Raw genomic sequence first — 144179 nt, 5'->3', positions numbered from 1 at the left:
TGAATGAATTTTCATATACTACTGACTGGTATGTAAAAAGTCTGACACCACTTCAAATGAAAATCAAGCACTAAATGTAGCACCTACTGCAACCACAGGCATGTTGCTGCTAACAGTAGGCTGAACAGTTGTTCTTGGAATCAAATGCACTAGTACAGTCTTTCTTGCTGGACAGATTTGTTTCCACCTAATTCAACAATCACTTCAATGAGTGTTTGTAAGTGTAATAGCATGATTTGTTCAGAATATATCTTGCTGGAAAGCGTAAGCAGTTGCCAGAGGAGGAGTGTGAAACAATTATTTGTGTTGTCTGGAAATAATGAGGTTGTCGAATAAGGGCAAAAACCCAGAAGGTTAAATGCCAGAATTTCAATTTTATCATGCTGTCCTTTTAGTTTCTAAGCTTAAAGGATTTAGTGCACATATAGTTTCCTAACATTTCAGTTTTGTTTTTTTCTTAGAAATCTTCCAGGATAATAGAGACCTATCTTATCAGCAATAAGATGGTGTCACTATTCATAATAGAATAAGTGAAGCGATTAAGTAAATCTTTATCCAAATCCTTCAAATTAAGAAAATGGCTCTAACTTGTGTAATATATATCATTTTATATGCCAGACTACAAGTAGGAGGATCATAATTCATAGCCTATAAAAAAAATATAAAACCATTACTGGGATAAGATCAGCTGGATTTCCTTCCTTCATCTCTCCAACATCCAGTTAATCCCCGGCACAAATGTACCTACATAACTAGCAAACATGCCTGAACACACATGTCAAATCATTATCAGTCTACTATCATTTGACATTGCAATTGAATAATTATCTGTTTTCCTGGGTTCGGCTGGGATAGAGTTACTTTTCTTCCTAGTAGCTGGTGCAGTGCTGTGGTTTGTCTTTAGTCTGAGAACAACGCTGATAACACACTGTTTTGGTTCTTACTATGTAGCGCTTACCCTGGTTTCAGTCTCTCATGCTCTGCCAGTGAAGAGGGGCACAAGAAGCTGGGAGGGAGCAGAGACAGGACACCTGAGCCAAACTAACCAAAGGGGTATTCCATACCACAGCATGATATGCCCAGCATATAAACTGGGGGGGAGTTTCATGAAAGGGACCAATTGCTACATGACATCTGTTACTATGTGTGTGTAGAATGGCATCCATGAAAGAAAGCCTATGGACCAGGTTAGGTAACCTTTAGTCAGCACTGGTAAGTTCACACATGAACCTATTGATTCAAAATCCCAATGATTTCAGAACAAAGAGGTCAATATGAAAAAAAAGCATCTGTCTGAAGCTGGACTTCTGATTTCAGAGGGACTGCTGAGTCGTGTCCATGCATGAATATAGATAAATGAGGGGATATTTAAATCTTTCACATAATAACAATTTGCTGGTCTTCTCCTCTGATGTATTGCTGTTTCTCTTTTCCTCATGTATTACAGTCTGCTCATGGAAAACATCTGTAATTTATAAAACATGTTTTATTAGTCAAACATATTTTATTTCTACTGTTATGTTGAGAATCTTGTTTATGGGAAAAGAGGAATCACGCCTCATATACAAAGAGAGAATTTATTGTTAGCATAATTGAAATCTTAAGAGTCTATCTGAGAATTATTATGATTCTAGCTTGAATTAGTGTAGAAAATGCAAAAAAAAAAAGATAATTAAAAAATAATACATCTACAAAGAAAAACTATCAATAATTCTTATAATACAGTTTTAATTTTGATATACACACTTCTAAGTTTCTATCCCTTTTCCTGGTGTTGGACACACCATTCCCTTTCTCTGCTGTATCGCAGGTCAGTGGCTCAGTCTGGTGCTGGGGGCTGTTATGGTGACTCCTCACCGGGAGAAAGATGATGTTTGTGTTCAACTTAGAAGATTTTTATAAGCTTGTTAACACATTTTTACACCTTTTCTCATTCTTCATTGCTCTGTAACTCCTTGCTACATCTGAATTTACCATATGTGGTGATTTTTACAGAAGTTGCATCCTTATATTTTCTCTTTTTTTACCCCTAAAACTAGCTTTGGACAGCTCCAGGTCTGCATTTCTTTATCTGACCATAGTGAGTTGCTTATAGACATAAGGTGTCTGGTGTCAGCCTATGCTCCATCTCTTCTCACACCAGCCCTGCACTCCGGTGCGCTGCATCCTGCCTCTCCACCCCTCAAGGTCACTGCTTTTGGGCCAGAACAGGATGTCTATATGACATCATTGTACTAGAGCTGAAAATACTTCATTCTGCACAAAATGATTACTTGTCAGTACAACTTCTGGAGAACTACTGTTATAGTTTAACCCCAGTAGGCATCAGCAAGCAAAGGTAAAACAAATTAGTCATAGCTACCTGATCAGGTGAACAAAACCTTTTACAGCTAAACCAAGTAAAAACAAAGCTGCAGGTAGGGCAGACAAGCGAATCTGACAAGCCTCAGTCCTCAAGCCTTGCAAACTCAGCAAGAAAATTCTGCAAACAGGCCTGTAGATTGTTACCAGCAATGGCAATAATGTATTATAGTGGTATACAGTTACATTTGTTAATGTTCAAAATATTATCACTGAAAAATATCAATATGGGCTTTCTTTCATGGTAATCACAAAGTTCAAATAAAATAAACGAAAAATAGACATGCCCTACTATACCTCTTGACAAAGGTGCAGATCATGATTAAGGTAAAAGAGGCCATATGAACACTTTTCTGACACAAATTTGCTAGTGCACTGAGCCACCAACTTTCCTCTGAGGCAGTAAATTTGACTGATATTGCAGGATATTACTGAACTTTACTTTTGTCTTGTACCCTTTAGATGGCTAAAGACATCCCAAGGAAAATCTGCCAATCACTGAAAGTAGCGCTGGACTAAGATTTGACAGTGCTTTTCCTTTTCAAGCATTGTGAATAATGATCACTAGCTTCCAAGACACTAGAAACTAAAGCTTTCCTGATGATTTATGAGATTATTAGTATTTTCTAACACAGTTCCACAATAGCTAGAATGTAGTGGGCAGACATCTTACAGATTCTTTTGCAGAAACATTAAAATTTATGTTACATGAAAAAATAAATCTTGCATTCTCTTTTTCCACATTTTCCACTGCAATGCCTTAAAATGTTCTATTTCAACAGCAACAAGCTGAACCTGCCCCCCAACGGTTATCTGCTCTTTCCTTCTGTGATGCTTTTTGTCTTGTATAGGTCTGTATATAATATTCCAGAGCTGTAAGCCAAATTATAGTTGGTAGAGACCTATGCTTTACCACAGCTCAATGAGTTTCCTATAACCAGATAGAATAATAATTTTGTTAAACACCTCTCATGTTTGGTCTATACATATGGCCTAATTTCTTAAATATACCTTACTCAGCCAAAGTCCTTCAAGGAAAATCTGAATTATGCTTTTAATTGTCTTTAATTGCACAGGACTAATATACCATTTATATAAAATAAACCTTTGATGAAAGTGTGAATTATTACTTTTCCATTGCAGGGTATTAATTTTTAAAGGAAACTGCCACTGATAAGCTGCAAAAGGTGCCATGCCAGCCACAGTTCCACTGATTTGCAGAGAACTAATATTAAACAGATTGCAATGCTGCGTGAAGAAAGGACCCGCCAGTCAATTTGCCTGGGAATCTATATGTCTTTCTAATCTGTTTCAAATAAAAAGAAATGATTTAAATCATGACCACTCAGCTAGTCTTCCCTTGTAATGGTGTAATCAAGAAAGTAGTTTTAAATGCTTATCTTATTAAATAATATATGAAATTATTTAATAAGCTAAATAAAGCTGCCTACTCTTCCCTGGTGGTTGCTTTCTGCTTTTAGAAACAAAATATAATAGACTCAATCCATATTTATATAAAGATTGATATGGTTTAAATAAATGGTGTTGTAGACTAAAGAACAGTGGGTGAGTCATGAAGCTGTGAATGGTTGCAATAAAATCTATTAACAAGATGGCAAAATCTGCCCTGAATTTTATAGCTGCCAGCACAGGATAAAAGAATCAAAATAGCTCTCTTTAGCCTCAAATCTACATGGTCTGTTACACTTTTTCTATGCCAAATGTTAAAGGCACCTTGCCACAAAAAGCACAAGCCATATCGATAAAAGAACTTGGATATATTTATTAATTGCAAAATACAGATCTAAAAGTGCTGTACAGAACTGGACTTCTCTATTCATGCTCACCACCATTTTCCATTCTATCACATCATTAACTTAAACTGTATCAGATGTATTCAAAGGCAGTTTATTACTTCGGACCCATTGTAAAATTCAGAACTAAAACTGCATTTTAACAAATTTACTTTTTTTCTTTCTCCTTTTATTTTTTTTTTATTGGTTGAATCTTATTTCTGCCTCAAAGCCTAGAGTTGAAAACAATACAATCAGTCTTTTTTAAAAGAAAGACTTTTTGAATATAGTTGTAATTGAAACAGGTGTCTATTCAGGCTAAAAAGCAGAGAGGTAGCTTAATGTGTACATACTGCCAATTATTCTCAAATCTTGTTTTGTATTTACAGAGCATATACAACTGAAAATATTGATTGCAACTGTAGACTTTGTTTAGACCCATGTTAAAACTGTGGCACATAGTTCTCACAGGGTTGTTCTCAGCTAAGGTATTCAGTAACTCTGAATGATGGCAATAGGCTTTAATGTGAGAAGAATGAGCAGCAAACAATTTCACCAGGGCTGAGAGGTGCTGGGATGAACTAGCTGGACATAATAACTCTATTTTCAGAATTGTTAATGATGCAGGGAGAAAACTGTGCCATTATTTAAATTTAATATTCAGGAGTTTTCACAGAATTTTATTTTATTTCTTTAAAAATCAGATATCCATACAGTCTTGCCATCTAGCCTTTCTTTAGGTATGAAGGTATATCAAGAAGATGATTCATACCATCTTAAAATCAGTTTTTTCAGGATATTCTCATACTTTTAGTTAATCTTTTATCTGCATATCAGATTTTTTTCAACTACACATTGCTCTTATATCCAAATTCAAGCTACTTAGGCTCCTTTTCTCATCATTTTTCCAGCTGGAGACTTTGGTGATCAATTATCAGCCTGATGAAGGCACTTAGCAGCCAGAAGAATATTCATGGATTTCATAATTTTTGTTTTTACATATATATTTGCTCCATCCCACTCATATCCGAATGTCTGGAAGCCTCTGTTTCATCAGCCCAGCTGTATTATTAGGTGGTCTGTGAATAATTCATAGAATCATAGAATCATAGAATAATTAGGGTTGGAAAGGACTTTAAGATCATTGAGTTCCAACTCCCCTACCATGGGCAGGGACACCTCACTCTAAACCATCTCACCCAAGGCTTTGTCCAACCTGGTCTTGAACACTGCCAGGGGTGGAGCATTCACAGCCTCCCTGGGCAACCTATTCCAGTGCCTCACCACCCTAACAGGAAAGAATTTCCTCCTTATATCCAATCTAAACTTCCCCTCTTTAAGTTTTAAACCGTTACCCATTGTCCTTTCACTACAGTCTCTAATGAAGAGTCCCTCCCCAGCATCCCTATAGGCCCCTTTCAGATACTGGAAGGCTGCTATGAGGTCTCCATGCAGCCTTCTCTTCTCCAGGCTGAACAGCCCCAACTTTCTCAGCCTGTCTTCATACAGGAGGTGCTCCAGTCCCCTGATCATCCTCGTGGCCTCCTCTGGACGTGTTCCAACAGTTCCATTTTCTTTTTATGTTGAGGACACCAGAACTGCACACAATACTCTAGGTGAGGTCTCACAAGAGCAGAGTAGAGGGACAGGATCACCTCCTTCAACCATGGTGGTCACGCTCCTTTTGATGCAGCCCAGGATACGGCTGGTTTTCTGGGCTGCAAGCACACACTGAAGCCAGCTCATGTTCATTTTCTCATCGACCAACACCCCCAAGTCCTCCTCCCCAGGGCTGTTCTGAATCTCTTCTCTGCCCAACCTGTAGCTGTGCCTGGGATTGCTCCAACCCAGGTGTCAAAGATATTCAAAAGGTATTTAATTTATGATTCAAAAGGTATTTAATAAGAATCAGGATAGGTCACAGTAGATAATCACTTTATATCATGCGTGCAGTTCCTTGTTTCATCTGGATATGAAAATTATGATCATGTATTTCAGAAACTGAAGAGATCCTAGAAAATTCTCTCTGAGAGACTGTTGTGTCATCACCCCATTGATGAAATATTCAAATCTCTCTTTTAAGAAGACACTGAAGCAATTTTAGTTGTACACACACGAAGTTACTGTGATATATTGCATAGTACCTGTAATAAACCAGAATTCTTTTTTAGCTTCACTTTCTTGAAATTCATCTCACAATTTCTATTCGTTGCTTCTGTGCCCACTCCATCCTTGTTTTCTGTACAGTTTTATAGAAAAATAACTGAACTAAAAGAAAAACAAACTTTTTTCAAGCTTTCTCTTGGAAAAGCAGTTATGAGCCCTTCAATATCACTGCTTGATACTTATGACACAGGTAACGATAACTGGCTTTGTGGTTTGGTATGCCTCATCAAAGTTCTCCAAAGTTCTCAAAGAATCCCTTCTTAGATTTATTACTTAAAAATTCTTGCAGCTCACTTTCTTGCTTCACTGTGATGTTTTTAAAACTTGGCTACCTCTGTACAAGTTAAGTACTCTTCTATCAATGATAATTAGTCATTTGAAGCGTAAACAGCCCTCCACTCTATGTTAAATCAGTGTCAGCATGTTGTGTTGGCTGGAGCCTTACTTATGTTTGTGCTAAAAGTCCATTCCTTCCAGCATGCTCTGGGGTAGTCTGTTGCAGACCTCCACATGCTCACCTCTTTTTGCTGAAGGGTCAGCCTTCCAGAGAATGTTTCATTGCTAAATGGAAAGTTTTAATTCAGCTTTCCCTATTTTAAAATATACATGTACTTTCCTTCCTGGAAGTCTACAATATTTCACTTGTCTCAAAGGATTTCTGGCAGACTGCTTCAATGGCATTTTTGTGTTTAACACATGACTTGGCTACAACTTCTGTTTGCATGATTGGGATGAGACTTTAAACACTTTGAGGTTAAAGTATCTCTTAATAGTGGGTGGGCATGTTGTGTAATTCTCTTTTACAGCAATTGTATTTTCATATCTGAATCCTACTTAGTCTGCATTAAAAGATGCTTCCATTATTATGTTAGCTTTTGAGGTTTCTGGGTGGTAAGTTGATTAAATAAATCATAGAAGCAAAACACATTTATAGTTTTTTTCCTACTATAAAATCACAAGATGGCCAAAAGTTTGATAAACTACATGGAAACTGTTAATAATGCTATAGAGACATGCTTTTGGTTTTGGATTGGTTTCTTTTTTCATCATTACAGCTGGTCATGCATAGTACGCAGTCAAACAACGGTACTTAATCAAATGCAATAAAATCTAGCCTTAGAAACCATAAAATAGATCTATTATGCCTGAGAAACAATTCACTGAAAATACGACTAAGTAGAACAAAAGTGGCATATTCTTTCCTAGTGCTGACCTGTACTTGGTTAATTTTCAGCCACTGACCTTGATTCACACGTAAACGTATAGTACTTTGCATGATTTGAGCCTGCTAAAGACACTTTTATGCTATAGCCATTTTATAAATTAGCCTCTGTGTAAATACATATTTAACCCATATTTTTAAATCATGTCCTTTAAATAAAATGAGAAATTGCAAAATTAAAACTCTTTAACATTATTAAAATCATGCATGTCTACTAAACACAAGAAGGTTAATGGAATCTACTCAGAAATACAATTAAACTACTGGAAGCTTAGAGGTAAACCTTATTGGGAGGGTAGTTATTGGCTAAAAGATGGCAAGATTCTGAAGCCATCATATAAAATAAGATATATAAAATATAACAGCTTTAGTAGAAAAATAAAAGAAAGGACAATATAAAAAGACTGCAATTCCTTACACCTCAGTAAAGATAGGTATTAATGAAAGTCCAGTATATGAATTGAAAAAATACTCTGCTATAAAGCTTAAAGGTGAAATTTGAGGTGAAGGTGAAAGGTGAAAATCATATTAAAGGTGAAAGGTGGAATCATATTAAAGTTCTGCTGAGAAGTCATTGATAAAAGAGTTGACCAGAAAATTTAGACTCTCTAAACATGGCTATTATGTGTTGTAGACAATCAGAAACCCAGCAGTAGAAAGTGTGATAGATTGTTTTACTGATATCTACGACTTGACAAAATGTAATTTAAAGTTTATTGCTCCTTTATAAACTATACTTTATTATAAACAGTGACCAAGTAACTATGGTAATTAAACAGCAGGTGGCCAACTGTAGTCACAGATCACAAAATCTTCCTTCCACAGGTCTTTGTTTTGCTCTGCTTGCTAGAGGGAAATAAACATCTGGAGTCCTCAAGCTAAAGCAAACATTTATGATGGTGAATCATAGCTCAGCAAGCAGAGTATGAAATAAATTCTAGTCTTCATTCTGCTGTCTTTGTTATTTTTAAACAGTAAACTTTTACTTAAAATAGGAAGATCAGAGGCTTCTAACAAGAGATGTAAGTTAGGAATATATAAACATCTTGGGATAGTGGACCATACTAGTCCCATTAAGAGCTACATTGGCAGAGGCTTCTGTCATTCTTAATGATTTCTAGAAATACACATCAGCATTGCTATACAGTCACATTATCAGTCACATGTTCCACTCCACTTCAGCTTTTGAGGGTTTTAGGGTTGTTTTATTTTACTTTTCAGACACTGACACCGTTATTTCTATAACACTGTGATTTAAATGAGGACTGGATGTAGTTAGAGAATGGTGTTCTGAGGCTGAAACATGCAATGCAATAAGCACTTTTTCTGCTGGCGATCTGCAAATGTCACTGTGAAATCAGAAAGCTATTATTATTATCACTTAAATGTGACAAAGGAGAGAGGAGAGGAGAAGAGAGGAGCGGAGAGGAGAGGAGAGGAGAGGAGAGGAGAGGAGAGGAGAGGATAAATGAAATCCACACGTTTTGAATTACAAGAAACAGCTATAAATAAGGTTTCACACAGGTTAGTTTTTGCTTCCAGTTCTGCAGGACTGCAGCTTAGTCTCCATAGCAAAATATATTTTGTTTAATGATACATATCTACAGATCAGCTTCTTCTCCAGACTTCTTTAATAATCTTGTTGACTATTAAGAATAATAAGAGTAGGCAGTTCTATCTTAATGAAGCTGTTTAGAGTACAAGTCTGACATATTTCTCTCCCTTACTCTAAACTGAACCCAGGAGGACAGGTTCAGATGTGGAGTACCAGACTGTAACCAGAATTCAGTGGATTAAATTCCACCTCAAGAGCCAATTATATGTGAGGTCTGAAGTGCAGCATAATCAACTAAAAGATTGTCATTGATATGAATTAGGTGGGATATACAGTGTGACATTGATGAGATGATATTTCCTATAAACCAAGCACTCTAAATATTTAACTTTAGCATAAAACCTATAAAATACATTGTAATATTTAGCATGTACAATGTACTTTTACTTTCTGATCTGAAAATTTGTCAGAAAGGTCACAAGATGGCTCACCTTCCATGTAAATAAATCCTTGTATCCAAGGATTATTTCCCGTGGCTAGCCAGTTTCATACTCAGAACTTTGCTTCTTTTTGGAGAACCTCAGAAACGTTTTGTTCTTGACAGTCCTTCATTCCAGGGGAAGGATTTTGTGGAATTCAAGCCTCTCAGTATAGATCTCTAAAGCAATTTGTCTCTATCAATCTGTGAATTCTTCCTCCTTTGAAGTTCAGGCTTACAGCAGGTTCAAAGCATTCTCAAGTGTTAAGAAAGGTTGCATAAGGCCATAGATTGATGACATATTAACTCTGGATCTGGAGAGGAGCAGGGGAGCTGGAAATGGGCATGAACTTCTTTTTTCTGACAGTATAATTGTTAAGTCATTTCATCTTTATTTTATCATTGCTCGCTTTAGGCAAATGGGAAATGGGACAGAAAAGGAAAGAAACATAGTGGTTGGTTAAACGTTTATATAAGCTGGGAAATGCTTCCTGCCTTAAGTTTTGGCAATACCTCAGCATTTCCAGGATAGAAATATCAGAGTCTCCCTGTGGAGCCAGTAATTACCAATGCATCTTATGTACAGGTCTTGTTGGAACTAAGCAAGATACATGACAGATGAGCACCAAAGCAGAAATACTGAGAGAATTTCCTTGTTTTGAAAGACAAGGAAGAAGTAGATACACAATGTGCTTGGACATTTTATACAAAGGTATTATGGATTTGTATTGCATGCAACTGTTAAATAAAAGTGAGAGGCAACAACAAAAAGTATCACTTCAAAACTTAGTATGTGGTAAATCGGGTTTTCTTTTATTAAACCAAAAATTATAACCAGGAATTAAACCAAAAATCTTCAGCAGTAATCAAAAGGAAATAGTCTTGGCTATTTAAACACAAAGAATAGCTTAATTTCTTGCACAGCAAATAAATTGGCATTTGTGTCTAATTTTATGGGTTGATGTTTTCATTTATAAGCCTTTTATTATAATTATTTAAACAACAACAAAAGGAGTTTTATATGAGGAACACTGAATCATAGGAAATCACAAAAAAAAATTAGGCTGGAAGGGATCTCTACCTGTCATCTAGTCCAGGCCACTCAGAGTAGGACTAATTTCTAAATCAGAGAAGGTTGCTTGAGTACACTTTGATTTTGAAGATCTCCAAGGATGAAGATTCCTCAGCCTCTTTGAGCAACTTGTTTCCTTTCTCAAATATATGTATATTATATTCCTTATGCCCTATAACTAGTCAGCATCCTTATTGTTGCAACCTGTCACATCTGTTTTTGCATTCTTACTGTGCACCTCTGAGAAGGTTTTGTCTTCCACTTCTCTATAATAACTCTTTAGTCATGAAAACTGCAAATAGGTCTCCTGTTAGTTCTCATCCTCAGACTAAAGAAACACGTGTCTTTTAGCCTCTCCCAATGTGGCAGTCCCCTAACCATCTTAGTGGTTAGGGGACTCTCAACTCTCCAGCTTGGCAATCTTTCTTTTACAAGGTGACTCAAATCAGAACGCAATATTCCAGGTGAAACCTCACAAGTTCTGAGCTGAAACGAATACCTTGCTCTGGTTATAGTTTGTCCTGATGCAGTCCAGCATGGAATTAGCCTTTATACACATAAAAAACATTGAAAATTTGTCTGCAAACCACCAGCATATTTTTTAGCAAAGCTGCTACACAGCCACTCAATTGTAGCCTCCACTGATCCATCCCAGATGCAGGATTTACACATAAGTTTGCTGAAACTCATAAAACTCCTTCCTCAAGATTAATTCTTCTATCTCACTAAGGTCCCTTTGAGCAGCAGCTTTGCCTTTCAACTTAATAACAGCTCTGGCTGTTTGATGTCATCTGCAAAATGGAGTGTGTTTTCCATCCTAACATCCAGAACACTGGTGAAGGTTGAAAACAACATAGTCCTTGCTACTAATCCCTGAGGAAAGCCACCAGTTAGGAGCCAAACAATTGCTCACTACACCCTTTCCACACGCCTTGTAGTCACCTGTCCAGTTCACATCATCTCAGTTTGGCTAAAAGGATTCTGCATGATACTACATTGAAATCCTTGTTGGGACTCAAATTAGATGATACCCACTTCAGCATCAAAAACTATCATGATCAGACACAATCATCCCATAAAGCCCTGCTGGACGAGTCACTTTCCTGACCCACAAGTGCCTAAAACTGGATTTCATAAGGACTTGGCACCACAATTTTCTTAGGGATTAAACTGAGACTAAGCAGTCAATGGTTTCCTGGATTCTCTTTCTTGTCCTTCCTGAACATGAACATTCTTTTTCTGTCACTGTGACGTTTGAAAACAAGTCATCTGCATCACATAGCTATGGACCCACATGGTCACATGGTCTTCTCTTTGAAGCTGATGATAAGGTGGTGTTTTGCTTTTAACATCCTTCACCGGTTCCAAATCACACTAAATCAAGGTCTGATGTTCCTAATTCCACCCCTGTGTGCCTGTGTGATCCTTTTACATTTTTTCTGGGCAGACCCTCCCTGCTTCTGCTCTCCCTGCATTTTCTTTTCGTATTTCCTCTGGGAATTGCCATTCAGCTAAGCTGGCATCCTGCTATTCTTCACAGGGAGTTTCTCATAAATAAATGTGTTTATATTACAATAGGCTGTTTTTCACAGCTTTCAGTCACAGGGCAGATACTGGCACCAATTAATATGCTTAATTCCACTGAGTTCAGTGAAGGTACTTTGTGCCAGCTCAGAATCTGGGTCATTCATAGAGTTTTAATCAATTATGATTTACAGTGATGAAATTGTATTGTTCATGACATGCTGTGCAAAATGTATTTATGATGTCTTTTATGCAATACTTTAGCATAATTGTGACACACTGAAACACCAGCATAAGAATATATGAATCTATGAAATACATGCTTGTGTTTTGCAATATATTCCCTTGGCTGCACTTTGTGTGTTTTAGAACATTATTATTGCATTGCTGTAGAATACAAGTAAGATTTTTAGAATACTTCTATTTAAGTTATAAATTTAATATTCAGTTTATTTTATATTACAGGTGTATCTGTAAAATCTGTCCTTAGTCAATAACAGGGATCTACATATGCATATAGGCATAGATATGAAATTATCTCCTTTGTATGCTTAGGAAATGGAAAATTAAGGTATAGTCATGTATTCTGCGCACTATTTTTTTCTCAGTTTGCGGTGGTTTTCACACACACATAGTCCTTCATTTGAGCAAAACAATAATGGTTTGTAGAATGTTGCAATTATAAATTTAAGTGTCCAATGCATATAATGCATCTTTATATGTGGAAAAAGGTCTCAGTGGCTCCCCTTATTGTGTTGCTCTTTCTGTAGCTGTAAATTTGGTTCTGCTCCTTATAAAAACATGGAAATACAGAACTTGAAGAGATCATGTTCATACTCTACAGGTCTAACTGCAGTCTTGCATCATATTAACTTTACTTCTGTATTTTTAGTATTATTTTCTGCTTCTTAGTTGACGTCAGAATGCTGATTGTGATGACAACAAAGGCAGCCTTGTGTCTGATGGGATGATGTTCAACACCAGTACTCAGATCTATTGCTCTAGCTGAGATTCTGTTCCACTGTTCAGTGCAGTTAAAATGTTTATGGAAGAAAAAACAACTGCATGGGTTTTTTTGAGGCAGATTTTAAACTAATTATGGGGTAGGATAAAAACAGGTCTAATTCAACTAACATTTAACACAACTTCTATGTGCAACTTTGAATAACCTATTATTATTATTATTATTATTAAGGTCACCCTGTCAAATTAAACTGTACAGATTTTTAAGATTGTGTAGAGTCTGTATCTGGCTGTTTATAAAACTCAAGAGGTTTTCCTAAATTGCCTCCAGCAGTGTATTCCAGTATAATGAAGCTGACCAAGATTGTGTAGAATCTGTATCTGGCTGTTTATAAAACTCAAGAGGGTTTCCTAAATTGTCTCCAGCAGTGTACTCCACTATAATGAAGCTGACCAGTTCTGATACCCAAATATGACTCTCCAAAATGGGGAGTCCATGCATATATTGTCAAAAACGTGTTTGTGTAAGCACTGGTAGCTGGTTTGTTAGCGCCAAATCCCTTTCACAATGTCTGTGATAATACCTGTGGAAAACCAAGTTAATATATGATTTTTTGTCATGATTATACATAGTGGGAAGCAGGGCAACACAAAACACAGAAGAGACCTGGTAAGAATACATAGATGGGTGAATAAATAAATAAGCCTTTGCAGCTTCTCAGCAGTCCTGAAAAGAGAACAGTTGTTTATCTCCTGCCTGCTTTGCTCCCAGGTGTACTTTTATGTATTGCTCTGAACACATCATATCTCCTGCACTGACAGTGGTAAACAGCACCCTCCCACACAGCACGAGGCTGTGGGTCTCCCTGGGGAGAGATTCAGCTTGACAGCTCTGGAGCCTGCTCAGCCTCAGCCCAAGGCTGAAGGCAGTACTTTCTTTGACACACTATTCGAACAAGTCTAATGCTCCCGGAGTTTTGGCAGATCGACCTTAACACTAACCTCTCAGCCTGCACTCCTCATCTAAAAGGACCCCAAAGTGCCCTAAATTCTCCAACAATTGCGCTGTGTCCAGATCCATTTAGCTAGTTTAAATCAAAACAATCCCCACATAGAAATGTGCTGCATTAAATTAATGGATGATTTCCTGCTAATTGCATACACAAGTATATACCCAGGATTAATAAACTGTAGAAATATTTCAGCAATTTGCATGCTCACTAGCAGGCAATTAGAGTTGGGGTATTGTAAAAATACATAAATACTTTTAATGAATTTTATTTTGTGTTGCTATTTACAATGCTTGCCTTAGTTGTCAAGAACTATCTTGTTCCACAGCTTGGGGGACCGTGTGTGTATGGAAATAATGGCCTTATACTTAAGGTATTTCTGTGAACTAGATGGACTCAGTGTATTGTTCCTGGACAAATATCTTGAGAAGAGCATAAAAGAAGATGAATTAGTGAATTAACCCAAAGACTGTTAAGTTAAAGAAGGTGATTACACAAATGTAATATTCCTCTAGATGGTATACGAGAATATGATGCTTAATTTGTGAACTATCCATTCATGTTTCTTTCCCACCAACACAAAAGCCTTTGAGGTTTCTGGAGCTATAAGTCAAATGCCTAGTTTTACATAAAGGCATAAAAGGTGAACCTGTGTCCACTAGCACTGCTGGAATCATCCACTTGGCTTCACAGCATTTGCAATTTCAGCCAAGATGCAAACTTAGTTTTCTTCTTAGAAGTAAATGAAGTTAAACACTTAGACTAACTATAATCCTTGCATTGCTAATATCTCTGAATAGATGGTACGTAGAAATGTAACTATATAAGGGAAAATGAATTTTCTACTTGACTAAGAGGCTTAGATAGAAAAGGAGATTAGGTATGAAATACCAAAGGTTTTGGGCATTTTGTTGGTTTGTTTTTTTTTGGGGGGGGAGTGTTTTTTTGTTGCTTTCTTTTTCTTTTTTTCTTACTAGACATTATTTTCAGCAATAGGAAAACTTTGCAGAACTGCTTTGACAAAGGCTTTGAGCATGTATATCTTTCAGCTGCAAGGCAGCACAGTTTATAGATTCTAATTATTTTCAAGGTTTGCAAATGACCCTTTTGTTTGTGATAGGAGCCTTTCACCAGATAGATAGATCATCTGTGTGTGCTGAAACTGCATCCTTGCAAAAGTGTCAAGATCACAATTGAAATGTTTAAACTCAATCTTTGGTAATAATTTAAGTATATAGGTATTTTTTTCAGGCATCAAGAGCTAGCACATTCTTTTGAATAGGAATCATACTGGACTTTGAGGAGGGCTAATTATTGTTATATATTTGAAATACATTTCCGAGTACTCGCCTTCTATTTTATTAAACTGAAATTATTATACTGCTAATAGGTACTGTAAGGTCATTATACAAAGGTATAGACATGCTTTATTTTACATGGTGTGTATCATTAAAATCAGCTGGACTAGTTACATGGCATAATATTATATAAATACAATTCTTTGATGACTGAGGCGTAACCATATACATAAGTCTCTAATTTATAAAGTTTACTAACAGCTTTGTAAAGTTCCACTTTAACTGAATGACTTGCAACACATGAATTATAAAAAGAAACAGAAAGCAAAGAAAGGGGAAATCCTTCAGACATAGGGAGATGCTTGGCAGAGGCAAGTCTGCAACAAACTGTTGAAATAAGGCAAATTTCTAACAGGATGACAAAAAGCTCCGTGCCTTCACATATTAGGCAATGTTCAATTGATTTTGCTGATGCCATAATGATAATCAGTATATAGTACAGGTTATGCAAAAATCAGTAAGATTAGTAGTATATTATCCCCCCTCTTCCATGTCTACAGGAATACATTTGGTATTAATGATAATACATTTAACTTAATGGATTAATTTGGAGTCAGTGCAGAAGTCATGGACATTTAGGAAATGATCAGCTTCTAATTCCATATGTTTAATATTAAAATAAAGTGCCTCACTCTGGTGATCTGGTAGATGTCACTTCACAGTGAATTAAAATTGCTTCAGACCTCAAAAATCAAAGAAGAATTCAAAATTATTCTGCTATAGAGTCACACTCACAGATCTAATTAAAGGTCTGTCAGCACTTTCATTACATAAAGCCATTTTTAAGCAGTTTATAAGTTGGCCATGACATTTTGCTTAAAGCTGGAAATGGGCTGTGAGTTTCCTGCCTGGGAGTGAATTTTTGTTTCTTATGAATGTAATTGGAATCAGATTATTTTCCTGTGTTTTCTATCCATGACAAAGGGGTTAAAGAGCATTGTCTGGTTTTTACGTTCCTCTCACACATACAAAATAGCTCTGTATTTCAATTTAGCACCTAGCAGATAATTAGGCTCCTTTAGTATACAGGCAAATAAAACAGATCCAGGGCACAGGCTAGATCACTGGCCCACTAGCATGTGTACTGTTTAATACATTGCCCTGCTGTGGTTAGTGCCCTCCCCAGCTAGACCTTTCCCAGTGTTCAGAGGCACTTTGTGGAACACCATAAGCTGAAGACAGTTTGGATGAAGATGCAAAGTTTTGGGGCTTGGGAGAAAGAATTCAGTCATGACTGAGATGTCATAACTATGACAAGATATTTGGCCTTAGGGCTAGAGAAGTGCACCATTTCATTTGCCATTTTTTAAATAGATGACAAGTGGATGAGCCTGTTTTATTTGCTAGTATGGACCTAATCTTAGTATACTTTGCAGAGACAGAATAGTCAAAGATGTTTCCAATTCTCATGTGCATGCTGTGTTAGCTAGTACATGGCTATCTAAGGCCCCTTAAAGTTGCAGGTTTAGTCTGAGCTTAATTCTAGGTAAGAAAAAAGGATTCCATAGCAGGTTCAAAACACACAGTAAAATCGCTCAGGTATTAATAACAGGTATTTGTCAAAAAATAAGGGCGAGATTATGACAGAATTATTCTAAGGAGGGCAGTTCACAGGTATGTTGTTTCATTGACTGGTGTGAGCTTTGGAGGCCAGAAGCAAGAGGAATGTACGTGGTCACTGTCAAGGAATCCTTTGAAGGGAAAGAGCTTGCTCATTCCCAAGAGAAATCATGACATTGCTGAAGAGGTTAAAGGAACTCAGCATGCCCATCCTCCACTCAGGCAAACTTTTTCCAGTATATGAAGTATTTTCACCACTGCTCTCATCACCTTTAACAGCATCACAAGTGGAATCACAAGTTGTTCTCAAAACTGAAATATAAGCAGTACAGACTTTATTTATGAGCAAGTGTCATCATAAATCAGGAAAAATTACTGAAACACTTTAATTTCATTAGTAGTCAGAGTAATTCTTTAATCATAAAACTCACAAAGAATTAAAGCCTTAGTGAGAAGATTACTGTAGTCTGTTTTACCTCTATCCCTGCACAAGAAGGTAAGTAGGAGTTCTCTGAGGAACTGTTTTACAAAGGTCAATACCATATGCTTAAAGAAGATATTGAGAATTCTATAAACAGCAGGAGATTGGTCTGTCTTATAGACACACCGATAGCATGGCAAATCAACTTACACAATCTCTACCTGGAAAATAATAATTAAAGTAATATAGTATCACCAGTTCATCTTACATAGAAGGAAATTATCTGCCTTCAGTCGCAATGAATATATGTAAATAAACTCAGTGGCTCAAGAAAGGAGAACTCCAGACACAGAAATACCATTGTTATTATTACAAAAAGAAATAAGGAAAAAGGATAGACTGTGCGAAAAATAAGGACAGGCACTTTTTTATAAAATTGTGAGCAACATGGCAAAAAAATCCATCTGCTGTGACTGACTTTCAGTAAATTGGAAGTAAATATAGTCTGTGTTTTACGCAGATTAATTAATGTGTTTTTCTTGTTATTTTTCTAATTTTCACAAGAATACTTAATGCAAAATGCAAGGTTGATGATTGCCTGACATTCCAACTTATTGTCGGGTGATACAGCATAAAAAAATCTGATTAGAAAGAGGAAGATTGTTGTCTACATCCCTTGAAATAAAAGGTACTTTTGCTCTGACACAAAGCTGACACAGCTTCAAATTTCTGAAGCCCATTTGGTGATGAACAGCAAGGCAGTCGTAGTTTGAGGAGACTGTAATCTAATAGTAGCTCAGTGAAAGATATTATGAATGAAGAAATAAATGAGTATATAAACCAGAAGTGCAGTTATTAAAGGTGTTTTGAGGTATTCTATGCAAAGCCAAAAAGAAAGAATACAACTCGAGAAATCACAGAAATGGGAAAAGGCCTGTTTTGATCATTTGAACACTGACTGAAGCATCATAGGCCAGTTCATGTAAAAAAAAAGGATATTTAGCCTACACAAACTGCAAAATACTGTTTACTCCTTCCCGTGTTTAAGAGTGAAATTTACCAGTAAGCACTTAAGGTTTTCCAAATAATAAAGGGATTTTTCCGATTAACAGTTTTCAAAAAAGCCTCCTGTGGCCTACTATACAGTGATTTAAGTCCTATTTAAGACTACTTAAGTCCAGCAAAACCTTTTGCAATTGCAAGATACTTTTCTTTTGTCTTTGTCTAAAACAGACAAATAATAGACAGATTTTGTTTTGCATTACACTACCTAGATGTAAGCTAAAATATGGAAACAGGGATATGCCTTTACCACATCACTTGTGTGTGTGAAGGGGTCTGGAAATATAACAAAACACAAATCAGGTGACTTTGCCTGCAAATACTCACTATACTTTTCATATTTTTGTTATTTTCTGAACTAATCTAAAAACTAATTGAAATGAATCTGGTTTCCATTGTTTACTGCACTATTTGAATACTCATTTAATTTGTGCTCTGGGTTTTAATTTGGAACTTGTTTGAAAAGACTTTTTGTTCTTAAAATGTCTGTTTACCACTATTTGAATTCCACGAGTTGCATTTCCAAAATGAGGAAAAAAAAAAACCCACCAAGTGCATCTGAGATCTGGTCCTGGAACTAATTAGGAATGCAAAGGATCATGCAACCTGGACTTTAAGACTTTGGAAGAAAGCTGACATCAGAGGAAAATTAGGTATAACATGACTTCACCCTGCCATGGCCCAACACTTCCAGAAACCTTCCCAGCTGACAGCAGATACAAAGTGGAGAATAGGGATATGGCTGATGCTGCTAGAAAAAACTTCATTCCTTCATTTACTCTAATAAGGAGGTTAGCAAAGGGCTGTCCTGCACATGGGTGAGTATTTTAAACTCACATAATTGTGCTCACTGAGGACTAGAAAAGATCAAAGAACATGAAGAAAAGAGTGCATGAGAAACATCGTAACTTTTTTTTTTCTAATTCAATATTTTTTCTGAATTTATGTATTTTAAATATTAAAGATAAAAGAGGAACATTATTGACTCCAGGAATTGCTTTTGATGTTTTTCACTCCACTCTTTGGAATAAAAAAGTTGTGAGGGCTCAGCCAGCATATATTAAAGTTAATAGAGTGAAACTTACTGACTAAAGAATCATTTACATCTCCATTAAGGTTATTACGAATCTACCAGTTTCATGAATTTATGATGGGCTTTTAGGCACCATCCAAGGTAACTTAGGCTCTCATATGTGCACTGCCACTCTCCAGTGAAAGCAATAGTTACTTTAAAAAGTGCAGATTTTAATTCTCAAACAAGTTGCTCTGAATCTCACCTTTGGGAATACAGTTTTTTATTACTTCACCAGTTCTACTATTCTAAGAATGTTAAACAGTACTTTAATAATTAATTTTATAATGTAGTTTATAGATAATAAACTTTTAGGCTTTTGGAAAGATGTATCATATGGAACAGCTCAGTAAAATAAAAAGGCATGTTTTGACTCTGTCACAAACCCCTTGTGACACAGAGATTGGAGGTGTTTTCTTTTTATGTCTAACATTATCCTAGGTATGGTAATATGAATACTACTATCTTAAATAAAAAGAAACTTCAGCATAAGGCTCATGACCGTATATTCTGAAATAAATTAGCTGTATTGCATATTCTTTCTTAAAATAGGTCAAGTTATTATAAAAGTAATACCCCTTTATTATTGTTAATAACCAATGATTGTCTTTTCCAGTCCTTAGCCAGTTTAATGCCATTTTCTTACATTCAGGCCAACAGGCTGATTGGAAAACAAATCACTCAGCTGCAAGGCCCGCTAACTTCAGTTTAAACTCTTGAGTGTTCAACTCTCCTAAAAATCAGGTCAGATGGCTGAGGTCAGAGTCTGGACTGCTATCAGTTCCTGACCTTCCTGGTTTGAGCTGTGTTAAGGAAAAAAACTCAGACCAGCTAACTGAAGAAGTCATCTCTGGCTTTAAAGCTTGTAGAATTGCTAACAATTGCATATTTATTTTCTTTCTTAACACAATGACTCAATTGACTTCTTTCAAGGTGAAAAAAAGTGTAAATAAAATAACATTTGGCCTTTATAGGCTGGTTTGCATTCTCCGAATTCATGTAAATGATATTAATGCAAAAGGTCATACTGAGGTTGCTATTACTCAGTACAGCTGGTCGGAAGTGTTTCACCAAAACACTTTAGTGAAAGGAGATTGCTCTGTTTGTACTGAAATATTTTCATTTTCCTGAAAGTTTCTGTAAAAAAAATATTTCTAAAATTAAAGTGATTTTACTTGGAAAATGGGAAATTTGCATTTGTTTTCATTTCTTCATAGAACATAGGATGATAGAATGGCTTTAGTTGAAAGGGACCTTTCTAACCTTTTTCCAAACCTCCTGCCACAGGCAGGGTCACCTTTCACTAGACCAGGTTACGAAGCCCCATCCACCTGATGATGAACTCTTCCAGAAAGGGCAGCCACAAGTTCTCTGAGCGACCTGTTCCACTGTGTCACCACCTCACAACAAAGATCTTTTCCTAATATCTCATTTAAATTTACCCTCTGTCTGTTTAAATTCATTCCCCGTTTTCCTATCCCTACATGCCTTCATAAAATGTCCCTTTCCAGCTTTCTTGTAGGACTCCTTTAGGAACTAAAAGGCTGTTATTGTAATAGTTCATTTGACTAGTCAGACACAAGTAGAGGGAAAATAATTTTAAAAGTATAAACATGAGAAATATTTCAGTCTGTAAATATATCCAAATGCAAAAAGCTGGGATTCTTTGTTGAACCAACCATGCAGAGTTTTCAGTCAGGAAACCTAGTCTTTTTTAGGAAATGTAAAATTTCTGCAAAGTAGAAGTTATCAATTCTGCTTAAGATTCAAAACTCTTCCCAGCTCATGGGCTAAATATTTCACTCAGTAACCATCCAGTCTTCTGCCCTTTAGTTCTGATTTCTCGATTCTAGTGACACCTACTTTCATTTAAAACACAGCATCATTATGTAGATGCACAGTATTTGGAGGAAACTTTGCTGTGCTTTAGATCTTCAAAGAGTATTGAGTGGATTTATATTATGAAATTTCTATATCATTCCTTTTCTTTTTAAACAGTCTGAGTACTTTTTGTTTAGCTAAGCTATAGAGGAAGTCACTATAAGTTAAAAATCTTACTCAAGAACTTGAATAAATTACAGGCTCATTAACTCCAAACAAGTTTGGAGCTATTGCATTTAACTGAACAATTATATGGAATATGGGCTTTAAAGTGAGCGGTCTTCCAAGAAAAGCCATAATCATTGTGATTACATTGTAGGTCACATCCCATGCTCAGTTTTGGATTTGTGTGGTCATTTTTGTAATCTGAGATTTTCATATCTAAAAACAAAGTGGTATAAGTGTAGCATAAGGTATTAAAATTCCACTATTCTGTTTTTATGTTATAATAGAAAGGATTTACCAAAATACAACAGAATATAGTAGTTCTGATTAGATAATTCAGTTTTATTTCCTAAATTACTCCGGATGTTTAATGCATACACATGCCTTCCTTTACATTTTCATAAAATAATTTTTGGGTGGGATTTTGAGCTCTCATATAAGTGAAACTCCAGATTTACATCCGTGTCTGCATGCCTACCCAGTAAGTTAACCAAAAGAGAAAATCAAATAATTGCAATTTTTTATTAGTCTTAACAGTTTGAAAAGCACCCCTTTAAAAACATATAAAAATCTCACATCATGAAAGAAAAGAGACGCTTGTCGAAGGCAAAATAATATGTTGAAAAGAGTGGTTTTGAAATACTCTTTGAAAACAGCAATGAGATTTTGTTTTATTCGTTTGCTAAGAACTCCTCAGGCAGTAAGAAAATCAGACTGTCATTTTATTTTCACTCTTAAACTCCAGAAGCATGATAAGGATCTAAAAAGTCACCTTTAACATTCTTCTACTTTTGTAGTAGTGTTCAATTGTCAAAATGCGTCATATTTTTAAGTATTCCTAACCTAAGAAGTGATAGATTGAACTTGATTGAGCTGTTTCCTACTGATTCAGTCTTGTTACCTGTCCCACTCCTAACCATCTGACCTGCTTTAGTTATTTCAGAGTCTAGCCTTATTATTATTTGCAGCAGTGCTATGCATATCACTGGCCAACACTTGAATTAATTATGTTTTCCTGAAGAAGAAATGGGACAAGAAACTAGGCCAATTATTCACTGTTAACCAACAGAAACACATTCACACTAGTAGTCCCAAATGTTCCCTGGGTCTCTGTTTAAAATTAACCCATCAGAAAATCACATGGAAGATGTTTGAGACACCCCCCCCCCCAATTATTTAAAATCATGTCATTAAATCAGACAAATGCTGGCACTGCAACTCAGCAGGCGTTAATTTAAACCATATGATTTGGGATTGTTCCTACATCCTTTTGTCTTAGCCAGAATTTATGCAGGAATTATTTTTTCCTATAAAATAAAATTATATTATAAAATAAGCATACGATTTTAAGTCCAATGGATTCTAAATGGAAGCTGGATAAATATGACAAAAAAAAAGCAAAACCCGAAAACCCTTAGTTCAGCAAAACATATAATGACTTCTTGGAGACTAGTATTACAGAAAGGAAGATCCAAAAAGTACCAGAAATCTGAAGACTGAAGCAAAAGCATGGAAGTCCAGCCACCATGGAATTATGTTCCGTAACACAAATAATCATGATGAATTCTTAAAGATGGATGACATTATTCTGTAAATGCTTACCAAAAATTGTAAATGTGTGCCTCCATCATAGCCTTATAGTCAACTTTCTTGTCTTTCTACACTTCCCTTTGCCATTTCTTCATGCTGTTTCTTACTATATTTTTTCTTTCTTTATCACTTTTTAAATATCTTCCCATATTTCTCCTCTGTTTTACAGTCTCAGATTATTTCCTGTTCTTTTCCATGTTTAGTATACCTTCCTTTGAAATCCACATGGGAAAAAAGGGGCAAAACAAATAAAAACTTAACTTCACATGGGCTTTTCTGAAATGGTCATTATGCATGGAGCAGACTGTACTCAGCTTTTCATACCATGACTCATTCCAAAGGGAATATTGACTAAATTATTATGTTGATTTTATATGACTTAGTAATGAATCTGTGATTTTTTTTGTATTTGTAAGAATAATAATCAAAAAGCACTAAAGTGTTGGGCTTACTAGAATACTCATGAAGAGCTAAAGTGTAGTCTTGGCTGGTGACATTAACCCATTGGCTATTTACCATGTAGTTAAACATGTTTCAGTGCAGTAATCCCAAAAGGAAGATGCAGGAAGTACTTACCTACACAAAAAAAAAACCGTGGATCTTCATTATTTATAGTTTTGGGTTGTGTTGTGATTGTGCTAGTGCCTGATTTCAGAATTTATATGGGTATTTTTTTAGTTGTTGTTTTTGTTTCTGTAGCAGCAACTTACCATCTGGAAATGCTAAAAGAGCATAAAAGAAATAGGATTTATATGCAGAAACAGTACTCCTCTCTTCATCTCTCTTCAGTCTGGCCTGTGCTTTTGCATGCAAGTTGCTCTTTTCAGTTGTCATTTGGGTTTCGTTTTCATAATTGGTCATCACCATGGGACTCAAGTATATAATTCTGTGAACACTTCCGTGTATTAAGGAGCACTTCAACTGATTAAATAATAAGCCTTTTCACAGGGAATTTGAGGGATGCATACCGTTCAGACTGGGATACTTCATTCTTGCAAGCAAACTGGGATTTATAAAGTACTTTTATTTAAGAAAATCAAATGTAGTATTAACAAAACAAGCTCATGCCTTGAACTGTGCAAATTTCTATGAATTTAATGTTTTACGAAAGTTGTACCACTGAGAACTTGATAAAAGCTTGGTTGCAAAATATGATGCATGATTCTAGAACCTTGCTGCCTCAGCCATGGACTTTGCAATCTCATTTTATCTCATGTCAGGATAAGCATTCTTTTTGCTGAAAGTTTCTACACTCTTGCACCCTGCTTGTCTTGAAGCCTTAACTGGCAAAGGTTTTCCCACCTGCCTTTATGAAGCATTGGGTGACTGTGAGTTTCCTCTCTCCATGATCAGTTATGCCTTCCCGGTTAGCATGCAAAAGGCAATGATATTGGAGAGAGAATGTGGAATTAAAAAAATGTAATTAATACATATTTATAGTAATTTCCATAGGATATTCCAAAAGGTGGACTGGCTGAACCAACAGTATGGAAACCTGAGGTATGGAGACTACAGAAGCGGCAGGGGGAGTAGAGGAAAGAGTTCATACTGGTGGAAGAGTAGAAATTTGGAGGCTAAAAGGGCACAAACATATTGCTGATAGATGTGACACACTGCTGATGGATGGATGGATTTGCAGAGTTTTCTGAAAACATCAAACAGAACAGAAAACACCTTTAACTAGAGATCTAAAGGAATGTTTTCTAATGTCTTGGGGTTTTTTTTCCACCATTATGACCCACAGATGGAAGGTGAGGTTCAGTATGATCTTTCCAGGGTATTGGCTCTATAGAAAGTATTCCTCCTCAAAGTTAGATATGAGTAAGAGATCTGTGCAGTCAGGAGTCTGTGCCTACAGACCAGCACCAAAATTGCTCATAAACTGTTTCTGTTATAACTTGAAAGTTACCAATTGCTTTAAAAGGGGGAATACACTGTAAAAGCAATTACTCCAGATCTCCCTCAGGAAAAACTTTAAACCCCTATCAAATGCTCATCTTCCTTCACACACTCTCCGGGCAGATGTATGTTACTAAGTGTCTAGAGAAATTCCCCTATTTAGCTGCTTTCCCCTAAGATTCTCTTACCTGTGTTACATAAAACATGACTGAAACATGCACAATTACAAGAGCAATTAATGTGGCATAAGAACTGATACAAACTAGAATAACAAAGCCATACGATAATTTATACAGCTTTTCTGAAAATATTTACTTTTTTTCCCTCTGCTCTGAGCAGCTGTAAAGCATTCTTTCATTTGCTTCTTCTGCCTAGTGAGATCCAGGAGGGAAAGCATCCTCAGCTTTGCCTCAGGGGACACATGGCAAGACACACTTCTGTGATACTCATACCTCCATGAAAATGAGTATATATTATCTAGCTGACAAAAGCTCCCTTTATGGTTAAGAAATAGAATTAGGCACCCCAGGTATGAAATTCATTAAACAAATAGGTTATATACCTCATAAATGCCTATTTTACTCAATTGAACATAAATAGGGCTTATTTAGCTCAAAACTAGACACCTGATCATCTAAAATTCAATTAAATATTTCCCTGAATGTATCTTCTTTTCCATGTCTGCCTTTTTTGCAGGTTCTAACAGTGTTACATTCTGCATGGTACTTTGGATTATTTTGTATTTGCCACAGTAAGGATCTTCTGTTATAAAATAAATGATTTTGCGGTACTTCAGGTTTTTGACAGAATCCATTCAGAGACAGCATTAAATATCTTACAACTTAATTTGAATCCCGGTGAAATCAATGGAAAGTCTCCCAAGCTGTGCACTAGAATTGTATTTAAAATTTTTCTAGGTTGACATTTTTTCAAAGAATCTCTCCTCATTTACAATTTGAGGATTTTTTAGTGAAAATGCATGTTAATATATAGTTTTGGACTGATAACAGGCTTTTGTAAATATAAAATTCAGTGATATGTTAACAGCTTAGCTGCAAGGTAAATTTCATATATGAAAAGAGGCTGTGGAAAATGTTAAATTCTTTCTGAAGACTTCTCACTTCTATATTCTAATCCATTTCCCCATCTCCACAGGAGATCTATTGCACAATATATCTTAAATCAAAATAAATCTTTAAAAATCAATAGAAAAAAAAAAGAGGAGGTTAACAAAGAAACCATATTTCTGGAATAAACACTGCTTACAGAAAATTTTATAGTCTTAACTTTAGTGTTGGTTTCATAATCTGGTTCAAAGGTTTTACAAATACTCACTATCTGGATCCACTAAAAAGAATGCAGTTATTTTAGCTACAGAATGCAGCAGAGAAAAATGAAAAACAAAATAGTTAAATGAGCAACATGATTTTTTTCCTTATGTCTTTTGAAAAAGTACTCTTGAAAATAGCATACTGTGAGCTAATATTAATCATATGAGGATAGATCACGTAAACAAAGTCTATCTAGTGATCTAGTTCCAAACTTCAGGACTGTGGATCCTGTTAAATTTTCATTTTTATACTTCCAAACAATTTTTATAATGTATCATTTATTTTTGATAATGCTCAGAACTATAAATCATTTTATTTTACAACCCTTGAGTCTTAGGATTTATGAATACAGAAGAAAATCTGTTTCCTATTTGTAGGCTCTACTGTTTGGAATTACATGCTAACAGAAGAAAATTTGTCCTTATACAAATGTGATAACACAAAAATATATGAAGGTGCTCTTGCTTAGGTATGACTAGTCAGCCTCAATTGGGCAGATCTGGTGTGTTATGTTACTTGAACTATGTAACAATAAATAAAATTCTTGGCTCACAAGACGAGGAATGCGATTACAATATATATAGGCCATATACTTCATTCTGTTTCTGTTTTGTGACTGTAATTCACTGTAAGACTCAAAGGTTGAGGATCAAGTGTTCCCAATTTCACATAAATTTATATCACCTTTATTCCAAGTGAGTTCCCAGTCTGGGCACTCTTTGTCTTAGGGTGTAAATTCCTTTCTTATGTTCAGACCAACATTCTATTATGTATCTAACTTACTGTTTTCTAATGGAAACTACTATGTATTCATGAAGGATTTCTCATCTAAAAAAATAAGCATATTAATAAAAAAATTCTCAGCCACTTATAGTTTAATTCAAAGCAACTTGCAGCTTTATAGAGCACAGAAGCACATACTAAAAGTACCTGCTTTTTCTGCATTAGTAGAAAAAAACCTCCACATAGCAATAAGCATAAATTGTAAAATAGTTTTCCTTTGCTCCTAATACACTTTTTAATAATTTGGAAGAAAATATGTGCAGTTTATACTTTGACAGAACTAGAATTCTATAATGTTACAGACAATGAAGACGCTTCTGTAATCACTGAGTTCTTTTATAAAGATATGTGATCTTTACATGCTTAGAATTTAAATCTGTGGACAAGGAATTTGCCAAACAATATCGAAAGTCTATTAGATATCTATTCAGGCTAATATAGTGACCAAAAATTAGTCTCTGAACACAGAGCACGTAGAAGAGAATTTAAGTCTCCTCATTTCACAGAATATTTCATAGAATAGTCTATTTCTATTTCATAGAAAAAAATCAGATGTGGTTACTTGAGATTGCTTTCAATAACATTTCAAGAGCATATCTTTAGACTTAGACATATCAACCATTCTCCTGCTGTGAGCCAAAATAATTTCATAAGAGCACATTGAGCTTCTCAGCTCAGTCCTGAATTGACTAGGTCAAGAGAGGAATGATTAAAAACATATGACACAAAAAAACAATGGAATTTTCCTCTCTTTTAAGACCATGATAAGACTAATACCAGCAAGGGATGTTCACACAGTTTCCAAGGTCTTGACCATACAATGCTTCTGCAGAACAGTCTCACATGCCGATAGAAGTCCTACTGAAATATAGAGTTGCATTTGGACATAGACGCCTATCCAATTGTCATTACATTGCAGTATCATAACAGAAAAAAAAAAGTAAATGAAAAATACATATTTTGCAAAAGAGTAATTAAAATAAATGACATTTTCAATCACCCACATATCTAATTAGCAAAAAAATTCATTCTTAAAGCACGCTTTATCTCTTGCAACATATGTGCATTATTACGTATTATGCTGATTGAATGCCCTAATACTTACATTTAAATGGCATTGCTATTCAATAATCCATCTGCTCAAATAATATCTCAACCAATGGCTCCGAAGTTCAGTTTGACAGTCCTAACCAGCTACACCACCTTTCCAGGAATATCCCCCTTGTTGTTTTCCACAAGGATTTAGATGGACATCTGCTTATATTTGTTTTTTTCAGGGAAAATTCTGGAAAAAAGGCATGTCCCAGCTGCATAATGTGCACCACACGGAAGTCTTAAAGTCCAGAATTCTTTTGGAGAAGACTCATATCACATCAATTTCACAATCTGCAATTTTTCCACTCAGGTCTCCATCCAGGCATTCACAATGAAAACTCAGAACATAAAGTGCAGCTCAGTTCATTACATACGAGGTTTTTTTTTCTGCATGTTTTATAATCTATTTCAACGGTTCTTCAGAATGTGGATCCCTTGCAAGAACTGCACAGACAGCTACTGACATTCTATACTTTCCAGGAAAAAATACTGACATGCCTAGGCCATAAAGTAAAATAGAAGTAGGAGAAATTACTTTGAATGAAATCTGTTGAAGTTTTTCAAAGATCTGATTTTACTTACATACAAACACGCATTGCATTAAAGTTGTCAGCACAGTCTATATTTCTTAGGCAAAAACTGACAAAACATAGATATATTTAAATGAAATTAATAATAATAATAAAAAAGGCATTGAATTTAATTAACTTCAAGAGGAAAAAATAGTTAAACCCAAGCACATTTAAATATCATTGTCTAACGGAGGCCATATGTGATTTAAAGGTGGCAGTGTATCAAGTAAGAGTCAGTTAAAAGACTGACAGCAAAAGTTGGTGTCATACTGATTTGTTTTCATTCTTGGAATGCAGCCTTTCACTGGAAATATATTGCCTTAATGCCACTCAGAGTACAAAGTCAAGAACAGTCAATTCACACTGAACAACTACATGTCTCATCCCGTTCCTCGTATTTATCATACTTCTTCTTTAGCTAATAATTGATATAGAAAATTTTCATAATGACTAACATGCTGTAAAACTTTGTTATAGTGTGTCCCTGTGTTTTAATATGTATCAGTAGCTTTTTTTCATGTCCTAGACAGTATTTTGTAGCTTAGAGACAATTTCATTTCTTGGACACCTGGCAGACTCTGGGTCAGGTGTACTGGATCAGGTGCTGCTTAATATAATTCATTCATTCATTTGGCATTATTACATAAATACTCTGGCTCCCTAGATAAATACCTCATGGCAGTGCAAGAGTTAGCTGAAGATGTGCATAAAATATTGCATTTACCAAATTGCAAGACCATTTGTCTTGTGCAAATAAAACAGAAAGAGCCTATAGTAGAGGGTTTGCACGGCATACTTGTTTTTCGTACCCTAGAAAAATTCTCCAAGCCAAATCTACATTGGCTGCTATTAAGGTTGGCTTGATACCTAAAAAGAGAGGCCAGGGCACATGTTCAAACAGATCTAGTACCCTTGGCTCCTAGCACAGCTAGAACAAAGGAGATATAGCCAGGCCATGTTTTGAAAAGCAGCTGTGAAGTGAGGGGTTATGCAAAAGGCATGTATTCTGACTCCTCTTGGCAGGGGTGATTTCCAGATCCTTGGTTCCTTTGAGCTCCATCTAAATAGATTCAAGCTACTTGAAATTTATGTGACTAGACCTAACATTTCTCAAGAGGCTACATGAACAATCGTAATGAAACACAAGAGTAGGCATAGGAATATTAGTTTGTGTTGTTTTCCTTTAGTTGCTCTGTAGCAAGCTATAGGATCTGCTTTTGCTTGTCATATTAGTCTTCTTTTGGTTGTGTTATTTCAACTTTACTCTCTACAACATAGGCAACACAAGATTTATGAAAGGTTATATTTTATAAATTTTATCTGCCTTTTACACACACTTATAGCTGCATTACACTGCTGCTCTACTGAATAAACTTAGAAGTTCAGTGGTAACTTGTCTGCTGGCATTGAAAAAACTAGTCCACATTCACATTATTCAGAAATATCGTTGATGTATAGAAGGCAATAGAAATTTCAAAAGAGGCAATAGAGTGTCTCTCAGTTCTAGAGGCAGATAGACTTTTGGCTCCTCAAGACTGTCAAACAAGCTGAAGAAACATAGTCCTTCTTGTCTAGGTATTTTGGTGTGTGGTTTTGTTTGTTGTTTTGCTCATTTTTATAGTAACGGAAAATAAACAAGATCTCACTGAAATGCACTATAGATTGTTACTATGATGGCAGCAATTTTGACTTTTCCAGGTATTTGAGAATAACAGCCCATTATTTCTATTTATTAATTTTAAAATAAAACGATAATATTGGGCTAGTATGCTTTATCAAAAAATCAGTTTTAGAATGTGCCTTGCAAAAAAAAAAGAGTATGCTAAATATAGAAGTCAAAGGACTTTGTTTTGTTTAGCAGTAGTCTGGTTAAAGTCCACCAGAACTGCTGAGGCTGAAAATAAAAGTTATCAGTAATGTTTATATGGAAAGAAACACTTCAAGCACTCATATGAATATAATAGGTGTTGCACAACCTAGTAAAACTAAGGTTCTTTCACACTGGAGAAATTTCGAGGTAGTCTAGAGTCAGCATAGCTGGTTTATATAATTTCTAGTTTCAAAGCTGAATACTCATCAAACGTTCTAGTTAAGGAGTGTTTGTGGTGGGAATAGCCAGGGGATATCTTCCATTCATGTCTTTTTTGAAATATTTTTGAGCATGAAACCCCAGACATTATTACTAATTTTTTTTTTGGTGAAATCTGTGTTACCCTCAGTAGCGGTAAAGTACAAAAACAGGTGAGAAGATGAAAACAATAGTATTAATTCTTGCTTCAGTATCAAAGTTATTTTGGTACTGACATCCTTAGCAGAAATTTATTTTATCAAGGCATTAAAGAACCCTTGGAACTAAAGAAATCCCACATTCAAACTTAAGAATGTGCTGAAAAATAGTAATTTTATCCTTGAAACAAAATCAAAAAAATATTGAAGCAAGGCCTAAGTGCTGTAGATCTGAAAACTGAATTACTACAGAAGCTGGGAAAAATTCTCATTTATTTTGATGGTAGAAGACACTGATGTAAAAGAAGATCTTTGTGAGGAGTGAAGGCTATAAGATTTGCATGAAAAACAGTTTGGGAATGAGCTCTGAGACCTTGGTGCTTGACAAGCCCTGGGGCGATGAGCTGGGGTGTTGAAGGACAGGGAAGGTCGAAAAACAAGCCTTGGGGGGATGGGCCAAGATGTAGTTGTGGCGGTAGTCTCAGTTGGTGATGTGGGGGTTGTGAGAGGGTCTGCAGCATTGTGATTGGACTGTTTACCTGGAGAGTTTTACAGAGGCCAATGAGATTGAACGTAGCATGTTTGTGCAGATTGGGAAAGTACCAAATAGAGGGATAAAAAGGGCTTGGTTGTAATAAAGTTGGATTTGAGTCTCCTCACCAGCTTGAGTCCATGTTGTGAAACACTACACATCTTAGCTGGCAGTACTATTCGTGAATAAAATTAATATGTGAGAAATGACGTAAAAAGCGTGAGCAGTTCGATTGAAAACACATAGAATAAACAACAGCTTATAACACTGTTTTAAAATAGAAAAGCACATCTGGGTTTCAAAGACTCATACTGAAGAAAGAAGACATATTTTAAATCTGTTCAAAAGAGATGACGTTTTGGCAACTTTCTAAGGTAGTTTCTCAGCCACTTCTCTTCCTCATATTCTCCTAGTACTGCTGATTTTCAACAGCAATAGACACCAGCCAAAAATCAACCTGAAATCTATTTTGAATACAAAATATAAGATTGCCGAGTGAGAAGAACAAATCCAACAAAATGCTTTTAAAATTTCAAGAAGTGTGTTATTTTGGATTCTAGCCATATGAAATACTGCTCTTTTTTTAAAAATATGTGAGAGCATTTACTGGTATTAAACAGCTCTGGGAGTTGTCACTGTCATGAAGGAGATTAGTGTCTTGCACTCTCCTTATGACATTTTCAACTTCTGAACCAGCCTGTGACTAAATTTTTTTAATGAAAAACGTTTGCAGTACTAATGTTGACCTCATTTGTCTCTTAAATGTTAAATGAACTTTAACCTTATGAATCTAAAAATTCTTCAATAGAAACACAAATCTGATCAGTTACACATAGAAATGGAAAATATTGGATTTACTGATATCCAACTAAAACATCATCTGTGGAATAGCAAGTGAACAGGTGAAAACATTATTTGCATCTTTCTCTTCCTTTTGATCTTGCTAGATTCATTACAGCAGGTTTATTTTCAGTTACATTGATAAAATACAAAGTAACAGTCTCCCGAAAGGTTTTATTTATTCTTGAGAAAGCAAGAAAACTCTACTGTCTGTTATTCCAAAACTGGAAATTTGCAACTATATTAATGTGGATATCTGTTTTACCAGGTGAAATAAGGTGGGTTTGAACATTAAATACTGCACTATTCTGCATACTTTTCATTTCTCAGTCATCAACTTCAACAACTGCATTTCACAACTCAGAACACTTGAGGCAGGAAGAAATAGTTCCCTGAAAGAATCACTTCTCTAAGTATTAAAGTCCTATTCACTCTGCTGTTTGGTAGCGAAAATGCCCACTTGTGCATGTGTTTTTGAGTAATGTGAGTGGGCACAGTGGGTACAAAGTGAAACACAGAAGGTTCATCTGAACATCAACGAACACTTTTTTACCAGGCAGATGACTGAGCACTGGCACAGGTTGTCCAGGGAGGTTGTGCAGTCTCCCTCCTTGGAGGTATTTAAAAGCCTCCTGGACTTTGCTCTGCACAAAGAGTTTTAAGTGGCACTGTTTGAGCAGGGAGGTTGGACAAGATGACATTTGGAGGTCTCTTCCAGACATACGCATTCTGCAATTCTGTGTGATTCTGGATATGTCATATGTTTGCGTTTCTATTTTTCCATGTTTTGTTGTTTTCTTTTGTTCTCTCCATAATGATTCAAAAATAGTGGGTAACTAATAATTGCAAACAGAAATTATCTTTAGCCATAACACAAGATAGAGATACATTACTCCTTATATCATTTACCCGTCGCCATTTTTAATGTCTTCATCTGTACTGAAAACTCTTTAGATTGAATGAAAACTAGATAATTCTCATTAGTATATATTTTGGCTGTAAATCAAAAGTAAAACCAGGTTTGGTTTCGTTTGGTTTGGCTTTCATACACTGTTGATAGGTACTGCAGACATTTGACTCTTATTTTGAATTCCTCTAAAACCATGTTTTAAAAAAATGTTTCTCAAGTCCAAGAAGAAACTATTTTTCAAAATTCTGCTACTTCTTTTAATCCTTTGCATTGGAAATCTTTTAAAAATTGCTCTGGACAAATTTGGAAAAATGGCCAAGGCCTAAATCCAAGGTTTTTCTGTCAGTTTTCAACAGGACAATTTCAATTAATACCTTAGTAGTTGATGAATTTAAAATAATGCTAATCAACCTCGATATATATATTCATTTTTTTTTTAAAGGCTTTATTTTAAGCCAATCCAGATTTATCTTTATCTAAACCTTTAACAGGAATGGACAGAAGGCCTCATTTCCTTTCAATTTACCTTTATCTGATGTTCATTGATCAGACTCTGTCCTAAACTATGATAATAATAACATTGGGAAGTTATTGACATGGTTTCCCACATACACATGGTATATGAGGATGGACTCAACCTATAGACTATGAGTCCTACGGTAAGCCAGAAAAATAATTAATTCATCTCAGTTTCTAAGTGATTTTTTCCAATTCTGCTCTCAGGGGATGAAGACATAGAATCATAGAATCATAGAATAGTTAGGGTTGGAAAGGACCTTAAGATCATCCAGTTTCAACCCCCTGCCATAGGCAGGGACACCTCACACTAAACCATATCACCCAAGGCTTTGCCCAACCTAGCATTTAACGCTGCCAGGGATGGAGCATTCACAACCTCCCTGGGCAACCCATTCCAATGCCTCACCACACTCACAGGAAAGAACTTCCTCCCTATATCCAATCTAAACTTCCCCTGTTTAAGTTTTAAACCATTACCCATTGTCCTGTCGCTGCAGTCCCTAATGAAGAGTCCATTAGCAGCATCCTTGAAGGCCCCTTTCAGATACTGGAAGGCTGCTATGAGGTCTCCACGCAGCCTTCTCTTCTCCAGGCTGAACAGCCCCAACTTCCTCAACCTGTCTTCATATGGGAGGTGCTCCAGTCCCCTGATCATCCTCGTGGCCTCATCTGGACTTGTTCCAACAGTTCCATGTTCTTTTTATTTGAGGACACCTGAACTTCACACAATACTCCAGGTGAGGTCTCACAAGAGCAGAGTAGAGGGGCAGGATCACCTCCTTCGACCTGCTGGTCACGCTCCTTTTGATGCAGCCCAGGATACGGTTGGCTTTCTGGGCTGCAAGCATACACTGCCAGCTCATGTTCATTTTCTCATCGACCAACACCTCCAAGTCCTTCTCTGCAGGGCTGCTCTGAATCTCTTCTCTGCACAACCTGTAGCTGTGCCTGGGATTGCTCCCACCCAGCTGTAGGACCTTGCACTTGGCATGGTTCAACTTCATGAGGTTGGCATCGGGCCACCTCACAAGCACGTCAAGGTCCCTCTGGATGGCATTCCTTCCCTCCAGCGTATCAACCGAACCACACAGCTTGGTGTCATCGGCAAACTTGCTGAGGGCACACTCAATCCCACTCACTGTCCATGTCACCAACAAAGATGTTGAACAGGACCGGTCTCAACACCGATCCCTGAGGGACGCCACTCATTACTGCTCTCCAGCTGGACATTGAGCCATTGACCACAACTCTTTGTGTGCGGCCATCCAGCCAGTTCTTTATGCACTGAGTGGTCCATCCATCAAATTGATGTCTCTTCAATTTAGAGACAAGGATGTTGTGTGGGACAGTGTTGAACGCTTTGCACAAGTCCAGGTAGATGACATCAACTGCTCTATCTCTGTCCATAAGTTGTGTAGCCCCATCATAGAAGGCCACCAAATTGGTCAGGCAGGATTTACCCTAGTGAAGCCTCGCTGGCTGTCACCAAGCACCTTGTTGTTTTTCATGTGCTTTAGCATGCCTTCCAGGAGAATCTGCTCCAAGATTTTGCCAGGCACAGAGGTGAGACTGACTGGTCTGTAATTCCCTGGGTCATCCATTTTCCCCTTCTTGAAAATGGGGGTTATATTTCCCTTTTTCCAGTCATCGGGAACTCCACCTGACTGCCATGATTTCTCAAATATGATGGCCAGCAGCTTAGCAACTTCATTCACCAGCTCCTTCAGGGCCCGCAGATGGATCTCATCAGGTCCCACGGACTTGTGTGCATTCAGGTTTTTAAGATGGTCTCAAACCAGATCCTCTCTGGTTGGGCCCAAGGTCTTCATTCTCACAGTCCTTGTATCTGCCTTCCAAGACTTGGGTGGTTTGGTCAGAGCCTTTGGCAGTGAAGACCAAGGCAAAGAAGTCACTCAAAACCTCAGCCTTCTCCAAATCCTGTGTAGCCAGTTCTCCCAATGGTTTCCAGAGGCAGCCTGTGTTGTCCCTAGTCTGTTTTTTATTTGCTATATACCTGTAGCATCCCTTTCTGTTTTCCTTAACATCCCTAGACAAGTTTAATTCTAACTGAGCCTTAGTTTTCCTAACCTGGTCCCTAGCTTCCCAGACAACATCCCTGTACTCTTCCCAGGATGCCTGTTCTTGCTTCCACATTTTATAAGCCTCTTTTTTCATTTAAATTTTCCTCAGCAGCTCCTTATCCATCCAAGGAGGTCTCCTGGCCCTCCTGCTGCACTTCCTTCTAGTTGGGTGCAACACTCCTGAGCTTGTAGCAGGTGGTCCTTGAATATCAACCAAGAGTCTTGGCCCCTTGCCCTCTAGGGCTGTGTCCCATGGAACCTTACTAAGCAGGTTCCTGAAGAGGCCAAAGTCTGCTCTTTTGAAGTCCAGGGCAGTGAGCTTGCTGCACGCTCTTCTCACTGTCCTGAGGATCTCAAATTCAACCATCTCATGATCGCTGCATCCAAGGCTGCCCTGGAGCATCACATTTCGAACGAGCCCTTCCCTGTTGGTGATCACGAGGTCAAGCATGGCACCTCTCCTTGTCAGCTCCTCTATTACTTGCAGAAGGAAGTTGTCTTCCCCATAATCGAGGAACCTCCTGGATTGCTTGTGCTGGGCCGTACCGTCCTTCCAACAGATGTCAGGGTGGTTGAAGTCCCCCATGAGAACGAGGGCCAGTGAGTGTGAGGCTTTTCCTATCTGTCTATAGAGTGCTTCATCTGCAGGTTCTCCTTGATCAGGTGGTCTGTAACAGATCCCTACAGTAATGTCTCCCATCACTGTTCTCCCTTTAACCCTGACCCACAAACTCTGTGGACTGCTCACCTGTCCCCAGACAGAGTTCCATACTCTCCAGCCTATCCCTAACATAAAGGGCAACTCCCCCTCCTCGCCTGCAGAGCCTGTCTTTTCTAAATAGCCTTCGTTACAATGAACACAAGCTAATTGACAATCTTTTCTGAGTATTCTCAAAGTCAAGTCAAAATCTGGCTTTTCATAAAGTCTGAAGTTTCTCCTGTATAGGGAATATGTCTCCCTGGGTTACTTTTGAGATGTGTTAGCAGAAAATCAGTGGGATATTTTAAGTTTTTAATTGTGTATTACTACTCAATTAGAGTTAGAGACATTGTAGAATTACCCCTGAGTCAAAACTAATGACCGATTTTTTACTTCTGTACCTGATTTATCTTCAGTAGCACTCTCCTGGCTAGCGTTTGTACTCCAAGGGAAACCCAGCTGTACTTGTTCCTAAAAGTTAATATGATATTGTCCTGTGACTGACTTAAAGCATGCAGGCAGGATGCTTGCCTAGGAACATTCCTAGGGTCCTGTCCTAAGAGAGTCCCTGGATCATTTCTTGAAAGGCCATGATGTATGTCTCTGACATAAAGCAGCCGGGTTTTCTCTCAGAAAGCTCTTGTCATTCATATTTCACCAGTTACAGAGAAAAGTGTTTAGGGGAGAAAACATCACAATTCACATGTTCCTTCTATAAATCCAGGATCAGTTACACCTGTGGTTTTTAGGAGAATAAAAAATACTTATTGTGAAATGTGCTTTTTCCCCATAGAGAAAACATTATATCAAGTTGTCAGTTCATACCTTTTTATATCAGTTTCAGAACTGAGTATGTTGTTTGTTATAATGACACTAGCACATGAAAAAAAAAAACATAGATAAGCACACTTATGTAATTTGCATGATGTCCTTGAGATCTGAAACAAGATTTCCCTTTAAGATTTTGAAGGCTTTCAAATGCATACCAGATACTTTGAAAGTTTACATTTATAAATTCAATACATAGGAGGTAAGCTTTCCCTTTTCTCCCAATGAAAAAGTCACGTCTTTGGTTTGGATTGAGCATCAATAGCATCTAGTTTAGGTTGTTCTGGATCAATTTTTATTTATAAACTGCAATTTAAATCCTGTCTTACAACTTTAGGTTTTAAGAAAGCAAAAATTCAGAAAGAGAAGTGCATGAGGGCTTGTAGAACTATGGCTCATTAAAGGGACTCTGTCTACTTCTACTGTCATTTCTGCATAAACTTATAAACAGTTTCCTTTACTGAAGTACAGTGTAGTGGAATAAGAACATGTCCTACTTGATCATGCTTGTGGAATGTCTTTTGTAAAAAGAAAATATTTTGGAAACTACATCCATGGAATGAACACAGTTCCAAATCTTACTTTTGCCAGTGAAGATGCTGATCAAGAATGTACTTAAATGATTCAGTAGAAAGTAAATTGGGAACTTGCTCAACTCAGTGCTGAATTCTTGCAAGTTCCCAAAAGTTTGGTAAGTTTTTTTTCCTGCCAACAGCAATAGGATAAGTTTGGCTTGATTCTGTGGCAACAGGTTTGATCTTCCTGAGATTCACTGAGTTAGTGATAAATGTGAGATCAGCTGTAACCTTAGAAGCCAGGATAAACAAAGAGACCAGAGTAAGAGAGAACCTTTATAAAAGTAGAGGAAGATAATGACATCTTTGTAATGTAACAACCAAAATGATCTTCATCTTGTTCAAAGTTCTTCCCTCTATCATTAATTGAGTCGCTTAGCTGAACATCCTATTCAGGCACTGACTCCCAAGCACCAGATCAAACAGCCACATCAGTTTAAGACATAAACCTCTTATCTTTCTGTTTTGTTTTTCTTCCAGAAGTTAGGCAATGGGACTGGGGTAATAGAAGCAAACGTGTTTATGCCTCAGCACAGGTTGCTTGGTGCAAATTCATTACTTCTAGCTTCAGAGGTGCAAACTCACTTTTCTTCTATCCCCCTCTTTCAGATTGTCCAGCAAAGAGTAAAACAAAAACCACCTTCAACCACCACAGATAGATTTGCCAAAGGTTTTGACTGTGTTCTTTTTAGTGACTCATCGAAGTCCTCTTATTGTTAATCCCTTTTTAAATGTTCCACTTTTTGTATTTGCATTACTATGTTTCTCTTAGTACATGAGGCATCAGCTGTGATTACAGTTTTCACCAAAAGGATCCAGTGACAGCATAGCTTATGAGAAAGGAAATTTCCAATATAATTTATGCAAATCTCTTCTCCCTGATCTCACACTCAAAAAATGAATAAAGACTCAGTTTGTATATCCTGGCAAACTCATTAGCCACCAGAGACAAAATTGTGATGTTTATATTCTCTGGTTTTTGTTCTTGTTCAGTTATGAAGACATTAACTTCCCAAAGTGAATGACTATCCAGCCCTTCTCTGTTAAAAGTGAAGAGTTTCACCAGGAATTTGCAGACAAGAGAACACACTGAAGCTGGTAAGCTGTTGTTTCCAAATTGAATTTTATTATTTCATTCCTGGAATATCTACACTTCCATAAACAAGATTATATATTCAGGGCCTTGCTTACACATATCTAAAGCACTCGGACAAAATGCAGGTCCTAACCAGTGCTTCAAGGAAGCAACAACAGCTTGTGCCAGCTCAATATGTAATATTTCCTTTGGATGTTTTTAAGCATGATTTACATTTTTCATTTGGCCATTTCATTCAGTTAGTGATTTTCTGTCCTCAAAGTGCAGCTAAACTAGACTGTCAATATCAGAAGTGCAGGGAAAAAAAAATCTGTATTCAAACCTGCTCCTGCATGAGATGCTCAGAACAACTGAATGTGAGCTCATATTTTCTCCTGCTTCTTTTATGTGAAATTACTTAGAAACGGAACACAGACGAAACAAACACTTCAGTCAACTCCTTGCAATAACCCAATGCCAAACTTTTGGTTTTTTTTTTGTTTTTGTTTTTGTTTTTTGTTTTTGCTAAGGGGCTGCAAATACTTAGGTTGCATTACAGCTGATAGCAGTTTGTTTTGTTTGTCTTTCATAGCTGCACATGACAGAGATTCAAAACCCATTGACTTGAACAGGTTCTGGATTGACTGTGGGGAAAAGATTTCCACTGTAGATAGGAATGCTAAAAACCATAATTTTTTTAAGGCTCCAATTTCAGAAAAAATATTCCAGCCTCTCTCCCTTTCTCATTCTGTCCTGCACATACACATTTGCTTAGGTTTCCATTCTCTCTCCTTTGTACATTAGATAACTATAAAATTACTGAAGGCATTCAAACAGCAAGGTATAATTCAATGTGAATAAAGCTTAAAATACTTGCCTAGAGGTGGGAATTTTCCCTTCAGGCCTCGCTGAAAAGCTGTCAGGCACACGCTCAAATGAAGTCAGCAGATTCATACATGTTTTTACATGCAATATAGTGATCAAAATACTGTACTTTTAGTACTGTACCTGTACTAAAATCAAATTAAGTTGCAAAGTCCAGTACTCCAAAGTTAGGGTAGTGAGAACTGGAGTTGCCCTTTCTTCACCAGATAGAAAGCACCAAGCCTCAGGCTGCCTGTGGTTTTCCAGGACTATAGCTCACAGACGCAGTGACTGGTCCAGACAGCACTCACCGACACGTGCATGTCTCGGACTTCCTCAGAACAGCTGAAAACAGGACTGATCCAGTTACCAAGAAGAGAGGACTGAGGCATAGCAGCCAAGTAGCTTGCTGCTATCCATTATTTATTTTCAACTTTCAAAAGAAAAGAAATAATTTAAGAGGTCCAGGGGTGCATGAGAGGAGGAGAGTAATGGGGAGGGAAAGACGAAAAAGGAGAAAGGAAAGGGAGCTTTGACTCAGTCAGTGAATCACTTTTTTTTTTCTCTCTGAACAAAAGTTCAGATTTATCATCAACAACTGAAGAACTTCTGAACTGATAACTTAAGTATCCCAAGGAGACAAGCAGAAATTTTCAGCTTCATCCCTTTTTCTTCTTTTTTTCCATGATAATCCAAACAAGTAATAGTTATGGGATTCATTAAATCCATAATTACTATGTTAACCAGATATTTGTCCATCAAGATAGTATGTGAATTAACTTGGGTCATGAAAAATTGAAGAAATCAAATATTTTTTGCACATACAAGGATGCAATTTCATGATGAACACAATAAATATGATTTCCAGAATTACCTTAGGTAACACAAATTGAAGACACACAAAGTGGCTGAAGCCCTTACAAGGGGCTGACTTGGTGCATCCATCAGGACTCGCTGGGTATTCTGCAGACTATAGGTGATATTCCTGACTGCCACTGGCTCACTGGATTAATATGGACTAACCATTTTTACTACCATCAGTTTATTAATGCCTTTTAGATTCATTTTAAGAATGATGGTAGGGAAACATTGTATGGGATATGTTTCATTCAAATGCTTTAAAATATACCTAAAAAAGCAGTAGATAAAAAGGATGTTGTCTTAATGCATACAAGCCATGCTATTAGTACATGTTATACATGACGGTCACTGGAGCAGACGGGCAGAGGAAATTGGAGGCTCAAATCCATCTGAAAAAGACACCTAGATTTAGATGTTAACGTGTGAGTGAGGTAAACAAAATCTACGCAGTAGAATATGGAGAGTTATTTGGGGTAAGATCCATGTATATGCAGAGGGAAACAGTGCCATTGGATATACCCTGGGGTAGCCCACCTTGCCTTCAGCTGCTGGAAGGTTATGAATCTGTATTTGATGCAGCAGAAGTGCTGCATCACATCTGCCAGCTCCATGAAACTGACAAAGTTACAATATTACATGTTCGTGTTTAGTCAACTGAATCTTGCCCCAAGCGTTTTCTTTGAAGTCAGTCGCTTTAGGATGAACTGAATAACCCCTAGGTGTCACTGTCTATACTGCATAAGGACTCAGTTCAGTTGCCTTTATATTTAGGTTGTTAAGTGCCATGGGTTTAAGATGCCTTCAGGTGTCCTACCTGGACTCCCACCAGTGGTCCAGAGGTCTGTTTCCAGGGATTCTGTGTGCTGCCTGTCTCATCCATGCGTGCATTTGGGACACCCTTGGGCCGCCACCTCAAATCGCACTAGAAGCTTGTGTTAGGTTAATACATGACAGTGGCTGTAATGGGAGTTTTAGATCCTTTTCTCAGATGTAGATGCCTTTGGCTATGAGTTGGGTCTGATTATCCAAGCCCCAATAGGATTTAAACTTAGGATAGACATCAGGTTTCTCTGCAGTCTGTGAAATCATAGCAGTGGAATACATGGCACCTGCAACATTTGGGGATTCAAATCAAAATATCCAACAAGTGGTGACCATTAAAGTTAAAAAGAAACAGAGTTGCAGTATTAGAATTACATTTGTGTCTGTAAATTTTACCTAGAACCTCAGATTGATATCAAAGTGATTTTTGAAGTCTGATCCTAATTCATTTATGACTAAATGACCATTATTCTCTGTATTAGGACAATTAACATATATAGTTTTGAGTAGCTAAGGTGGGAACAAGGTGTCAAAATTTCACAGTTTACATACTTCAGTTGATGGATATTTTCCATTATGTCAGACTGCTAACATTTCCGTTTATTCAGAACTCTTCATGAAAAGTTTATTCTGAAGTATCTATTGCATCCTGGTGATAATTGCATTACAAAGACACATGCTTTCAGTACTATAGACTACATGTGAATTAAACATCTGCCTAGTATTATAACACCAATATAAAAAAACCCTATTAAAGAATCAAATTATCATCTTGCAAAGCTGGGAGACTCATCCTGTCTCTGCAGACTTTCAAATATTAGACTGATGCAATACTTGTTCTTAGCCAAGTAAACTCCGTGTTACTTTCTTTGTTTCATTATGTATAAATATGCACATGCATTGTTTATAGACTGTGTATACTGGGCAAGGCCATGTCTGATTCACAGCTGTGAAATTAATCATGCTTTATGTAGAGGGGATTTCAGGGAAAATTGTTTTATATCAGTACTCTGTGTTTCTTCACAGTGTTTCTTTTCTTGTGCATAAACCTTTAAGGCCAGGCAGTACAAGTGGTAAATTAAATCTACTATTATGTAACAGGCTCAAAGAACAGATTAAAGGTACAAGCAAACAGAAGAACACAATAACTTAAAACATACTGAAACATAAATATGCTGCCTTCAAAGCATAAGTCAACAGCTTAATGCATTAACTATTTGGCATAAGAAAGACATTTACCCTGTAAATTATTCCTCCAGCAAACTCCTTCTCTGATGCAGATCAAAATGCACAACAATGGGAAGTTTACAGTCCTGCCTGAATGTGTGGATGACAGGAGCTCAAATGGAAAAAGATCAGTGGTTACTCTTAAAGTGTGAATCCAGTTCATTTTGTGAACAGCTTCCACACATCGTAACAGCAGCAAATGCTTTCTGCTGGTTCATAGCCTGACTTGCCATTTATAAAGTTATGCTGTTATAGAGCTGACTATGAGGCAGCACAAATCAAAGGAGTTAGAACTTGTCTTTCTTTTACAGCCAGGGAAATAAAAACTCAGGGTTCTGAACACAAAGACAATTTTTTAGAAGAGTAACATCTGTATCTTTCAAACATGGAACAAGATCTACTTCCAGATATATTGTGTGGGATTTTTGGAAGGAAATCAACAATCAATAAGGTGGCCTGTCCACTGGGATACATTGCTATCGCCTTATAACACCATTAAAAAAACAATGCCACAGGACCTAAGGGACAGATGTTCCTTTGAAAAGAAGCTATGGACTGATCAGGATCCCCATAGCACTGGGAATAACACAAGAAACTGAAGACAGTAACTGAGTCCTGCACATCCGTTCTTCATTTTTTTTCAAAGAGAACTAGAGACACCTCTCCAGACTTAAAAGTGCTGGATAACAGAGTCCTCAGCAGCCTGTGCAAAATGCATTCTTTTTTTACTCTTCTTTGTCACTCTTCCACTCAAGAGACACTGTTCAGAGATGCTCTAAATCAGAGGCTGTGCTCCAGTAACAATCCTAAGTGAGACAGGAGAATAAGATCAGGATCTTCCAAGAAGATCTAATGAGCCTGCATTGCTCACTCAGCGGGTTGATCCAAACTTAACCAAAATAGCCAAAGGACAGAGTAGGTTGCCTCTGAACAGTAATTCAATTTACATCCCTCTAATTGAGATCCACATCCTAGGTCTCTCTCCAGAGCCAAGTGTTTAGCATCTTTCTAAGAAATCCTGGGGACAGATTGGGCAGCTCCCTCTAAATCTGTTTGCATCAATAAGACTCCAGTCATTCCTCTCTCTAACCACTAACTGAAGAGTAAAACTTCCCGCTTTCTCTGATTCCAGTATGCTTTTGGAATGCAGCTCCAGCATATGAAAAGAACAGTACACAAGAGAAATCCACTCCACTATGTTTAAAACCGCTAAACTATGCTTAAGACAACAAAAAAAAATTACACTTAAGCCTGCAAGAGGGTTTTAAGCACTAAACTGGAATTTCATAGACATTCTGAACTGCAGTTCTGAGGTATAGACCAAAACACTTTGGTGAAAGAATCTCAAAGATGCTTGGGTATTTCCTATTCACTGTCTTAGTTCTATTGAGCCAGTTTTCAGAGCCTGTCTCCATCTGACTACATAGGACACAGAGCAACGATCTGACTCTGCATTGTGAATGCCACCCCCATATTTATGGCACTTAAATCTTAATCAGTGCAGTGCTAAGTTAAATCAGCCCCTAACTCTTACCTGAAAATCAACTGAACCAGAAAAAATACATTCTTAGATTCATTGAGCATTGGATTCAACAACTCTAAACCTTTTACAATTTTTATATTAATTCCTCTGGGTAACATTTTTTTCTAGGAAGATCTAGATACCTGGTTGAAAAATAGTAGAGTGGAAAAGATCTTAAAAAGAAGAGTAAATTATAAAATTAGCAGCTGAAACTTACAGAACTCATTGTTCTTCCTAAAGACATAGACCCACATAGGGAAAAAGAGATCATTAAAGTTAACATTTTTCCATTCCATCTATCCATACTTATTTTAGGACATTACTACTTCAGACTCTTGAAGCCAATTCCTACTGAAATCATGACGTGCCATACAATGTAGAAATTGGAGCATGTTAATTTTTTGGATCATGACAGTTAAGTAGGTGAAATCATCCTGTTTTAATTACAAAGCAACTTCCCCACCCCACCCCCCCAACTATGTTTCTTCTGCTTAATGTTTTCCCTCCAATAAAAAGAAAAGAATTATTACTATAAAGAAAAACTTATGTCATTTCTTGACAAAGAAATATATTTCCTATCCACTATGTGTCTAAATATTGTTCACTTTTCTAATTCAAACAATACCACTAAGTCAAAGCAGCTTTTCATAAAGCAGGATTTGACCTCATTTAGTTCCATCCTGAAGAACATATTCAGGGAAAATGAGTAATATGCTGAGAATTGTTAGTCTGAAGACACAGGACAGGAAAAGTGGTTTGTAGCAGTCATTTTCATTATAAAAGTATATATTTTTTGTATTTAATAAAAGAAAGATGAGCTACTTGGGGCCAGCTTTTTTCCCTGTTACACTGAAAATATCCTTACAGTCTGAAGAACTGCCCCGCATCCTGCATGTCAGGTATTCATTATATGCTTTTGATTTACACCTTTAAGTGCCAACTGATATAAAGACGTTATGTCAAACATTTCTCATGACTTGGAAAAGCTCGTATCCTGAAAATGCCATTTCTTGAGCTCAGAAAACATGCAATTCTACTTAGAAATGCTGACTTCTTTTGCAAACACAAATGCCATGGGCATTCATTCAGAAGGACAGCTGTCAGAGATGAAGGAGTTATGTTCTTTTCTTGATGTCTATCTCAGTGCCAGATCATATACTCAGAGGCAAGAAACTTATTAGACTCAGAGCTCTTCAAAAGTGAACTGTGCTAGATATTTTTCTCAAGAACAGGGGCTCAACTAACAAACTCTTCAGATGTATCCTGCTCTTCCTGGTGTAGCTTTTGAAATAGCCTCTGGAGTTGGAGCAAAAAAGCTCACTTCTCCCAGTCTGAGCACACTGTTTGCCTGGGAATACTCTATTCCTACTATTATTTCTGTGTTCTACATGATTCTTCCTTGTATAAGAAACATAAACAGTCTGGGAGAAGAAACTAAAATTTGCGATCCTTTGCTGATGTCCAGTAGGAAATCATATACCTTTCCTCACGGTCAATCCATTATTGAAGACTTCCCTGAAAAAATAAAAGATAAGATGTTGACACTTTTAGCAGCAGAAAATCACTGAACCAACATTTCATATGACCTAAACCAATGTTTCAACTGTTGTTGTTTTAATGACTCTTTTAATCACCCAATCATAGACTCATTTAGGTTCAAAAAAAACCTTTAAGATCACTGTGTCCAACCATTAATGCTTATCTTAATTTGTTTTGAAAGGGACAGTTTAAGGAGTTTTCCAAGAGTATATCGTAATCTCAAATGCAGTGAAACATACGAGCATTTGTAATACAAAAGTCTCTTTTCCTCAAATATGTTATTAACAGATGTCTGCCTCCTGCACATTCTGCAAACTGCTTGCAGGTGCAAGGAAATTGTTTTAAAACACTATAGCAAAGATTCAGAGTAAGCTTGTATCACCTACCCAAAGAGACCTTAAAAGATCCCCAGAAAGTCACCACAGAAGAATCATACAGGGTATTAGAAACAGAAGGGCATTCTTTGAGAAGTGGAAAATGCTTTCAAGCAAGACAAGTGGAATTAAACATAGCTCGGGCAAGTCTACAATAAGATAGGCCAAAAATCACTTTGTTAAATAATTGCATGAGGGATAAAAACTAGGAACAAAACTTTAAACATATCAAAAGCAGGAAGCATGCCAGCTTATCTGCAGGGTTGATAGATGACATAAAAGGTAAAAAAGATTTTCTTCAACAAGAAGAAATACTAAGTGAATAATTTGTATTTGTGTTTGTGTTCACTATAAAGGAACATAGGTGAGCTGACTTTGAGCCTTTCCTCTGGCAGACAAATCCTAGAAAATAACTCAAACTGAAGTGTGCTTACAAGAGTTTTAGAGTTCTGATGATTTTTTTTATCATTGATAACATGAAGAAAGCTATTTTTTCAATGAAAATTCAAAATCAGATTATGTTTGATTATATCAGATTATATTTGAGATTTACAGAATTGCTCAGATCAGCTCAGATGCTGAAAGAGTGAAAGTAATGATATGGTGTGTTTTCAAAGAATCTGTCAGGAGATAGCCAGGAAACTACATGCTATTAAGCCTCTTTTTTCTTGGACCAAGCATCTGAACTTCATAGCAAACCACATTAATAAATATGATGTAATAGTGAATACTCAGCATGAGTTTTGCTGGAAGGAATTTTGCTTCGCTACAGACTCAGAGAAAGAATTACAGGTGAGCTCCCTAATATGCTGTGTCTCCACTTTCAAAGAACTTTCAAGAAGTTCCTCCCCAAAATTCTTAACCTAACAGGAAAATTTCCCTCACAGATTAATGGTCACTTAAAATCTGGGAAACAAATAATGAGAACTATGTAGAATGTTACCAGTGGTAAAGCATGAGGATCTGCCCTTCAGTGTATGTAGCTGAACATAATTGGCTTGGGATGGATACGAACATAAAAAATTTTTTCATATACCTCTTTTCCAGGCAGTCATGCCAGAAAGTGACTATGAAGATATCAGAGGATACTGGATGAATTAAAAGGTCAAATAAAAATTAAATTCTATTAACTATGAAAATAGTTAAAATCTAGTTACTCATATGCCATGATGGACTTTAAATTAATTACTCTCAGCAATCGTTGGATCATTGCTATTTCTGTAGAGTCACTAGCTCAGTGCTCATCAGCAACCAAAGGAAAACAGAATGATAGTAAAGACAGAATCAGAAAATTTGTACCACTGTAGAAATGCATGGCAAACACAGGCCTTCTGTCTCATGTACAGTGCTCCTCACCATCCCCCTCTTCAAATATATATATAGCAAAACTTGTAAAGGTATAGGGAGCTGTGACAAGGATGATGAGAGGTAAGGAATGCTTTCCATATGAGAAGATTTTAAATAGGGTGGAACTATGCTCAGAAAAAGAAGGAACTGAGAGTGATTTGATAGGTTGTAAAATCATGAATGGGCTGGAGAAGGTGACTGGGGAATAATCGTTCACTGTATTTTATAACACAAGGATGAGAAAACACCAAGTAGAATTATCAGACAGTGGGGCTGAAGGAAGTAAAAGGAGTACTTTTTCACAAAACACCTCATTATATTGTGGAACTCACTGCCACAGATAACTTCCATTGCCAAAAGTGTAAATGAGTTCAAAACCATGTTAAACAAATTCAGGATTGGAAGAGACATCAAAAACTAATAAGCCTGATGATGTGGTTCAATCTTCAGTTCAAGAGAGCTCCAACAAGAAATGGCTCGAAGCTGCATGGCTGTGTTGCTACCAAAGCATTTGCTGATCATTACCGATTATATAACATTGGCAGAGAAGAGTTTTAAATCTGACTAAAACTAGATGGTTTTATATTTTTAACTTTTGTCACAGTTTCCAGTGAGTTTCCATTACTCTGAGCACAATTCCTGAGGTACTCTATTACATCTTTAGTGACTATCTTACTCTGTATTTGGGTCTATATGTTGCACATGCACATCTTTGTCCATCTTTGACCCTTGGAAACAAACATACATTTTGGGTTGCATGAGTCCAACCAGGCACATTTTTCTATTTGGAAGTACATGTCCCTTTCCCTTGACAACTTAAGTTTTCAAATTAAGCATCTTAATTCTACCATAACAGTTCAGTAGGACAGAGCTGGATGGTAGAGTAGTTTTAGATTCCCTTGGCTTTATTAAAATAAAAAAAGGAAAAGAAAAAAGAAAAAGAAAAAAAAAAAGATTAGAAGAAAGAAGAGGAGATCTCTAGAAACAGAGAGGAAAACTATGAACACTGAGTTATAAAAGAAGTAGAAATAATACCTGAACTGACCAACAACATCAAGATGCAGTATTTTTAAAATGTAATACCTTTCCACACGTGAAAATTTTAGTCTTTAATTTTATTTTGACCCACCTTTTCCAGCATCTTATGTTTTAATAATATGAAAATGATGACTCTTCTTCCATTAACCTCTTTCCATCATGGGACTACAGAGGAATGCTATTGAGGGATGAAAAAAAGACATAGTTTATAAGGAATTTTCTTTTTCTTTTTTTCTTTTTCTTTATCTTTTCCTTTTCTCTTTTTTTTTTTTTTTGAGAGGGAACTTATTTGGAAGACATTCTGCCTCTACTATGTCAAGGTAAAAAAAGAAAAGGTATGCTTTGAAAATAGTCTGCCTGTTTTGTTGCTGGGATACTTTGAGTTTCAAACAGTTGGAGATTGAGAAAAGATGTTTTCTTTCAGTACTTAAATTTCATCACACTCTGCTATTTTTTTCTCATCACATGGGAAATCCCACACATGAGAGAAGACATATATGAGTACAACTTGTAGTTTCTTTCAGATGACAAATGCTGTGACGAAACAGAAGAAATTTTCCATTAAAATAAACCACATGTCAGATTTCAGCTCAGATTCAGCCAGCTCTCAGCTAAGGAAATGCACCTTAGCTGTAGATCATGGAGTACATACATATCTGCTTTACTCAAAGTGGCCCATAGAGAAACAGACAGAAATACTAGCTGGCGCTGACTATGATAATAAACAGAAAAACCTTCCAAGAACAGTCCACCTCATGCTTTTACCAATGTACTCCTCAAAGAAAAAGATGCACATATCTCCTTGCCTTAGGTGATGTTTAATTACCTTGTACCATAATAAGATGTGTAATTCAAAGCCAAACGTATCCAGTGAATGCTGGACCTCATACTGCTTGTGGTATTCCTTGTCATTGGTAATAAAAACTGTGAAGAACTGAAGCTTCCCACAAGGTCCTGCAAAATATAATGAATTTCCTTTACCATAGTTTAACACATTTCTCAGGACCTCAATTTATCCAATTAAAAAGAATGGAAAAATAAATCTAGGGAGTAAAGGAAATACTGGAAATAGGGAAGAAAAAATAATATGAAACTCCCTTGTTACAGGTGATTAGCTTTCTCCATCCTTTAAATAAGTAGACCAGGGAGATAATGTATGTGCTTGGCATTCAGCTTAGCCCCTTCAGTCTGAGTCCATCCCCACAAAAAGCAATGTTGAAGTGTTGAGGATTATTTTGTATGAATGATTTTTTTTTCTTTAGTATCTCACTGTTTCAAGAACACGAAAAACATTTTCAAAAATGTGTATATTAACAAATTTTCTTTGGGCAAAATTTTATATCTACTAGGAAGAAAACTAGGAGCAGGAATGCTATTACTGCGTCTACTTTCCCTTCTTAATGTCATAAAACCTAACTTTGTCTTGACTCAGACATTCAACTAAATCTACACAATGATTGCTTTCATGCCAGTCTGCTTTGTTGTAATTCCTTAGATACACACTGGAGGATAAAGTATTTCAGAAAAACCAGGTGAACTAACTTTCCTGATGTGAGAAAAACACTCTTGAGTAGCTGACAGGATTTCAGTCCTGATAGTTGAAATGTGCTGCCTGTAAGGTAAATCTTGTCCTTCTTGGATGAAAAGTCAAAATTAATATTTTTCTAAAATATTCATTTCATTCAACCCAAGATCCACTCATGAGTAAACTATAAAGGACTTAGTAGCTAATTAAATGTTCTTTTCTCAGCTGAAGTAGTCAAACAGCTTCTAAGGAGCTCTTTCTATGAATGGGGCCACCATTAACCACACACTTCACAGCAATGAAATAGGAATGGATTGTTGGACGGATCCTAATCCATAGCTAAAACTTACATTCCAGTTAAAACAAGTACTACATAGTGACAGAAGTAACAACAAAGACAAGACACCCCCCCCCCCCCAAAAAAAAAAAGAAAAATCCAATACATAGCTGTATTTTATTCTAAAACTAAATAACTGAAATAATCCCTGGTGAAACTGAGTTTAAACAAAAGTCAAATGACGCAAAATGACTATTGCATACTTAATAGGTATACATGAATTCTTCAATACTCTCTCTCCTTATTGTAAATCTATACCTTTGAATAGTTGGATAATGGTGGGTGACCTATTATATTGATTTCATATTTCTTTAGAAGACCCATTTGGTAACAGTTTTACTATTTTATATATTTAGCACATAGATACAACTATTGCTAGCTAAACCATTTATTTCTCCCCAAAGATCTGATTGATAACATGTTTAGTAAACTTCTGAGCTACCTCTTTCTGGTTTTGAGGATTGCGCTGTTTCAGACCTGAAGAAAGCCTTCTGTGTTGTAAAACCTATTTGTTCAAGCTCTAGCAGATGCTCTAATAAAGGTGCTCCATTACAGAAAGCTGTCTGTCTCAGTGAGAACACGAATGCACTAATGAAAAAATCTGGTTTATGTTATCTGTTAGTTTATCTTTTATTTTTAGCTTAATAATAAAAAAAAAGAAATTAAATGTGACTAGCAGCTAATATAGTGCTAACATAATGTTATTAGCACAGTATGACTGGCAACTAGCTATGTTCCACTAAGAATAAATAAATAATGACTTTGAATAACCACCAAAATTTAATGTATTCACAAACATAATGATCACTGATAACTACAAGTAAAACCAGAAGTACACAGAAGTTAGTTTCAATAATTTAAAGAATAAAAGGCTAACTTTTCAATGAAAAACACAGCTGAGCTTAAGCTATATCAAAAACTTGGGAGCGTCATCATTACCATTATAGATGGAGCTGTGTGATTTCACCTTTTTTGGTATTATATTTCAAAACCTCTTTGTTGAAAGAAATGGCATGATGGAGGCAGAAGTGATGAATGCACTGAAAAATTGCTTCCTGTCATAAATAACTTTATAAACCTACTGGGAAATTTTTCATGTCTACATCTGGTAGATGGTGACTAATGCAGGATAATCAAATTAGAAATCATTCATCCAGTAGGGACTAGTGACCACACAAAGGTCTGGTGACTAAAGCAAGATTAGAAGTTGATATGTGTAAATCACAACTGATTCTAATCAGAAGCAGATGCCTGATTTCAGACAGGTCTTCATGGAGAAGATGTCAAAAAAAATTAGAAATAATTGAATAGATGGAGACAATGAAATGCTGGCTATGTTATAGTACAAAAAACTGGTAGAGTTCTATTCAAGTAGGTATGCATAGTTGAAATTGCAATGTCCACAGAGAGTATAGATTTAAAAAAATGATACTTTCTACCTGATGATTATGTGGTTTAAATTAATAAAATTTAGTGTGGAAATCATGTGTAAACATACTGTGAAAATGTGGAATAGTTAATTCTATTTGACATGTGAAATAATATTCCCATTCTCTGATTTTCTGTGGGCAAGCATGATGAGAATCAAGCATTTGTTATCATTTTTTAGACTAAAAATATACTTTTCAGGATTCCATATTTATATTTATCCTAAACCAATTCTAAATTGTAAATTATATAATAAGTGCAAAAAAAAAATTACCGTGGTGTTTATTATCTCATTTTCTTTTTTTTCTTCTGGGAATTTCACTGCAGCTCTGTGAAACCTTTCCATTTCTATCATTAGCAACAATATACTTTTTTTCTATTCAAATAATTTTTACAGTCCATTGTCATAGTTAAAGGGTACTGAATATAGATATGCGTCTCCAGTGGTACATTGAAGAATAAATACTAAACATGTAATGCCTCCTACTACTACTACCTTATTTACATAGGCACTGAGAACTAAGTAGCATTAATCATATGTTGCATTACATAGGTTTGAATTTATGGAGTGCATGTTGCACACAGAATCATCTAAACTGTGTCTGGAATATGTTTTTTGCCATAGAAGGATTTCTAATGCTAGCAGAAGGCAACAATACACTCTCCACAATATTTTACCTGTAACAAGCACAACAGGGAGCACTGAGTAAAGAAGTTTGACATTCAGAAAGCTGTGCGATTTTAGCAAAAAGCTTATGAAAAGCCAGGGCATAGGTTAATTTTACTAAATAAGATATTTTTATGATTCTTCAATTTTTAGTTCTTTTCTAATTCTGATTAGGGTATTTTTCAGACCCCATCAGCTTCTCAGTCTGAATATTCATGTGACTCATTACACATCACTCACACTTTCGATTGGCCAACTGTGTCTCAAATGGCTCTATCTCCTGTTTGGATGACTATTTTACAAATGAGGTTTTGCTGCTATTTAATCATAATTCCATACATAAACATTCCTGAGACTTGCTGTTTAGAGGAACACATACGCAAATACTACACTGATATAAATGTCCTTCTAAGCCAAAGAACAATTTACACAAAGTGAATGTTGGAGAATATTAGTAAAAATGTGGGTCAGAGGCTTTCCTGAAAACGGGGTGGATGGGTAAGGTTAATGGAAAGGACTGAGTTTACAATCAAGTTACTTTCCCTGACTGAAAGAGGTCATAAAAATAAAAACAAAACCAAACAAACAAACAAAAAAAAAGATTTTTCTATGAATGTCTTTCAGCTCAGTATTCTTTATTGATTTTAATGGTAGGATTCTCAATATGGGTTAGGGCAGAATGCCTGGTTTGTTTCCAGTATCACATTTATGGTATGCCTGGAAACCTTGCAAGTAAATGTGATGACATTTGAGTGATAATTCTGCACCTCTAAAGCAATGTAAGAGTAGACTTTAGCTGCTGCTTGTTATTAAAGCACATACAAGTCATGTATATTAAACATACAATCACTAATCCAGGGAATAAATCATACTCCAGTGCATAAAATGGGAACTTTAACTTAGCCAGCCACATATAATAGTTTTCTAAAGATCAAGACAAAGTACTTGTACTGTTTGCACAAAGGCTGACAGATCAAGAAAAAAAGGATTTTTTTTTTTTTGAGTGTATATAAGATATATTTAGAAGGATAAATTCATGACTCAAAGCACATGTGTAATTTACATCTAGGACCTTTTCGGCTTCTAAATGCAAACACCTAGAAGCACAAGAAATTAGCAAAACCAGAAAGTATATTACAGACACTCAACAGACAGGATTTTTGAGCATTAAAACACCCCACTCTTTGTTAATTCTTTGAATCAACAACATATGTTGTTTACTTATTGTTGCATCTTACAGAAGAAATAAAGTTGGCTTCAGCAGATAATGAGCAGATAAATTTTGAAGAACAAGGACTGTGCGGCTAGAATTATGAATACCAAACAGCAATGCCATTATACTGTGGGCTTAAGGTTTTTCCACAGCAAAATAATAGCCTGCCACAGAGACAAACAAATTAGCTGATGATGGACCTCCCTTCCACAGCTAACCTTTAATCCAAGACAGACCATTTAACTAATGAGGAATCCTCCTGTTGTACTACTGTGATAATATGAAAGTGGTGTGAAGCTGATAAGCTGGAGTCAGTCAAGTTTTTTACCTTTCTCAGAAGTCCCTTAGACATCAGCTAGATGAGAATGTGAGGACTCAGCCATTTGAGTAAATCTCCAGTGATCTAGCCCCTAGAAAGTCTCGAATAACTTTCTTAGTCATAACAGGCACTTTGGTCTCACAAAAAAGATTTGCATGTAAGTTCAACTACCCCCTTAAAATTATTAGTGATTTGAGTTCATCTCACTAAGATTTAACCAGCTTAAATGTAGGAGTCCAGTCTAAATAGTTGCTTTCCAAGATCCCCACATAAGCTCCTAAAAATCTTTCTATTTCTGAATTTTCCTCATAAAGTCCTTTGAGTTCTACTCTAACGCATGTGCTCATTTTGAGTAAAATATCGTAAATGAGCTTAGCAGCTACCTCATTCTTTACTACTTTTGGACTCACAAAGCAGGAGTTTTCCATCCTCTGGCATCTGTTGACCAGTAATTTCAGTGTATATGCAAATCCCCACAGAGGTTAAGGAGGATGAACTGCTGCCCATCTTCTACACAAACTTTTTGCTATTTGATCCCTTGGATGATGGACCATTCAGCCTTTTATTCCACTGTCACATGATATGGCCTGAACTCACTTCTTTCACATTACTGGGACCAAGAGGTACTAAATGTGTTAATTAGCAAGCTCTTTGGAGAGAGGGCAAAAAGAAAGAGAAGATGTAGAATTTTTCTCTTCTACCTTTTACTCAAGCTAGTCTACTTTTCACAAAATGAAATAAGAGTGAACCAAGAAGCAGGTGAGTGTATTTTGCCCTGACAGCTGTGGAAACAAATGTGAAAACATGTCTAAAATGTAAGTCCAACCAGAAATTGCATGACGAGCAAGATACTGGAATGGAATTGACAATGCTACATTAGTAACATTTGGAAAAAGAATGGACAGATTTGAGGATAACAATTACACTTTTGGGGGCAGATGTTCTCTTTACCTCAGTTGCTACTGAGTGCAATGTTATCTCACTTTGTGTCAGCAGTGTGAGACTTCAATTGTCAGAAAAAAGGAGGGATGGAAACATATAAAAGTCTTTTTGCCCTTAACTTCTTTAAGTCCTCATTATAAGGCATTCCATAAAAAAAGATTGGATTTAAAATAATGACTGTGGAATCAGGATTTTTCTTCAAAATCAACCCTTGTTTCTACAGTATCCAGAGCTAATGACAAATGGCTCAATGGGTTATTTATTCTTCTCATGGAGTAACTGTGGATCTTCACTGTTTAAAGTTCAGATCATGCTCTGATACTTAAGGAGGAACACTGGGGCAAGGCAGTAAGAATTTGTACAAGAAAACTGCTGTGATGACTTTACCAGTCCTGGTTTGCACAATTTTTTTTCTAATTTCTGAAGACATGTTTAGCCACCCAGCCCAGTACATCAGTCTTTCTAATTATACTTCATTAAAGGCAAAGGGCTAGGCAAGCATATTATGAAAAGGAAAATGCTTTGGGCTTATTGTTCGAAAGACTACTGTCATTATGGTGCTCAAGTTTAGTTATGGACTGAAAGAATTATGAATTACCAGAACAAGACGTATTTGTTCATATGGGCCCCTCATTCCCACAGTAGAACACCATTTCAAATGACATATTCTGCCTTGAAGGTGAAGCTTCCATGATTCCTTTTAGTCTTCTGCTCCACACTTCTGCAGATCTTATACTTAGGAAATTTGTGATTAATTGTGCCCTGCTCTTTCATTTTCTTATCTACTACTCAAAATTCCTCTCTCTGTCACACACTTTCTTTGAGAAGGTGTTGATGGATTTCCTAAGGGGTGGTGAAGGCTTTGACATGTATTGGCAATCAAGTCTACATGAGCAAAAGGTGATCTGAAAGCAGGTGGTGCCTCATTATCAAACTGTAAGAAGAGTAAGTTAAGGAAATTGCAGGACCCAGAGATTAGAATCATAAAATCATAGAATCATAGAATCATGGAATGGTCTGGGTTGGAAAGGATCTTAAGATCATCTAGTTTCAAAACAGCTGCCATGGACAGGAACGCCTCACACTAGACCATATCACCCAAGGCTCTGTCCAAACTAGCCTTGAACACTGCCAGGGATGGAGCATTTACCACTTCTTTGGACAACCTCTTCTAGTGCCTCACCACCCTCACAGTAAAGAATTTCCTCCTTATATCTAACCTGAACTTCCCCTATTTTGTTTAAACCCCTTCTTGCTACAGTTCCTGATGAAGAGTGTCTCTCCAGCATTCTTTTAGTCCCCCTTCAGATATTGGGTAAGGCAGGAATGAGTATTTCATTTGTTGTGTTGGTGGACCAGAGAGAGTACAAGAGGAGAAACGGTATTCTGGAGAGCACACATGGCCCCACAGCGCCTAACAGTATGTTAACAAGTGTCTGGCAAGAGAGAGGGTGCTCTAGCTAATTGATACAGTTTATACCACAAACAAAAATCCTAGTAACATTAGTGATAGACATATTCTTCTTTCTACTTGTACTACATTTGCTTTTGATCTACCCCTGCCTTTACACATTTTTCTATGACAATACCGACCATGAAACAATGTCTAGCTGTGGCTGCATCCACTCTGTTACTTCTGTACCTTTCCCTGAACCACTGAAGTTAGTTCATGGCATCTAAATTTCAGTGGAAAATCAGAGCAGTGCAGAAATAGCTTTGGGATCTAATTTTCTATCCCTTCTGATCATGCTAACACTACTGTGATTTCAGAAGGATATTCCTTGAGAAGACATACCTCCCAACCAGACATTTTGTTACAGTATTTTGGTAAAATATTTCAAGAGAGCAGTTTTATTCACAGTAGACCATGAAGCTGACCCTGATTTTGCTTATGAGCTGTGTACAACTGAGTTAAATACACAAACCCAGTCAGCTTAAACCTGTCAAAAATTCTTCTAGGAAACAGGTTGTTCATGCAAGGATTGCAAATAGAAAAAAACTTTCAACTTTAATGAAATAGTTTATGCCCAAATCATTCAATGTAGTCTGTCAGTTGTGGGGAATCATTTTTCATAAGGATGTGGCTGGAAGACATTTCAAGATGGACTCAGACTACAAAGTAGTTTAGAAATTAATGAAATGTTGGTTTTTTTTAAATGACCCTTTAAAAAAAAATGCAGATTCTTCCTTCCTATGTACAGCTGTCATCTATATTCATCCTCAGTTCTGCTGAAATTTTGTTATCCTTTGAGACATCAGGAGTTGGCTGTTATTGGAGGACAGATAGAAATGTTGTCTTCTAGATGGATATGACAAAAAAATTGATCTGCCTTGGGGCATAGGAGGTTTCAGTTCTTGTCTTAAAAGGATGCAATGCAAGAGATTTGATGTGAAGTACATTGGAATAATCACAGTAACTGTCTAATTATACATGGCATAAAATAAAACTCAATTTCAATAGTTTGGGAAAATCTAATGAGGCCTGATGTTTATACCTATTTCCTGGTTCCAAGCCAAGTTAATATCTTCACCAAATCTGATTTCCTCTGGCAGGATCAGAATATCACAATAACACAATCAGAATAACACAAACACTGAAAATAAAGTTTTATAGCACAGGATTTTAATCCATATTTATGTTAAAAGTAACCAGTTTGTCTGTCTTTTCTCTCTTTTCCTACCACTTACACCTTTTACCCAAATGTTTAAAATTGGGTTTCACTCTCTCAGCAATCTTGATATATAAGGATGTCTTACTTTGTTGGCAAATGGATGACTGTGGCATAAGATGGAATAAATAATTTGATTAAGTGAAAGTATAACATTCAGAAAACTCAACAGCATAATTTGAAGTACCTGTACTCAGCATTCACACTTAACTAAAAAGGATTATTTTATCAACCAACAGCAAGTTTTTGATAAAGAAGCAGTTCTATTCCCTCTCACACATAAACACTATAATGCTGTCTAGTGCTGGAAATACAGGACAAACAAAAGCAGATGAAATCCTAATGCGATAAATCCCGTATCAGTTGGGACTTAGATCTCTACAGCCTATCACATCCAAAACAGCAGCTCTGTTTTCCAGGACAGCCTAATCTTGTATTTATGAACTGCCTCCCCTCACAGCCTTAGAGTTCACCTCAGGCTGATCACAAGTACTTCTTCTGGTGAGGTGGCAGTCTCTTAAATACCAGGTAAAGCTCTGCTGCAATCCTCTTTATGGGCAACCACACTAGAAATATGTCTAAATGTTCTTGAGAAACCCTGTAATTTTTTATGTTGGCATAACTGAAGCCAATTTTAATAGAGGGTAGATGCCTGTGTGTAGCCTGGGTGGCTTTCATATGCTTGTTGTCTAATCCAGGTCAATGCCTGCATAGCAATATAAGGCAGCAGACCACAGATAGCTTCAGGGAGGGAAGCACTCTGCTGGGCTGTTGGATTATATCCTGAGCAGAGCCTAGAGTCCTGGAGATATGAAGTCTTACTCATTTTGCAGCTTTGGAGAATTCTGCATTCTCAGTAGAAAGGGAAAGACTTGTACCTTAGTCTGGATTACTCTCTGGTAGTACATAAGTTGCATATACAGGCAACAGAGCAGACATTTGATTTCAGTAGCCTGGAACTCCATCTGCAGATCTCTGAAGTGTTTATTTGTTTTCAAAACTATTCAAGGGATGCAGGAAGCTGCATTAGAGAAGCTCAAATATTTTTTCTTTCCTTTTCTGGGGTCAGCCACTTCAAAGTGGAGAAGAACCAGTGCCTATAATGAAGACTAGACACCACCATATTACATTATTAAACAGAAAATCCTGAAAGAATGAACTCAAGTCTTAGCTTCACATGAGAGGCCTAAGGTTCTTCTCTGAAAGGAAAGTTCACTAATGTGGATCAAGCTGCCAAGTCCCAGCATAAGCCATTACAAGAATAAGAGTACGCAAATGAAAATAGGAAAATCTCTCTGGAAACCAACTAGACAAATCTGATTTTATGCTAAAATATGAGGAAATGGGTATGGCTAAGCCTCATTTTTCTACAGTCTCCAAATTCCTCTCTGTGTTAGAAGAAATGATTTCACTAGGATTCATTTTCAGAGTTTAATGCAGAGATTCAGACTTTGTCTGGACATTGATGGCTTCAGAGAAATGAATCAGAAGGAAAATTGTGTTTCTTCATTACCACACAGTTATGGTTTATGTGTGGATAAATTGTGGAGAGATTACCTTATAATAACCCAAATCCTCTCTTTTGCAAATTTAACCTTTCCCACCAGATTCCCACCCCTGTTTTGCAGCCAATAATGGACTAATATATAGAAATCCCAGAAAAGACTGATATTACTTTGTCATTACAAAGCCAAGTCTCAGGGTACAGTGTAAGAAGTAAGGCCTGAGTAGGGGCTGTTTCCTGAGTGTCTAAAGGGAAAATGTGCTGTAATCCAGGCCAAATTGATTGAGATTTGAGTACAGAAGTTGGTTTTGCACAGAAACCAAAGGAAAGTCCAGTAAAACTGAGACTCTTGCAGTCAGAAGGGAAGATTTTAATTGGTGTGAATTTTTACCCTCAGAAAGCTGGTAGATTGTTACAACTCTGCCAGATAAAGCTTTGGTCTTGTACATTTGGTTACTCGTATTTGCAGGTGACTGGTTTGGGAAACTAGAAAGACAGTGTGCATGGTATAGACATTTTCAGAGACCTAGAGGAGGTATTTCATAAATTCAGACGGCTTCATTCTTGACCAAATAGGTCTATGCAGTATTTTAAAACACAAGTGAACAGTGTTTTATAAACAAAGCGAGCACACTTGAAGACATACTACAAACTGAACTAGGATGTTTCCCTGTTTGCCTTATTAACTAAACCTTAACTAAACCACAGACTTAAATTTGCACCAGAAAAAATTATAGAAACTTGGCAGAAACGTAGTACAAAACCCAGAGGGAGTCAGAGTCATTGCCTTATGTAATACAATGAAATAGGTTGGGAATGACTCAGAAGCCATGATAGAAGTCTGCACTGTCTGCACAATTTTAATATATTTAATAATAATAAAAAAGAAGCAGACAGAATAGTCCTTCTCAGTCAGGATGGTACTGTTCCAGACATCACATGGGAATAATAGCTCTGTAGAGACAGCAGTAATGTTTTCACAACGAGTGTAATCTCACTGTTACACTGTTGGAACTAAACTATAGCTTTCTGGACACAGTTATGCCTATGGATGATTTCTGCCAAATGACTACTGTGTGTTAGCCAAACAAGATTTTTTCAAACACTACGTGTTTTATATCACTGTGTGCGCATGTTTGTGCATGTGTGTCCATGTGTAACTTAGATTTCTTACAATGGTCCCATCTGAAGTAAAAACTCATTAAATAGTATCCCAGACACTACAGAACATCTTACAAATAAATGGATATTGTTCTTTGGCTATCAGCTGCTTTTAGTTTAAGTAGTTTACTGTAGCTGAAAGCTCCAACATTCCAGATACCTTTTGCTATCAAGGTTTATCTCAACCTGTTAAAGTCTAGATAAGGGGTTGCCAGTTTTCCTGCTTCAAAGGAGACGAGTAATTGGAACTACAAACTCTCCCCTTCATTCATTAAAACACACATTTTATAGGACCACAGAAAGCATCTGTATCTTTACTAAGACAAGGCATGCATTAGACAGATTTAAACAGACTGCTCAATACAGTAGATCACTTGTCTGACATTTACAGATGTTAATGTGCACACATTCATTTCAGAAGAGGAGAAAATAGCACATGCTTAATCAAAAGATTATTTTACAGAATGAGGTCCTCACAATACATAGTACTTTGCTTTATCTGAAGCCAAAGTCCCTTAATCCTTCACCATAACCATTCAGTACCTTCCATGGTCAGACCCCATAACTTTTTCAGTGCAGTTTCTCTCACTTGTGCCTTGGCACAAAGAGAGTTTCATACTGCTATATCCAAGACCTATACAATCCTGAAGATGATTACAAACACTATGCCTTGGCTAAGTCTGACAATCATTAATTTCCATAGTCTGTTAACAAAAAGTGGAATCTACCCAGCAACTATATAGCCCTAACACTAAATAGTAAGTCTTATAGTATAAGATGTACGTATTTCCTTATGGTCAGTTTGATGAAGTCTTCACTTCCTTTTTGATAGCTTACAAATTCATCAAAGATACAAACTGTTTCGAAGTCAGTTAAATTTACTCCTACATGATGCCATTATGATCAGAATATATAAAATCTGCAGTCTAAAGTAAGGTTTTGCCAGAGAATGACTGAAAAAGAAAATAAAAAATATCCAAACAGTTCCTTTCTTGTGTGTTCCATAACTCTAAAATGAGTCCCAGATTGTTTCCACTGGAACACCATAAAAAGGCTACGTGATAAGGTGCCCATTAGTTTCCCTGGTAAAAGATATTTTAGTGTTATCATAAAAGAGGATTTCGGTTAACAAATCACTGAGAGTTAAATGTACTGCACTTTTAACAAATCTAGAGGTTTCTGACAAGTTTTTTCCATTCAAATGCTGTCATATCCTACAAATGATGTGTTTTGCAGGACATGTGATTAGCCTCCAGTAGTCATGAGAATGAATGAACAAGGACCAGTTTCACAAATATTTTGAAGATTTTCTATGTAAGTGTTAGATTGGTTTCTAAGGAAACACAACCACAATATCATAGAATGGCTGAGATTGGAAGGGACCTTTGGAGGTCATCTTGTCCAGATTCCCCTCTCAAAGCAGGCTTGCCTACACCTGGCTGCTCAGGACCCTATCCACATGACTTCTGAGAATCTCCAAGGACGGAGACTCTACAACATCTCTGGGCAATCTCTTCTGGTGTTCATGCACCCTCACCGTAAAAATGTCTTGGCTTTTTTTCCTTTTTTCTTATCTTCAGATGTAATTTCCTGTATTTCAGTTTGTGCCTATTGTTTCTTGTCCTGTCACTGGGTACCACAGAAAAAAGTCTAATTCCATCTCCCTTACACCCTCCCACAAGATATTTTATCCCTTTACGGTATATTTATAGTGACAAATACTCCCTGACCCTTATCTTTCCCAGGTTGAGCTCAGATCCCTCAGTTCCTTTCCATATGTCAGATGCTCCAAGACCTTAAACATGTCTGTGGCCCTGCAGCTCAGGAAGCTGTTGGCCTGCTTTGCTGTTATAGTTCATTGATGGCTCATGGTGAACCACCCATTGTTCAGGTATCCACTGATCCATCCTTCTATAACGAGTTTTGAATACTTTGATCAAATTCACTTTAAAGGAATCATAGGACTCAACAAAATGATGTTTCAGCACTGGCAGAGCTCAGGACCACTCACATTACTGCTTCTTGTTGTTTGGTGAGGCAGATGTGGTGTTACCACATAGGAAGCTATTTAAGGGAGACACATCCATAGAAAATCAAACTTCCTTGTTTCCCTTGTTAACAGAACACCTTTCTTTTATTGTAACTGCATGGGCTATAGCCACATTTGGTAAGTCACTCAAGTCTGAAATCCAACCATGTATTAAAATAAACCCTAAATTCAGTAGACTATACCCTAAATTCAGTAGACTCCTGGAGGATTTAAATAGCACAATAAAGAAATAATTCCTAAGTTATTCTATAATGAATGGTAATAATTACACTAAGTGATGAGCCCAGAACTCAAAAAGAAAATTCATAGAATCATAGAATAGTTAGGGTTGGAAAGGACCTTAAGATCATCTGGTTCCAACCCCCCTGCTGTAGGCAGGGACACCTCACACTAAACCATCTCACCCAGGACTTCGTCCAACCTGGTCTTGAACACTGCAAGGGATGGAGCATTCACAGCCTCCCTGGGCAACCTATTCCAGTGCCTCACCACCCTCACAGGAAAGAACTTCCTCCCTATATCCAATCTAAACTCCCCCTCTTTAAGTTTTACCCCTTGTCCTATCACTACAGTCCCTAATGAGGAGTCCCTCCCCAGCATCCCTATAGGCCCCCTTCAGATACTGGAAGGCTGCTATGAGGTCTCCACGCAGCCTTCTCTTCTCCAGGCTGAACAACCCCAACTTCCTCAGCCTGTCTTCATACGGGAGGTGCTCCAGTCCCCTGATCATCCTCGTGGTCCTTCTCTGGACTTGTTCCAACAGTTCCATGTCCTTTTTATGTTGAGGACACCAGAATTGCACACAATACTCCAGGTTAGGTCTCACGAGAGCAGAGTAAAGGGGCAGGATCACCTCCTTCGACCTGCTGGTCACGCTCCTTTTGATGCAGCCCAGGATACGGTTGGCTTTCTGGGCTGCAAGCTCACATTGAAGCCGGCTCATGCTCATTTTCTCGTCAACCAACACCCCCAAGTCCTTCTCCACAGGGCTGCTCTGAATCTCTTCTCTGCCCAACCTGTAGCTGTGCCTGGGATTGCTCCCACCCAGCTGTAGGACCTTGCACTTGGCATGGTTCAACTTCATGAGGTTGGCATCAGGCCACCTCACAAGCGTGTCAAGGTCCCTCTGGATGGCATTCCTTCCCTCCAGCGTATCAACCGAACCACACAGCTTGGTGTCATTGGCAAACTTGCTGAGGGCGCACTCAATCCCACTGTCCATGTCAGCGACAAAGATGTTAAACAAGACAGGTCCCAGCACAGATCCCTGAGGGGCACCACTCGTTACTGGTCTCCAGCTGGACATTGAGCCATTGACCACAACTCTTTGTGTGCGGCCATCCAGCCAGTTCTTTATTCACTGAGTGGTCCATCCATCAAATTGATGTCTCTCCAATTTAGAGACACGGATGTCATGTGGGACAGTGTCGAATGCTTTGCACAAGTCCAGGTAGATGACATCAACTGCTCTACCCCTGTCCCTCAGTTCTGTAGCCCCATCATAGAAGGCCACCAAATTGGTCAGGCAGGATTTCCCCTTAGTGAAGCCATGCTGGCTGTCACCAAGCACCTTGTTGATGTTCATGTGCCTTAGCATGCCTTCCAGGAGAATCTGCTCCAAGATTTTGCCAGGCATAGAGGTGAGACTGACTGGTCTGTAATTCCCTGGGTCATCCATTTTCCCCTTCTTGAAAATGGGGGTTATATTTCCCTTTTTCCAGTCACCGGGAACTTCACCTGACTGCCATGATTTTTCAAATATGATGGACAGTGGCTTAGCAACTTCATTTGCCAGCTCCTTCAGGACCCGCGGATGGATTTCATCAGGTCCCATGGACTTGTGCTAATGTTTTTATACAACAGAATTCTGACAGCCTGTTATGTACACTTTCTATGCACCTCTTTTTATGCATAACTTCTTTAGTAGTCCTTCTAGATATCTATGTGATTAGGTTTCTTTTAAATATTTTTGCCAGCCTCTTAGCCTCTTCATGACAAGAGTTTATTTCATTTGGTTTTCCTTTTGGTACCCTGTATAGTATTTGTCTGTGGGAATGTAGTTTGCCTAGTTCCTTTTCTAACCCCCCCAAATGTATCAGTTATTTACATTCTCTGAGGCCAAGTTTTATAACAGCCTTTAGTGCCCTAACCTGAGCCTTAAAAAAAATGTCATTTTTGAAAAATCCTCTAAAAAGAGAGTCCCTTTCCTTGTCTTGTAGTTACTTTATACACGAACAAGGCCCTATGATTGTATCTGCAGAGCTTGCGGAACAGAGTTTGAAGCGGTTTCTTCAAGGATACTAAAAAAAGTCAGTGCTGAATTTCCTCTTCTCAAAGATCTGTTGCATGGTAAAACTGAATGAATTTTAAAACTCATTTTAAGATTTGGCAGCATGAACAATATTGGCATATAATTTTTCAGCAAGATGAAATATGCATGTGGAAGAAGAAAGAAAAAACCAAGATACTTGCAGCCTAATCCATTTAGCAATCTGTCTCTAATTTTAATGATGCATTTTTCATTTTATTACTCACGAAATGTCATTTATATGAAACTGTCACTATGATATTAGGGAGGAACAGCTTGTGTTAAACTGTGCAATGTCTTTGCCAACTTCCAGTGTTAGTTGCATTCTAAATCTTTAGAATTTCCCTTACACTTTCAATTCAGCTTAGATATACTACTTCATGTATCAAACTTCTGTACATAGCTGCTGCATTTCATCTTGGGGTGGACATAGCAACTATTGTGTTTAGTTAATTCAACAATATGGAAACCACTCTGAAAAAAAAATTATGTAAAAATGTCCTGAAATATCTATAACTCTTAACATTAGTATTGACTAGGTGGAGCTGCAGTCACTTTCAAAGAGAAAGAATATATTTTATTTGTTCAAAAACCAACTATACTACTTTTCTTTTTGTCTTAAATATACTTGAAATTAAATTCATTATTGATAATCACTGAGATGGATGGGGGGGTCCCCTCGCTTGATTTTCATATACTAATATCAGCCACTACGATGTACTATTCATTGCAGTTAAATGCAAAAAAAAATCACAACTAGTCAATTCTCAACTCTGTAAAATTTTCCTCAGGAAATACAGACAAGCCAACACAAAATTTATTGTGTTAATATACATCTTTAGGTTCTCATCTGCGTTTCCTAAAAACTACCAGTTTTCTCACATTTTTCATGTTCTATTTAAACTCGTTGCTTTAAGAAGCTAAAAATAATTAAAACCTTACAAATCTTAGAAGCACATTTGTAAAATGAGGACAATATCAACTAATTACTTTTCTATTTTCTCATTAGTATTAGGGGGAAAGCAATAGCATTTTGTAGAGCATCTTGAAGCATTAAACAAAAGAGTTGTAATAAAGTTGTGTCACAGAATTTAACACTCAAACCCAAAGAAGGAAGTGTTTTTATTAGAGCTCCATTAAATTATTGAATTAAGATTAAAGATATCTTTTTAAAGGGGAGCATTTCTAAAATGAAACCTTCTACGTAAGAAGCTATAAGCAATTTCGTTTTTCTACATTTTTTAATGATCAGTCTTTGATTTCCATTTTGAATCCAAGTCTTTCCATGAGAAATCAACGATTTTTAGTAGGAAAAAGGGAAATAGGTAGAATTAAATTACTGAACAGGGGACAGATGTGGAGGATGTTTCATATCAAATAAAGCAATTCAGATCAACACTGCTTTTTTGCAGGCACAAAACCTTTATCGCAGCAGGAAGGAGTATCAGAAGCTTTTTTCTTGATTTTGTACATTTTCCACTAAGCTGAAGAAAAGTATTATAGCTGTAAGAAAATGAAGAATCAATGTCATCATGGTGCTGGGAAGGCCAGCGTTTACTTGAGCCAGTGGTAAGGGTGTCAGCAGGAGCAAGGCCCATCAGACAGGACTGTCCTCCCCAGGCAAGGAAGGGCAGGCTGGGGCAATGGTCATCTCCTTGGGAATGTTGGGCAGACATTAGGATGAGCCAGGAAAGGTGGAGATGCCATCTTATGGCCTCTCTGGGGCAGGGAGTGATAGCCCCCAGCGCCAGAATGGAGTCCTGGGCTGTGAGGAGGGCTGGGGGAGCCCTGGAGATGAGCAGGGACATTAGGGCGCCTGAGTGTACTCAGGGTCTCAAAAGACAAAATGACTCTTGCCAAACCAGAGGCAGAGACAAGACATGAATACGACTCCAATAGTTTCTAGTTTCACAATCTGTCTTGACATTAAAAGGGAAAAAAATTATGATAATAAAGAACTGATGCATGCGTTGATTGCAAAGGGTTATTTAAGAACTTATTGTTCCTCTAGGGAGGAGCGTGTCCTCAAGTTCTTCCACGTGAATCCTCACTTGTCATCAACATTTGGTTTTAATCACAAATCTTCCATGCTAATCTCAAAGCAATTGCCTTGTTTGTAGAGCTGTGGAATCAAGCTTCGCAAAACGACTTAGCATAATTTCTTGAATGTAATTCAATTGGCTTGATCAGATAATTCATGTGGCATAGGTATTTGTAGAAAATTTTTCAAGTGTACTTTTCAAGTCTTTTTTAATCTTCTGAAATCCTTCTAAGGATGGACCAGGGTTTAACTTCCAGAAAAAAAAAGGTTGGAAAGCCAAGATCTGGGTCTTTTGGATATATACTTTAGTTCTATAATGTAATTACAAAGGGGTTTTGACCCTGCCACATGTGAATGTTTTGGGCTTCATTCTGATCTTAGATGAAGCACGTATCAGACACAGTTATCATCATGTTTTAAACATATCTCTATATTCTATCAAATAAATGTCAGGCCTGGTATACAATCTGTCATTTGTAATTCTGAATCCTAGGAGATGTGTCTAGACAAGTAATATAGATGATGCAGAGATATACATTCCGAATTCAACTCCAGAGCACAGAGTAGTTATAGCTGTTCCCCACAGACTATGAAGTAATTGGACTGAATGCCATTAAAATGCAACCATATTGAAATGTTCTCTGCATTACCTTTCCACTACACAAAGAGATCTAATAAGACGTCTAATAAGACTCTGAAGACGAAACCGTCACTATATCTATTTTTACGCAAACTGCAGTTAAAGCAGAAGTAAATTTGTATGCATCTTCTCTCATACAGTTGCCGTTGTTGAGACTTTGAAAGTCATTTTCAACTGGTCCTTTTTTAAAAAAGAGGAATTAAAGGAAGCCATTAACATTCTTAATGTCAGATTTGGAAGTCTTTTTTATGTTTACTTTGTTCCTAGCTTAGGTAACAGTGCTTTATATATTCATTGGATTATGTCTTCAAAGAAAGGCACTTGTCAATGGGACTTGAGTTTATGCTTGATGTTAAATTTATGTTTAATTATGGTCTCACATTAAACCTGAGTTTTTTGATACAGCATAATCTATCCATGTTTGTATTATGGTGTTAAATAAGTCAGAAGTGACAGTCTACCTATTCTGGCTGAATTTCTAGACGTAAATTCAGTACTTAGGAGTAATGTCACAAAGTCTATGCATGAGATTCTTTCTCAGCATTATGAAAATTACGGCAGTATTTGTAAAGCATAAAGAAACACAGCATGGTGATAACATGTACAGATTCATCTCTTGCTACAAATACGATGGTTCCTGCTGTGGAATTTTTAAATTATACAAAACCTAATGTGTTAGTTAGCTGGTTCAGCAATCTTGCACATCAACTGACTTCTTTTTCTCATGCTGATACTGGCCTTATAATATTTAGTATTATTTTTATTCTTCACTTAACTGTTATCATCATTTAACTGTTTCTTACAGACATCCTAACTATGGAGATCACATTTAGTATCACATCAGTCGTAGCCTCCATTCTATATAATTCAATTGAGCTAGCATCTGTTACAATAAGTCCTAAGAAAGGTGACAGAATCTCCAATAATCTAATTCAGTCTAGTTTATGTTATTTATTTCAATGGAATAAAAATTTTGGAGGCAAAACCAAGCCTAATGAGTCATACCTCTAAATGGTCTGCCCATCTTTGCAGCTGCAGTTTTGTGCCACATTACAGGCTTGCAATCTCTACTGTGCAAAAAATCATCTATCTAAAGATAGCTCTTGATAATGCAAAGTACTTGTCAATATCTTTAAGACTATGCAGGCAAATTGTTAAGTAGCTAAAGATCTTTTCAGTTCTGATAGTCTATGAAACATTTTCTTTTCCTAAGAGCTGATATTTTATTTGTTTTGAATGCAAAACAAAACATTAGGAAAGGCCTGGAGGGAAGTCTAGCACAAGAGTGACTAGTAACAGTCTAATCTCCCTCTGCTATTGAAGGAAAATGTGTTTTGGTTTCTTTCTTCTTAGTCAAGTAAACATAAATATATTTCCCCTGGCTTCCATTACAGCAAGTTGGCAGTTACAGAAGAATTCTTTCAGTTTTGATTTCCTGTCAGCTTTACTAACAAATGACCGCAGAGTACAGTATTCTCTTGGTGTGGTTTTTATAGACTCTGTGCCTTAAAAGGAGTGTTTCTGAATGAAATCGCTATATGTTCTCACTTGGAGAGCTCTCTTTGCTTTCTGTATGCAGTACATTTCCCCTATTAATGACTGTGTGAAATTGGGAAAACTATAGGCAGGATGTGGCCTGAAAGAAAACATTTGCTAGAGAAACTTCGCTTCCCTTGATCTTCATCTTCTAAGCGGGAGTCAGAAAACTAAATTCAGATAGAGACATGAACTGGTTCAGGCCACTTTTTCAATCTACCCATAGCAGAGAGAAAACAACAAACCCCACCAAACCAAACCAGCTCCATGTGCAAAGGGCTGATCTCAGGGAAGTCAGTGGCACACTGCTGAGTGTTTTCATAAGAACTTGCTGAAATTTCTCCCTCAATGCTGAATTTCTTCTCAGAGGTCAATCTTCCAGAGAAAGAGACCTGACAACAGCAGAGCTCATGAGATACGGTCAGAAACTGTGTGGTTCCTAGGCTCCTCAGTAGCCACTCCTATGGCCTGGGACCCAAAGGATTGCCCTGCTTTCTCACACTTAGAATTCCCTGAGAGTAGCCACTAACCTTTTCATTTGTCTCTAGAGAACGTCTCTATTTCAAGCAGGCATCCATTCTCTACTTACGTGTAAGGAGTAGTCCCTCTTGAAGAGCAATCAAAAGCCTACTATAAGAGCAACAGTCTTTTCTAACAGCTTTTTCCAGATTGAGATTTCTTTTTCTGTTCTGTCTTTATAGCCATGGTCTCTGGAGAGAATAAGGCAAATATAGAAATGCCACTCCACTCAGTCCATTTGCTGTATTTTGTTCTTCAACACATGTGTGCCTAAGTAGCCTTTTGCTCTGCATTTTGCAGAAGGAAAATGTCCTGCAGCGAAGTGGTCAGTACTGCTCCTGAATCTGCACTGAGGGACCTAGACAGCAGTGTGGAGCAGGGCTAAGAGAGGTAAAGTGACTTCATCTCTTCAGCCCTTACAGAGAAGATAATGAGCAAAGCACTTCCCAAATAGAGAAAGCGTAAGAGTCTTCAGACACCTAAGGAGGCCGAGAAAACTGCCAGGAGAGGAGTGAAGGGAAGAACATTCCAAAACGCTGTCCTTAGCAGACCATAAATCTTACTCAGCAGAGAGTACAAACACATCACTTGCACCAGTCCTACTCTTCCCTGTTAATTTTTTTCCTGTCAGCATTAAAATAGAACAATAAAGTACCAACCAAACAAACAAGGCAAACAAGAAAATAAGCACCAAAACCCAGTAGAGAAGAAAAAGAGCTAGAGTCCTTGCCTGTCAGGAAGGAGTCCCTTGGATCACACTACGCTGTAGCCTGTGGAAACACCAGTGCTTTACCACGTCTCATCCAAGGAGGGAATTCATAAGCTCTTCTTAAGCATCTGAAATAATCATTCAGAGGGATACAGGAATGCCAAGACTATATTTAAATATTTAAATGGGAAGCATATCCAAAAGTTTTGTTTAATGCCCAAGTGAGGTGTCTTCCTGTTAGTTTTGGCTGTTCAAGCTTACATCAGCTTCATATTCCTTCCTGCATTCAGTTAGAAATTTAGAGGTAAGGTAACTCTTTTAAACATAAAGAATATTTTACTCTTGAAGAATTTTTCAGGGAAATGGCAAGAAAAGTCCACCCTCTCTAGTTTGCCGTGGGAAAGACAGAAAGCTCTGCTGCCAATTTTGAAAGGGAATGCACAATAGGGCAAGGAAATACCTCTTCAGAGGAAGCCACACAGAGTGGGAGCCTGGGGAGGTAAGTGAGCACACCGGAGAGACAGCAAACAGATTTCAGCTGGAAACCAGCCTGGTCTCTGTCAAACATACCAATAAAACTGACATGTTCCTGCATACTGAGTTGGTAAGATCTGCGTGTCATGGTGGGAAAAAGTACCTATAAGAAAACTTAGTAGCATTAGCCCAAAGGCCAGCTACAGAAAACTTAAAAGCTTTTTTTTTTGCCATCCCCTACCCCCAGTCATGTGTATAAACCAAGAAGGAAGGTAAGGCTAAATTAAATTCTTCAGTAGAAAGTTAAAGGTATTAATGCTCAGGGATTAGTTTTAGGAGGTATATAAACTAAACTGTTGCTAACACTAAGCGGCATCAAAGGGGATTAATGTGCACCATACTTATAAATACAGCCTGGCCTCTTCGCTAAGACAAAGTCGGTCTGGAAAACCCATCCGGAACTTTAGAAGAGACTCCTAACAAAATTAAATAACAGCCCAGAAAGCCCCAGTAGGAAAGCAGGTTTCTACAGGAAAACTATTTAGGTTTAAGACAGCTTTAACATTAACATCTGGTGATACCTAACAAAAGTGGAATAAAAGGAAAAAAAAGTATCCAGAAGGGCTTCCAAAGGCCCATGCATCAATCCAACTAGTGTAGATGCAAACGTTTATTACTGAGAGTTTGAGAATCTTAATTGCCGAGGCCAAGCTTTTGAATTCCTAACTTTCAGGGCCTTCATATGCAGATTGTAGTAACACTGATGTTTCCAAACCAGTAGGCAGCTGGCTGAACACTAATCAGGTCTACTTGTCCGCTTTCAGGGCAATGAACATCAATGCCAGAGCTTCTACAGTGCTTCAGGCAGAAGTGGTACTTGTGTATGAACACAGACACGCATCGAAGAACTGATTTGATTGGTTTGGATCTAGCTAGTCTGGAGTGTGGGCAAAGATGCTGGACATGAAGACTTTTTCTCATAATTCAGGCTTACACTACAGAAGTTTGCCATCACAAATGTGCAAATTCAGGGTCTGAAAAATTCATACTCATGGCTGTCACCACAAAGCTCCCCTTTGTTATTCTTGGTTATTAAGCAAAGTGAGATGAGTGCTCTTGGTATGAAGACCTTTCTTCTCAGGTTGTCCTGTTACCGTTCTAAGGCACTTCAGTTACCACAGCTCTACAGGACAGGGAAAATCCCAGGTTACAATAAACCTTTCCCTGAATATTCTGTGTAGATCAAGAAGATTAGAATTAGTGAGATACCATTGCAAAGGCATCTGTGTGCATTTGTGTGGGTGTGGTGTGTACTTGGTTTTGTGTAACTTGTGTTCTTTAGTGCTCAGTCACATCAAGCCTCTGGCTATGTATGGATGGCTTGGTATAGCAGGCTGTGGAGCACCTCCCCAGAGATAGCAAAGCCTAGCTGGTGTGGGATGTGTAGAATCCATCTATCCCACTAGCATATTTCTTCCCCTGTGTTAATGTACATGATGGCAAGCTAGGAACACCAGGGTGGGTAGTTGAAGGCTGATATCTGAATATTTCAGCAATGCTGAAATACCTACAGGTATTCTTAGAGATATACTCTGAATAAAATCGACAGGGAAAAATAAGGCTATATGGTACTTTGGCAGCAGAAACATAGACTTCAAAGAATTACAGGATCAGGCAATAACTGGGACCCAGCTGCCATGTGAGGATGCACAGCAATGAAAAACAGCCTTTTAAATAAGTGTTTAATGCACAGCTTCTACACCTTACACTGCTATGAACAGCACATTTTCTGAGCTTTCATTTATTAAAAAAAAAATAGAAAAAGAGTAAAAATTAGGAGAGAATAAACTACGTGGTGGCAGTTTTGCAACTACTATGTGAAGTTACAGTACTGTTAAACACAAGGCTGAACAGCAGATGGCATATTTACACCCAAGACGTGAGACTATTGACATGGTTTGTAATAGCAATGTTGATGTAAATGCATATATGCTTAGCCTGTGCATAATGCTGACATTAATCCTCAAGGAAAGAAAACCATCTGTAAAATTTTCAGTTAGCATAATCAGAACTGAATTAAATACTATAAACTTACATATTATTCAAGATAAAGCTTCTCTCAAGTAGAGAGGACTATAGCTTTGTTTGTGTTTTATACAAGCCTCGTCTAATCCAATGTGTGCCTTTAATGCTATATTTCCTACCTTATTTTTAATAAATTACTATGAATTGCACTCTCTTGTGTATAATCTTTTCTCCCACTAGAATATCAAATAACCCAATTGAGGACAACACTAGCTTAAAGAGACACAGCTTAAGGAGTCTCAGGCAAACATCAACATTTTTGGGGCTCTGAAGTTTGCAGGTTTTTTTGCTCTAGTGGAGAGCTTTTCCCTAAGGAATTCTCAAGGAATTTATTATTATGTGTATAAAAACTGCATTAAGAGTAACTGCATCCATCCTGTGATTTTAATTATCATTACTTTAATGAAAAATATTTGAATAGTAAGCAAATCAACCAATCCTTATATCCAGTTAGACTATGACTGACTAAAGTTGACAGTCTTCAGTGGAACTTTGATACCCAGGTTTGAAGTAAAATATATACTTTTCCCCGCTGCCACTTAGTACCAGTCCAGACCACGCTCTGAATGCTTTACTAAGCCAGGATCTGAACTAGTCCCATGACAAAGTCCAAGGGGTCCAGAAGGAGGATTCAGGATCTACCATTAGCCATAGATGAAATTTTGATGGTAATTTCAATGCTGGTACGGTCAGGTCCTCAGATACAGAAGCACAACTGGCACTACATCTTCTGTGACCATATGGAGAATTCATTGCACCTTTCCAAGGTTCTGAACCAGAGTGTAACAGCTTTAGGAAAGTTAAGGCCATTAAGCTATTCTATTGCAGTTTTTCACACCACATATCCTATGCTATAAAAACTGAACCAACTTGAAAATGAAAATTATCTCTTCATTTTAGGGCTTACTTTGGTATTAATCTTTTTGTGGCTTGCCTTTTTCCTCCCAGCTGTTTTCCTTCCTATTTACTGTACGTGGTTTTTATTGAAACACAGCTGTCCAGAAATCGATGCTTTTGAAGGCAGAGTAGGTACATAACTGAACTCTACTAAATGGCTTGCTCTGTTCACATGAGGTTTGTTAAATATCAAAGAGTAGAAAGCAAATACTGAACACTGATGTGGGTCTTCATCATTTATCATTTGCAGATTATAGTGTTTTTGCAACTATGAAAGATAAAGCCATACAGGATATAAAATGAAGGCAATAATCCTCTATGGATCTTTTTTGTGTAAATTGCTGTACAAGCAGTTAATTCTCATAGCTCCCAGGAGGTAGACAGGTCATCTGAACACCCTCAACTCTTTAAATATAAAACTACAGCAAGATGTGGTTTTGGCATATGTACTATTTCTAGATTTTTATAACTTTGGAAGCATCCCTGCGTGATTGGAGTTATTGGCAAGCTTCCCATTGATTTCAGGAGTTCCTGATAAAATCCACTGATTTTATGAATCAATTAGAAAATCCTGGTTTTGGACTACAAACAAAAAGAAAGTGATGTTTACCATGGAAAATTCAGAATCAGACTTCAAACACTCTGCACGTGGGTTTATTTGAAGAATGATTCACTGTTGATATAGCTGGAGTTGTTAGCAAGTATATGTTTAAATCATCAGAATTGCAGTGTAACCAGAAATGCTTAGAACTTTGAAATTTCAGCTAGATAATGAAATAGAAGTAATGAACTTACTGTCCCTTACTTGAACTTGCTGAATGAGTGCTATGATGCTATGGGAGCTTGACAGTACTCGGCTGGACAGAGTCACTAATCTGATGGGGCTAGTAAGGGTGTTGCTTGTTTCTTTCTTTGCAAGCTATTGCTGGGGCTGCTTTTGATATTAAATGCAGGAGCAGCACCTAGGTTTACTCAAGTTACAGGTCTCCTTTGTATCACCTTTTGTACTATCAGTAGTACAAAGTGATACAGTAAGCCCTTCCCTGAAGTGTAAAGTTTATTTAAAGAAATACTTAAAATTCCAAGCCTCTCATAAAGGAATTGTGAGGAGCTACAAACCTCTTGGTAAATCTTCATGTTTAGGTTAAGCACATCCTTTCTACTGCAAATATAAACCCTCCATGATACACTTAGGCCATTCTCAGTGCAGATTTCCGTCAGGAAGTTCTTGGGGAGTACTCAGTAGCATCACAGCATGGATTTGACTGTATGTTTAATTTTATGTGCAATTCTGCTATTACACACATGAAGGTCTTTAAAGTACCATTCCTCCATACTCTGCACACTAAAATCCCTCACTGAAATGAAAGCTGGGAGGCTAGCCATGGGATTCCAAACCTTTTTCTTTAAATAAGAAATATAATGATAATTAAATTTTTTTTTTTATAAAATACTTTATTAAGAATAATAAGAGTAAACAAGGTTACAAAAATACCAACTTTATTAACTAATGAAGAGGCAGTTAATTACAGAAGATTTTTAATACAAGTTATAACCACAGTGTTCCCTTTTCATTAGGCATTCAGCCAGATGCGTTTAATGGGAGCATTATTTTTTCCCACTTAAATATAAAAAAATACTCCCTATCATACACTGAATTCCACAGGCAGCTCCCTGAAGTTAGATCCCATGCAAGGAAACACCATACAAAATTGCCCAAGGGTTTAAAAAGGAACACTGTAAAATTTTAGGATGAAAAGCCATGTTAGTTCCTGCCAGCAGCCCCAACATTCATAAAACAATAATATACCAGTGCATGTGAGGGAGGAAGAAAATAATCGATAAGGAAACAAGGCTAAACAACCAATCCAATAGGTTCCATGTGGGTCAACTAGTTTACAGCCAATCTTCCAGAAGGACAGCAATACAGCCTTGCCTCCTGCTGCAGTTGCTGTGGAGTTGAGAATCTGTGTGCTTTTCAGTGTACAAGGATGCATAAAGTTCAGTGCACGGCTATAGCAAAAAGCACTGAGCAACTCTGAGCCCCCCTCTTTTGACAATCACATTCACTGATTTCAAGGGACATTTTGCCTGAGTAGGTTTTGACCCTCAGAGATGTACATGGACCCTCGTCTGCAAAGCTCTAACTCGAATAGCTCTGTCAAGTACGTTGGCATTACCTACAGCAAAGGTTTGCAGAATGCCTCAGAGAATTTAAATTTTAAACTAAAGAAGATTTCAGCAGTAGCAGCAAAAATCTAGACCAGTACATTCCCAATGAGAGCTACAGTTTCTCTGAGGGTCATGAGGTTTATGAGAGAACAAGAGATAGGGGGAAAAGCTTTTCTAAGGAAAAATTGTTTTCATTAATGAAAGAAAGAAGCATCAGCCAGTTCCAATGCCCAAAGAAAATCAGTAATTAAGTTGAACTAACTTCAGTAGCACAAAATCACCTTTTTGGGTTTAATTCAAAAATTTTATATCCAGTTTTTATACTTTTCAGAGACCAAGGATTAATTACAACAAAGAGAATGAAGATGAAATTCAATGGTATTTAAGAATGTTCATAGATAAGAATTTAAGTTCTGTACCCTTTACTTCTAATATGAAAAAAGCCACATCTACGAAGTAAAGTGCAACTCCTGCTGAAGTTAGTTAAGAGGGTTTCCAGCAATTTAGATGGGCACTAGACCAGGTTCCCTTGTTATTACAGCAAGAAAAATATCAGAACAATGAAAAAATATCTATAGAGTGTCCTTTAAGAGAATCCTGTAGTTATAACAGTTGCCTGGTACGGTACCATTGGTACCAACAAGAAATATTCACAGGAATAAATGAAGTACAAATTCATTACCACATATCCTTATTCTTCTCTTCCCTTGCTCTTCAGAGTCTCGTGTGCCCTCCATACTGAGATAGAGAGAGCAAGAGCACCCGATAAGCAAGTGCATACAAACATGTTAAGTTCTGGAGCAACAACTCTGCACAATTTATTTTACTGATGTGCTGCCCAGAACAAACAGGTAAAAATCCTTACACGTTGTCTAACAAAAAACAGTATTTTTATCATATATATATGTGTATATATATATATATAAAAATCACAGTCTTCTGCACAGCAGAAGCTTATAACTAAAATATTTTAAGATTCAATTTCTTTTAGATAGACATAACAAAATGCCTGCAAATATAATACAGTGGGCACATAACAATTCTTAGAGTACAAAGAGTGAACATGGAGTTATATATTTTATCCACATTCTGCTTGTGACTGGAGACAAAACTCTCTTGGAGTTTTTTAAAAGTTTCTCTTAAAAAGTTAATCCTTTCAGTAAGATATGGTCAGTATATACTTACTAAGAATACGTTCTTCACATACATGGCAATAATTAACTGTAAATACAATAGGCTAAATCCTGTCCTCTTTAAGCCTGGCAAGCAAGAGAGCCCAAAAGGAGAATAAAGTCTTCAGAGGCAGCTGGAATGTATCAGTACAGACTATCTGCGCAGCATCCACCACCTCCAGATCTGCTGTACAGAGAAGTCGCATCTTACCCAAAGAGACTATTTACATCAAGAGGAATTTCAGAAGCTCTGCTTGCTGAAGGACTTCTTCCTATGTGCCAGCAGAATCTTCTGGATGCTTGACAGAAATCTTAGCATGCCAAACCACTTGAGCATGGGCTGGAAAGCATCCCAGTTCACCAGGAGATGTAAGCATATTTGAGTCCCATTGAAATGAAAGTGCACTGTTGAAAAAAATATTTTGGCGAGTCAGCATGAAGACCGCCTCCCAGGACAGCTCCCCTGAACTGGTTACTTTCTGCAAGGCAAAACTCAACCCTGTGTCTTCTGAATGAAATGTCCTTTTAGAAATGTCCTACACCATGATGTCAGCTTAGCGGCTATGCAGTCAGATATGATACACGTCATACAAATTGCTAATGGAAACATTTACAGTTATGCAGTCAAGTGAAGTAACAGTGCAGTTACTTATGCAATTACATGTACAGTAGTAAAACAAACAAGTTGATATATGTTGTATCAATTTTCCAGAAAATACAGGGTAAATGGTGCCACCTATAACAACATATTTGTATACTTCCAGCCATACCAGTAAATGCCTAAAGGAGAACACATGCTTTTCATGGACGCTATTAGTTCCCTTTCCTCATCAATATAAAGTGATGGCTTTACATACAGGCAGAAAACACAAGCTACTAAACTATTGGTGATGTTTTCCATATTACATAAAAGATCATATCAATATCTGCAATAATTTTATTACCCTGAAATTCATTATACAGAGGATATAAATTTGTCCAAATCTAGGTAAGGTTTTATTAAAGATCTTAAGTTTCTGAAAGCCTATTAATGTATAACTTACTTTTCCCAGTATTAAGTCTCTCAGTCAGGTGCCAGATCCAACTATTCTAAGTGTTCTTTTTCCTGCTGCAAATAGTTACTTACACGAAATAATTAGAATCAGCTGAGTTTTTAACACTTGTCTATTGAGGAAGATTTGGGTATATTTGATTGAAATTTCTTTCAATGGCCAAAGTTTGCCAGTAGCTAATCAGGACTAATTTTTCAATCTGTATGAAATACACTTTTGGCATTGTATATCTATGGTTATATGTTATAAACAAATGATTGATAGTTACTAACCAATCCACTTTTATGTCTCATCCTTCATCCAAAAGGGATTTTGAGATCTCTATTATGGGACCACATACGCACTGGAGGAACTAAGTGCAGAATTAGGCTCTATAACCACTATGTAAAAGGAAGTTATATTGACTTCTATGAGAACTCTGCTTGCAGCAGGCTTGTCAAAGTCCATCAATAATGAAAAGATTAATTTCTAAAGAGATTATTTTTTAATGAAATATTGACCTCTTATAAGGGCTAAAGAGAAACATGATCATGTATGCTGTCCTTGACAGATGCATATATCTCTCAATAGGTCTTTTGTAATATACGAAGAGAAATATACGGCTCATAGAAAGAATAAGACGTGATAAATAAAACTGTGATTCGATTCTCCTCCTAAAATAATCTGAAGAGCAGCATAAAAGAGGTCATATGATCTATTCCTAAGAAACCTTTATCATCCAGTAACGTTTTTGCAAAATTTTTTACCCATTCAAGTATCTTCAGGAGATATGTCACCATACTTGCATATACTGTAAGTCACTCCAACATTTATAAAACAACACTGATTGATAGACAAAAACACCAAAACCACCCATAAATACTAAAAGAAGCTCAATGAACTTGACTATCAAGTAGTTAAAAAATTGTTGATCTTTACATTACACATTAATTCCATGCTGTCCAAAATCTTTCTCTGAATGGAAGTTGTCAAGTTTTCAGGGTTTTCTGTAGGTCATCATAATCTTGTGTATCCACCGGGAATAATATGAGACTCGAACAAAAATCCCAGGACGATTTCGAATGGCACATCCACGGCCAGGAACAATGACACCAACTACTATCTTCAGTCTGTTTTGTTCACAAACCAAAGGACCACCATAATCTCTCTAGGAAAAAAATAAAGAATGACACTTCTCAAAATGCTTCAAGACACAGCTCCCACCTGTCTCCTACTGACTGGTGTCTTTTGGCAGCGACCTAGCTCAATGAACAGGCAATAGAATTATTCTTGCCATAAGACAAAAAAACAAATTCCAATATCTTTTCCACAGCCAGAATTTAGGAGAATCAATGTCAAGGTTAGCCTTTAATCTTTGATTGCATCCTGTGCAAATTAAACCCTGTGATGGATCTTTCCATGCGATTCTAGTGACTTCAGACTATCAGACCTTACTGTCCTCTTTCAGTTACCTGCAAGCATAACACTTGCTTATGTGCATATAAGCAAGATAAGCAGAAAGTGAGTTGACTGATAAACATCTGTGTTATGGTAAAAGGCTTTGCATCAAAGACTACTGACAAAGCCAGGTTAATATTCTTCTGTCAGGCCACCATCTTGCAAGGCCCTAGAATAAGAATCTACGCATACTAATAAGAAAGGGGGAGAATTCCAAATATAATAAAAAGTAATAGTTTGTAGACACAATTTTGAGATGTAACTTTTTAAAATGCTCTTGTTCAGCATTCTGAGTGGAGACATCTATGCACCAGTACATGCATTCAGAGAAAATTTGGAGTATGGCCAACTCAGATCTCGGTCTTATTTAGCACTAAAATACATCATTCCAAATACACCGAAACAGTAATTTAGATACATTCACATAGATCTTGGACAACATAGACACTATGTTCAAAACAGACACTGCAGCTTTTACCCAGGCAAAACATACACTGAACCTAGCAAACTACCTGCAAAGCTAGACAGTAAATGTCCGTATCAGATAGTGAGATAATTGTTTCAAAAAATAAAAGCTGACAAGTAGCATTGTAATCTCTCCGGATCACCAGAGAAACAACAACGCCTGACCTTTATTTGATGAAGATTTTTTTTCCTGACTGACTGCAGATTAGTTCCCACATGAGCAATGAACTATGTCAGTACCATCAGAGCAGCTCATAAAACACTTTCAGGAGTGGAGTTTCACCTGCCAATTTGATTTTGTTTCTCTGCCTGCTCTCTGCTGAGGAAAGTAGCTTCAAAGGAGAACTCAAGGAGCAGGAAACCATGCAGTCATTAAGACTGATTGCTAATATTAATTCAGTCCATTTCTTCCAGCAGGAGAAAACAAAGTGCAGGATCCCCTGCAGACTTCCATGCAGATGTTTCATTTATAAGCCTTGACATGCCGAAGAGCTCACTTATGATTAAATATTTGATTTTGAAGAAAATACTTTGCAATAAAATAATGATCATGTGGAAAATTAATAAAAGGAAGAGGCTTCAGTCAGTTGAAGACCTCAGTTTACCATGGTTTGGTAGAATGCTTGGGTAGAGAAAATTTTACTAGTTGGTTAAGATCACTATTAGCAAACCATCTGTCCCAGATATTAAATGCATAATAATGTTTATGACTGTCCTCCTTCTATATATCAGGATGATTTTCCACATGAAAAATTATATCTTTCTGTAATAAGTGATTTACAGCATTTCTCCTCAGATGTCTTTTCTCCATCATCAAATCTAATCCCAAGCAAAACAATATTGAACTACATACTTTTTACTGAGGTAGGTTTCTGCTGTCCTCACTGATATGTGCTCAGGTTTGATTAGGAAGACCAAATGCTTCGCCTTTCTGACTAATACTGAAACTCAGTACATTTTTTGATCTTTCTTCTTCCCTCATAACTTTATCAGCTCTGTTGAGCAATGACTTTTCTGTATTTTGCATACAAGTCCTCATCTAATCAAACAGTTAAATTTGCTCCAGGCTTTGCTTTCTGCTCAATCAAAATATGCTGCTGTTGATAGCACACAGCCCACTGTAGCCCTTATTATACAAATAGAAATTTGTCCCAGTCTAGTAAAGTGTTTAGTCATGTGATTATATTTAACATTCATGCAAATCTTTTACTAGGGTGGTGGTACGGTAGAATTGAAGTGAAGAAATCTTTTCCTGCACTCTTGCTGAAAATAGGTCACTAGAAATAAATAATTTTCCGGTGCAAAATATTAAAAGAGGGGGTCTTTTGGTGTAAAAAGTTTAATGCAGAGATAATAGTTGCAAAAAAAACACGCTAAATTATTTCTGGTAAACTATATCTAGCTGATGGCTCCTCAGAATGTATTAGGAAATGTGATATTTACCTCACAAGGCCCAGCACCAATGGTTTCAGCCACAGCACAGATTTCTGACTCATTCACAATGATCTTCCCTTTGAGATACTGATTGCATTTCTCATTTCCCAAAACAAACAGATTTGCTACCCGAAGAAGACCATCGTAGTTAATTACTAGGATTGGAAAGAGAATGAAAACTTTATTCTATTTTAAGGAAAAAAAGAAATTGAAGATACAAGTCCAAATAAACTTACTCATGTAACTTCAGTTATTGTACTTTCCCACCAGTAATCACATTTTTTGTCCATCCCCATTCTCACCATGCATTTGTCTTTTGGATTTCTTATATTTGCTGCAAATGAGATTTGCAAGAAATTTGTTTGGTGGGCATGTCTGTTCAGTTCTCTCAAGATATCTGGAGAAGTTTTTTGTATTAGAAGCAAGGGATAGGTATCTGGTTTTACCCTACAGTTCACCACCAGCTTGCCCTGTTGCATCACAGAAATCAGAGCTGAGAATATTGTCTCTCCCATGAGTGGAGTAAGGATTTTGCTCCCTGCTTCAAACACAATTTAGCATGTATGAGTGCCTGCCACGGCCTAAGGAAGGAAGTGTGACTTGAAAAATACTGTAAGAGAGCAGAGTCTTTCTTATTCTGTGGTGGCTCAGCTACACTGAATGACTCTGTGCCTGCAAGGGCAGAGCCACAGCCTTGTGCAATCTCCATTCATCAGTGTGAAGGTCAGGAAGCAGGAGCCCTGTGGAGCTTACTCTTGTTCTATATGTCGAAAGACAAGTCTGTACAAGCTGCAAAGATAAATAAAGGGCCTAGACTTGCCCATTCTCTGCCTAGCCATCAAAAGAAAACAACAAGTTCTCCCATCACTGACTTTTTATCCTGTTTTCTTGAAAAAAAATAGATGTAACACTTACTGCTTTCCTGCCTTGAGTGCTGTGAGGATTATAATAAGTAATGCATAAAATAATATAGTACAAAGCCCTTGGAAGACAGATGTTATGTATTCACTGCATTATGTAACTCCACAGCATTTCAAATTCCTTATCAGTTCTAGTAAGCTAAGCTTTCCTGCAGTGCTGCACCATGCTCCAGCCTGACTTTCCTGTCCTCCAGACAGCCATTCCCTGCAGAGGATGGTTAATATGGCCATGCTGGGAACACCAAATGTAGTCATCTGGGAAAGGGCTGGTACAGATTACTTGCCACCCACAAAGGAACACAGTGTAATGGCTACAAAGAAGAGAGCCTCAGGATTATGGTCTAGTTTCTGCTCTGCTTCCAGGAGAGCATGAATATGTTGCTGCTGCTTACTCAGGGTCTGTGGCAAAATGACATTTGAGCACAGCAATTATTGTAGTAATTATTGTCAACTGGCAGCTATTAACTTTATCATCAACACATAATTAGGCAAATATAGTATTTACCAGGCTAACTAAATGTCTGTTCTCTCACATATTTCTATTTACTTCACATAAAACCTGTGTTTAATAAACATTAGTAAGGTTGCAATGTCAAGTACTGAAAAGTTAGGGAATGCCAGACTTAGGGCTGTCTGTGCATCCTTAGCTCAATGTCTTTGTATATGTTAATTATGCCTTTGATTACATGACTCTGTTAGTTTTTCCACAGGGTGGCCTGCTTTAGCATACAGAAAGACTGCTCAAGTAGATGAATTGGAATGTTTCAAAAAAGGTTTAGAACTCTGCAAAATAATTTTGCCAGATTTTGTAAACATGTAGAACAATATATTTTGCTAGTTCATTCTTTGAAATGTTTGAACCATTTCGCCTGTCCATTAAACAAACAAAAAATAAAAGTTGGACTAGAGAAAACATTTAATATTAAATGATCTCAGGTGAAATGCTCAAAGAGTTACAAAATTAGGAAAAAATCGAAACTGCATTTTATAACAAAAAACTTGTTGCACAATCGTGGCATCAGGCAATACCATCAGTCTCACCTATAATGACAAGAGGAAGTAAGCTGTCAATGCATTCATTTAGTTTTTAAAAATAGTTTCTTACATCCAGTGTATCCCCATCCATAAACACTGCAACTGGTCTTCTCTGGAATGGTACATCCAGAAATGGGCAATCGGATTATTTCTACAAAATTTGTCAATATGGCAGGTCTGAAAAGAGAAAACAAATAATAGATACAGCAAATTTTACTTAACTTCTTAAAATATATCTGAAAAATAACTTCAACAGGAATTAAAACCTCTGCCAATTCTTTTCCATCTTTGATAGATTCTTCTACCTATTTTTTGTGCTACAGCTGTTAACTGTCAAAAGATTTCTTGAAACGCTGTCAGCACTATTGTGCTATTTAACTTGGGTTTTCATCTTAAAAGTAAGTAATGATGGCATTTTGTTTGAATATACAGCTTTGTTAATATGGAGAAAGTTTGAAAGTTCATATATACACAGGGATCTCAGTTACAATCTGGTGCTTATTCTATAAAATAAGACCATATACTAGTGCATGTGGATTGTTATTTAAAAAAAAACAGCAAAATGAAAAACAAACCAAACCAAAAAACCTTCCTAACAAACCTAAACGTGGTTAGAAAAGTTATCTAGAAAAGCATATAGGCACAATTTTTCAGTAGTCACATCTGCTTCCTGATCGAGGTTGATAAATCTGCATTTCTGCATATATCAATTAAAATTTCTTTCCATTAGAAGTTTATTCTATAGAGACATCATAATCATGCGGTATCAAATGCAGTATCAAAGATGGCAGTGAACTGAATTTGAAAGTCTTATTTAGAAAGAATCTCATTCTTTGGTTGAAAGTTCTGGAATTCACAATAATGGCTACTAACCTGCTAAGTTTCAGTAAGACCAAATCTGATCCTGCAGGGCCATATACCAACTGGGAGATATTCAGAACTTGCCTGTGCTTCTCCTCTCCCTTTCCTTTGATATTATGGACTCCAAGCCAGGCTTTGTAATCTTTCAAATCTTTGTACCTAAATGAGGCAAGTTAGTTAGGATTTTGACAAGCATATGATACAATAACTAAAAAACTGTTTAAAATGTTAGATCTTAACTAATACTCTTCACCAGAAATGGGTTTATGCTGCCAACTTCTATTCCAAAATCAACATGCTCTGATGTAAGCTTTTGGTCTGAAGCCGTTACATAATTTTAACTATTACTAAAATCTAATTTTTGTTTTCTAATTGTATCCAAACATTTAGATCTTTGGACAATATAAACCTTTGTTTTTTTTGGGGGATTTGTCCAAGTTTTCTATTTTATTTTGTCCAGCTAAGCAGAAGCATGAGATTATTTTCATAAAGAGGCAACTGTCTAATCATTAGAATTGGAAAATATATTTATACTTCTATGTTGAATAGCCAGAACGCTTTTAGATTAACAACAATAAAAACAGATAATACCAAGGTCCCACAGGCCTTTTATGTCAGAAAAGCAGTGTTAAAGCCAAACAGGAGGGGAAAAAAAAGCTTCATTTAAGTTGAAGAAGTGATGTGCTGATAAGATTCCAAAAATAGACGCATTTCAATATTGCAAAACTACAGACTACTGTACCGAGAAGGGAAACACTGCCTTGCTGTTAGAACCCACTCTTCCTTTATCAAAGTACCTCCACAGATATGCTTATTCCTGGGAGAAAGAAGAAAAAAAAAAAAATAAAAAAAGAGGTAATAGAATGATTTTCTACATATTCCAAACATTTAAATAATACTTTTGTTCCCCATGTATGTATGTATGTATTTCCCCATGCTGGTGAAAGGTAGACGACTGTCAGTCTGCAAAAAACACATCTCTATCTCTCTGCCCTAAGTTTCAACACTTACAGTAACATGAACTTGCAGAGATTTACTCCAATGTGTAAAAACCAAGAGCAAAGAGAAAGTCACTCTGTTCATTTAGCTGTTTCAAAACTGAATTTGTAATGAAACCTAATTAAAAAAAATATAATAATAGTAAAAAAGGCAAGCTAATTCTTTGTAATAGGAACTGGACTGAAACACTCAAGCAAGTCCCCAAACTGCCACCAGATGTAAACAACATTTGATCATTATTCATGTAGGTATTATTCAAAGCTTTGACCTCAAGGTGGAGAGTTCCTATTTGATTACAAGTCCTGTGAGACTTCTGTCCCCACATATTTCAGTTGGAAACAATCTGCAATGTGTGACATCCTACATATGATTATGGAAAACCTACCGCATAATATATCAAGTAAAATTAAAGCAATTAAGCGTGACAGTTCTTTTAAAAATAAAGACGACCGTGGAATGCAGATTAATTAGTTTCCTTCTTTCTGCTTCCAAAATCACATTTATTTTCTGAAGCTCTTTGGCAAGTGAATCAGAATTGTCAGCAATTCAGGAAAAGCTTAAAATCTTGGAATTTATAAATTCAAATCGCACAAATGCTCAAAGCTTTGCGAAGAACTTCTGGAAGGAGTCCAGGCTCTGTATGGATTTCAAAGACAGCAGAATAACACAGATGCTTGCCTACATTAGTTTTTTTTTAATTGTATTTTGGTTGAGGAACAAAATATCTGATCCAAAAGGTTGGATTCTTTCTAAAATATACATTGTGCCCAGTATTATTACAAAAAAATGTCACAATCAGGGAGCATATGTATACTTCCGTGTTATGTTTACACCACTAATTATCAAAATGAATTTATAAGATTGTATCTTCTGCTTTAGAAGATTGACTACTACACATGAGAAGGTTAAACTTACTATTTAAACATGGGACAAATCCAGAACTGATTCAATGAAATAGATTAGATTCATTCAAATACACTTAAATTCACCTTATAAGAGGATCTGGATTGAATATATAAGAAATTTTGACATTGATTGATTAAATATTTAGAAGTGGGCATTGGTTACCAAATATGAATACAAGTACCTATGTTGCACTAAGCCTTAACCATTCAGACATGGCAATTCCATTTTGAGGTGTGCAGTTAGATTTTTGCAAAAGTCCTGAGGAGATTAAGTTTTTGTTTCAGACAACATTCTATTTGCTTCCTTGGTAACAATACAAAAATAAAACTACATTTTTACGCACACATGTAATACTCAAAAATATATTTTGCTGCTGGAGTATTCCAGGAATCCCGTTTTCAGAGAAGAATCTGTAATCATTTAAGCACACATCTACTTCATGGAATTTTGTTGCATAGCACAAAATCCAAGTTCAACTGGCTTAACGTAAATTATTTAATTTCTAGGCACCCAGACGTAATTCACCTCACCTGTCTAAAAGTTCCTCAAACATCAAGGCTGCTTTAAAAGCAAGTGCACAGATAAACTTTTCCAGGAATGATTCAGAACACCTGATTGGTTATTTAGTCTAGGAATAGAGTGATGGTCCCTTAGAAATGTCTTTCTGGATCTTCCACTACCCTTCCAGAAAGGTCTAGATCTGATTTGATCTCATAAGATGCAAAGATCATCAAGAATGGGAAGGACCCCAGAATTTCTCTAGCAATGAAGCAGTGTAGAAAACAAAGAGGTTTATCTTTACTCCATTTTTCCATTTAAGACCTGGTTTCAACACGGTTTTAAAGGAGATGGGCAATCATAAGGTAACAGAATTGAGCCATATCTTAGTTTATATCACCAGACACACACACAAACAACAACAAAAAAAAAACAAACAACATTGCGGTTTGTTTTTTTTTTTGGTTTTGGGTTTTCTTTTTTTTTCATTATAGAAGATACAGGGCAGATACATGAGGTATATTAACACTTCCAGCTGATGAGTTACGAACCAGAGTAATGAACATAGGAAATGGTAATTTATGTTCTGGCTTTTACACAGTAGTAACTTAAGATCTGCCACAATGTAATACACATTTCCAGCTGTACATGTTAGGGTCTTGGTTTAGAGAATGAAAAGGATTTCCTTATAGCTCCTACTTTAAATTGTATGCAATGGTATGAGCAGAAAGCTACATTTGACATGGATATAAATCCTGAATCCAACACTTCTCAACTAAATGCACTGCTGTTGAAGTGAAAATATTTATATGAAACTCAATTTTTTTTTGTAACAGTTTCTAAAATAAACAGTTTAGTACTGGATGCTAAGCCAATGTTATGAAAAGGTTTGCAGCAGCTAATCAAAAAAGCAGAATGCTATGAATGCTTCACAAGCTCATGTGTGTAAGTTAGCGACAATGAACATGTAAATATTTCACTGACAGAGTGAACACTATAAAATCACCTGATGTTGCCGGAATGCTGCTTTTCTGCTTTTACAGAATTTAACAGCAATCCAGAAGCATTCTTATTATGGCCAGTTCTACAGCTCCAAACCCAATATATTAGTACATGTATTATCTTTCTAATCAACGTTATAGTTACCTGTATGTCAAGCTAACCACCCATCCTTCGTTAGTTTGTGTCGGGATTCCATTTACAACTCTCAAATGTTTTGTTGAGGCACAAGGAATGACAGTATCTGAAAGCAGGTCCAGAGATCACATTTTACTAAAAAAAGCGGTAGGAAACCTGTACAGTTGCACATAAGGACCACAAGAAGGTCAATATTTATTACGGATTAACTTCCCTGCGCTATCGAAATATACTTCTAGAGCATCAAACCTATTTCAGTGAAGCTGAGTCAGTCTATATAAATATTAATTGGCAATATAAAATATATATATTTAAATGAGGGGTTTTTTTTTGAGATTTACATAGTTATAAAGAAAACATTGTAAATCATTACCATATCTCACCACTGGCAGGACAGGATAGTGAGTATATGTAAAAGAGTATAATAAAACTGTTCCACATTTTCCTCTTGTAAAAGCTATTTTTCTTAATCTGCATTGGTTTTAATCTTTAACTGATCTTTCTTTTATTTCCCAACAGGAAAGAAATGGCTAGTCTTAGAGGATGCAATACATGCATTGGACAGTACTTCTGCAGATTTACTTACCATCCAAGCTGGTTGTAGTAGGAGTTGTATCCCCTTCACCTGGGCAGACACATAAGATAGCCATAATACAAAATTAAAACATATCTAACAGTTGAACAAAATAAAAATAAACAGCAAATGACATATTCTAAATTTTAATAGTTCACAAAGTTTTAAACTTCAGTGATTCCTTTATTACTCTGCAAAAGCACAGTTTAGTAAAGATTAACAGGAAGGCGGAATTTCATCCCAGTAGAATTAAATAATTAAATATTTTGCAACAGGAGTTTAAAACATTTTCCTTCTTGGCTGAATCCTGAATACATCAGACTATCTATTATGTTCAATTTATATATTTAATTTGTAAAAGCAAGTGCTGAAAAATGAAGTTGTGACTTTCATATAAGCTTTCATAAAGTACTGAAGTCACATAATTAAATATAAATCAGATTTAATGAAAAATCCTGATCTCCTTGAAAACCTTTGAAACTTCAAATTTCCTTTTCCCTTGTTATCAGCAAAAATCTTATCAAAATATGTGTTACCCAGAATCTGGTTTGGCTCTTGCACCTAGTCCAAGTCAAAATACAGTTACAATGACCTTGCTTAGACCTCGTTCAAAGTTCTTGCCTTCAGCAAAGTCTGCAGAGTGACCCAGCATTACAAGCTAGAGTTATAGGTGCAGCTACTAAAAATTTGCCCAGGTAAAATTGAAACAGTCTCATCTGACTAGATTTCCACCATTAAGTAAATCCCTCTCTCCCTCTCTAAAGGTATACATTTATATACATAGCTAAATTTCCATGCGTATGTATACATATATGCATATGTGTATGTGTATGCATATGTATATATGTATCTATACATATGTGCATATACATATATAAAGAGTGAGGGCTGTTTGAGACCAGATAAAGGCATCAAGTGAGTACATTTGGGAACTGCTAGCATTTTTCTGTACTGGTTAAGATGGTTATCAGTACCTGAGTGAGCTACTAGTAGTTTAATACTAGTCCATATGAGTTACAATTGTAAAACAGACATATTCCATTTCTGGAGGTTGATTCCAGAAACCATAATACCATTGCCATATAACCTATAAATGTTTGCTGTGAATATTTCCTTAGGAATTCATAGATACAGGTAACCAACTTATATATTCACTATTTATAATGAATAAAATTTATATTCCTTCAGCTGTTGTTCTTTATCTACATTGACACAAATAACCTTTTGTAGTTTGTTTACTATTTACATAGATGCCAAAATATCACCTGAGACTTGAAGTATCACCTCTTAGAGATGCTGCAGTTCAGATTATGAGGGAACACAGCAGGTTGCTGCTAGGAATGAATGTAACATTATCTTTAACCTCTACAGATCACAGACATGCATTCAAAGGCATGATTTACCTTTTAATTGTTCTCTCAGGATATACAGCACAGTGATTTAGAAATAAGAATTGGAAAAAAAAAAAAGAACATAAATGGGAATTGCACATTTTTCAGCATAAACCTATCCTTTTCCACTGAACATCAGTCTATTACTGAATTCCCTAGGGTCTTTAATTCTGTTTATTTAAGCTATTTAGATTTTAACATGCAACTTTGGAGGTGTGATGCTCCTAGTTCTTTCCAGGAATTAAATCATCCCATAAACATCCAAAAGCAGAATCTAATCTATATAGCACATATACACTTCAGCATATATGTAGTGAGTTATCCTAACTTGACAAACAAATACAGATCACACAAAGAGTCTGTGAAGCTTGTAGCACAGAAGATAACTGTCTCCGGGTTTCTTGAGGCCATAGCCAGCTTTCTGACCACTAGACAATTCTTTGTCTCCATCCAGCACTTATTCAATAGCTAGATCTGTTGGAAAATGTTTAACCATCTGTAATAGCCCTTTTATGCTCCTGCTGCATAAATAAGCCTTGAAATCTCCAAGCTGGTCAAGGAAAATGACCCCTTGTTCATATATTACACAAGCAGCTTCTGTCCGTTCCTTCTCAGTCATGCACAATCGATTCTTGATAGAATCACATATTATCTGCTGTCACAAGTGACAGTACAAAGGTATGCCTACGCATGTGACACAATGGCTTCACTGGGACTGCACAGTTGACAACGCCTGAGGCATACCAAGTACTCACATCGAGAAATAGGGCAGTAATCCCAGGGAACGAGAGGATCATCTGTGTAACACCAGGGACCATGAAAATCATCATCTGGATTGCGGCAATAGTTTTTCTTCAGTTTACTAACATCTGGTTCTCTGAATATTTGTATATGCCTACAGGGAAAAAAAAATTGAAGTGCTGAAAAGCTTTATACTATAGCCCAAATTTTCAAAGGTTAAATGTTGCCTTGCTCCACATTGTAATATTAGCTGATTGAGAAGCCTACAGGTCAGGGTTTAGGGCTGGTTAAAATCAAAGGGAAGATGAGACCCAAATATTTGCTGGATCTGGGTCCAAGTTTCCTCTGGTTGATATTTTAAGCTCTGTGTCCACTGGACAGCTGGGAGGTTTATTGGTCTGCCACCCTCAGCAGGGATCATTACACTGATTAGAAGAGAGTATGTGTTGCCCTCAGCAAATCTACAGGCCTCTCTGGCAGCACAGGTACCTTCTTCCTCCAGATTTACAGCTAGTACCAGGGATCACTGAATCTGCAAAGAGAAATCTTAGGCAAAGACAAACACAAGAAAGTTAGGCAGACTGAGCAGCAGGCAAGGAGAAGGATGAATGGCTCAGACAAACTGCAGCAATAGGTCTAAATTGCAAACCTACATGGGGCACTTCTAAAAGTGAAAATTTGGGGTAAAAATCTGAAGCAAAGAAATCTGTTTATTTCTGGCTTATCAGATAGACACAAGATTCCTAAGTCACAGCTGCACTCCCTTTTTCAGTTCATAACCATCCAAGCATGCTGCCTCTAGCACACACATAAGCAGAGTAACTGCTGCAGTGAGACAGGTAGCTCCCGAAAGATGTTCCCAGACGGAAAATTTGTGGGAGTAAGAGAAAAAAGGCTCATCTGTGCTCAAGACTGTATGAATGCAATTGCATCAAGCATCCAGTCTCATTCACAGCTAACTGAAGACCTATTAGAGCTCTCAGAATGCATGATCATAAACCTCTTCCTTCCTTACATGGACAGCATGCTGGAATATGTATTCTGCCAAATTCCAGAGGGCAATATGTTGGGTACTATGACTGTGGTGATCGTGAGCACTAACTCAACAAGTACCAAAGGTAATACTGAAATAATCACATCTACCTCAGAAACTAAAGGAAAATGAAGGAAAAACTGTTTCCAAGACACTAATGTGTGTAATATCTCATACATAGAAAATTTTTGATGAATCTCTTTGTGCAGTATGTGGAAGTCCTTGTTCTTGTCATTTACTGATCTACTATTCTGAACCAGCAAAGACAGCACGTGATCAAAATAGTCTTGAAAACTCACAACTTCTTTTGTACTTACTGCTGATTCACTTTTTACATTAACAAATAAAGCAATTTGCCATTTCCACTACTTGAATATGATAAACAACAGAAACTACAAGTTCCTTTCATGTCATTTGATGTCAGTATCATTAGGTCATAGTCTCAAGATTCAGTTTCATGCTGCAAGGGAGCTTAGGTAGTTTAAAGGCTCCTGCTTCAAGCAGCATGAGCTATGAGATCAGATTGATGAGATAACTGTTTCCTACTTCATTCCTGCTATTCTCTCATAGAACAAAACTTTCAAGGACAAAGTAAGGCCTGGTAAACCAGGCCAGTAAACTAAACACTAAGAAACATCCCAAAGCCTGCAATTAGTGGTTAGCCTGAAAAAAGACATGTTGTGTAATACATTTAAAGGGAAAAAGAAAGAAAAAAAGAAAAAAAGATACTGAAAGCTCCAGGGCATAAGGGGCTATTTTAGAATCACTGCAGAAGAAAAAGAGATGCCATCTGGAGGCAGTATTTATTCAGGACTCACTGAACCATCTCTTTTTGTTTTATATATACACACCTACGTAAGTCTTCAATATTCTTGTCCCATGTGGAGCAAGTTAGCCCAAATCTTGTCTTGGATAGGTTCCCCATGTAACTCTTTCCATTGCCACGATAACAATCTGAACAAAGGATGTTGAGACAAAAAGAAGTGGAAGGTGATTGTGCAGCTTTGAAAACTCCTCATTTCCATCAGTAATCCAAATAATTAAAGACAAGTGTTATATTTAGCAAACACTATACAGTATAAATCAGCCAACTGTATAAATCAAATCAGAAAGAAAATGGGAGAAAGTTTTCACAGTTAGATACATAATGTCCTGCTTGAGGCCCTCATTCCCAAAACGGTAGCATTTTAAACTTTATCTTATTTAGATAAACTGGAAAAATTTCCTTCATAAATAGTTTATGGTTAATTTAAAATGGTCACACAGAATATTCTGAAAATTGTCAGGAGCTGCTGTATACAAAACAAAGCAAAAACGCACCGCTATTCCTTCATCCTAAAAAACCAGGCCCTCAGCCTATTTGAAAAACCTTGCCTTTATGTAGATTCTGGATACTGGCAAGAGTATATAATCCTAGACTTAAATTCTACTTTGGCAAAACAAAAAAAAATCAACATGACTTTAATTTTAATGTAATTCAGAAACTTGCCTGTTTGCTCCAGCAGAAGTCATGTTTAATTCATAAGCTTTCATCATAAGCCTTTCTGAGACTTTTCAAATGGATTGTTTAAAATGATCACTACTATAAAGACTTTTTGCATGAAGTATTTCAATTCATATTCATCAGTATTCTTACTTTTGGATAATTGATACTTTACAGAAAATACAAAATGAAAGACGAAGTTTAGTCCTTTCTCTGACTAACTTTTGCAACTGCAACTTTTCAAATTTTAAGGGGAAAAAAGGCTAGAATTTAAAGATGGAGATCTTAATGCAACCTAATATAGGGTCACAGGTCTGATGTCCTAACCTCAGTTTATGCTGTGATTGACATCAGTTCTCAGGATGCAATAGTACTCCTTAGAGTATTACAAAGACCTCATGGGAAAAACATTTGCCTGAAGACTTGGAGTGGACTTTACAGGCAGAGATAACAGCTTGAATCTAAGAGGTTACATGTGAAGTCCCATGTGGCTTTCTTTCAGCTCAACATCTTATAGAAAAGGGAGTACATGGAAAAAAATACATTTAAAAAATTGTTTTTGGTGGTCTCATATGCAGTTATAAATAGACTGTAAACTAAGGAAATTGTCTTAGCTCTGGGAAAAGGGCTTTCAAGCTAAGAAAGGTCAAAGAGTAGAACAGATTTCCAGTTAATATAAAATGTATCTCCAGTTAATATAAAATGGCACACTGATTTATCTTGTCTAAAAATCAGATCCAATAACAAATCTTTGCTGTAGCTTTCCCTGTTGGCATCAAAACATGAACTGAGAAGTGAATCTCATTTACACCATGATGAATCCCAAATATGCAAATAAAGCTGAAGCAGAACTACACAGGTGTAATACAGATGTACTGAGACCAACTTCTCTATTTTTCAAGCCTGCCTATCTGCCATTTGGAACAGTACAGCATTCACTTAAAATCATGTTATTGACTTTTCCTCTGTTACCTTGCTCATTTGATACATCGCACTTAGGAATCTGGGAGCAATAACCAATACGGATGTTTGGGTCAGTGGTAAAACACCAGGGTGATTCAGATCCATCTGGATTTCTGCAGTAGTTCTCCCTCAAATCCCTATAAAAATAAATATGTTAGCTCACAACAGGGATAACCTAAATCCACTGATGCATTCTATTGCTTTGTATCATGAATTAGCAACTATATAGGCTCCTTAAGATCTGATATTACCGATCAGTGTCCAGTGCAAGCGGATGAGGAACCAGTAAGAACACAGTGTCAAAAAAGAGTGGTAAATGTAATAATATGGTTATGGGAATTAGTTTTCAGAGGAACTATGTTTTGACTGGATAGAAGATTTCATTTGAAGATTAAAAATATTTTCAATACAGCTATTTTTATTCAGGATTCTCTGTCAAAATTTGCATGCAAGCTGACACTGGATACACCTGCAATCCATTACAAGTGCTTTTAAATACAAACATTACCAAAGTGCTTAAAATTCCCTGTGCTTTGAATGGCTCTGCTGAGTTTAGAGAAATGGAGTCCTGTAGACTGTCAGCAATTCATTTAAGAGACTGAATCTTGGAACATAAAAAAAAAAGATGTCTGTAGAAATACTACACAGCTGTTACCTTTAAAGTAAAAGTCAGTCACAAGGGAACATCTTTAAATGTCTCTTGCAGCTCACATGAAATAGTCAAACCTCTTAACTGTAAGTTTTATTTTCCCATCCCCTGACAGTTGTTGCCAGGTTCTGTGCATCTCCATATTTCATTCCGTTTTTCCATGTGCAGCACTTACTGATAACAGACTATGGAAAAAAATTGAGCCTAATACCATAATTCTTACTCATGTGAGTTTTCAACAGTCATACCAGTGGTTCTGTTAATTTTACTTATGTAGCATCGGCTGAATAAACAGTACTAATATTAACCTCTCTACACTGCTAGGAGCATTGTAAGATTTTGGGGCCTAATCCTTCAGCATTACCCAGGTACAGCACAATTTTAAGCGGTGTTTTGTCTGCGAAAAACCTGTGGGATTAGGCTTAACCACTAACTTCCCAGTAAATTCCAGGTGGTTCTGAGACTGACAGAGGAAGCCCAGGATCAGTCCTATTTTCCATTATAATGATGATTGTTACATTTTCAGTACATGTGTAAAATGCACAGTATTTGATTGATAAACTGAACAATAACAGTGAAAGAATTAAGACAACAAACCTGTTTTGCTCAAACAAGCTATTATTAGGGTGATAATTTGAACTCAGACTGGAATATTTTCTTTACTTTGAAAGTTTGGCACCATTAAACTCCAGCACAAGCCCAAACCGATATTTAGCCATTGATAAAGGACATTTAGCACAAACCAGGCATTGTGTCCATGCTGGTCAGCTAGGTTTCCTCTATGCTCAATGAAAAAAAGGACTGAAAGAGCATGACTAAAGTAACTACATAAAAGAAACAGATTATTCACTTCCTGGGAGTGTAGGAAAGGTACTGTACAGAAAGGTTAGATTAGTGGTCCTGTGGGTAAAAGCAGTTGTATTCATGTAAGTACTTTTAGTAATGAGACAGAAAAAGAATTGAAAAGACAGATAATGTCAAGTGTTGCCAAGGAGATTACACTTAGATAACATTTAGGACATATTAAGTTAAAGTGAGTAATGAAAACTGAGAACAAGTACTTACCTCCATGAAAGAAAAACAATATTGCGTACCAGCACTACTGGGATTCAGGTCCCAGTTTGGAAAACATCCATACACTTCATAATCAATTAAAATATAGTGAAAATATGCTTGAAAAGAAAGTCCATAAAAAAACCTTCTACAGTTTCACACAAGTTCATCTAGAACTAATATTTTGAGATCTGAAGAACTGATTTTCCCATGTTCAAATGGTTTTCAGCATCAGCAAGCAGAGGGAAAGCATCAGGTTACAGAGAAAGTACAGGGATCCTATAGTCTACTTTGGCAACATGAATTTCTAAACCTTTGAAAACTCTTTTTTTTAAGCTCTTTTACCATTGCAGCAATACCCACATGCATCTACTCACTTGCACTTGAAGTTCTCAGGAGTAATGTTGTGCTGATGAGGAAACTGGGAGTCCCACCGCTGGCACTGGATCCCACTCCATATGGTGTTCACTGTGCCACGGTAACCCTCACCTTGTCCCTGTATGCATGTTGACGTCTCAGATGCTACCTCTGTGCTGTTCATGACTCTTTCATCTGCAGACCCAAAGAAGAAAGGCTGTTTGATATGCTTAAGACTGAGCCTGGCTTAGGATGCCATGTTTGAACTCTACATTGCAGTTAAAATCGTGGTATCTGGAGCAATTTGGTGAAATTGCCAATATCTCACATCTTTTACAAAATAACCTTTTCCTCTTCACACTTACAACACCCATGAAATCAAAATAGGTGTTAGACCTTATGCTGGTTTATCCACATGCAGGCAAAGAATTGGCAACATTTAAGAGCTTTTGGTTAGTACACCTTGTTAAACACATTAATACATGTTTGCAGGATTAAAACCCAATTGGTTTTCTCCAAAGAACTCCCAGAATAACAAGTCACAGGAAAAAAGATGCACATAAAAAAAACCAAAAAAACAAAAAAAAAACCTAAATCCTATTATAAAGGATAAATCCTATTATGGAAGTGCTGAATCCTCCTTGAACTTTCTCTTTTTATGCTTCAGAGGGAAAAAAATCTCAGTTTTTGGAAATCAAAGATCAGTATTCTCTACAGACAGACAAATGTTTTAGACTAACAAATTCATCGGACTCAAGATCTTTTACAGATGTTGATATGCTCTGCATTCATCCTGGTGTGGGCTGTCTTGAACCAAATTCAGAAAAATAGTGGTTTTTGAAATGACTCATTCACATAACTTGAAAGTCTCTTTTTATTTCTTATGCAATTTTTGTAACTGCAAATTAATAGCACAGATATTGCACCAGATATAGACAAAGTAGTACAAAACTAAATACACTACAACAGCAACATTTCTACGGTGTCCCAAAAAAGCTCCCAACACAATATTTTTGCAAGTAAAACCCCATGTGTTGGTAACTGTTATTGTTCACAAGACTAATTTTATCAATTACCTTAAAAGTATTAGTTGACAGCAATAAGTATGTTAATAAAGTCCTAAATTAGTTTTGTTTGAATGCTCCAGTGGTTAGAACAATATTTGTGTATTACTCATAACGTAGTTCATTCCTGGTTAACTTGAGCCAGTGCTATGAACTTGCAGAGAATATGGATCTTAAGGAAAGCAAATGTCATAACAGATGGGTTTGGCTGATTTGCTGTCTAATCCTCCACGTTAAAGATCACTTCCCTGTCAGATGATAACATCAAGTTGTGCAGTTGAATTATACATTTCTCCAAGCTGGAGAAAATTTCTCTTCATCTGGTTGATGTTTTTACATCACTGTTTCACGGTCAAATTAATTTCCTGTCCTTCTTTTGCAAGGCATTTTGTCTGTAAAGGTTGTCCTGTTTCAGCAGGATTGTGAGTTCCAGGCTCATTGCAAAGCCAAAAGGATATGACACTGCAAGTATCACAAGTAGGCTTCCAGAGGCCAGCAAATGCACCCTTTCTAGTGGATTTATCAAAACAGCTTGCAGATAGTAACTGTATTTCTAATCGTTATTACTCATTTTTAAAATAATTGAACAACAAACAGACAAATTCATGCATCTAAAATAAATATATGGCTGTATATTTAAGTTTTCCATCATAACTATTATATGAAAACAAATTGGAATCATATTCTAAAATAGCTCCTAAGCTGATTAGACTAAACGTTGCTGTGCCACATTCAAATACATATTAGTCTTTTCAAAAAATATTTGTGATGCTTTAATTAAAAAGGAAAGAGATGTGGGGTATAATTTGGAAAAAAATAGTTATCTACCATGATAAATTTCAGTACACATATTGCATCCTGGCTGCATAATATTTCTCAAGTAAATTAATAAGTTACAATTATATAATTCTAGCAAAAAGTTTCCTTTATTAATTGTAATAATGCATAAAATTAATACATGATATTAGAAAGACCTTATTTATCCAGAGTAAGTTACTATTTCAACTTTAATGAACTGTACATCTACTCTGTACTCAGTCATACTAGAGAAAGTCATTAGGTTGGCATTTATGTATCATTGTGTGGTTTTGGTTTGTTTTTTTTTAAATCACTTGCCTGAAATTAATAACTAAAGCATCAAATGACTTAAGCAAGGCCATAGAGTCATTCTGTAGAGCATTCCTTCTTATACATTTACAGATACACAACTTAGCGGTCTGCTTGCACAGTGATTTCTATCTATAGATTATTTTATTACAAAAATTTGTCTGTGTCAAAATACCCTATTTAAAGGAAGTAGGCAAACTTAATATTCACATAGCAAGGCCACTACTGTAAAGACTTATGTTATAATGGCTGAGAGAGACTGCTTCAAAATCTTCAACATGTGATGGATTATCTGCTACTACTACTTTGTGGCAGCTCTCAATAAGAATTCTAGTGATGAAAAACATCACTAGAATGGTTTTATTGAATTAATAAAGCAATTTATCCTTCCAAATAATCACAGAATCCCCTCCAAACTCTTCTTGCTATACCACCTGCATTTCCTGCAAATGTCTAATTTTCAAACATGAAAAATGAGACACCAAAATAGTTCTGAAATTTAATTCTGAAATCCTGGGGCTTGTGCCTTCAGAAACAACCTGTCCAATTCTGGCACTTGAATCTCATGGAAAAAGCTCAAGATTTATCAAAAAAGGCCCAAGAAATTATTCAGCGAGTGGTTTCTTGAAATAGGCATGATGGGAACAATCTCCCTGTTCATGTGGGCTGGATGCACACAGGGACATTCAAAAGCTTGGAGAGGTGCTCTGCAGACTATAAGGCAGTTGACAAACTTAAGAAGTGCCCAGGTTGTCCAAGCCTACAGCTTTCATCTCCATTCAGTACTGGTCTTGTTCTTGAAGCTAATTACTCTTGTCACCCACATAGGTGATTATCTAATATTTATTAACTTTGGGCATGAACATCAGATGTGCAGAGTCCTGAGATGGAAGAGTCTTGAGACCACACTCAGCAGTTCTTTTACAAGGAACTGGAAACAAGATCAAGCTAACAGTCAGTAAGGCTGGATTCCCATCGTTACCTTAGCAATTCCTTTAAAATATAAATTAAGACTTACAACTCCAAGGGCTTGTTCCAATGAGAAAGACATTATGAATTAACTTTTAAGATGAAAATTCAATAAATAATCCTTACAATGCAGGCAGTTCAGCTTTTACAGTCCTGAACTGAGATAAAAAGTACCATTAAAGGAAGGTCACACAAAATGTCATCTTACAAAATACTAATATTTATAATTTGTTAAATGTCACTTCTTATTCCTGTATGGAACTTGATTATAAACAGAGGAATTTGATAATTGTCTAGCAACACTTTGCTGCTTTTGAACTTTGTTGTAATTTGTTTTGTGTTCTGGATGACTCAAATTAACCATGTAATTCAGACAGCTACTTGAGGATTTCCTGTTGGTAATATTTCTACCTTCACATGTTCACTCTGAAATCCCCAACCAAATCACAATAATGCAAAGGCTTTCTTTTTTTCCACAAAACCCTCCCTATATTTCAAAATACATAATTTTATTTATAAAGAGCCAGCTCATGCATTCATAAATGCTTAAGTAAAGAGATGAAACATTATCCAGAGCTTCATGTGTAAAGCCACAGACAGTCTTCTCAGTTCTGGTTCTCACAGTAATGTCAGCATGAGGGAATCAGCAGGGGCCTTGAGTCATTCTACAGCTGAAGTAACCAGTTAGAGTACTATTTCTGTCTTTAATACCAATGTCCCAGAAGAAAATCCTGCACAAATTTTAGGTCAGTGGTGAAAATCCTACTCACTTAAAGGAAGGTATGGGATTTGCTGGAGTATTCATATTCTTTCATAGTAATGCTATCAATGCATTTTTGGGAAAAGACATAGTTGGAAAAGAAGTAGAGTCCTAAATTACTTCATCAGGAAAACTCCTACTTTCTCTCATAGTGTTGTAATTTCTTTCCTAATGTGCCAGTCAACAAAAAGAAAACGTGCCCTGATTTGCAATAAAAGATTTTGAAAAGTAGATTTTAAAAGATGTGCCTAACCTAGTAAAGAAAGTGTAAACACCACAAAGTCCTTATTAAACATGACCCATGCATTTCTGTAAACGTCAGTAAAAAACATGAGTGACATGAAAAGAAGCTGCTCATGCTTCCAGGCATCTCTACCTCAAACAATACCATCCAGTGTTCTAGGCAGTATGATAGTGGCAGCTCTTTTCTTTCCATGCATTTCCTCCAATGGATTATCTCACAGTACATGAAACATGAAAAAAACTTCCATCATTGATTTATAGGGGTTTTGTTGGTTTGGTTTTTTTTTCAGTAAAAACATATAAGAAAGCAAAGAAGTTAGTGAAACCAAAGCTCAAGAATCATGGTACTGAAGAACTAATTCTCAGCTCAGACTGGCACACCTACAATTCATTTGTCCTTGAACAGAGAGAGATTTTTGCAGGTTATTCCAATGCCTACAATTAGGCTTTAAATCCAAACAATTTTTAGTTTGAATCCATTAAAAAAAAAAAAACAAAACCAACCAAACAAACAAAATCTTTAAATAATCTCAGTATCTGCAAGTTCAGAGCTCTTAAATCTCACTTTCAAAGCTATCATAGAAATGATGAAAAAGATTTGAGTGGAATCCTTTTTAAGGAAATGTAGATTAAATCATTGCTCACAATGAATGCTGGACCTTTGTTATGCCTCCCTGTGGAACGAGGTGGAAGGCAACACTTTATCAGCCACTAAACATCACTCTCTTTCCACTGCCACTTTTCTTTAAACAAATATTGAGCTTAAACTGAGTGTCACCTTTATTTGTTTACATGCTATGATTCAACAAATAACTTTAATCAGAGCTTCACATTCAAATGGACAGCTGAAATCTCTGCTTCTAAAGAATGGCTAAACTAATATCAGTGATTTTTTGCCTTCAGGTTCATTTTACATCTAGATTCTCAATTTTGCCATTTCATTACTTGCTTTTCCCCATCAAACCCACACCTTTATTGAATTCTCTGAGGGCTTTTCGGGTTCCAGTCACTCTTACCTATTGCCTATGAGTACTAATAACAGAAGTTAAATCCATGGTAAAATCAGCTGGGTAGGTTGGAAATCAAGTAGGCAGCAAACAAACACTGTCTTTCCCATATTAATACCATATATCTCAGCTCTCAAACGACTTTATTTCTGGGCCTTAGCACTTCTCATATCTCTACAGATCATCTGCAGAAGTGCAGCTATCCTTTTTCCTGTTTTGTTTTTTTTTTAACTCTCCATTCCTGTCTCTCCTCAGTAGTCCATGTCCTCATTCATACCAAACTAACAGTCTTTTTTCATGTTTGTGTCACTGCTTCCATTTCTTCATTTCATCCTACACTTTCTTATTGCTGTTATAGTTGTCCTTTTATCCTCTTTTCTAACTAAAAAATGTCTCAAGCCAAAAACCACAGACACATATGTGAGCAACTTCAAACCAATTCTGGGGTCCCTGAAGTCTTAATCCAGATCCAATTTTTGCAGCTTGAGCCATCTCTAATCCCTAATTGCTCCTGTCATCTCTTTCTCAGAGCCCTGGCTGTAAGCCACAATGTTTTATGCTGCTTTCTGTGCTTGGAAATAAAGTTACAATGCCCTCCTGTCTCTTCAGTCTTAAAAACATATTTATTTTCTGAATGCTTCCTTCCACTGACTCTTTTGCTGAAAATTTTGTATATGAGCTGTTGTCAGCATTTTGGCTATAGAGCATGCTAGCACTCATGACATTTAGCAAAAGCCACAAGCAGCATGCTGCCTTGTGGTCACTCCCCAAAGAGAGGACACCTACATTTCTGTATATAGTCCAAGGACTTGGATTTGAAAAGCATTTTTACTAATTAGTATTTCTTGTAAAATGTATAAACAGTCCTCATCATAGGAATTAAAAACCTGTGTGAGAATCCAAACCACAAAGCCATAAAGACATATAACTCATGATCTCTTTTTAGTTACTGAGATTGAACACAGCCACAGCTTCAGAAAATGAAGCTACCACTGAAACCCAGAAATGCCTAGTGTTTTAGGCTCCCTGCTATGAGGTGGGAAATAGTTTTTCTATGTGCCTCCAGAAAGACAGAAAACTGAAAACAGGGCTTAGATATTTTGTGTTGGTATGCTAGTCACTGGGCTGGTGAAACAACAGTATCATAAGCAATAAATTCCCTCTCTGAGTGATAAAGGAAAGCACTGAGCAGCATTGCACCTTATGTAGAGGGCAATGCCATATGCTCGTGCCAAACAACCTTTGAAAATATCTGCTGGATTAAGCACCTTCAAAATCACTTTCTTGTATACTTCCTCATATATATTGTTTTAAGAATTTTGAAAGATCTATAGTTTTCTGCAGTGAAAATATAGTTTTGCATATGAAATTTCCACACATATTATACTTTCTAACTGCAGGTGAAATAATTCATAGTTAATTCAGTCAACTTATGCCTAGAAATGAGATAAAAGGCTTTCATTACAACATTAAAATCATTACATCCTTTTGGGGTTTTAAATTTCATTTTGATGATTACCTTTCATTGAGGACTCTAATTGTCATTTGAGCAGACAAAGGTAACATTAGAGTAGTTTGCAGTTCTCCCACCCAGCTGTTTTATAAAGCTTAGGCCAGACAGTAAATACTGAAAGTTGCATGGGCTGTAAGCTTACGTGACCAACAAAGCCAGATGTGAATCCTCAGAACACTGACACATCAGCTCAGGAAATGCCAGAGGATAAAGGTTTATAAAAGTTGCATTTGTGAAACAGTCAGCTGCAACTGGCAAATTTTGTTGGGGGTTTTTTTGGTAATAAAAACACTTCTACCAAGGGAAAATAATGGAACTAGTACTCTACATATGATTAACTTATTATCTAATAAATAAAGAATGTTAGAAGCACAGTAAAAAAAACACAAAATAAAACCCCAACAAACAACAAGCTCTAACAATTAATTACCTAAAAACTTAGAAAGATGGTTCAGTTACACAGCTAAGCAAGACTGCACAAAATGGGGAAAGACTGAACTTTCCACATTACCAAAGATTACCAAGAACTCAATTACATGAGTTAGGACTGCAGTTCACAGGCAAGACTTTCAGCACGGTGTAACTTACTGGGTGTCTGACACAAAACAAGCAGTAGTTCTGTTAAGTTTCTTCTGTCTCTTGAAAACCTGATTACAGACATTGCCTAAAATAGCAAATTAACCTCACTTACTTATAGTGGAATAATTTTGGTACTTTTAACTACTTTATACTGTATTTACAATGGCATATGATAGGACAAAGTAAATTCAATTACTCCACATCAAGAAGTACATTAAGAGTATTCTTATTCAATCTTCAGATTTCAAACAATTGGCTAATCGACAAAAAGTGACTGACACTTCAAGACATTACACTGGCCTAAGCCAAAACAAGCAAGGACAGAAAATGCTGAACTATTGGTAGTGGAAGCAGAAAACATTGGGCAAAATTTGGTTTGGCAAGAACTCCAAGTGAAGACAGAGCATCCCATGCTTCCCTCTTCAGGTAGCAACTACACACATGCAAAGGTTCAAGCCAGAGCCATTCCCTTTTACTTATCCACTTTGCCCTGTATTTATATATTTGTTAATTTTATGGGAAAAATACAGGATTATATTATGGAAACAGACTTTTTTTAAGATTCACTACTGTCTCTATTTTATCTGGATCTTAGATAGCCCAGGAATGGTTTGTCTTGGTTTATATAACAATAACAGAACACAGAGAACCCTGCAAATTAAGCTGTCATAAAATAATCACTCCTTTTATGCTTATTATAATTTTTTCTTTTTTTTTTCTTTTTTTTTTTTTTAATTCTTACATTAGTCTAGTTCCAGGTGAGCTTTCTTGTTCATTTTAATAGACTCTGTTCTGTTCTTCTATTCTCCTTCCAAGAGACCCAAATAAATTTTACAGTGACATAAGCCTACTGAAGTGACACTAGGCCTAGATGAAAAACAGTGTCTGGTTTTGAGGATTAATTTTTTTTTTCACACTTAATTTTGGTCAGAATTGAAGCAGGACAACAAAGGAAATCATAGTTTCCAAAACTGCAGATCTAACAAAAACTGACTTTCTCATGAGATAACATGACACTGAGTTTCACTCAGCAGTTTTAGAAGCAGCTTTTGCCTGCATTTCACAGAAAATCAAAAAAACACTGTTTTCCCTTTTCTGCCCATTTTCCTTGGGTATCTGCCACAAGACTGGGGCCCATGAAGCTGACAGGCTTCTACAGTATGGATTCAGTTAAAGTCATGCCTTGTTTTCAGAAATTGCCTTTATCCCAGAGATGTTATAAACAAAATGTTTTGAGTAAAGAGAATAAAAAACCAAAACCTGCCTAAGTAATACAAGTCTGCCTTTAATATCTTGTACATTGATTATTTCACATTTCAGATTACTAAGAGAAGAAAAAAACTGGACCCCAAATCTGTCAATGAGAAGCATGTGAGATAAAAGGAGAGATTATCACCTGTAGACCCCATGAGTTGTGAATGAGGAAAGCAATTTCAGGGATGCAAATCTTAGTTTTCTGGCTAAAGCATGCCCCAGCAAAACTTAATTCTACCACCTGCCTCAGACCCAAGGTTACCACAGAAGTCTAGAAAAATTACCTAATCCAAGTTTTCATGTGAGTTCCAAGAGTTTTACCATTTTCATTGTCCCTATAGTGCTCATTTAAGACATCTAATTATCAGTAGAACAGAGCTGTCAGAGCTAGCACCAAAGTTAGGAGGATCTGGTCTTTGAAGATAGAACATGTTGCAGAATGCTTTATAAATTCTGAACTAAAGCATCTCTAAGTGGGCATCCAATATTTATATACCTTAATGTTGCTTGGATTCAATTCCCTGTCTGTAAAGTGAGGCTAAAAAAAGCTACCATCTTGTTATTGATGGATGAAAAGAAATTAATTGACTGTAGAGTGTTTTGATACTGTAGCGCTGAATATCACAGAGAAACCCATAAGGAAACTAATAATTCTGCCTTCAGTACCAGGCTGCATAGCAGGCAGGAGTTGAGGGCTAGAAGCACACAATGTGCAAAAGGAAACCAAAGCAACGGACAGTTGTTAGATAGAACACTGAGTAGGGAAGTTGTGCATGTACCTGTTCCCAGACTCATGGGATAATGCTTAGCATGGCCAAACTAATACTGTACATGAGATCTTCATGATGACATTGTCTCACTGGTTTAGTTCTTGAGATTTCTATATTTTAATGTAAATTTCTGTATGTGACATACACACATTTTCCAATGCTAAGACACAACTCTTATTTCCTGTCAAGATTAAATATAATGTTGTTATAAACAATCCTCTTTGAAAACAATGTTTTAAAAGTCAATGAAGGGCAATAAATGAACTAGCTGTGGCTCTATATTGCTTGAAGTATCTGTATTCAGATTTTGGAAAGGAAAAGGAAGTAATAAATTTTGCTTGAACTCACCACATGTTTTAATTGCACAGAACTCCCAGGGGGTGTTAGGGTCAAGAGTGTAACACCATGGTCTCAGCTTGCCATCAGGATTGCGGCAGTAATTATCATCAAAGCCCTTGTCAGGGTATCTGCAAACCACAACAAGAAATGTGTCAGAGAAGTCTTCCTGGCAACGTTGCATTGGCTTGTACAAGGTACTTAAAGGACAGTCTTCAGGAGAGGCAAACAAGAACCAGTTCCTGTTAACCTGGAGTCTGATCCTGATGTGGACGCAAATACTCCTTTAACACCATTAGAAAGTTAATAATGTAAAGTCTCTTTCCAAATATGCAGCAGAATCAGACCTCCACTGAGGGGATTCCCTACTGTGCTAATGCACAGGGTACCGGATGGAGTAACTACTAATTGCTAAACTCTTACTCTTGTGTCTATCAACTGATGACCAGACTCTAAAGCCACTTGTTTTATTTGAAACAACCCAATTAAGTGTGGATTGTATAAACACTGCCTAGCATGCTGGACTCATTAAGGAAACAGGTTTTTCAGTGCAACAGCCCTGAGTTCAAACTGGAAGCTATTTTGAATAGCTATGTTATTAATGATAGCCCCATTTCTGTAATAGAGCTCATTCTAGGCCATGCCCTCATTTCGAGCACTGGGTAAAAAAAGGTGAAAAATAAGGAATTATTTTCTGTCACCCTTATATCATTAAGATTTGAAACTATTGTGCCATTTAATTGTTTCCACTTTCCTACCACCATCATTGAACGATCAGGCAGATATTCAAGATAAAACTTGAAGAGAAGGAGATAAATGCATACTCTTTTCCTCCAGTGGTGACAAATTGTCTTGGTATTCCAGTTTTACTGAAACATGTTTGTAAAAGAAATAAAAAAGTAGATTTGCCCCTGAGGGAAAGATGAAAAGTGTGTAAGAGAACAATAAAATTAACTACCTGGGAACCTGAACCCAGTTACAACTGCAAGCAGATGTTTTTCGCACAAGCAGAGGAAAATATGATTTACAAGTGTGTGCTTTTGCTAGGATGCTTTTTCTGTCAAACAATCATGCTAATTTTGACTCATTGCAACTTGATCTCCCATTCCTTGGGAAAAGTCAGGTTCCTTCATCTATATAAAGGACAGGGACGGGATTCAAGTAGAATAAAAAACAAATAGACAATAACAACCAAACAGCAAAACCACCAAGGAGAAACCTCATAAACCTGAAAATTCAAGGGCAGTCAAGAATGTGGTAGTTTCAGATCTAGCATCAGTACCCTGTTTTCTGCTAGGTGGAAGACTAACTGTAAAGGACCAAATTGTGTCCAAGGATTTCACAAGAAAACAGTTAATGGGCTATTAGCACAGCATAAAGAGAGATTATTTTTTTTTTTTTTATTTTCTTTTGTACCCAGTAGCTGCAGTGATGAGCTTTGATGTTAGCAGCACATGTCACTTAGCAATGGAGAGTCCATGGCACTACCCAAGAAATGAGGTGAATCCAGGAATGGCAAGGTATCTGCAGTCATAGCTCCCAAACCTATTCAGAACAACTGGGAGTGTAAAGAATCCACTTTCTAGAAAGCAAGTGCCCTTCCATAGCACTGTATGCTCTGTCCTTTCCAATATTATATGATATGTTCCCACAGTATGCAAAAAAACTTATTTACTAACTTAAGAAAAGATAGAATAGATCTTCAGGAACCAGCTTTAGGTATCTGCTGCATGGAGTAGTTCCCATGAACTGTGTCTTTCCACCTACTACATTTCCTTTTTTAGAGCAACAACAGCCTTTCCAGTCACTGTTTCTTCCCTCAGTATTCAGACATGTTTCTGCCTTCCCTCATATCCAGTAGGCAACAGTTTCTCTGCTCCTATTCAAAAAGGCCAACTATCAAATACTAGGGACAAGATAAACAGCAGGGCTTCAACCTCTTCCACACAATTCAACAGTGAGACTGTGGAGGATTCCCTGAGGGCTCATCCCTTTGCTCTGCACAATTCTCCTTCCCCCGTACATTTGGGAAGAGACCTCTTGCTTAGACCCAACAAAAAGCCTGAGGTTTCCAAGATCTTTCAGAACCCTACATATTTCTTCCACTCTCCTGCTGCTGAAACTTCAGTAGCTGTACTTCATTGTTGAAACTGAAATGAAGCATTAAGATACACATCTGGTGTCAAAATCAAAACTTTTTCTCAGTTTCAGGGAGGGGGGAAGAGTGTTAGATGAAGAGATAACATTTATTTTCTTTAAAGCAGCAGATGCTGAGTTCTAGCCCTGCTGGAACTAAACTGAAACTTAGCGTCTAAAACTCTTCACGAATATTTCTTTTCCCCTTTTTGTTTTAAAAGATATGCAGGACTGGAAACTTGATTCTGTATAAAGTAAATTTTCATGCAAGACATATAAAACAGAGTATTTTAATAAAAGTATACCCACAGTTATTCAACTTCTATAGCACACTTCAGCCCTACTTTTCTCTGTGCAGTTCAGTACATATTTTCAAACATGTTTAATTTTAAGCAGAAAGTATGCTTCTCTATGCCTATCCGAGTCATTATTCTCAATGGTTTTCTTTCTATACTGAGACATAATCCTGCCCATGAGGAGGACACATGAACTGGAGCTTCAGAACACAATTCTGCATCCACTACTAGCTAAAAACAGGTCATGCAGGAGCTGTTTGGGTGGATTCCTACTGCTACTTTCAATCACATCTAAGTACACAGACATCACCAATTCCCTTCAGTAACTGACCTCTGAAAGGAATACATGTGGAACAATTCAACAAGGTGACAGAAAGGAAAAGTGAGGTGTATTCACTCGGAGCATAAAACATTGTTCCACAGCAGGTAGACTGAAGCATTTGAAAAGATCACTAGTTTTACTTCTTTTCCTTTGCCACTGCAACTGATGATTCCAGAAATGAAAATAAGTTTAAGTCTGTCTAGCTAGTCCCTCCTGGTTTCCAGGTTATTCACATTATCTCCAGATGGTATAGTATAAGCCTCTCTAGAGACTGCTGCATTTTAATGGATCATTTGTTCCAGACCTCTTTTCTTATTTTCAACTTCAGTAACTATTAAAAACCACAAACAAACCAAAGCCCCAAATACTTTTAAAAGCTAGTATAATCAAGTATAATTGTCACTACCTTTAGTGACCATTCCATGAAGTTAATTAACATCAATGTTATTGTACACTGTATTGTACCCCAGTTACTCTTCTGAAAGCACATACAGATCAGTTCAATCTGGATGGGTGACTTTTTGATTAAAAGGCATTTTTATTACAGTCTAAAAGCTCTCACAAAGATGTTTTCTGAGGAGAATCTTTCAAGGAGGAACATGACTGTGAGACTGCAGTTAGTCTGAAAAATCACTTCACAAGCAATCCAAAATTAACAGAATAAATTTCCTCCTGACAGTAAAATTATTATTGTTTGTACCCAGAAGTTTTATAACTCGCAAGGAACAAGATTCTACTCCAGAATGCACAGCAAGTGCATGGCAAAAATCAGAAACAGATTATCTTCAGTCCCAGCCTGTTAAGAGCTGCAGGACTGCCTGCTACTCATGAAGCAGATCATCTGATCCAAGACGAAAAAAGAGGTTATATCACATAAACTCAAAAACTGAAGTTAGTTACTGTTTTGTTGAATAAGTAAGCTTTCTAATATCTACCAGTACCTGTATTTCTGAGTATGAAAAAGATGCTTTATTTGGCGGAACACTTCAAAATATATAAAAATACGTTCAGTGGAAGGTCTCAATCATTCTGAGTTTGTTGATTCTTGCAGTCCTCCTCTGTCAGTTTAAGTTTATTCCATGCACTTACAAATAGAGATAATCCAAAATCCTGAGTAAAACTAAAATGAAACTTTAGTCCAGTCTAAGAGAAACACAAAGGCCCTCCTGTGTGGTCTAAACCCTCACACAAAATCCTTCCAAAAGGGTGTATCATAGATGACCCTTTGCGCCTGGGTGAATTTTACCCTTTAGGACAAACTGTAATGGGGATGCAATTTATCTTGCTATTTCTGACTCATCTTTTGGCATTAGGTATCTACACTTAAACTAAAAGAGAAAAGTCTAAAATACAAGTCCATGTACATAAAATGCTAAACAGAATGATTAAGTCCTTTCCCAGGCTGAAAAAAAAACACATGTAGTGGGAAACATTTTGCTGAAACAACTTGGATACTTAAACTTGATTACAACAGAAGATCATCTACAGCTGTAAAGCTGCTCAACAGTTCAAAACCAGATCATACTCTGCCTTGACAATGTTGCAAGTTTATGTTCACTAACTGTGTTAAGAACTAAAAAAAATGTATTATTTTTTAATCATTATTTATTTTCTGATTGCTTTAAGGTATTTTACGCTGATTGAAGTTGCATAACAACATATGAAAACAGGCTGAGAAAGTTGGGGCTGTTCAGCCTGGAGAAGAGAAGGCTGCGTGGACACCTCATAGCAGCCTTCCAGTATTTGAAGGGGTCCTATAGGGATGCTGGGGATGGACTATTCATTAGGGACTGTAGTGATAGGACAAGGGGTAACAGGTTAAAACAGGGGAAGTTTAGATTGGATATAAGGAGGAAATTCTTTCCTGTTAGGGTGGTGAGGCATTGGAATAGGTTGCCCAGAGAGGTTGTGAATGCTCCATCCCTGGCAGTGTTCAAGACCAGGCTCGACGAGGCCTTGGGTGATACGGTTTAGTGTGAGGTGTCCCTGCCCATGGCAGGGGTTTGGAACTAAATGATCTTAAGGTCCTTTCCAACACTAACTATTCTATGATTCTATATACAGCAACATTCAGAAATTTATTTTTTTTTACTGTAAGTGAAGCTAGGGAGGAAATTTGGATCAAATAATGCAGCACATGTCCATCACTACACTACACAACCATGGGATGTAGCCACAGCTGCATGGCATAGCCTCTAGTCACCACCCTTCATCTCCAGCATGATGGCAACCAGCCCGCACACACCATGGGCCAGGACCCCAAGCAACTAAAACTGGTGAACTCCATAAACTTCAGTTCAGCTAATGCTGATTTTGTCCAATTGGATCCCAAATGTGTGTCATTTTCAAATTATATCTACATGAATTTCCCTGGGAGGTGGGGAAACACGCTACCTCTCTGGACGAAATTTGTGCTTGTGTGGTCTCTGAAGATCCCAGCGCTGACACTCCTTGCCTGTCTCAGTGTGATCCATTGGCCCTCTGTAACTTTCTCCATTGCAGGTCATGCATTCAACTAGGAAAAAAGTAGGTAGTGTATTATGCTAATGACTTGTAACACACACAAAAATAAATTAGAATAATTAAATCACATCTCTGCTGTTATAAATTGAAATCATCCTAAAGAGAGATAGAAAAGTAATATATTTAAGTTAGGTTGGTATGGTAAATGTCCTTTGGAATAGATTTTCATCTCTTAAATCTAATCCAGATGCTTAAATTTGATATCACTTTATTCACTTTATAGGACACTTATGGTTTGGAGGCAGGTGGGTGTGAGCTGCTAGAGACATTCATGTTCCTAGCACATTTTTTAACCTTAGTTATGGCTAGTAACAGAGAGAGACACATATCTAAGGAAGGAGTATATTTCAGGGGTGATATTTTATGATTAATTGAAAATAATTATTCTAAATCACTCTAAGTCATGGCATAATTACAGCACAAGTTTAAGTACAAAATGACGGCTGAATTTCAGTGCAGTACAGTCTGTTTCTTTAAATTCCCAGCACATTCATACGATACTGTTTCTTTTCGATATTAATTCTTTTTGGCAGCCTAAGCTAAGATACGTTTTCAGCCCTGGTTTGGGAAAGTGGGGGGTTGAGGGAGAATGGGCAAAAGCTACCAAAGGGATTTGATATCACTGCTGAACAAAATATCCTCCATAATTTAGAAAGAGAAGTCTTAAAATATAAAATAAATTCACCATAAGTAACTGTAGACACGTTTCTCAAGTGCTCCCTAATTAGAGTAATTGTAACAAAAGATCACTTAGTAAATAGTAATTTATGCAATTACAGATCTCACACTTCAGACCAAACATCCACTACCAAAGTCTTCATCCTGCAGTGAGCTCCAGGTCTTATCACATTTGAAGCTCAAATTGATCTTTAAATTTTAGCTTTTAACAGATTTTCAAGCTCCTTGTAAATCATTCTCTTCCTCCCTCCTTCTCCCTTTTCTTCCCCCACCACAGTATAGCTATTGCACATGACACATTAGCAGGAAAATTAAAGTCATCCTATCTTGAGAATTTAAATGAGTTGATTGACTGGAACTGAATTGGCTGATTAGCAAGATATAAGAGATTAGTTTGGAGCTTAACAGAACGTAAAATTCAACAAATGCAAGGGTTCACATGAAATATCTTTTGAATTCTGTGAATTGAAAGTTGAACGGGAATGAATTTATGCAAAGTCTTATTTACAGTATTCAATTGAAAGAAAAAAATGGGAAAATAAACCCCAACATGCTTAGATTGCTCTTTTTTCTTGTAGTTAAGTATCTCTATTTTCATCCAAAAGAAGAAGAAAAGTTGATTTTTCCATGGAATGGTACTAGATGATTTTATCATACAGTAATAGCAATGTTAATAGATTCTCTATGTACCAGATAAGTGAAAAAAAGGGTCGCATTTGTGCGATCAGCATAACTTCTTTGTTCCAGCTCCTCCATGACCTGAAAAAAAGCCTCTGAGTCTAAAAGCGTGTTAAAGTCTTCCAGAGTACTGGAACATAACAAGACCTTCTCTTTCTGTAATAACTTCTTTCCTTGTTACCAGCGTTATTCTTGCTGAGAAATCACCAATTCTTTCTCCAAAGTCCATGAGCAAGTGTCAGTGAAACAAGTGGAACTTCTGCATACCTGCTATCAGCAGAAAAAAGGAACTTTCCACATAAGCCTTGCTGGGTTACCTTGTGAGCAGAGGGGGATGTCACAGACTTCATGGCGCGTCTCTGGACTGGTGGTGAAGCACCACGGCCCTCCCTCTTCCCCTCGGGGGTTTCGACAGTAGTTTTCCCGCAGGTCTTTACCCCGATAGCTCGAAGGCAAAAAGCTAGTTTTAAAATGACAATCATTACAGTATAAGAGCATGCAAACTTTGGTGTTAAATCATACTATTTTTTGCAAACAGTTAAAAACAATCCCGTTTCTGCTTCTTTCTCCCTCCACCCTGCCTAAACAAATGTACATCCCCAAATATCTGTCCCTACACAAATACACATCTTCAGTAAGGATTACTCAATGAATGGCCTAAATCTGGGTCAATTAGTCTAGCCCACTGCTTGCTCTAGCAAGTTTTACTCCCATCCCTTGGGCATCCGGAGCCAAATATCTGCCACAGCGCCAGAGGCAGCAACACACTCCATGCTAGCCCTCACTGAACTCTCCTTCGCAAGCTTGTAACTACTCACACAAGGCCCTTGGACAAAGAGGAGAAATGTATCGGGTGCACTGGGCTTTTCTGGGGGGAAAATCCATTGGGTCCATCACTGTGTCAGACCTGTCATTACTGTGTATGTTGTGCACATATACAGCACAATAACATATATAACTGACCCAGCTGGGCTTAGTGCGCACCTACTACATAAAGCCCACAGGCAGAGAAACCTCTCCTCATTTCTGGCCAGGCAGCAGCTAAAACTGAACATCAGGAGTGTGTGAGCGTGACTGAGCACTGTGACACACCATGCTGAGAGGCTTTCACTGCCTGAAACCACAGACAACTTTGCATTTCAGCATCAGAAATTTCCCCAGATTCCTCTTTAGCCATCCTGCTTCATGTTCTGCCATGAACCCTGCTGTTGTCACCTTAGGGTCTGCTACTTATAGACCCACTCATCATTATTATTGTACAAATTAGGTCATTTAACAGCAACCTAGCTGACTTCAACTGTCCAGGGTCAAGTTTTTGTGTTCTTAGCTATCTGTAAAATTTTGTGCTTACCCCTGGAGAAATTCCCACATGCACACTGAGATATAAATATATAAGTAGGTGTGTGTATATATACGTATATATTTACACATAAAAGTAATACTGGTTATTTTTTTCTACAAACTAGGCAACAACACGTAGTGAGGAGCCCAACCCTAGAGCTGGTCTGTTTGATGCCACTGCAAAAGCTCTGACCACACTCAGACTTCATATTGGTGACAAACCCATTGGCACTTCACTTCCAGTTTCATTGCAGTGATGCTTAAAGAGCAGCTAAACCTCTGCAGACAAAGACATTAAATTCCGAGTTATGTTCAATTCCATTAAAACTGTATGGCTTTTGGGTAACTGAAAATTTGGGCAAAATACATAGGGGAATACACGAAACCTGTAATTCATTGTAATACGCTGATTTACTTTTTGAGGTTTCTAAGATTTGTACAGGTTTTTTTTTCTTCAGTATGTTCACATTCTGGTCAAAATATCACAAGTGAAGTGCAGTTTTTATTCTGAAAATGCCTAATATGTTAATTTGGATGTTTGTTTGGGTTTTTCTCTGTTGGTTTGGTTAGTTTGTTTTGTTTTGATGTGTTTTTTGTTTGTTTTTTTTTTTTTTAATTCCCCAAGGGAATTCAGATATATCTATATTCTGTAGGAAAAGAAAATGAATAAAATTTCATCTAACTTCATTTAGATGATTGTAGACTCCTGCAGTTTAAGAAACTGAACTAAAGCACTTGGGACAGTCTTTATACCCAGACACCAATTTAATTCACACAAGAAAAGCAGAAACATATGAAATGTATGGTCCCTGCTGTCCTTGGCATATTCTATGTTACAAATGAATGAAAGCAGGAGTCTGACATGTGTCATTTTAATAATGTTTTATTTCCGTTAATGAAATCTTTGAACTGAGTGAAGTGGAAAATACCTCTGTTAATCACATTGTGGTTCTAGTCAATACAATGCAGAAGCGTTACTGAAAAAAGTGTTTTCCTTATTTTTGGTGCTTGAAGAGAATAATTTTTATGTCATTACTGCTGCCTATAAAATTGTTGCTTCTGGTTTTCCTCTGTAGTCTTGTAATATTAAATCTCACAAATTTTGTTAGCTAAAGACAGCCCTGGGCAAACTTTGCTGATGGGACATTGCAACTAGAGTAAGTGTTAATGTAGTATGTCAGTGCATATTAGAATATCTTATTTAATTTTCCTGCTGAAAAATCTTCCTGCTCAGAAATTATGGACATTAGAAAACCAGGACAATAGGAAAAAGGCACTTCAAATTATATCAGATATGCTGTCATTAAAAATTAAAAAGTCTAAATGAATAGCATTAAAAACCCAAGATGAACTGGAAAACAAATGGCTTCAACAGGTAATGAAGCAACATTCTTGAGGGAGGAAGAGATGAGATGCAATAAAGACCCACCCAGAAACTGAAGATAGAGCCACTCCTAAAACTGCGTACCAATTTAGTTCAACTATATTAGGTAAGGAAAAAAAGAAAAAATCTGAAAACTGAAGCCAGTAAGACTAATGGTAAAAACAGATTCAACAGCAAAAATCACAGAAACAGAACTCCTGTGAAGTGCCAGTCTGATCTTTGATTGTTTCTCTTTGAACTCTTTTGGCATTGGCTTTATCCATTTAAATTAGAAAACTCTTAAGAGAAAAAAATAAAATACTTTTGTAACCTTTACTAGGATAGAGACAAAAACAATAGAACCCTGATTTCAGCTGGGAGTCTCCAGGTTCTACTGGAATACAAAAAATAAAAATGTAATTTGTTAAATCCAGACACAAATTTAAAGGCTGAAGTTATTTCAGTTCTTTCTAGAAAAATAAGAAAAATCAGTAAAGTACATTTCTCCCTTGAATACGAAAAAGGGATTTATTTTCCAATGGCACTTTGTGATAATCAGATGTTGAGAAAAACTGACCTAAAAATCTAAGCCTTTCATACTAATAAGTTCCAAACACACCACTACTGTCTGCTTCTTCCCATCTCCCTCATGTCTCTGATGATGAAATCATATTTTCTGATGTTGAAAAACAAAATTAGCATGCAGCCACCTCATTTATCCAGTGACCTTTTAAAAATTAAACTTATTGCACAAGGCAGGAGAAAAGTCATTCTCATAAAATTCATCATAGAAAAGTGGCTGTCCAAATGTATTAAAGTTGTGTATGCTGTATGTTAAAATGGATTTTAGTCATAATGTATACTACCTAGACACTTTCTTTAATTATATAAATTTGTATGTATGTTTATAGAATAAATGCTCTTGCTTAGGTTGTGATTAATGAGACTTCTTTCACTTCTGAAGGATGAAGATTGTATACTTCAAGGTGTTGAGTCTCAATAGGTCATTGCTGTGGAAACTGATCATATTTATCATATGCTCGTAATTAAGAATGCGTCTGGTCACTGAAAATCAGACACACTACCATCTATATTATAAGCAGCCAAGTCTAGTCAATTCCAAGCCTGAGGCTCAGCTTTGTAACACATAATAAGACAGAACCCAAGTATCCTTTGTCTTTTCATGTTGTTCCAAGATATCATCTTGTACACTGGATAGATTTGGTCAGGACAGGACTCAGCAGTGCACAGCCCAGTTTCTCACTAGCAATCTCCAGCTCAGCTCCTTCTAAACAGAGTGCTGATGCTGGGTGTCCAGAGCAAAAGGCAGCAATGTGGATAGGAAACTTATGGGTGAGAGGACCCTTTGGTTTTGGCTCTTAAGGGTTTACCATCTAAATGGCTAAAGCCAATAGAAAAGGTTTCAAAGAGAAAAGGTCAAAGAGTAGACCAGCACTTCATGTTCCTTTTACTAGTTTCCAGCAACATTTGTTGTGGTTGAATCTGTTTTTACCATTCCTCTTACTGGCTTCAGTTTTTGCTTTTCTACTCTCTTTTTTTTAGCCAATATAATTGAACTAAGTCTACTCTCAAAGTGTAGATTTGGCCTCAGTTCCTCGCTATATGAAGTCTTAAACTTAAAAGTAAGTCCCATACCTGCTGCAACAGTCTATCATATATACATATTGCTTGTATGATCTGAAGGAAAAGATTTCAGTAATCTGTTCAGTCTTTTCCATGTATTTGTTGCCTGCTCTAAGGGCTTTATAGGGTTTAATATATTCTCTAATTATAGAGAATTGATAGTAACTATGCAAAGTACAGTAACAATAATTATACACTGATGAAATATGTGGGATAATATTTTTCAAAGTTACCCATTTTCTGGGAGTCAGTTAGAAAACATTGATAAACTTCCAGACCCGAGGCTGAAGTTAAGCAGATGTTTTGTTTCTGCCAGTAGCTAAGAGATACTAGGATATAAACAGCTTAAGAAAAAACAACCCTGACACAAGAGAAGGGATCCAGACACACAGGCTGGCATTAGGAAAGACCTCTTGGAGAAAGTCCAAGAAGGTAAGTGTTTTCTGGGATCTGGAGAAAGGCATCTCTTGGGGAAAGGCAAGAATACACCTAAGAGGTTTTGTTGTCTAAGGTCAGTTTTCTCATAAATTCTGTTTGCTAATAAGTCAAACCCTGCTTTATGGAAGCTGTCTGGGCACTATTCCCATTGTCTCTGCTCCTGAACTCTTACCTGTGCTCATGGGGGATCATTGAATTCCAGGCTTGACATTGGATACCACTTTTGGTAACAGATACTGTTCCTTTGTAGTCTGCTCCTTTTCCGATGATACAATTCCTGACATAGTCTATTGAAAGAAAGTAGAAGAAAATTAGGATTTTCGTTAATGTATTTAAAATTTAACTCTTCATCCCTTCTCACCTAAAATTAATATATTTATGATTGACTTTAAATAATTATTCAAAATACTGTTTAACTGTCTACATACATTCTTGTACCTTTTTTTCCCCTCATCTTGATCCCTAAATTCCCAAAGAAACCTACTGAAAATGTTTATAAAGTGCCTGATTGACCAAAAGTCCATGTCTGAGGACTTACTTACATCCCCCACACATGAATGAGATAAATAAAAGTTATATTAAGTCTACAGTAACTCATACAACTGAACTTTTAAATATTAAACTGAAGAAGAAATTCAGACTAGTATACACGACAGTAGGCAAATATGTATGCTGGGAAACTGAGCAAAAGCAAGTATGTGAATAAACTTGCATGACAGAAAAATGAGGATATTTGTAAATAATGCTGTAGAATGTAGCTTTCAGAATGCACAAAACCATCCCATGCCCAGGATGCTCCTACAGTCAAAAAGTCACTGACTGACCTCAGCTTTTTCCCCCTCCATAGCTGGAAAAACAAAATCAGTAAATAAATCAGTTACCCTTCTTTTCATACAGATCAAAAGCATGGTCTTGCTTCTTTCTCACACCATTTGTCAAGCTGTTGAAGGATAACCAATGGCACCGTTTTGTAACTCTGTCATAAGCAAAGGCCCTGTAAAGAAAATCTGGATAAGAAAAAAATCTCTGTGTGGTTTATAATAATGACACATGGCCTGCCAAGGAGCATGCAATGACATCAGATTTATTTTTACTGCAAAAGTCAGAGAAGCAGCCCAAATTATTATTTAAACCTACAACTGTGCTGACAAGAACAAAGAAACAAATTAAATTGATGTGGCCATTACATTAAATACCAGCTTGGTTGTTCCCTTGTCATTGAAGATCTTTATTTTGAAAGTGAGATAAATGTGACTGAGACAGCATTTGTGGCCCCAGTTGCACTGTTTTCTGGGGAGGGAGAAGGGGGAAACACTCTAGAATGTCTTTACTGTGCTTATAATATATGTTTGAAATTGTTAAGTATCTCACAATGATAACTTCAGGAAAATTCAAGCACATGGAGTTGTTTCTTGCCTAGAACAACAGAGCTCTTTAAAGCCAAGATTGTTTTTATTTTTATAAATAATCTAAATTGATAGGGTACCTACAGCTTGTATTTGCGTAGGTTTTGTTTTCTTTTTTTCTCTTATTTTTTAGTTGCTTTCACGGATAGAGTACAACGTGTACCAAATTGAGTGGATTTGGGGGGCAAGAAAGACAAAGAGAAGTCAGAAAAGTCAAGAAACTCTTCCAGCTTTTTAAATGAAACATGCAGACCTTTTTCTCCTACCATAATTTTGAAAGGAAATTAATTAAATGTAGGTAAAATATTTTAAAGTATTTTAAAACCACTGTAAACTGCCTGGGTGAGGGCAACTTACATTCCAATATATTCCAAGAAAAAAAAAAAAGAAGAAAAATAACAGAAAAAGCTGAAAATTCTTTTTCCCCTCTTAATTTCTCTTTAGAACCAAATAACAAATCATTGACATTATGCTATTGCTCTAGCCCACCACAATGTATACATTTCTGTCAGTCATTTCAAACCTCCAGAGATATTTTATTCTGACTAGAGAAAGCATTTTAACACTACTTGATAATATCCAAAAAACACACATTTCCTACACTTCATCAGTACTTCAGCTGTGCCGTATTCCTGAGTATTACATCCCTCAACTCAAAGCTTTTTGAGCTTCATTTAGTTCATCATCGAGCTTTTCTTTGTGAGATCTTGCTGGCTTTAGTTAAAAACATTACAAGATCCCATCCAACCTCCCCACTCTTCTCTCTTTCGAACATCCTCTTCATTATCATTTCCATCACCAAACAGATTTTTCATCCAACTGCTCTCTCTATTCTGTTGACTCCAAATGTTTCCAACCTGCTAACCTTCATCCTTCTGTCTTTATTCAGCCTTCTGTTCTCTCCTGGCTGCTTCTCAAATATGAACACATTCAAGTGCCTCTAACTCCATCCCCACAAAAATATCCTTGACCTTTCCTGCCTTTCTAATTACATTCTCCTTTCCCCTCCTCCCTCCTAAAGTGGGAATGCAGAATGCACTGTTTACAAACATTTTGTTCAGTAGTTGCCTTTCAGTTGCCTTTTGGTTTCCTTCCAGTTTGGCTTCAGCCACTCCTGCACACAAAGTTTCTAACAATCTTTTGCTGGAAACAAATCCGGATGGTTTTTACACTTCCAAAGTCAATATGTTTAATCAAATTCTTGGACTTTACGCTACTGATATTGCTGATCACAACAATTTCAACAATTTTTGTTGTTGTAATTTGTACTGAGATAGTTGGTAGGTTTTCTGATCAGATACTGAAATCTCATGGTCTATCTTGGAATCCCCTTCAGTGAAAATACAAAGACACTCCAGAAGGTAAGCAGATAATAAAGAATAACACAGGCACAGTGTTGTAGTTAAGGAAGTGACATGTCATCTACACAGTCAATGCAGTAATAACTGCAATATCTTTTTCTCACCCATAAGAAATGTAATGGGAAAAGCTGCAAGATGACTGAAGGAAAACAGTGGGAGTAATGGACTGCAAATAGTGGTGAATCCTTTAAAGAATAAGAGCAGCTTAGCAGTAGTAAATCTGATAGCAAGCAGAAAAAGATGCACAGAGAATTATGAAGTCAAAAAGACAAGGTAAGTAAAGCTAAGGAGAACTTTGATGGGCAGGAGAGCTAGGAATAGCGCTATAAAGAAGAAACAAGTCTAGATAAGAATCCTGTAACTCAGTTGGAAATCATCAAGAACCTTGCACGCATGATAGTAAGGGAAAAAAAAAGAACGGTCCATTCTGAGAAGTGTCATGTATTGGCTTCAACAAAGAGGTGCCAGAATTAGAATCAGCAACAATTAAGAGAACTTGCTACACAGGATTTAGAGAAGGCTGAGGTTCTGAATGACTTCTTTGCCTCAGTCTTCACGGGCAAAGGCTCTGACTGCACCACCAAAGTCTTGGAAGGTAGACGCAGGGACTGTGAGAATGAAGACCTTGGGCCCAACCAGAGAGGATCTGGTTTGAGACCATCTTAAAAACCTGAACGTGCACAAGTCCATGGGACCTGATGAAATCCATCTGCGGGCCCTGAAGGAGCTGGCAAATGAAGTTGCTAAGCCACTGTCCATCATATTTGAAAAATCATGGCAGTCAGGTGAAGTTCCCAATGACTGGAAAAAGGGAAATATAACCCCCATTTTTAAGAAGGGGAAAATGGATGACCCTGGGAATTACAGACCAGTCAGTCTCGCCTCTGTGCCTGGCAAAATCTTGGAGCAGATTCTCCTGGAAGGCATGCTAAGGCACATGAAAATCAACAAGGTGCTTGGTGACAGCCAGCGAGGCTTCACTAGGGTAAATCCTGCCTGACCAATTTGGTGGCCTTCTATGATGGGGCTACACAACTTATGGACAGAGATAGAGCAGTTGATGTCATCTACCTGGACTTGTGCAAAGCATTCGACACTGTCCCGCATCCTATCTCTAAATTGGAGAGACATCAATTTGATGGATGGACCACTCGGCGCACAAAGAACTGGCTGGATGGCTGCACACAGAGTTGTGGTCAATGGCTCAATGTCCAGCTGGAGACCAGCAATGAGTGATGTCCCTCAGGGATCAGTGTTGGGACCGGTCTTCTTCAACATCTTTGTCGCTGACACAGACAGTGGGATTGAGTGCGCCCTCAGCAAGTTTGCCGATGACACCAAGCTGTGTGGTTCGGTTGATACGCTGGAGGGAAGGAATGCCATCCAGAGGGACCTTGACACGCTTGTGAGGTGGGCTGATGTCAACCTCATGAAGTTTAACCATGCCAAGTGCACGGTCCTACACCTGGGTGGGAGCAATCCCAGGCACAGCTACAGGTTGGGCAGAGAAGAGATTCAGAGCAGCCCTGCAGAGAAGGACTTGGGGGTGTTGGTTGACGAGAAAATGAGCATGAGCCAGCTTCAATGTGCGCTTGCAGCCCAGAAAGCCAACCGTATCCTGGGCTGCATCAAAAGCAGCGTGACCAGCAGGTCAAAGGAGGTGATCCCTCCCCTCTACTCTGCTCTTGTGAGACCTCACCTGGAGCACTGTGTGCAGTTCTGGTGTCCTCAACATAAAAAGAACATGGAACTGTTGGAACAAGTCCAGAGAAGGGCAACGAGGATGATCAGGGGACTGGAGCAGCTCCCGCATGAAGACAGGCTGAGAAAGTTGGGGCCATTCAGCCTGGAGAAGAGAAGGCTGCGTGGAGACCTCATAGCAGCCTTCCAGTATCTGAAGGGGGTCTACAGAGATGCTGGGGAGGGACTCTTCATTAGGGACTGTAGTGACAGGACAAGGGGTAATGGTTTAAAACTTAAACAGGGGAAGTTCAGATTAGCTATAAGGAGGAAGTTCTTTCCTGTTAGGGTGATGAGGCGCTGGAGTAGGTTGCCCAGGGAGGCTGTGAATGCTCCATCCCTGGCAGTGTTCAAGGCCAGGTTGGACAAAGCCTTGGGCGAGATGGCTTAGTGTGAGGTGTCCCTGCCCATGGCAGGGGGGTTGGAACTAGATGATCTTAAGGTCCCTTCCAACCCTAACTATTCTATGATTCTATTATCTAACATGATATTCACAATTTACTTGCAAGCAATACAGAAACTTGCCATACATAAATCAAAAGTTGTCTCAATATTCTTTCTTTATCCCCAGAAAATAAGGAGAGTCTGATACTTTAAGTCTGCAGTGCCTGGAATCTGCCACTTCACCACTTCCTGGCAGATAAGAAACCCAACCCTCTTCCTGCTTATGTACCTCACACAGCACAGACCTAGGTGGTGTTGTTCCCAGTACTATTGTTACAAAATATTTCTATTTTATTTGATCTTAATACTTCAACAAATTGAGCTTACATCCAGAGAATAAAACATCTGTTGTGATCCAAGTAATGGGGAACTACTGTATGGATATGGAGTATCAGAATCAAGCCACAAAAATGTCAGTAAACAAAGGAAAATCCAAGTCTTTTATTTCAAGTCTTTAAAATGCCATTTTGTGTTAATTCTCTTCTTATTTTAGAATGCTCCCACAGCAACTAGTGAACTAATTGGTTTTAATTTAAGTTGGCAACAAATTTCACCTTGCCGTAACCATATGCAGATATGATGTTAAAGACTGGGGATCCTAGGAATAAAAGGGAAACATTAGTAATCACTGGTTCCTTTAAAAGGGAACACATGTCAAATATGTGTTTACAGTAGTATCAAAGAACTATGCACGCTACAAGAGGACTCATCTGGGGCCAAATGGGAAACCACAAGAATGTTCCCAGACACAGAAAATCCATCTTAGTTGTAGCACAGGCAAAACCTAATCACCTACACCTCTGCTGCTAGGCTTCCTTCCTAAAAATCTGTCAGGGAAAACTGGAAATTCAGGGCATGAGTAGTCAGATTTATAATTCTTTTTCATCTTTAGTGCAAAAATAATTACATGACTGATTGCAATTCTATTATCTATGAGTAGGACTCTTCCAAGCTGCCTCCTCAAAGTCTCTCATAGCTTCTCTAAGCTGCTTTATTGGCTGGTTACAGCAGGGATAATATGCTCCTTAATGAATCCATCAGAGAGAAATTCTTCACAAATTGCAATGTTTTAAAAATTCAAAGAGATTCTAGATTATTATTCCTGCAAAATAGAATTAAAAAAAAAAATACTAACCTACTTTTTATTTTCAGAACACAAGCATACCATCCAGAGCAGCTACAACTAGCTTGAGACAGTATTTTTAAGGAGATGTTGGAATACCGAATTGTTGTTTGCTTGGCACTGTTCAGAAATCTTACATACTGTGGAACCTAATTTTACAATACTCCTCTCTTATGACCATCAGAACTCAAGGATCTCTTGCTGTATTGAAGACAACCTGATCCACTTGGCAATAATATCAGTGGAAGCTCTGCCAATAGGAAAAGGAGTGTCTCGTACCACATGAAAAATATTAGTGCCTGGAAAATATTTTCTAACAGAAAATAAGTAAAGTCTGCTCATTGTTTACATATATAAGTAGTCAAAGTACAAAGCAATACAAACTAGATCTTGCAACACGGGAATTAAAGGCTTAAAGAAAGATTAAATTACAATCGAGGCCTGTTTCTGCAACAGAAGAGCTTTTGTTGTCACATTTAGTCTAGCTTCCTTTTGTAGTGACTGTAAAAATTTTTTTATGTGTCAAGATGAGGCTGACATTTAGCTCAGTACTCACCACTACAGAAGTCATCAATTCTCTCCAAGATTCTCCTGCATTCATGTCCTTTCATACACTGCTAATGGTCTAGACTAAGAGAGGCCAGGGGGATACTTTATGTCTAATACATGGGAAAAATAATAGTGATTTGTTCCAGAAAATAGTAGAGAATATGTACAAGGCAGACAAGCAATCAGCTACATGATGTGTTTCTAAGAGACAGCAGATGCTGAAGAATAGTTATGATATACTTGCAATGATTGTGCAGCCCAGAAGGTTCGATTCCATTGTATCAGATTCATAGTACTTGCCAGTGTATTTCAGCAGTGAATGTATCTGTGCTCCATGTGTGAGGTTCCCATTGATTTCAGCAGGAGTAATGTGCAAAGAATGAAGACAAAATATGGTCTGAAGTGGTGCTGAAATACTGCAGCTGTGATGTGTGACAATAACCAATTTATAAAAGACATAAAAATCTCAGAAATGTTCACTGAACACTATAGAGCAGCACAAGTCATCCGCATTTTAACATGAGTACATTTTTTCCAGCTATGTTTTGGAAAAGATTACATATTGGACAAGCTAAGAAGATAGATCAACTCAGATAAAGCTTTACAATAGACTGACACTCTTTAGGCAGGGATAACAAAATCATGGAAATCAAAAAGCATGGTCTTTAGATTGTCCTCAGTACAAGCTATCATCAATGGCAATTACAGACGCCTTGGGTCAAAGGGTGTTACACAGGTTCTATTATAAAAAAAAAAAAACAAACAACCAAACCACGATATCAAACAATTAAAATAATGGAGATACATAACTCACTTGCAAGTGAATAAAAGACCTTTGTTCCTGCTGCATCTCTTGGCACATTGCTCAGTGGTGTTTAACAGCTTGGTTTTTACTTCCAGTGTTTTGTTTACTTTAATGAGCATCAACTCTCCTGTTTTTTTGAAGTCATGAAGAGGGTTTCTTCTTTTTCCTCTACACTCTAAGACAGAAGCAAAGAAGAAAAAAATGAAAAAAATAAACACTGTAAGGAACAGTTCTGAGATTAAAAATGCCACTATATATATGAATAAAATTTATTAGGAATTATAGGAAAATCAGTATCTAAATCTCAAAGAAACTCACAAAAATTAGCAGATACTGAAGAATTGATTATTTTACATGGTCATCACCATCCTTAAAAATAGTGTAGGTAGTAACTATAGAAAACCTAGTTTCAAATAAAAACTTGCATAGTACTGATGAAGGGTAATAGGAAAGTTTTTCACTCTTTGTAAATTTTTTTTCAGAATGTCCAAAATACATCTGATAATCTGAGATTTTATAAAGATTTCCATTAAAAACTTGGGTGAAAAAGGTGTACAGATGTCTTTTTTGGATGGACACAGTGAACTTACAATCAGAAGGAAAGGATATTAATATTACAGAAAGTCTACATCTGAATAAATTTTAAAATCTAAGAACAGTGATAAACTGTTCTTAAAACAGTAAACTTTTTCTCACAAATTGTGAAAAGAAGTGGAGCCTGGAAGTGATACAAAATAGTCGTTTTTGTGACCCCTGCTCCAGTGAAGACTCAATGTGAGTGTTGTGCCCATTTTAAGTGTGACAGATTTAGAATTTTCAGCCCACAGTAAAGATGACAGGGGGATGCAGAGGCTATTGCATGGAAATAGTCTGCACTGTTGCAAATATTTCAGAAAAAAAAAAAAAAGAACGGGTCGATCTGGTTTCTATGTCTCTGTTGGTGGAAGGGGTAGGAAATGTCAGGGGAAATTGGTTAGAGATGTTTGGCTAAAGCGTAAGAAGAAAAGTCTTTGCTTTTTGCAAGAAAAAAAACCCACACCAATATATATGTAGATTTCCCAATATATATGTATATTTTGATTTTTTCTTCCATAAAAACCAGTCTGCCAATGTAGGCTGCTCCACTGTCAGTGAAGGCAGATGAATACATCTGGAGAGTGATTCTCCCTAATCTGACAGATGAGTAACACAGGGAGGACCACTTGCCCTTTGGATCTATCTGTCTTATTTTACTCAGTGGTCCCGGATGATCCTTTTGGATTTTGGATTAATAGCTAACCCAGGTAAGGTTAGGTGAATGAATACTTTCTTAATTCACAAAGCAAGTAATAGTATTTTCAATTACTTCTTTCCATGTACCAGTTTTCACAGCTGTCCCTCCATTTTTCTCTACAGAATCTGCAGTAATGGTAGAACATGAATGTTCAGGATCAATTTATTAAATTTTGACAGAGTTTTTCAAATATATGAAACCTCAGCCTAACGCTCCGTTATCCTGAACAGATAATTCCTCATGCAAGTGCACTTAAGTCAGTAAATTTTTACTTTGTGCACTCTGTGCAGAAGCTCAGAATAACTTTGTAAATCGCAATGGCTGAAGCTCTGGAGGAGTTTCTAATAACTCCACATATTGTAAAGCCAAAGAGGGCTCAAGGGTGTTACTTTTGCAGAACTTCCATCCTGATCATTAAGTAAGCAAGCTCACATTTTCACTGGATTCAGCTAAATCACACCTCTCAGTGGCAAGTTATCCCTAAGACACCTAAAAATACACCAAAGACATTTAAATTAGATTTCACCAAGCTTCAGCCTTATCAAAATAAAACAATTTAAAAAATCAAAGGAGTATAATATCTCTGCTGCAATGCTTCCATAAGATACCTTCATCCCATCCTGGTCTTCATCTTGAACTGCTAAAGGTGAACTAAGCTACTGCTCTGCACCTAAGAGCCCACAGTTTTAGTTCCAACTACAAATATTTTCAGAAAAGAAAAAAAAAAAAAAAACGGTTTTATTTACCTACAAATCTGTGTTCTTATCACATAAAGAAGCTTTAGATGAAAAGACCAAATGCTAATAGTTTTGGTGCTGTGCCGGGGTCTCATATCAGCTCTCTAAATAATTTTCAGCCTTGTATTTGTGCAGTGGACATGCATCCAAACTGAATCATTATGTTTAGCAAAATGCTAGGAAGACATTCTTGCCTTAAGTATCAACACCCTGTTACTGGAAACCACTGTTTTCACTGAAGCTGCTTTATTTTTTCCTATACCTGTGATAGAGCCAAAGTGCTGCAAAAAAGATTGCATCTGCTCCTTAAGACAACCACAGGAAGGCAAGTCTTCTGTAAAGCTTTTGTGGTATATTTCTCCATCTATTATCTTACAATACATATTTGTTAGTTCTGTGTTGTCTCGGCCAGGACTTTAATGTCAAATGGAGGTAAAAATCTGTACAAAAATATCAAAGTGTTTTCTTTCAGTTTCTGATAATAACATTTCCCATGTACTGATAAGTGTCATTATCTTAATTCCTGATAACAGCTTCTTAAACTCATCAGCTAGCATGCAAGAATATTGTTGTAAAAACCCAAAGAATTCTATTCTGCCTGAAAAACATGGTTTACAGTTCCGCTTTTTTGAAAGAAAAGAATCCTAGCAGTTGTCCAAAGAGGATTATGGGTTTGATATTGCATTTAACAATTTATAACAGCTTGGTTTACTTTAGCTTTCAAACAACAGCATTCTATGACTTGCCTATAATCTAAAAAGGCAAAGGGCCAAATGCATCTGTGGTGTGACTGTTAGAATCACGAGAATAATGCAAAGCATTACTTTTACAACAACAAAATAAAATAATTGAGCCTTTCTACTTCAAATTGTATTATTAAAATCTTAAATCTAATATTACCCTAGAAATGTTCTGTGTTACCGGTTATCATGCAATATGCTGTAACTACAGTTCTTAATTTGTGATTGCCATTAATTTCAGTTTCCTAAACTTTGATTTGTTTATACTGTGGGCTGTGTCCTCTGATGGCTTTTGTAGTTGAGGATCATATTGCTAAGGAAGTCTGACATTCCACTTAAATTTGAAAATAAGAGCAGCTGGTTCAAACACAAGAGAATCAAGTCAAATATGAATCAACATTTTTTCTTCAACCACTAACTAAATACATTTCTTCAGTTAACTTCAAAAAATTCCTCAAAAAAAATGAGGATGCTGTCTCTATTTCTTAACATGATAGCAAACTTCCTTGAACAGAAGAAAGAAGTCAGCCAGTGCCCAAGAAAGTGAGACCTACAACATTTGCTCTAGTAGGATGCAGCATTGGACAAATACTCTGTAATTTAATTTGCGATGTCCACAGTCTTCCAGCTGGAACACTTCCATTTTAACAAAACATTTTAATATATACTGAAGGAAAAAAAGTCATACTTCACAGTGAAAGACTGTGAGGAGACCTACAGGTCTCAACTTCCGGTTCCCTAACTACCTTTTTCATACGAAGTTCCTGTATAATCTTCTCGGTTATGAAGCATTAAGTGAGACTGTTCAAACTATAGACCATCTGGAAGTAAAGATTTCCAACAGTACCTTTTCTTGGAGTAGTTTCAGTCCATGCCAAGTCAAGAATCAGAGATAAAGTTATCATTCTGCAGCATTTTAGTGAGAAAACTTGCTAGGAGTTTGCAGAACCTACTTAACTGCAATTTTAATTATATTTATACAAAATAAAACCATGATTCTTAATGAAATTTTGATGGTTTCCTATGGAGTTTTATTTCCTTATTCTGTTTCCTTACACTTGCAGAACTTCAGCATTTTACTAAGTAGTTATTTGTTTTGTTGTGCTGAACTTTCACTGTGTGGGGTTATGATTTTTTTTTCCTATTATAATTATTGGTGTAAGGAAGTTGGATACAGGTCTTTATACTGTGGGTGGACAAAAGACCTTTTATAATTTTCAGTTTTGACATAACAGCACCATTGCTCATTATGTTTGTCAGATGTCAGAGATAAAATAAATCTTTGGGAACAAAAATAAATCAAGAAAAAGAAGGTGTTGCTGCCCATGCTGCAGGGGTTTGGAACTGGATGATCTTTAAGGTCCCTTGAAACCCAAACCATTCTGTGATTCTATGAAGATACCCAAATTACTTGGGCTGGAAAATGCTGCCAGAGAACTTCAGAAACCAGCTGCAGTCCTTCCAAATACAGAATGACATACAAAATAAAGATGGCACTGGGGAGTAAAAGTAAAAAGAGGAAAACTCTTCACATACTGTGTAGGAAGCTCAGAGACTCCTAGGAGTCAAAATATTTTTCAATGAAGAAAAATGGTCATGTAAAGTGACACAATTATTTCAGAACTATAAAAGAGACATAGTCCCTTTCTTTAGTGTCAAATGGCATTTTAGATAACTGTTGGGTATTTTGCATCATGTTTGTAATGAAATGAAGTCACTTGACCTTGAGCAGTTAAGAGATGGACTAATTAGAGATTGAATTATTTGTGTTACAATTGATAACCAGGTCAGAATGTCAAAATGAGATTAGCTATTAACTGAATTTTGCAAACAATCATCACTGCAAGCCAAAGTAAACTGGCTTTCCTCAATGAGCTAAAAAGAACCCCCAAAAACCAAAACCTGAATTGTATGTGACTTAAAACCTGGGGGTGGGGGAAGAAAAATGAGAAATCGACCATCAAAAGAAAAAAAAAAAAAGATAAAGGAAAGAAAAAAATCCCCAACCTTAAACACATGTGAAATAAATGTAGGAAAGCACAGTTCAACACAACAAACATTTTATCAGGAAACACCACACTTGACAAAAAATTGCATTGTAACACCCATGCAAATGCATTCATAACTATGCATCTGAATGAAAAAAAAAAAAAAGAAACAAGCAAATGTTAGATCTCAACAAAATGTACAAAGCAAAAATCTGCAAAGCCATGTATTATCACAGGGTTAGACGATACTTTTCAGCAGAGATATCAAAGCTAAAGACTTATCTCAATATAAATAGTCAAAACTTAATATGAAAATAAACAATAAAGTATGCTTAATTATATGCATAAAATTGCATTGGCAAAGCTTGTGTAAGAAGAAAAATCAATGAGTAGAGTTTGAAATAAAGCAACAGTTCTTGGCATACATGAAAAGCAATATGCAAATGCACAGAGGTGTTTAACTTGTCTATAAAACATATTTCGAGGGATAATTAAATTCAGTAACATATTTCCAAGACAATGCTTTTCAAAGGATATAAAACCTCAAGGGTAAATTGCATATTGATGCAGGCCCCAGTATGACAGCATAAATATGCTAGCTTCATTAAGGAAAACAGAAACCAACAAGGTGACAAAACGTGACCTGATGGTGAAAGTAGATGCTACTAAATGGTTTCTGATACCACATGCTTAAATTAAGAGTATGGTCACAACAATAAAGGAAAAGATGTTAAAGGTGAATGTTGATATTAAAATATTTAATGGGGTCGTTAATGTATTATGATCTATAAGAATTGTTAGGAAGCACTTTTCAAACAAATACATTCAAGGCAACTTTCTGTCTTGAGTCCTAAGAGAGTCACTTTGATAAAAAGAACTAATGTTCAGCACTTTTAACTTACTTTCATTTACTCTGAATTCTCCTTATGCCTGTTTCAGTATCAGAAATGTCCAGATTCCTGGTTAGAATGCAAAAAAGTGAACACCTTTTCCAAAATACTCCTCATTTGGAAAAAAAAAAGAAAAAAGAAAAAAGAAAGGAAGAGAGAAAGAAAGACCAACATAATGAGAAACTGAAACAATTCTGAAATATGCCCAAGAAAAGATCTTTGCAGATTGAATAGGCTTAGATGCCAGATTAAATTTAATGCTGTTATTTATGTAAGACAATAATTTGGCATGAAAGAAGTTTACCAACCATACCCATAAAAACTGCAGTCTGCTGTATAGATGGAAAATCACCAAAATAAAACCAGCTGTCCAAGGAGACATCTCTAGCTTGTCACAATGAAACAGTTTCTTGCAAAGGTATATGGAGGATGATGTGATTATTTTAAGTTCTGAAATTTATTTTCTTGGCAAAAAAGCCATCATGGAAAAAAATCTACAATTTTGAGAAAGCAGTTTGAAATAGAGACATACAATATAGAGATAATTTTTTCCTTATTTTTACATTGGCTTTCAGTCTACTTATTGAGCAGATTCAGGAAATGCAAAAAAGATATTTCTTTTTTTGGCTTTGTATTTTATATTACCACTCTCACACACAACCAGGAACACATACCCCTTATTAGCATCTGCAGAGAGTGCCATGTTACTTGGACCCAGTTTCATGTTTGTGCTGTCCTGCCTTCATAACCTTCTCCTGTAGCCAGCGTGAGAGCTCAAGAAGCTAAGGGTAATGCTAACAACTGACAGTATAGTCTAAAATTGGATGGCAAATGAAAAAGGACAGCTCTTTTTCTTCCAAGAAGAGGTTATCTGCCCAGCAGGATGCTGGGACCCATTGTCAGAAACAAATGTTCTGCAGTTTGTACTCTGACTTGCTGTATCTAACCTCTGGATAAATTACTGAGAGGACTTTCCTTTGTAAGATTTGTCTTCTTACGCATTTGGCACAAGGATTAAATCCCCACCATTTTGCATTGCATTGCACAACCTTTACAAGCCTTTGGTGTCTCCTCGGAGGCACCCAGTACATTGTGTGCTTCTTTAGTGATGGAGTCCCAGCCGCCACTGAGGACACTAGGGCGTGGAGCAGGGTGTAAAGAGAATAGCATGAACAGGCAGGGGCAGGGATTTGGGCAAAACAAAGTTACAGACTACTGAGGGCAGCAAAACAGCTCTGTGAGGAGTGATGAGAGCCTTGCCACATGGTGTATACACAAAAGTAGTGTTGCTGACCAAGGCCAGGAGTCATAGGAAGAGCTGGAGCTGAGGGGAGACAGAGGGAGCAGCCAGTTCCCAGCTGGGCCAATAGCACCGAGGACTGCCAGTCATAGCTGGGCTCATCAGACAGCCCAAGGCCCACAAGGGTGGAGGCCCACAGGCCATTGAAAACTCCTGCAGCTGGATGTTGCCAACACATCTGACTAATCTGGAGCATGTTCCCAGCTCTGCTTCACTGCAGCATTGCTTTACATGTAGGTTCTAACCATGTTCGGGAACTGATCCACTATCCCCAAGGGCACTGCCAAGAAAACCTACAGAAAAGCAAACAGGGTAATTATGAGGATGTCCATACCCCTTCATGTTTCTTTGTAGTTGCCATACTTCCCCACTGCAAAGTACAAATATTGCTCACATCATGCTAATTCTCCTACTATTCATGCTTCCCAAGCAAGTGTGGAGATAATTCTTTCTCACCTCTATGACCACTCCTTTGTCCCCTCCATGCTGCATTCTAGCCTCTGACCACCAAGTCTACCTCAGCACTGCGGGGAAAAAGTGAAATTCCAGCGCTCATCGCGTACAAGTAATTGCAAAATGCATAGGACAACTTTCTCCTCTCCGCATCAAGCTTTTACCCATCAAGAGGCCAAGTCATCCTGCTTTCAAATCTCCTTGGAAAAGTTTGAAATGCTTAAGTGACAAACTAATGCTCAGTATAAAGATCCAAAGGGGAGATAGTATGCTCTCCAAGGGAGATTGCATGTTTCCCTTCCAACACTGGCCTCAGTTGAAGTATTACAATAATGACAGATGAGCTCCTCCAATAAGAGGCTTTCCTTTCTTTGACTTCAGAGCTCACTTTTCCAGAGTTCTATGCAACATTTTAATCCTGTGTATTTCAACTCCGTGTTCTCCTGCTAAGTTGCTTATGAAAATGGCATTAATAGAAACAGAAAATCTGTTAAGCAGGGTAAGTGCTGCCTTACATGTGAGAGCAAAACAAGCAGCCCCTGGCACCAAGCACTAAAAGGATTCCATTAAACAGAAGGAATACAGTCTTCCAACTGGCAGAGTATCATTTTGCTTTGTTGAGAGTGTATAGTATAATGATTATCTACAGCTGGGTTGGGGAAGTATGAATCACGTTAAATTTTTAAAATATACTTAGCTATGCAGACCACAGGAATATACAACGTTCTTACATTGATCATGGATATGGGATTTTATTATTTTATTTGGTTTTAAGCAGTACTTATTTATAGGAACTAAGTGCAACTCCCACATCTTCATTAACAACTGCTTCAGATCATCCAAACTGCAGAAAGTGCTGAGAAATTTGAATAAAAACACTTGTCTGACAGTCTCTTCACAGAAAAAGATAACTTTAGTTTAAATAAATCTTGCAATATACCAATCTACTTTTTTCTTTGATTAAAAAGTTATTTTCAGTTTTAATATATTAACTTTATTAAACAGATACTGTCTAAAAATACTGAATAAGAATATCTGCACAAGGAAGAAAACTCCCTAACAAACTTGCTAGCTGCAGATTAATTTCTTTGTGCAAGTGACAGAGACTTACAGGATATTGATAATGACTAGGCAAGTAGTCTACAGGAACCTTGCACATTTATCTTTCACCAATCACTGTCTTATCTTTTAGATATTAAAAAGAAACTCAGAAACTGATAGTGTGGACAGCTTGCTGACATTAAAATTTCTCCTGTTTTCTTCACCCTCCTTTTTCTTTACCCTTTAATATAACCCAAATGTATTAGTCAACAGCCACAGTAACACAGGACATTGTCTTCATACAGGATTTAGGACATGTGATTCCAAACCTAAAAGATCCATTCACAGAAGAAATAACACTCAACATTAGGCACAACTAGAATCAGATTTACAGAATAGTACTAGAAGAAGCATGGGTATGCATTAGCAAAACACTTTTTTTTTTTTTTTCCTATTTTTAAATTCTGTTTTCATCACTTTGCTTGTTTTTCATATATAAAAATAAAAATGTAGGCAAATATTAATCTTTCTTAAAGGCTTCCCAGTAAAAAGAATTCAATATCCCATACAAAGACACCATGTATGTTTAGAAAGCAATCAATATGTTTCAGAAAGGAATTGCATAACTTCCTCTTGCCTACATTGTAAAAACCCAGACACTTTTGTTGAAAATCATGTATTTTTGTAAAGCAAGGTAAGCACAATGGCAGTGTGCAGTAAGACTAATCTTTCTTACCCATAATGCAAATGATAGAATTGATTAATATTAAGGTAGGTGGGGGAGGAAAGTTAAGAAAGGAAGGGTTGCCAAGAAACTGTCACTATGAAAGCTGGCCAGAAAACAAGTCCTACTCCATGAAAATATGAAGTTTTGGAAATCTAATTTTCCTCCACACCAAGATGAACCATCCAGTCCTATATTGGAGAGCCCATTGGTTAGGGCACAACCCTATTTGTCAGCCTACTGATACTGGCAGCACTGAGGATTAATCTATCCTGTTGGAATATTAGATTAAATATTCATTGAGCTTGGTAACATCTCTCATTCAAGAAACACATTCTGACTATCAAGACAGTAAGCATGACATAGCTTCGTATGAAATTGGCTATAGAGCAGTACCTGTATCTTTGGTCCATGGAATTAAGTTGGGGGGGATGGGGTCTAATTCCACTTTTTTTTTTTTCCAAACTAAGCCATCTGTTGAAGAGTTTCTGTCATAAGTGAGGGTTTCTCAAGAGTAGCTACCACAGGATATTGTGAATATCTCTCTTTCATTTGATTTGGGAGAACCAAGCCAAAGATAGCTTCTGTTTAAAAGGCTCTATTTTTGTGCAAAGTTTTGATGGTTCAGCGTTTTCCATTTAAGAAATGCAAACTTTTCCTCAGAAAATCCCTAACCAGCTCTAGTCATCACTTTCCAGAGAGGTCGCATGTCCATAAAATAAAAATTGCAATTTACATGGAAAAGGAGTTCAGAAAAGCATAGCAGCATCATGTCTGTGTCACCTGCTAAGAATGCCCACAAAACCAAAATTGTCACTGAGCAGACTGAGCACATAAGATCTGGCAAGATGTTCAGCATCCTATAGAACTCTTACTGCGCGAGAAAAATGGCAGGATCTACTGCATGTGATGCTTCCAGGGTTTTTTTTCTACTTGCCCTCTAAGATCACGAAATACTCCACTTTGAAATGCTATTTCAAAATATAGATATTTTTAAGTAAGGAATGTAGTTATGTCTTGGAAGCCACCAACACCACTTGCCATACACGTTGCACGAAGCCCTCAGACCTTGCCCCAGGACTCAAACACTCTGTGTCCCTGCCCTCGCTCTGCCCACTCCTGGCAGATCCTCTCCCTGAAATGTGGCTGTCTTTCGCCCCTGTCTGTGCAAAGGTCTGACCCTAACAGTGTTGCCGGAAGGAAGGAAAGGTTTGTAGGAACCTTGCAAACTTTTTTTTTATCCCCTTAAACATCTCCCCAGAGGGCCAATAGAAATGCAGAGTGAGCTCTTCAGATATCCAGTCCAAGGGGGACACTTCAGGAAAGAAATTCAGCTAAAGAGCTTCCAGCACTTGATTACTTATTGTTTGTTCCTCCCCCCCGGATCTCATTGGGAACATCTAATGAAATTACAAGTATTTCTGGCCTGAAATAGCATGTTTATGCTGCTGCACTTCAGCAAGGACATTCCCTTTCAGCAATGTGCTGTCCCGTGGTTTGGGTATTCCCTGTCAACTTCTGTTACTTAACATCTATTCTACCACTTGAAAATTAAAGAAAGGTACAAGTTCACGTCTCGCATAGGGCACCTATGGACAGCGACGGGATTCCCTTCTCCCGCTTTCGGCGTCTCCAGGGCTCCGAGGTCCTGTTCGTCCGGGGCGGAGGTGGCGGGAAGCAGCGACCTCTCCTCCAACCCCCGGACCTGCCGTGCCCCCCTCGTACACCTCGCGGCAAGACCGCGGGTTCGCCCCGACCCGCCGCGCTGTCGCCGCTCCGCACTGCATCGCTCAGAGGGCGCGGGAGGCGCCAGGCGGGCACCGATGCACCCAATGCCCAGCTTGGGCGCCGGGTAGTTGCTCCTGCCCTCAGGTAGGCGCTGCGGGCGCTGGGGTATCCCCGCCTGTCCCACCTGCACCGTCCCGAGCACTCACCCGCGCCCCGGCGCAGCGAGGGACAGGGAGAGCGACGCCGCGGTGAGGTGGAAGGGGGTGGCTAGGGAAAGGATAGATAAACTAACCTGCCACGGGGATGGTGATGGGAAGCAGCAGCAGCTGATGGAGCAGCAAGGCGGGCAGGAGTTGAGTGGCCCACATGGTGCTGGCTGCCCCCCTCCCCCCAGGCGGCTGGCGGGGAGGAGAAGAGATGGCTCCACGGAAGGACCCTGCGCGCAGCCGGTCACTAGAGGAGGCAGAGTGAGCCGAGCTGCTTTTTATTGCGATGATCTAAGTTTGTTGTGTGATTAACTGGAAAGATCTGGGTCCCAACTCCCTCTTACGGTAAGAAACTGTTTAACAACATTCCCTCTCTGTCTCTTCTCCTCCTCCCCTCCACAGGAGCTGCCTCCCCTCCCGCCCCGCAGCCAGCCCAAGGACAGGGCTCCCACCGTTTCATCCCTCCCTCTTACCCTTCATCCATCCATCCCCCCTCCCTCCTTCCCCCGCCTCCTCCCCTCCATCCCCTCGGGGCTCAGAGGGAGCAGCCTGTCCTGACAGGGACCCCAGCTCTTGCCTCAGGACTGGTGTCTGCTGCCCCCAAGCCCCTCCTGGCCCCACAGCCCCTCTCACTTGCAGCTGAAACAAAACTCTCCCTCCCTTCTTGCAGACGTTTCCCTTCACAATCTACCTCTTTCTCCACCTGCCTCTAGGCCCCATCCCCAGCTGCATCCTCATCCACAGTTATCTCAGCAGGAGTCCCCCAGGCAAACCCAGGGACAAAGCAAGGCCAATTTCACCACTTAGGAAACATCTTTCTTCTGACCTGCTCATGGCTGCCCACTGCCACCAGCCTGGCCTTTCCATCACCGTCTTTGGCCACCTGACAAATGCCACTTCCCCAAAACTGTGGCAACTCTCGTGAATCTAAAGGTCAAGTATCAGCTGGCTGTCATTGCTCCATGGAGATAATCCCAACACGAGGCCTGACCTTCCTTCTGTCACAGGCAAAGTGGTTGAAATTCTTCTGTTGCACTTCATTTTGACCTCATGGAAGCAATGGCTTTGGGTTTTGTTTAAAGTCATGAGATCGGCCTTCATGACACACAAGTGTTCAAAAATAAACACTTCAGGAAAAGATCTGCCTTAATTTAAACTGTTCTTTTCTCCCATGCACTCACCTACCATCTATAGCATGTGTGTGCAACAACACAGGAAGCCTTTCCCCTCCATTTTCCACAAATAAAGCAGAGTCCTGTATGTGGCCTCATGCTATGTGAGTCAGGAAACAGCCTCCTTCTTTGCCCAGAATTATTATCCATACTGATAAACACCTTTGAGAGAAATAGCTTTCCTTAAAAATGGGTTGTTTCCCAAGCCCCAAATATTCATTGTCAGGTTTTATTCAATTTTTTCCTGTATTCCCCAAATTTGTTTTTTTTTCACCAGACTCATGCCCAGTGGCAAAACAGAATTTCCATTTGGGAATTACTGTGTTGTGAAGTAAAAGAAAGGGGACAGAAAGGAGTTGAGAGAAAGTCTGTGAAGAAAATATTTTGAACATTTGGTGTTACAGGAAAAACACATTTATGTGAGACAAAAAATACTTTCTGCTGCAGAGTGAAGATAATTTCTAGGGGTGTATTTTGCTGTGCTTGTTTTTCTCACAAGAATGCAGGTTAATATACGGGAGTTCCTTAGAGATGCACAACCTGAAATCAGAGAAAGTGTATTCCACTGGCCAGTGACCTTGTGTGAAATCCTTGTCCACTGCAACTGATAGAACATATCTAAAGCTTTGTTTTTCTCCCTGTGCTCAAAGATAGACATGAATGTAAACAATAAGCAGCAAAAATAATCATAGCACCATGCTGAGCTCAGAATAGTCACATTCTGTTAACCAGATGTATTAGGCTTGTTGTCCATGCATGTGATGAGTGACTTTATTTTTGGTTAAAAGCACAAAATCATGCACCATTAAAGTCAACTAGATCTTTTTGTTTGCCACTGACTTCCCTAAGAGGGTATTTGGCCTGTAGTCAGGTTTCTCCTGAATTTTGGAGGATTTTTGCAGTGTCTCTTGAGGACTAGGATGCTCCTTAATGGAGTAAATATTTTGCTATATGGATACCTATTATTAATACATAGTCTTGTGTATTATTCATGATGCATCTGCAGTTCTGCTTGAGAGCTCAAGTCATGGTCATACTCTTCTTTGGCTGAGTATGTTACACTGGGCAGGTACAACTCCATAGCCCTGGTTCTCCATTTGCCTAACTAGAGGACACCTCTGCTTTTTTCATAAGCCTTATATATATCCCCTCAGTGGAAACCAGGGCACATGGAGTGGAAGGCCAGGGACAGAAGGGAGATTAGGAAGGCAAAAATTCTATAAATGCCATATTCTGATGCTCTGTTTGTAGACAGTCAAGACAAAGTTTTGCATCTGGATCTGGGAAATGAAAATGTTCTTTGGTCCCACATCATATACTGCGAAATGTAGTGTGATCTTTTTTCTGTGCTTTCTTGCCCCATGTGTTTTACAACTGAAGCATAATATTTTAGTTCAGTTCAATCAAATTTTACCTTGAAACCAATTTCAATATGAAGGAAGGCTGCAAAAATTCCATTTCATGCTGAAGTTTGCAAAAAGAATTCCATGTTAAATTTCAGTCTGCACATAGAGAAGCTGAAGATCTAAATATGATAATAAAAAGTTGTGGGGTTTATGTAAGAATATTTTGTTAAGTTTTCTGACCTACAGATCTCCTTCTCTTTTTCTGTTTTTAGGGCTTAGCTGAGTGTGGGGATTTTTGGCTCCTTTTTTTCTTTTCTATTTTTTTTTTTTTGGCAGCATTGCAAACTTGCCTCGATAACCTGACTTTCAAATCAGTGCAGCTCTGTATTAGGAAGGTAGCATAGCATTTCTGTGTAAGGTATCTAAAAAGGGAAGTGTTAGTGCACACTTTACCTAAGTTGTATTTGCTCTGGACTGCCCACATGAGTAAAAAAGTTTGAAAACACTTTATTTTGGTTGGAAAAGTAAGCAGACATGACCAAATACATAGAAACTGCTGTTTTTATATTCCCTTCTCTGACTATAACCACAGTTGGATCTGTTTTTGAGATGTAGCTTGCTATTAAGAAATGCTAGATATTCACAGTTTTGGCAGGAATCTTCATGCAGAGTAATACCAAGTCACAGTTAGCTTTAAGGAAAGCTTTTCTAGATGACCCAGCATCTGTCATATTAATTACTTCTTGTGTTTCACATAAAACTTTTACCTCTTGATTTATCTGGTATAGGTATCACTCTGTTAAGGTCCTATTGGATAATAAACCAGATACAATAAACTGAGTTTGAGACTAAGAAGGGAAGAGACTGAGGAATGGACTGCAAGACTGGACACTGCTGGGAAAGCCAGAGTTTAAGCAGAGCTTCAGCACAAGGCAGGTGTCAATACTTGCTGAGGCACCTCAGCCAGGGCCCCAGCTGGGCATATGGCACCTTCCAACCTAATCTCCAGCCTTCTTCATGCAGAAAGAAAAAGGCAATTAGCGTGGAAAGACTGAAAGGAAGATGTGGAAGAAAAGGATAACAAGATCTGAGCAGAGTGGTTAATATCTGGCTGAATGCAGAAGCTCAGAAACTACCCTGAGTTTGACATTTTAGACTCAGCCATAAGGATTTTACATGTCTTGCAAAACACTGCAGACCTGAACTGCTACTCCCAGAGGACAAATTCACCACACCAGTCAAGTTGTTTAGAGCACCTTATAGTGAAGCAGAAGAATGTGGCACTTCAGACAAGGCTTCTTTTCAATTAGCCACCAGGGAAACCCAAGGATGAAGACAAGAGCCACATCTCCTCCTGCAATGTAGGCACTAACCTACAGTCCTGAAGCAGTCATGTCTGCAAACACGGCATTCACAGGTAAAAGTCCATATGTATTTAATAACTTAAATTGTCGACCTTTAAAAAGCTTCTTATTCTTTCAGCCCATGTCAGAGTTTACAGATAAAAATTAGTCAGGGGCTGTTACCTGACTCTATAGGCACAAAGTATGGTATGGTTTGGCTTGAAACTATATAGTTGCACTTCACCCAAAACCAGACTTGTGCAAGCAGCTTCACACCTTGGCTGAGTCCTTTCATGATTCAAACAAGCAAAATAATGCAGGGTGTGTGTAAAATTCAAAACAGTCTAGATTACAATTTTATACACAGGTGCATGCTCCTACGCAATGAAAAGTACAGTTTAGAAGCTGTTGAGGTTAAAAAGGGATATGAACTCTAAAGTGTCTTGGCTGTGCTTGGTTCCACCCATTACAATTGACATGTATTCGGAATAGTCAAACACGCATAATTCACAACTCTCCCCACATCCAGACTCCCAGGTGCTCAGGTTGGTCCTAAACCCTAGTCAGGTAATCCGGCATTCATTCGTGCAGTCAGTTAATAACATAAATCCCTTATGTTTTTTCTGTGCAAGACATACGGTAACTGCTTTTTACATATATGTTATATGGTAACTAAGAATAGCCAAGATGAATAACAAAACAATTTTAAAGTTGCAGTATGAAAGCCATTTAAGCCATTTATGGCATTGTGCCGAATGGCTGATGCTGATAACACAGCCCTTCAAGATCAGTTTGGAAATTACTATTTCCAATACTTGGGGGGAAAAAAATAGTAAAGGAAAAAAGTAGTAATCTGTACTCTGCACATTGCTGTTAGTAGGAAATATCTGATCTCATTTTATCTGATAAAAATTCAGATATTTCCACACATCAATCATTTATTTACAAGGAGATAAATTTTGCAAACAAGTGTGCATTCAAAAGATTTATTTGAATAAAAATTCCTGGTAATATCCATTTGACGTTCTGGGGAATGTGCTGCATTGTGGCTATAGGCTTTTAGGAACATAAAAATTCCCTTTACTCATAATTGTTTCTTCTAAGTACTCAGAGTTTAGGTATATTGACTGAAGAATTTAAACTTTTTGTTTATATCTGTTTCCTCCTTTATTAGTCTCCGCAGCGCCAAGAAAGTCTAGAAAGATAAATGTCACCAACAATACTGTCAAATTGATTTTAATATACCTTGTCTGTATTACTTGGGGCCTAATTTGCCCTGAAAAACCTTTACACTAGATTTATTTGTGCAAGAATGTAAGAAAAAAAATGAACCTCTCTTCGACCTTACTCTTCTAAAATCAAATTGTGGTACTGGCCATTGTTAAAAAAACAGAAGCTGAATACATTTGATATGAAGCAACAGCCCCAGAAGACCTCAATTTACATGCCATAGTTACTGAGTTATTCTCTGAGGGCAGTTGCTCTCTACACTGTTTAACCATTCAGATATTCAGCCATTTATGCTTCTCCGTAAGTGTCTCATTTTTAGCAAAGACATAAGTGATTTTTCAGTCTTAATATAGGATACATTATCTTGGTCAAAGGAAATCAAAGGTTTGGTCAAATTCACCCAGACTTCAGATTTCCCTTTTTCCAGCTGTTGTTCTTTTTCTTTTTTTTTTTTTGATTTAAAAAGCCTTCATTCCTTTGCATATTTAGGTAAACTACAAAGCTTAATCATGGTCAAGGAAATCTATATTTCTATATCTATTTTTAAGCACATTACATTTTTTTTTTTTTTTTTTATTGATGAAAAGCTTTAAATTATCAACTCAAAATATTCAACCACTGAGAAAATCTCCAAATCACATTGCTTTTAAAATTACCTGTTTTTAAATCAGTATAACGATTTTAGGACCTGAGCTAATGTGCGTATATATGTGGTATCGCTGATACAATAATACTTACTCTGAAACTCTTACATATGCGGGTAATTACCTTTCATTTTTTAAGAAAGTGAAACTCAAGCGTGTACTGAAATAAAACCACTGAACATACCTGGCTGAATATTTTTTGCATTTAACTGGCTAAACCATAAAACTCAGACTAGTTTTTCCAAGCTCTTTTATGTGTTAAATCCAAAACTAAAGAATAATTTTGGAATTTCCTAGAGCAATTTTTTATTTTAAAATAAGCTTTTGAAGGATTTCAAATAAGGACATAATTTTTACTTACAAATTAGAAACACTTTTGTGTACAAAAGGATTCCAAACAAATAAACAAACAAAAAGGAAAACTGTGAAAAACAATGCAGAGAAGTTAATGTGATATCATGTATTGTCTTGTTGAACTTTAATGTGTGTTTTTAAGGTGGGAAATGTTTAAAACAAGCTCTCTGTAGTATATATTTTACTTCTAGAAGAGGTAGAACTGTTGACAAACAGCAAAGGGCCCTTATCTCACAGTATGATACTTCTGCAAACGCAACATCATTGAGATATGCTGAGAAGACCCTACCAAAAGGTAGGTGCTGAAAGACACACTACAAAAAATAATATGCAGAGATTTAAAAAAAAAGAGTTATTGCTGTAAAAATGTTATTCATCTCTCTCAGACTGGTACATTTAAAAATGCATTTTCAATATTTTGGAGTAACAAAGAATCAAATTAAGCTGATCTTTGACTGTGAATTATATATTATGGAGCAGTTTCAGCAATTCAACAATCTGGAGACAAAAGCATTAGCCCTTTGAATTCCAGAGAATGAAGACTTCCAGAACCTGCTTGTCAAGAGTAAATTCTCTAGGATTTCATATCAAAGAGAAGAATTTCTACCTAGGGTGCTGTTAAAGATTTTAGAAAGAAACCTAACCGGGAATTCATCAGTTTCCTAGCAATCTCTCAGACACGAAGATGTATTAATAGCAGCTCAGAGACAACATAAACAACAAAAAAGAACTCACAATTCATGGCCATAAGGCACTGATCTTTCCTGGTTTAAGGTTTGTAACCCCAGCGAAAGAACACTTGCCAAGATATCAGAAAAAATGTTATCAGAGGAGGAATCTCAGCTTGACTTCTTTTCAAGAACAAGCTTTGGGTACTTTATTTGAATCAAAGTCTCCTTGTTTGGGATATGAGCTCTGTAATGCAACTACTGGAAAATAGTCAAGTAGGGAAAAGGGACATGTGGCTGCAGAATCGAGACAGGAACTCTCAAAGGGAGACTAGGGCAAACTGTTAAATTTCTCTGCTGTTTTCAGTTTTTTATATACTAAAGAGAAACCTTTTTTCAGTAGTTTTGGCCCTTAAAGCTCTTACCACAGGTATTGCAATGTTGGTACTGAAATAACACTGATAACCATGATTGTTCTACATTTGCTATGCCAAGAAAACATATGCACTTTTTCTCTATGCTATTTTTAGCATTCCATACCTCAACACTATGGTGTCTATTTTCACAAAGTACCCAATCCCCACTTTTCATAGCGATTATTTGTTGCCAAGCCTTTTTCTTATAGGTGAAATCTGAGCATGGATGATTAGGCTTCGCTGCACATTAAACAGTGATAGAATATATTTCTACCTTAGCACATTCTTCTGCTCAGGATTTTGCCACCAACTTCTGCAGCCAAAATAAGATTGAAGGAGAATTTAGATGTCTATGGGCTGAAATTATACAATTCTAAAGCAGTCTGTTTGTTCACATGCATCAGCTTTGCTTAACCTTACCAAAGTTTTGATCCCAGTCTTCAGGTCTAAAATTAGTCTTATAGATTAAATAAGAAGTTCTTGAATCTGGAACACAACTGCTAAGCAAGCTGGTATGATGGTTTATTTCAATATTTTTATCAGATTATTAAATAAAATTATCTTAATACAATCAGATTGATATGAATAGACATAAAACAACAAATGCATTTATAATAGTGACATAGAAAAAGCTTTATGGAAAAGTATTTTTTTTTCTGCCGAATAGCAATTGTGGTCTATCTTAAATCGAAACACTGTATTTCTGAATTTGTATTATTACTGCATAGTTTTTTTAAGTCTTTCTTGAAATAACATTGTACAGATTAACATGCATTGTATATTTAACTTCCCAGGTAAGTCACCCTGTTTTTTAATTTAAGAATCTGCAGATTGGGTTGAAGGACAAGTCCACATAGACAAGAAATTTTATCTGACAGTAATCAATGAAGGTTGTCTAGGGAAAAATACAAAAACAGAACAAGTTTGCAGTGATACTTCCTTAGAATGGTTTCTAGCCTTCCAACATCTGATGGTCATCCAGTTTCTGGCGCTATGAAATTATCTTAAGGGTGATCTATGACTTTTTCCTCTCTTTATGCAGGTTCTAATGTAAACAGCTAAATAAAAATATGAGGTAAACCAGCTGGACAAACAATTTTCAAATATACAGTTTTGTGAGTTGCTTTTTACTTCTGGTCCAAAATGATTCACAAATAAAACCACTGAAAAATACTAGCTTTTGCAAATACTATTGAACGATAAATGTTCAGTGTTGTAATTTTACTGTTTTTTCCCTAAGAAGAAAAAAAAAACAAACAAAACAAAAATCAAGAAACCCTGTCCTTCACTTTATTTTCATGTAAACAC

At 37.2% G+C, this 144179-nt stretch overlaps 1 protein-coding gene across 4 annotated transcripts; it reads right to left on the bottom strand.

Annotated features, from left to right (window-relative positions):
* Positions 1-78503: 78503 nt before the first annotated feature.
* Positions 78504-135903, bottom strand: HGF (hepatocyte growth factor). 4 transcript variants are annotated; one of them, XM_062631974.1, is made up of 18 exons: positions 135785-135903; positions 124628-124793; positions 118072-118184; positions 117363-117477; positions 112722-112864; positions 110920-111040; positions 105784-105902; positions 96190-96364; positions 94120-94247; positions 92516-92618; positions 90646-90785; positions 88512-88550; positions 87935-88031; positions 85128-85202; positions 84398-84544; positions 83595-83701; positions 81579-81724; positions 78504-79380 (listed from the first exon to the last, which is right to left on the bottom strand). In XM_062631974.1, exons 1-18 carry the CDS (start codon positions 135858-135860, stop codon positions 79210-79212), a joined length of 2181 nt encoding a protein of 726 aa, XP_062487958.1. In that variant the 5' UTR covers positions 135861-135903; the 3' UTR covers positions 78504-79209. The 4 variants fall into 4 exon arrangements, with proteins under 4 accessions (XP_062487958.1, XP_062487959.1, XP_062487960.1 ...); XM_062631975.1 differs by having other exon boundaries at positions 112722-112849; XM_062631976.1 differs by lacking the exon at positions 84398-84544.
* Between the last annotated feature and the right edge of the window lie 8276 nt (positions 135904-144179).

Source organism: Pezoporus occidentalis, unplaced genomic scaffold, assembly GCF_034315485.1.
Source record: "Pezoporus occidentalis ecotype Australia unplaced genomic scaffold, CSIRO_AGI_Poc_V1 ctg38, whole genome shotgun sequence".
NCBI lineage: Eukaryota > Metazoa > Chordata > Aves > Psittaciformes > Psittacidae > Pezoporus > Pezoporus occidentalis.
The sequence above is the reverse complement of the archived record's forward strand: the minus strand, read 5'-3'. Positions and strand labels throughout refer to the sequence as shown.

Coding starts and splice junctions, on each gene's coding strand:
- HGF (XM_062631974.1), bottom strand. CDS start 135,860: ATGTGGGCCACTCAACTCCTGCCCGCCTTGCTGCTCCATCAGCTGCTG. Junction 105,903..110,919: donor CACAAATTTCGTCCAGAGAG/GTAGCGTGTTTC, acceptor TGTGGTTTGCAG/ATACCCTGACAAGGGCTTTG. Junction 96,365..105,783: donor CTGTGCAATTAAAACATGTG/GTGAGTTCAAGC, acceptor TTGGGTCTGCAG/ATGAAAGAGTCATGAACAGC.